Source organism: Lissotriton vulgaris, chromosome 7, assembly GCF_964263255.1.
Source record: "Lissotriton vulgaris chromosome 7, aLisVul1.2, whole genome shotgun sequence".
NCBI classification, from domain to species: domain Eukaryota; kingdom Metazoa; phylum Chordata; class Amphibia; order Caudata; family Salamandridae; genus Lissotriton; species Lissotriton vulgaris.
The window spans coordinates 1238163872-1238308050 of NC_141695.1; the positions used below are offsets into that span (position 1 = coordinate 1238163872).

Below are 144179 nucleotides of genomic sequence, written 5' to 3' on the forward strand. Positions count from 1 at the left end.
GGTTAGTGACTAAACTGTCTTAATTTGTGAATCATTATGTCTGTTGTTCTGTAAACTGCTGCATGTGTTAATCAGTAGCTATATGAGTAACTATATGGGTTATTGATTGGTTGCCCAAGTATTTGTATGGGAGACTGAGTTGGGAGGTGTATGACTCTGTGGATAGATTTGTGAGCAGTTGATTCACTAGATGTATGGGTTCAAACATGCATGTGGAAACAGCTGTATGGGCAGTTGATTGTGTGCGTGAGTGTATTGGTGAGTGAATGGATATCTCAGTGCTACATGTCAAAGTAAGTACATATGTAAAACACAGTACATGTGAGAGTTGACATATATAAATAACTGAGCAAAAGAGCCAGTGAATGTGAGAGTGGCTTTATGAATCACTGTGAACTTGTATCAGAGATTGTATAAGAGAGTAAATATGTGTTAGAATATGTTTGAATTAGTAAGGTGTGTATAACTGTATAGTTGAGGAAATGGGGGAGTGATTGGTTCTTTACATGACTGACTAGATGTGTGAGTAACCCCATGGATGAGTGACAATCTGTGAGTGTCTGTTTACACTGATTGTATCTAAGGTTATATTAGAGTCTGAAGAGGTTCATCGTATTATCACATGAATGATATTATCAGTGATGTCATCAGTGATGTCATTTGAGATGTCATCAGTGATGTCATCAGTGATGTCATTTGAGATGTCATCAGTGATGTCATCAGTGATGTCACTGACCATGTCATTAATGATATATTATGTGACATCCTCAGCAGTGGATTGCGGGTGCGCGATATATAGTTAGTGCAACTAACTATATATGCGAATTTCAATGGTTTTGTGCGAGTAAAATAAGGTTTTGTAAATGCTAATCCCTAACTATATATGGTCTATAACCTATGGTTTTTTCAGTGAATTTTCAAGGTTTTGTAAATGCTAATTTCTAACTATATACGGTATATAACCTATGGTTTTTTCAGTGAATTTCAATAGTTTTTTAATAGCAAATATCAAAAGCTGTAAAATGTCAAGTACGTGGTAGGTAAAAACATTTTCGTATTTATGCTTGCTGATGTGCTTTCAACGCTGCCCCCCCCCTCCTCTTTTCTTTTAGGAGTATTCTCTCTTTGCAGATAGTGAAGGGTAGGTAACACAGGCCTTTGCCCCCGTTGTAATCCGTCGTGCCTGCTTCCCTCTCCATTTGATTGATTGTTATCCTAGCATTTATTGTTTTGGAATTGGTTCTCTTTGGTTCATTCTCTATTTACAAACAAGCACAGAGTCACAATACTCTGTTTAGTCTTTGCAGATAGTGAAAAATCGTTAAAAAAACAAAAGGAATCAAGCAAAATCAGTAGGGCACTAATGGGATCTCTTTTTGACCTCGCTAAAATAGAAACATTATGAACAACCCCTCATGAGAAATACGAAACTAGTGAGAGGAACTGAGCTCGACACCATGATGGCTGCAAGACAGCTCGGCTCCGCCGCCCACCCCACCCAAAATAACGACAAACACTATGCAAATATTATAAATATATACAACACACCAGCAAAGTAACAGGCTAAAACGTTTTATTAAATAACTATTTACATGGCAGCCTGCTGCAACATCGATCCAAACAAGCCTTTGTATTTTGGGCTCAAAATAAACCATCAATAGTAAGATTTTTATAGGTGAGTGTAGGTTCATGGTTTTCCATCCACAGACTAAAAGCCTGGAGTGGGAGTGAAAGAAAAATAACTAGGTAAGAAGGAAGGCAGAGGTTGTGGGAAGGACTCTGGATATGGTATGTTGCTTGGTCCCTGAGATGCTTCAATGTCACTGCCTTGCACAAATGGCATAAGTCCTGGATGTTGGGTGCAATAGTTAAGGGTTCCGAGCAACGCTTATAACACTGTCTGAAGCTTATTTGCACCTGCTGCAGCTTCACTATTCTCAAAGTAAATGGGGGCTGTTTGTGGACCTGACTGCATTGGAAAACAATGTGATGCAGTGCCTCCCTGAACCACTTGACGGAGGCCCCCGAGATAATTGCGCCTGCTCCACACCTTGTCCCACAATCCGTTTGACCTGAAGACACGTCCTGCGGTGCCCTGGTCGGACCATCACATATACCTGCGCCAGGAGACGGCATGGGGTGCAGTAGAAGGGAGAGGCGGCGTGAACGAGCCTCCCCCACCTCCCCAGGTGGAGGTTTCTCAGCTACACCCCAGCGCTTCACTCGACCAGCTGACTTGTGCCCGCTCTTGCGACACAGTGCTTTGCTCGGCCAGCTGAATTGCGCCTGCTCTTGCTATTACAACGTGTCACCCGCCATCCAACAGAATTGCACCCAATCTTGCGGTACAGTGACAGGCGGCTGCTACGAAGCTCACGAAATGGCGGTCGGCTCCACAGACTTAGGCCTGACCTGCAAAGATGGCTCTAGGCAACCGTGGAACTCGGTCGGTTGACTGCTGGGGCATGGGCCCCATTCCCAAAAGAGTCCCCTCAGCCTTGAAGATTCTACAACAGTCACCGGGACCCCGACTCCCGTAGACTTCCGGTGAGGAGCGTCTGCCATGATTGCTCGCGGAATGGCCACGACGTAGCCACGAGATGGTGGTGCTCTCATGTTGACGCCAGCTTCAGTCTGAAACATCCAGAAACCCTGTAGACTACCAATTTGATCAGTTCCGGTGGAGCCCCAACGTGACCCGGTAGAGAAGAACTTGCCCTCCCCTCTTTGACTGATGGTTCTTGTTGCCTGTCCCTTCTCTTGTCATTTAACAGAACTTTTTGGACTGCTGAAAGGGGTTGTGTTCCGACCGCTGGTTGGTGGAGACATTTTGACTATATTCTGGACCTGCGTTGTCGCGTAATGCGTCATATGACGCGCCGCGTTAGCGCACCCGGAAGTGCTCCGGTGCGCGAGGTGCAGCTTCCCGGAAAACGATCCAGAGCGCGGCGCGCAGTGCGTAACGTAAGCATAACAGGTCATGTGACTTGTTAATAAAACTTTTCATTGGTTCATTTTACTTTTGTTATTCTAATGATGAAAGGCTTGGTCATATGACCTAAAAATAACGCTTTTCATTGCTTTCGAACATTTTTTTTTCCTAAATGATGAAAGCCCCACCTTTTTTTTTCTCGCTCTGACTTGTAAAGCAAAGGACCCAGATGCATTTACAGTTTATCAATAACAATGTTCCAGGCTAATGTATTTTCCCGGGAAATTTACAACTGTCCTGCAAGTAAAATATTCCTATTTCGAGAAAAAGGGCGTTTCTTCGTCCCATGAGGGAGCCGTTGAGCAAAAGAGGCTCGGCCTGCTGTCTTAGTCGCTGATAGGCATGAATATCGGATTCTTATCGATCACTTTATGTTGCAGGAGTGGAAAACACAACAGCCCTTGACCATTTATCTTTACTGCGTTCCTGCGTATTATACCTTTCAACCGTCATGTAATCGGGCTGCTTTATTTCACTTGCCTTTTACTCATTCGAAAACAGTGGCTATTATTCAAAACGATACCAAAAAAGGTACTACTACCATGTTTTGTTTTAAAAACCTTTATTGTGAAAATGTCAGTATACAAATACGGGCCTATAACCACGTGGGCCGGCCACGGAGCAAACTGGAATCGTATATGATGAGGGGACATTTACACTGTAGAAGAACGTAACGAGCGGGCCATTAGGTTGCAAGAACTAAGGTGTCTAACAGTTGCGGAATCGGGGAACGTACATTTTATAATTAAAGTACGACAGGGCCAGTTACAATAAAATTATCTAGATATACATTTGCGGGCAAGTACCATGAGTGACGTTAATTCGAACTTTCAATAGTACAGTAATCAATACCACATCAGAACTTAATATCAATAGGGATGTCCAAATGTTCAATCAATTCTCGTCCCCGCCCGCCATGTGCTTCAAAACTGCATACATATCTCATGATATCAAGGTTGGGCAACCAGTACACAACAAGGAGTTACGAGTCCCATTTATACCGGCGCCATTTTGTGCGAGGCCGGGCAGGTCCAGGATATAGTCAAAATGTCTCCACCAACCAGCGGTCGGACCGAACACCTTTCGGCAGTCCAAAAAGGTTCCGTTAAATGACAACAGAAGAAATAGGCAACAAGAACAATCAGTCAAAAGAGGGGACGCTTTCGTGAATGGGGCCCATGCCCTAGCAGGCAAGCGTCCGAGTTCCAAGGTGTCCCAGGGCCATTTTAGTGGACCAGGCCCAAATCCGAAGAGCCGGCCGCCATTTTGAGAGTCCTGTTGCAGCCAGCTATCGCTGCACCACAAGAGTAACCACAATTCAGCTAGATGGCGGGTGAGTCACTGTACCGCAAGAGCGGGCGGAACTCAGCTGGATGGGGGGTGAGGCACTGTGCCGCAAGAGCGGGCGCAATGCAGCTGGAAGGCGAGTGAAACGCTAAAGAGCGCCCCACTGCAGATGAGGTGCCTCCACCTGGGGAGGCGGGAGAGGGCCGTTTGTGCCGCCTCCCCCCCCCCCCGGGCACCACACGCCGTCTTTCGGCGCAGCATTGTAGGATAGCCATACCAGTGCGGCAACTTGCTGGACACCACCTCGGTGCCATCCGGATCTCGGCGCATTCGAGTCGCTGTACAGCAAGAGTGGGAGGAAAACAGCTGGAATGTGGGTGAGTCACTGTACCGCAAGTGCGGCCGCAACTCTGCTGAACGGCGAGTGAAACGGCAAAGGGCGCCGCAATGCACATGAGGTGCCTCCACCTGGGGAGGTGGGAGAGGGCCGTTTGCACCGCCTCCCCCCCGGGCACCCCACGCCGTATTTTGGCGCAGCATTGTAGGATAGCCACACCAGTGCGGCAACTTGCTGGACACCACCTCGGTGCCATCTGGATCTCGACGCGTTATGCTGCCTTCGGCCTATTAGCACATCGGTCCGCTACTGACGCCGTCTCACAGGCCAACGGATTTTGTAGGCTTTTTATAGCCCAAAGCCGCATAACAGGTCATGTGACTTGTTTATAAAACTTTTCATTGGTTCATTTTACTTTTGGTTTCCTAATGATGAAATGCTTGATCATATGACCTAAAAATAACACTTTTCATTGGATTGAAACATTTTTTTTTCCCAAACGATGAAAGCCCCACCATTTTTTTTCTCACTCGGCAATCCAAAAATGTTCTGTTAGATAACAACCGAGGGGACAGGCAACAAGAACCATCAGTCAAAAGAGGGGAGGGCAAGTTCTTCCCTACCGGGTCACGTTGAGGCTCCACCGGAAGTCATCGAATTGATAGTCTACAGTGTTTCTGGATGTTTCAGACTGAAGCTGGCGTCAGCATGAGAGCACCACCATCTCGTAGCTCCGTCGTGGCCATTCCGCAAGCAATCGTGGCAGCCGCTCCCCACCGGAAGCCTGCGGGAGTCGGAGGCCCCCAAGACTTTTGTAGAATCTTCAAGGCTGAGGGGACGCTTTCGAGAATGAGGCCCAAGCCCTAGCAGACAAGCGTCCGAGTTCCAAGGTGTCCCAGGGCCATTTTAGTGGACCAGGCCCAAATCTGAAGAGCCGGCCGCCATTTTAAGAGTCCTGTGGCAGCCGCCTATCGCTGCAATGCAAGAGTGGGCGCAATTCAACTAGATGGTGAGCGAGACGCTGTAGCCGCAAGAGCGGGCGGTAAACAGCTAAATGGCGGATGAGGCACAGTGCAACAAAAGCGGGCGGAAAACTGCTGATTGGTGACTGAAACGGTAAAAGGGCGCCCCACTACAGCAGACGAGCCTCCACCTGGGGAGGCCCGTTCACGTCGTCTCCCCCCCCTGGGGCGCCCCACGCCGTTTTTCGGTGCAGCATTGTAGGATGCCAAAACCAGTGCGGCAAGTAAAGGACATCACCTGGGTGCCGTCCAGATCTCGGCGCGTTGTGCTGCCTTCGGACTATTCGCACAACAGACCGCTACTGACCAGACACAGTGCAGCAAAAGCGGGCGGAAAACCGCTGACTGGCAAGGGGGTGCCGTCCAGATCTTGTCGCGTTGTGCTGCCTTCGGACTATTCGCACAACAGACCGCTACTGACCATTGTTGCTGTGTTTAATTTTTTTTTAACGTGTTTACTGTTTTTGGTGCTTTGTATATATTTATAAGTTATTAAAGTGTTATAATTCTACTACTTTGTTGGAGTGCTATATATTTTTAATGTGACACATAATTGTGAAGACTTTGATGTACAAAAAGGCATCCCTGGAATCTTCCGCTTCAGGCTCGGTCCCACACACCCTCACAGTGAGAATCCCCTCCCCAATCACAATACAGGATCGTTATCAGATAGTAGGAACGCGTGTGGTGTGACGGATCTCATGGGGTGGGGGCCTTGATCTACTGTAACTCCTTTGAAGAGGGGTGATTCTTTACAGTTGAGGCCATAAACTACATCCGCAGGGCTAGGTGATAGCCTGGGACCGGCCTGGACAATCAGACACAAAGGAAGAGGAGTGTCGCAGTGTCAAAATGGCGGTCAACACTTCCTGATTTCCTTCAAATCGAACGTTAACAGACGTCACGATCGGCGTCGTGCAGAGAGTGGGTCTGGTCAAGGAATTTAAATTGGCTGCCGTGCACAACAAAAGTGTGGCATTGGAAAAAAAGCAAGATGGCGCAGACAATGTTCATCAATACGGATTAATTTATAACAATTATTTTTAACAATATATCTACTCGCAGTGTCAAAATGGCGGTCAACACTTCCTGATTTCCTTCGAATCGTACTTTAACAGACATCACGCAGCAAAAAAAAAAAAAAAATGCTCACGCGCAGCCGCTGGAAGACAAGTATTAACATATATGAGCATCCTCAGCCACCCTCAGAAAACATAGGGGTCAGGATACGTCTCCCGTACCCCCTTATACCCATTTCTCACATTGTTTTTCCTCCATCTTGTAATTTAATTAAAACGAAACACAAAATGGCGAATTCCCGTTTCGCTTCCCGATTCGCTACCCGGTTCGCAAACCGGAAAGCGCTTCTACCGCAAAAAATCAAATTTTTTTTATTTGCCCCACGGGACCCTTTAATAACCCCAACATCATTCCTAGGGGGTCAAGAAGGGTCTACCTTGCCCCCTTTCATTAAATTCCCCCTTCGTTTTTCTCCTCTTCTTGTCTCTCGATCCTACCGAGAGACAAGATGGCGGCCGCTCCAGACTGTTTAGAATGTTGACAGACACCGGAGAGCCAATCAGCTTCGCTTCGCAAAGCTCCGTTACGCGAAAAGTTCGCGAACCGGAGCGCTACTCGGGACGCTGTCACAGATATATCTGTTTTTTTAAACGTTAATTTCTCAAAATCCACTAGAGCACATATATTGAGACCCAGCAAAGGCACATCGGGCTAACAGTCCCTAACAATTTTGCCAAGTTTCGTGCAAATCCATTCAGCTGTTCGAGCTAAAAGTGAGGCCAAACGCCCTATGGAAAACTCAATGTTAAAACGCGTTTTAGGACCCCCCTTTTTTCTCGGCCCCCCCTTGACGAAACCCCCCCAAATTTTTAGGGGCTGCTCATAAACAAAATGTGCCATTTTCCTGGAAATTTCAGCCGATTCCGTCCACAAACACCAAAGGTATTAGACATAGAATTTTCAAAAGTCCCATAGAGAAAAAATCCTAACTATATATAAATACTGGCGACCGCCAGTAGGTAATAAATACAAATATAAATGCATGCATACATATACATATTTGCATACATATGCATGTTATTTACATGAAAGTTTTAAAAACACTAATAAAAGCAAAGCTAAAAAGCCACCTCATTACAAACAGAATGACATTAACTTAAACGAGGGCGAGATCTATTGTATTTTCAATGCTTGTTTACTTTAGTTCCATCAAGAAGGCAGTCAGATGTGTCACACATTTGCCATAAATTCTGAATGTTAGCACTCTAGTTGCTCATTAGATCACTGTAGTAAAGGTACTGCTCACCAGGGAAGTCTGCTGCTGGTGTTCAAAGTGCATGTTTCAGTCTGCATGTCAGAATTTTTTTTAATGAAATAGAAGAGGATTTGAGAAGTCACTCAAAATGTGCCCTAATGTTTCTTTCTGAAGCACTAATCATACTTTCTATGGCAAAATGAGCCCCCTCATTTTGTTCCTTTAACTTAAATGTTTTAAGACTTACCACTTCATTCCGTCTCGTCTAACATTTGGAAGAAATATCTAGTTATATGACAACAGGATACCGACATAACTTGAAGGAAATAAGAACGCCCTGAAGAAGTTCTGTTGTACAGAACTAAATGCGTCGGCTGGCTGTGGTACATAAACTTAAGGAAAATAAAAGCATTTGAATATACACCAAGATTCAGAGCTTCAATAAGGACTCTAAGTGATATGATTTGATTGGACTTATTGTGCAAGTGGTGCTTTACCAAACTTTGGAATATTCTCCACTACTCTCTACTACTTACTCTCTACTACTCCACTACTCTCTAATACTCACTCTCTACTACTCATTCTCTACTACTCTACTACTCTCTACTACTCTCTCTCTACTACTCATGCCCTACTACTTACTATCTACTACTCTCTACTACTCACTCTTTACTACTAACTCTCTACTACTCACTCTCTACTTCTCACTCTTTACTACTCTCTACTACTCACTCTCTACTACTCTCTCTACTACTCTCTACTACTCACTTTCGACTACTCACTCTACTACTCACTCTCTACTACTCTCTACTACTCACTCTCTACTACTCTCTCTCTACTACTCTCTACTACTCACTCTACTACTCACTCTCTACTATTCTCTCTGTCTGCTACTCACTCTCTACTACTCTCTACTACTCACTCTCTACTACTCACTCTCTACTACTCTCTACTACTCACTGTCTACTTCTCACTCTCTACTACTCTCTACTACTCACTCTACTACTTACTCTCTACTACTCTCTACTACTCACTCTCTGCTACTCACTCTCTGCTACTCACTCTCTACTACTCACTCTCTACTACTCTGTACTACTCACTCCACTATTCACTCTACTACTCTCTACTACTCACTCTCTGCTACTCTCTCTACTGCTCTCTACTACTCTCTACTACTCACTCTCTACTCTCTATTACTCACTCTCTACTCTCTACCTCTATACCTCTCTCTAATTCTCTCTCTACTAGTCTCTACCTCTCTACCTCTACCTCTCTACCTCTACACCTCTACCTCTCTACCTCTCTCTACACACACATATACACATATATATATGCATATATATGCATATGCATTTATATATATGTATGTGTATATATATACATACATATATAAACATATATAATATGCATATCTATATAAATACAAATATAAATGCATGCATACATATACATATATGCATACATATGCATGGTATTTACAGAAGATTTAGATGGATTTAGAGAAGAGACTCAAAATGTGCCCTAATTTTTCTTTCTGAAGCACTAATCATACTTTCTATGGCAAAATATACCCCCTCATTTTGTTCCTTTTTAAATTAAATGTTTTAAGAGTTACCACTTTATTCCAATCAAGATGGCTTCTGGTGTGCCATACCTTTGTAATAAGTAGGACTGTTAGCGCTCTAGTTGTTCTTTAGAACACTCTGGGACATTCTGTCATTGGGCTATACTTTGGATACATCTGGGTGATATTTGGGCTACATTTGGGCTCTTTTGTCTCTGGTGGCCATCTTGGGAGACTGCATGTCAGAATTTTTTTATGAAATAGAAGAGGATTTGAGAAGTCACTCAAAATGTCCCTAATTTTTCTTTCTGCAGCACTAATCATACTTTCTATGGCAACATGAACGCCCTCATTTTGTTCCTTTTTAAATTAAATGTTTTCAGACTTACCACTTCATTACAATCAAGATGGCTTCTGGTGTGCCATACTTTTGTCATAAGTAAGACTGTTAGCGCTCTAGTTGTTCTTTAGAACACTCTGGGACATTCTGTCATTGGGCTATACTTGGGCTACATCTGGGTGATATTTGGGCTACATTTGGGCTCTTTTGTCTCTGGTGGCCATCTTGGGAGACTGCATGTCAGAATTGTTTTAATGAAATAGAAGAGGATTTGAGAAGTCACTCAAAATGTGCCCTAATTTCTCTTTCTGAAGCACTAATCATACCTTCTATGGCAAAATAAACCCCCTCATTTTGTTCCTTTTTAAATTAAATGTTTTCAGACTTCCCACTTCATTCCAATCAAGATGGCTTCAGGTGTGCCATACTTTTGTCATAAGTAAGACTGTTAGCGTTCTAGTTGTTCTTTAGAACACTCTGGGACATTCTGTCATTGGGCTATACTTGGGCTACATCTGGGTGATATTTGGGCTACATTTGGGCTCTTTTGTCTCTGGTGGCCATCTTGGAGACTGCATGTCAGAATTTTTTAATGAAATAGAAGAGGATTTGAGAAGTCACTCAAAATGTGCCCACATTTTTTTTTCTGCAGCACTAATCAGACTTTCTATGGCAAAATATACCCCCTCATTTTGTTCCTTTTCAAATTAAATGTTTTAAGAGTGACCACTTTATTCCAATCAAGATGGCTTCTGGTGTGCCATACTTTTGTCATAAGTAAGACTGTTAGCACTCTAGTTGTTCTTGAGAACACTCTGGGACATTCTGTCATTGGGTTATGCTTGGGCTACATCTGGGTGATATTTGGGCTACATTTCGGCTCTTTTGTCTCTGGTGGCCATCTTGGGAGACTGCATGTCAGAATTTTTTAATGAAATAGAAGAGGATTTGAGAAGTCACTCAAAATGTCCCTAATTTTTCTTTCTGCAGCACTAATCATACTTTCTATGGCAAAATAAACCCCCTCATTTTGTTCCTTTTTAAATTAAATGTTTTCAGACTTCCCACTTCATTCCAATCAAGATGGCTTCTGGTGTGCCATATTTTTGTCATAAGTAAGACTGTTAGCGCTCTAGTTGTTCTTTAGAACACTCTGGGACATTCTGTCATTGGGCTATACTTGGGCTACATCTGGGTGATATTTGGGCTACATTTGGGCTCTTTTGTCTCTGGTGGCCATCTTGGGAGACTGCATGTCAGAATTTTTTAATGAAATAGAAGAGGATTTGAGAAGTCACTCAAAATGTGCCCACATTTTTTTTCTGCAGCACTAATCAGACTTTCTATGGCAAAATATACCCCCTCATTTTGTTCCTTTTTAAATTAAATGTTTTAAGAGTGACCACTTTATTCCAATCAAGATGGCTTCTGGTGTGCCATACCTTTGTAATAAGTAGGACTGTTAGCGCTCTAGTTGTTCTTTAGAACACTCTAGGAGGCTGCAGTAGAACACAAAGGAATCAACTGACAGTCTCTGTCCTTGTTGTATGTACATGTTTTACTGAGAATGTTAGACTTCATTCTCACATGACTGAGAAAGAAAAATGTGAATTTACAGAAAATATGCTTTCAGTTTAGCTTATAGATCCCCTTCCAAACCACAGCATGAGATAATAGTTTTCTTTCAAACATGATTCATGATATCCCAGCAGAAGGCTTTTTCACATGGTAAAATCACCTTAGAACACACCACAATTCCTAAAATGAGTATGGTACCATCAACAAATGATTTATAATGTAACTAATAACTACAATGCTTTTAATGAGGTGCTATCATGTATATTGGTCCCAAGATGGCTGCCAACACTTCTTGGATGAAGTGCTGACAGCCAATCAGATCTCACGATGAGATGTGTGGTTAGGCTCTGCCCGGATATATATATGTGTTTTTGAAGTTAATTTTCATAAAAACCACTGGAGCAATTTTCACCAAATATAGAAAAGGCACTTCTGCGTTCCAGTCCTTATAATTTTGCAAAGTTTGGTGTAATTCCATTCAGCAGTTCGGGCTGTAGCCTTGTCTATTTGTCCCATGGAAATTAACATGGGGATAACACTTTTTGGGACCCCCCTTTTTTCTGGCCCCCACAAGACGAATTCCCACAAAACTTCCAGGGAAGAAGCGGAGCGGAGCGGGCCTAAATTTTGGAAAATTACACGCAAATTCCTCAACCGGCACGAAAGTTATTCCCAATAGAATGTTGCGGATTTCCTATGGTAGCTAGGTCCTAACTATATATACCTACTGGCTATTGCCAGTAGGTAATATATATATATATATATATATATATAAATATATATATATATATATATATATATATATATATATATATATATATATTCACTGAAAAAACCATAGGTTTCACACCAGTTATAGTTAGGAATTAGCATTTAAAAAACCTATTAAATTCACTGACAAAACCATAGGTTTCACACCAGTTATAGTTAGCTGGAAATTTTACTGACATAAAACCATTGAAATTCCCACGTTATAGTTAGTTGGACTCACTATAACTTGCGCGCCTGCAATGCACTGCTGATGACATCACATATTACATTACTCATGACATGGTCAGTGACATCACTCATGACATCACTGATGACACCATCCAGTGAATGTGTGTCTTTCTGAAAAATAAATTTGTTTTATATATGTATTTGTAAAGGTCGATGGAAGAATAAATGTTTAAATAAGTGTGTAAATGGATGATTTTTAAAATAAAAATTGGTTGGTTAACTGGCTTATTAAGTGTATCTTAGTGAATACATATATTAGCGAGTATTGTTTAAATATTTAAATGTTTGTATCAGTGTTTCTCTTTGTGTATAAGTGGCTGCAGGGGTTGGTGACTGGCTCACTGTTTGTATGTGTTTTGAAGACAGCATATGTGCAGGACTGTATGGGTGGATGAGTGTGTATATGTGTGTGTTAGTGAGTGAATGACTGTCTCACTAGTGTCTTCATTAGTAACGACATATGTTTTAATCTAGTATATGTGAGTATTGATGTATATAAGTGAGTATAGTATATATAGTGAGAGATTGTAGGAGTTCCTGTTTAAATAAGTATGTGTTTCTATAAGTGATTGTTTTAGAGAGTAAGTATGTGTAAGTTTCCTTAGAAGTAAGGTGGTAGTGTGTGTATAAATGTATATGCAAATAAATGGATGTTCAATAGTTTATTTGCATGTGTGAGTATGTGTGTGAGTAACTTTTGGATGACTGCTGATGTGTCACAGGATGTATAGGTGTATCACTACATATGATGAGTGAGTATATATATGAGTGACTATATAGAACTGTTGGTGAATGAGTGGATGTGTATATAGATGGTGGAATTACTGAATTGGTTGTTGTTACTGGTTTGGGTACCTCCATTTTTTTGAAAATGTTTGTTTCTATTTATGAATATGTGTTTCAAGCGTTACATTACACTGAAATTAGGTCTGTCACTCTGTCACAAGGATGGTGTCATCAGTGATGTCATGAGTGATGTCACTGACCATGTCATGAGTGATGTAATATGTGATGTCATCAGCAGTGCATTGCAGGCGCGCAAGTTATAGTGAGTCCAACTAACTATAACGTGGGAATTTCAATGGTTTTATGTCAGTAAAATTTCCAGCTAACTATAACTGGTGTGAAACCTATGGTTTTGTCAGTGAATTTAATAGGTTTTTTAAATGCTAATTCCTAACTATAACTGGTGTGAAACCTATGGTTTTTTCAGTGAATTTCAAAAGTTTTTTAAATGCTAATTCCTAACTATAACTGGTGTGTAACCTATGGTTTTTTCAGTGAATTTCAAAGGTTTTTTTAATGCTAATTCCTAACTACATAAGACCTGAAAGCCCACCAGGAATCTCCAGTATGCGCCAGGGGACTGCATTGCAGAGAGGTGTAATGAAGCCACAACCCTTTTTACACCTCTCTGCAACGCAGCCCCCGTGCATGTTTGAAGAGGGGGAACTAATTCCCCTTGCATACTGGGGGCCCCTGGGGGCCAATTAGCCCACCTGGAACCTCCAGTATGCGCCAGGGGCTGCATTGCAGAGGTGTAATGAGACTATGCCCCTTGTTACACCTCTCTGCAACGCAGCCCACTGCCGCGTTTGCAGAGGGGGAACTAATTCCCCTTGCATACTGGGGGTCCCTGGGGTCAACTAGTCCACCAGGAGCCTCCAGTATGCGCGAGGGAGCTGCATTGCAGAGAAGTGTAATGAGGCCACACCCTTGTTACACCTCTCTGCAATGCAGGCCACTGGCGCGTTTGCAGAGGGGGGACTAATTCCCCTTGCATACTGGGGGTCCCTGGATCATATCTGCCCAAACACCGATATTCCGAACAATTGTAAATGACTTTTCTTGAGAAACATTTGGATTTGGATTATCATGTCCTATTGTTGTAATTGGCCCGGCCGCATTAGCGATTAGCTGAACCTACACGTTGTCCTCCTTAACTTGGCTATATATGAAAACGCCATTTTGAATGTTGCAGCGGCCATCTTAGATCATGAGCGGCCTCGTGGCCGACGTGCCCTTTAGTCCGTTGTCCGTTCCGCTGACCACTCCTATCTGCCCAGTAACAGGCTATTTTTAGTACTGGTCAAGTCGCACATGCGCAGTTCCCACTGACCCGTAAACCTTCTGGAATGTGCACCAAACTGACCAGCGGAGTTGTGCCCCCTCCAATGAGCTGGCAGTATTCCAAAACATGACCATATATGTCCTTAAATGTGTCCTAACTTGTGCCGCCTATCTTTTATTGCCCCAAAATTGTATATAAACGGGGTCACACCGGTGTTCGGTGTGATACCTCTTGCATTACCGAAGGGTGCTGTTTGAGTGTACCACCACCCCATGGGGTCTTAATAAACTTGTTCTTTGCCTTTTACAGTTTCCGTGCCAACAGTTCTTGAGTGTAAGTGGGTTATCTCTGGAGCGTGTAGGCCTTGGGAACCCCGAATTACTTCAATTGGCGACCACGAAGGGACTCATCGGCGACTCGGATGCCCGAAGGAAAGGTCGTGACGAAGGCTTGGAAACCCGCCATGGGCGCGTGCTGCCACGAGTGACCCGAGTCTTGGCTGCCACGGTGTTTTTTCCTTTCCTTCCGATCTGACCTTCCAGGTGGCGCCGGTCTCTGACTGAGTTTCCGAAGTGTCTGCATCGCTGAGAAAGTGCCGTTTGGCTGATTTGGCTTACAAGACCTTGGCAGTTGGAATCTGGACATTTGGGAATTTGGTAAGCTTTGTGTTCGGTAAGGTAGTCTTCGGACGCTTACTGAAAATCTGTGCTTTGTGATCGGTAAGGTAGTCCTCGGACGCTTGCCGAAGCCCTATGATCTTTGATTTGAGTTAGCTAACATTGTGAATTTGTGATCTTTGAACTTATATGTGTAGTGCACTTCACATAGGCAGGCATGTAGAGATGTTTCTCTAACTTTGTTTTTTCCTTTGAGCAGCACAATTGTGTGAAGAACTGTAAGTGCCATTTTGTTCGGTGTCACGCTTTCGTGATACTTTTTGAACATGCCTGTTTTCAGCACACTCCGAGGAATGTGTTGTCTTGGAGAAGGTACCTCAATTAGGTTAGCGGAATCACAGCCGGCTCCCCCAGAGGGAACACCAAATAGGGACATGTACATAAAATTTGGCCTTCCTCCTATTATGTACAGTAAATTATGGCATAAATACACCAAGGCCGATTCTGAATTGCAATGGCCTCTACACGGGTCTTATGATTTGAGTAAAATACAATTTGTAGAGCAATGTATGTTTCAACGCAGGTCTAGACAAAATATGTTTGATTGTGTGCGAATGTGGGAGAAAGCGGCGCGTGAGCGAATGAAGCGTGAAGTTGCCTTGGCGGACAAAGAGCAGCGTAAGGCTGCTCGGGATAAGGCTTTACAGCTTGAGGAAAAGGAGGCTCAGGAGAAGAAAGAAAGGGAGGAACGGGAACGTAATTTGCAAATGACTGGTCAATTTCCTATTCGCCGACCGCTTTATCCTGTCCTTAATAATGAAATTGATGATTTTTCTTTGTTAGATCGGTCACCGCCTCCGTACGTTACGCCGACGGCTCCAGCTGTGGATTCTGATGATGACGGACAGGATAAGTCGGGCAAGAAGGGTATATCTGCACTCAGGTTTACTACGGAGAGGTCCGCTCATCTACGTAGTTGGGCTCGTAAAGTGAATAAACGTAGTGTTACTCAGGAGCAATTGGTATCAGAAAAGAAAGGGTGGACGGATCTTGAATTGATGTATTTTTTGTCTACTTTGGCCGATGAGGTTATAGGCGCATATCGTGATCTTTCTGATACGTTAGAACCCAAAGCGTTGTCAGTGTACCGTGAAAATTTGACTAAAGGTGATTTTGATCTTTCAGATGTCGATGACCTGTTTGCGCAATTGATCAAGCTGCGGGATGAGACAACCCGATTGCGGGAGGAGCGGAAAAAGAGGCAAAAGGAGTCCGAATTGGAGAATAATGGGCAGGCCAAAGAGTGTTCTCTACGTGGTTCAGATAAGAGTTCTGCGTTGCATGTTATGCCTATGCGTGAAGCCGCACCTTTGTATGTTCCGCCAAAAGGGGAAGGTACGGATGATGATAAATTGTCGAAGGATGCGAAAGGGTATTTTTTGTATAATTGGGTATATACGCCGTGGAATAGAGCGGATGTTATGGCATTGAAAAATTCTTTACCTGATCTTCGGAAGAATCCGGCAGCATTTTATGAGGGGGTGGAGGGGGCTATATCATCTTGTGTGATGACTCTTGTGGATATAGATTTGTTTTTTGGGCTAATATTACCACCTGATATGTGGAGGCAGATTCGTAAAAATAATGACGAAACGATATTGGGGGGAACATGGAAGGAAATAAATGCTGCAGATTTAGACAGAGAACCAGCCTGTAAGCCTTGCCAGTTAATTCTAGATCTGCCGGCAGCTATCTTGAATAAATTAAAAACGCTTGTTCCCTCCAAAAAGATTGATTGGACTATGCTAACGTCGTGCAAGCAGAAACCGATGAAAAGGTTTCAGATTTCTTTACGCGTTTCGAGGAAGCCTTTCATGATTATAGTGGTCAATCTTTAACAGACGATACGGGTCGGCATTTGTTTGTAGATAAGTATGTAGCTAATCTCCTACCAGAGATTACAAAGCGATTGAAGTCGAGTGAAAGTTCCTGGGCCACGGCGACCCCTGCGTCCTTGTTAACTATGGCTCAGTATTATGAGCAGCAGGAAGTGGAGGCTAAAGAAAGTGTAGAGAAAAAGACGAAGGAATTGAAAACGAAGGTGATGTTGGCGCAGGTTCGGGGAACACAGGGCAGAGGGAACGATAGAGGTAGACGAGGTGGAGGAAACGCGTCGTATGGTCGTACGGACATTGCGGAGGATCAGTGTGCTTATTGTAAGGAGTTTGGGCATTGGGCCGATGATTGTCCGGTACTTCGCGAACAGCGTAGTCAGCGTGGTCGAGGAAGTGGAAGGTCGAGAGGAGGTTATACGGGAGCGAGGGGTGGCGGAGGTGAACGTAGGCAGGTTGAGGAGAGGGGCCGTGGCCAGGACGAACAAAATACGTTTGATAGACGGAATCAATATCAGATTTTGGAAGGAGAGAATGTGGAACACCAGGATTATGTGCATGCATAGGATTGCGTAGGATGGGGTAAGGAATCAGTTGAAGTGCCGGTAGATCAGCAAGGTCCATATGTAACAGCGGGTATTTTGGGTTCTACTGATCAATTTCTAGTCGACACAGGAGCTACTCGTAGCGCTCTGTCGAAAAACTTGGTTCCGAGGGCTCCCCTGTCTGGCGAAATGATTACGTGTGTAGGGTTTGATGGCACACCCTCCCCCAGCCCATTGTCCAAGCCCCTTGCACTATGCATTGACAAATATTTCAGTTTTGGCCAATTTTTGTTATCACCCCATACCCCAGACAATATCCTGGGCATTGATTTACTTAAATATTTTCGAGCGACAATACGTTGCGCTCCAGAGGGAGTGCGGGTTATTCTGAATGACAATTACCCTGACCCCGACGATTGCCCTGACCCTGACAGATTTTATGCCATTTTAGACATCCCTGCTTTGGCCTCTCTGCCGCACACGTTGTGGGCGACCTCAGATACGGATGTGGGAGAGATGCGTATTCCACCAATCCACATTACTGTTAAGGAGGGGGCCCCTCTACCACGAGTACCACAGTATAAGATTTCGAGAGAAGGTGAAATTGCATTGACACATATTGTTCAGGATTTGATTTCTGCAGGGGTGGTGGAGGAGGTCCCTTATAATGTTTGTAACAGCCCTATTCTACCGATTCTTAAGAGAGACTCAGATGGCAAGATCTATCGATTTATTATCGATTTGCGAGAGATTAACAAAATTGTCATTCCCCAATACCCGGTGGTGTCTGATATTACGACCTTGCTTACCTTGGTTCCACCGACAGCCACCACCTTTAGTGTTATTGACTTAAAGAATGCGTTCTTTTCCATCCCTGTTCATCCTGATAGCAGATATCTGTTTGGTTTTACGCTCAATAATAAATCGTATAGATTTTGTCGTGTTCCCCAAAGATATACTGAAAGTCCTAGCATCTATAGCCAGGCTTTGAAAAGGCAGCTGGATTCGTTTAAATTGCAGTCTGGCGTTGCGCTCATCCAGTATGTGGATGACCTTCTGCTTGCCGCTGACTCCTATGCACAATGTGAACAGAGTACACTTGCGTTGCTTTCCTTTTTGGCACAAAACAATCACAAGGTTTCTAAGAAAAAGATCCAATACTGTAGACCCCAGGTGACCTACCTCGGTCATCTGTTGTCTAAGGAGGGGCGTGCATTAACATCTGATCGAATTCAAGCAATTTTAGACACACCAGTCCCCCGCACGCAGAGAGATGTGCGTGCCTTCATAGGGTTGACGTCCTTTTGTAGGCAATGGATCATGGGATTTTCACATATCATAAAACCTTTGTTAGCGTTACTGTCCAAAGCTACACCAATGCCCCTTGAGTGGACAGATGAATGTCAGAAGGCTTTTGAACAGTTGAGGCAGGCCCTTTGTTCCGCACCCGTGTTAGGTACACCAGACTATACAAAACTTTTCACATTGTACGTGCACGAGAATGATGGGTGCGCGTTGTCAGTGTTAGTGCAATTACACGGGGATAAGCAGAGGCCATGTGCATACTTCTCTGCCATTTTGGATCCTGTAGCACGAGGGTTGCCTGGGTGTTTTCGAGCGGTAGCAGCAACAGCAGTAGCCATACGACAGAGTGAGGGAATAGTGTTATCACACACATTGTTGGTGTTAGTTCCTCACGCAGGAGATGCCCTGTTAAACCAAACCAAGACCCAATATCTCACGAGTGCACGGCTAACAGGATACGAGCTGACACTCTTGGCGCCACATATTACATTGAAAAGATGCGCTACTTTGAACCCTGCCACTTTATTGCCCTATCCGGCCGAGGAGGGTCAGGAAGAAAAACATCACGACTGTGTTTTCCTGACCGAGGAACAGACAAAGGGTCGTGTTGACTTACAGGATGTGCCACTTCCTGATGTGGATGGGGAACTGTGGGTTGATGGATCGTGTCTAAGGCTGCCAGATGGAACGACTTCCGCAGCATACGCGATCACGACGCTTAAGACAGTGGTGGAAACAGCTAGGATACCACAAAAATCGGATCAGGCAGCAGAGCTGATAGCTTTAACAAGAGCCTGCGAATTGAGTGCCGGATTATGTGTGAACATATACACGGACAGCCGGTATGCCTTTGGAGTGGCCCACGACTTCGGGCTTCTTTGGAGAGAACGCGGGTTTCTGACATCACACGGAGAGCACATTATGCACGGAGAGCTAGTGCGTGATCTCTTAAATGCGTTGCTTGGCCCTAAGAAAGTAGCGATAGTAAAGTGCAGTGCCCATAAAAAGATTACGGATAAAGTGGGTCAAGGAAATGCCTTTGCAGACAGTATAGCAAGGCAAACGGCTATGTCCCGAACTAGCTCCCCCATGTACGTGGTACAATCACAGGCTGAGCGATGGAGTGATGCTAGAGCAGAGATACGGGATATCCAAAAATCAGCCACAGAATCTGAACTTGCGGCTTGGGCAGCAAATGGGGTACTAGATGACGAGGGTTGTTGGAGAAGCAAAGACATGGAGAAGTGGAAATTGCCTGCGGCTTACTTGCAGGCGATGGTCCAGATGACACATGGACTGGCTCATGTCGGAGCTCTTGCAATAACTCGGCTTTTAACACGAGTTTGGGAACATCCCGAGATTGCTAATACTGCAACGAGAGTAGTGCAGACCTGCCTGGTGTGTTTGCAACACAATCCTGGAAAGGGGACCCATACTCCGAAAGGAGGGTTCGTTCCACCTTCGGCACCATTTGAAGTGCTTCAAATGGACTACATCCAACTCGAGCGCTGCAACAACCTGAAGTATGTCCTAGTGGTGGTGTGTGCTTTTAGCAAATGGGTTGAGGCCTACCCCACGAAAGACAATACGGCTTTGACGACAGCTAAGGTGTTGCTTAAGGAATTCTTTCCTCGCTTTGGAGTTTGCAAATTTTTGTGGAGCGATAATGGGCCCCATTTTGTTGGAAAGATTGTGGAATATGTACTGAAGGGGTTAGGGATTCAGCAAAAGTTCCACGCTGTATTCCACCCTCAGTCAGCAGGTTTGGTCGAGCGGTACAATGCCACGTTGAAGCTTAAGCTGGCCAAAATTGTGGCGTCTACATCATTGAAGTGGCCAGATGCGTTGCCGCTAGCACTACTATCTCTTAGATCAGTACCCCACTCACGAACCGGCCTTACGCCCTATGAGGTGGTGTTTGGCCGCCCTATGAATATTTGGGGGGTGCCCAAGCCGCGATTAATACATGACGTGCCTTGTGTTATGATGAATGATTATTTGGCACAATTAACAAATGATTTGCTCTCTATTCATCAACAGGTTCGAGAAGCGCTCCCGGACAACTCTACTGGAGAGGGCCATGATCTTCGTCCTGGTGACCATGTAATGGTCCGTTCGTTTGAGAGAGCAAGCAGTCTGGAGCCTAGGTGGAAGGGCCCCGAGCAGGTCCTCCTGGCGACCCGCACCGCAGTACGAGTGACAAACAGGAAGCGGTGGGTGCATTCGACACATTGTCGCCGTGTCTCTCCGGATCTGGTGACTCCTGCTGTGTTGACCGATTACAAGGAGATTTTGGAGAAAGAAAAGAGCCCAGCTGTGACGTCGGCCGAAGTGGAGGGAGCCTTCCCGGACCAAACTGCTATCGGAAGAGAGCGCTACGACCTACGTCCACGATAAGAAGAATTTTGTGTCCTTTTTTTTAACGACTGGTTGGTTACCGCTCCAGGTTTGTGAAACGGAAACCGGGAATTCCAAGGGGGGGGGATCAGTTCTGCCAGAGTAGCGACACCCGTCTTGGCCCGGAGAAGAAAACAACGGCTACCTCGGAGTTCAGCACCGCATTTTTCTTTTTTATTAGGTATACACGTACGTGTATCTGAGACAATTTGTGGACAATTTGTGAACAATTGGTGTTATTTGAGATTTTATACGAATATTCTTGAAATATGGCATCAACGGCATCTCGTGATAAGAAAATATTGGGTGCCTTTCTCTTTGTCTTGACTATCGTGGTGATAGCTGTTATAGCCTGGGTAGTCGAACTTGTGGTGCCTGTACGTGAACATTTGCTGCCGACTACCCCGCACCGTCTGAACATTTTCATTTCACACTGCCCTTTCATGAAGAGCGCCATCGCCAAACGTATTTAAATAACAGCTTCATCCAGATTCTTCACCACACGCATAATATGACCAATACCTCGAATTGTTGGGTGTGTGGAATGTTGCCTGGGCACCAGAAGAGAGGGGGCACCCCACTTATTCCACTCCCGTTTTCACACAATGGGTCATGCAACGCTTGGTACACCCTCCTTTTTACTTTGAGATGGCCGACTAAAGGGGGGGTGCTTTTCCGTTTGAATAAAGTATGTTTCCATGACAAAGATGGGTTTCCCCAGGCTGAGGGTACACGTTTCGAATGGGAAGAGTATAGGCCTGACAATATATCTGCCCCACGTGTATACAGCAATCAGCGGAATGTTAATGTATCTAGTGCTCATGTTATAAATGTCATTGCCACAAAAGCCGATTTATGTATCAGAAACAAGGGCACGATTGCAGTGGGGAAAAGCGAATGTAACATTTCTCTTACGTTTGATAGCCCGAATGGCATCTCATTTGTTGCATCACGAAATACATACTTTATCTGTGGAACGAAGGGATACCATCAGCTTCCAGTGGGGTGGTTGGGCACGTGCTACGTATCGTTTGTGTTACCCCCTGTATTCATTGCCCCTCCAATGTACCACAACGATTATACACTGTACCATGATTTCGTTTTGAATAGGGTTAAACGAACTGTTGCCCTGGAGGACATTGACCAAACGGACACTGCATTACAACAGTATGTGGATTTTAATCTGGGACTATTCTCCTTTGTGGGGGCTGCACTGAACAGCCGGAAAATCAGACGACTGACACGTGTTGTTGAGGCTGTTGCAAATGACACTGCCATTGCCCTGGGGAATATTACCGAGGAACTACAGATTTCCAGAATTGTCACCCTCCAAAATCGAATGGTATTGGACGTTGTTTTGGCTGATCGTGGGGGGGCATGTAGGATTATCGGAAGCAGATGTTGCGTATATGTCCCGGACAATTCCCCATCTGTGTATGATGCTATTTCCAAGCTTCATAAAATAGCAGCTGAAATACACCCGGACAATGGAACTTGGACACTTTCGGGATGGTTTTGGTCTATGATTACAACTTGGGGCTGGAAACTGTTGACAATTCTCTGTATATTTGTAGGAGCCATGTTTTTTATATGCCTATGTATTCAATGTGGCCCAGCTTTATGTTCAGTGTGTTTATCAGCTTGTATACCATCAAGACGAGCTCTTGCCCATGACAAAATGATGCTTCACAAGGAGGTAACACAAATAATGTTAATAGACATCGAGGACGAACATCCTGACTATGTTCACTATGAGGTAGATTCAGCTAACCGCTAAAAGGGTCGTCTGTTGTAATTGGCCCGGCCGCATTAGCGATTAGCTGAACCTACACGTTGTCCTCCTTAACTTGGCTATATATGAAAACGCCATTTTGAATGTTGCAGCGGCCATCTTAGATCATGAGCGGCCTCGTGGCCGACGTGCCCTTTAGTCCGTTGTCCGTTCCGCTGACCACTCCTATCTGCCCAGTAACAGGCTATTTTTAGTACTGGTCAAGTCGCACATGCGCAGTTCCCACTGACCCGTAAACCTTCTGGAATGTGCACCAAACTGACCAGCGGAGTTGTGCCCCCTCCAATGAGCTGGCAGTATTCCAAAACATGACCATATATGTCCTTAAATGTGTCCTAACTTGTGCCGCCTATCTTTTATTGCCCCAAAATTGTATATAAACGGGGTCACACCGGTGTTCGGTGTGATACCTCTTGCATTACCGAAGGGTGCTGTTTGAGTGTACCACCACCCCATGGGGTCTTAATAAACTTGTTCTTTGCCTTTTACAGTTTCCGTGCCAACAGTTCTTGAGTGTAAGTGGGTTATCTCTGGAGCGTGTAGGCCTTGGGAACCCCGAATTACTTCACTATACTTTGGAATTTTTGAAAGACTGACTTTGAGGATGCTATAAATTACTCAAGTCTGCCCAAATTGTGTGGGTAAAATTGATACCTAGTCACTTTGAATAAGAATATACTTATGTCTCGTCTAACATTTGGAAGAAATATCTAGTTATATGACAACTGGATACCGACATAACTTGAAGGAAATAAGAACGCCCTGAAGAAGTTCTGTTGTACAGAACGAAACCTTTCGGCTGGCAGTGGTACATAAACTTAAGGAAAATAAAAGCATTTGAATATACACCAAGATTCAGCGCTTCAATAAGGACTCTAAGTGATATGATTTGATTGGACTCATTGTGAAAGTGGTGCTGTGCCAAACTTTGGAATATTCTCCACTACTCTCTACTACTTACTCTCTCCTACTCCACTACTCTCAAATACTCACTGTCTACTACTCATTCTCTACTACTCTACTACTCTCTACTACTCTCTCTCTACTACTCACTCCCTACTACTCGCTACTCACTACTCCCTACTACTCACTATCTACTACTCTCTACTACTCACTCTCTACTACTCTCTCCCTACTACTCACTCTTTACTACTCACCACTACTCTCTACTACTCACTCTCTACTTCTCACTCTCTACTACTCTCTACTACTCACTCTCTACTACTCTCTCTCTACTAGTCTCTACTACTCACTCTACTACTCACTCTCTACTACTCACTACTATTCTCTCTGCTACTCACTCTCTACTACTCACTCTCTACTACTCACTCTTTACTACTCTCTACTACTCACTTTCTACTGCTCTCTACTACTCACTCTACTACTTACTCTCTACTACTCTCTACTACTCACTCTCTACTACTCACTCTCTACTACTCTCTACTACACACTCTACTATTCACTCTACTACTCTCTACTACTCACTCTCTGCTACTCTCTCTACTGCTCTCTACTACTCTCTACTACTCACTCTCTACTCTCTATTACTCACTCTCTACTCTCTACCTCTCTACCTCTCTCTTCTTCTCTCTCTACTAATCTCTACCTCTCTACCGCTACCTCTCTACCTCTCTACCTCTACACCTCTACCTCTCTACCTCTCTCTACACGCACACATATACACATATATGCATATATATATGCATATGCATTTATATATGTATGTGTATGTATAAAAAAACAACAAAACATTTTTTTTTTAAACAGCTACTTATAAAACTGTCATTCTTTTTCCCCATGGTACACTCCCCGGTACGCGCACCGGTGCGCGTACCGGTGCGCGTACCGGGCGCTCCCCCCCGCGAAAATCAAAAAATTATTATTTTTTTTTGCCCCCCGGGGCCCTTTTATGGCCCCCACATCAAACCTAGGGGGTCAAGGGGGGTTCTACTCTGCCCCCTTATGGTCATTTCCCTCTTTGTTTTGGCCACCTCTCGTGTCTCGATCCTACCGAGACACAAGATGGCGGCCGCTCCGGACTGTTTAGAATGTTTACAGACACCCCAGAGCCAATCGGCTTTCTGCGCGCAAGTCGCGTGGCGCGCCCGGTGCGCGTACCGGTGCGCGTACCGGAGCGCGGCTATAGATATATATATTTTTTTGAACCTTAATTACTCAAAATCCACTGGAGCACATATCTTGAGACATAGCAAAGGCACATCGGGCTACCAGTCCCTACAATTTTGCCAAGTTTGGTGGAAATCCATTCAGCCGTTCGGGCTAAAAGTGAAATCGACCGCCCTATGGAAATTAACATGGGGAAAACGCGTTTTGGGACCCCCCTTTTATCTCGGCCCCCGCTTGACGAATCCCCCCCAAACTTTCAGGGAAGGACCGGAACGCCGCGAGGCCATTTTGAGGAAAGTTTGAGGCAGATTCGTCAACTGGCGTCAAAGTTATTCCAAATAGAATTTTGAGATTTAACATTGAAAAAAATCCTAACTATAACTACCTACTGGCGACCGCCAGTAGGTAATATATATATATATATATATATATATATATATATATATATACCTATATATACCTACTGGCGGTAGCCAGTAGGTATATATAGTTAGGATTTTTTCTCTATTGGATTTTTGAAAATTCTATGTCTAATAACTTTGGCGTTTGTGGACGGAATTGGCTGAAATTTTCAGGAACATTTTGTTTCTGAGCAGCCCCTGACAATTTGGGGGGGTTTCATCAAGGGGGGGCCGAGAAAAAAGGGGGGTCCCAAAACGCGTTTTTCCCATGTTAATTTCCATAGGGCGGTTGGCCTTACTTTTAGCTCGAACGGCTGAATGGATTTGCACGAAACTTGGCAAAATTATAGGGACTGTTAGCCCGATGTGCCTTTGCTAGGTCTCAATATATGTGCTCCAGTGGATTTTGAGTAATTTAGGTTAAAAAAAAGATACATATCTGGGCGGAGCCTAACCACACATCTGATCTGATTGGCTGTCAGCACTTCATCCAAGAAGTGTTGGCAGCCATCTTGGGACCAATATACATGATAGCACCTCATTAAAAAGCATTGTAGTTAATAGAGGGTTTTAGGACTTTAGTTACATTATAAATCATTTGTTGATGGTACCATACTCGTTTTAGGAATTGTGGTGGGTTCTAAGGTGATTTTACCATGTGAAAAAACCTTCTGCTGTGATATCATGAATATTGTTTGAAAGAAAACTAATATCTCATGATTTTCCCACAGTGGTTTGGAAGGGGATCTATAAGCTAAACTGAAAGCATATTTTCTGTAAATTCACATTATCTTTCTCAGTCATGTGAAAATGAAGTCTGACATTCTCAGTAAAACATGTACATCCAACAAGGACAGAGACTGTTAGTTGATTCCTTTGTGTTCTACTGCAGCCTCCTAGAGTGTTCTAAAGAACAACTAGAGCGCTAACAGTCCTACTTATTACAAAGGTATGGCACACCTGAAGCCATCTTGATTGGAATAAAGTGGTAACTCTTAAAACATTTAATTTAAAAAGAAACAACATGGGGGGGTATATTTTGCCATAGAAAGTATGATTAGTGCTGCAGAATGAAAAATTAGGGCACATTTTGAGTGACTTCTCAAATCCTTTTCTATTTCATTAAAACATTCTGACATGCAGTCTCCCAAAATGGCCACCAGAGACAAAAGAGCCCAAATGTAGCCCAAATATCACCCAGATGTAGCCCAAGTATAGCCCAATGACAGAATGTCCCAGAGTGTTCTAAAGAACAACTAGAGCGCTAACAGTCCTACTTATTACAAAGGTATGGCACACCTGAAGCCATCTTGATTGGAATAAAGTGGTAACTCTTAAAACATTTAATTTAAAAAGAAACAACATGAGGGGGTATATTTTGCCATAGAAAGTATGATTAGTGCTGTAGAATGAAAAATTAGGGCACATTTTGAGTGACTTCTCAAATCCTTTTCTATTTCATTAAAACATTCTGACATGCAGTCTCCCAAAATGGCCACCAGAGACAAAAGAGCCCAAATGTAGCCCAAATATCACCCAGATGTAGCCCAAGTATAGCCGAATGACAGAATGTCCCAGAGTGTTCTAAAGAACAACTAGAGCGCTAACAGTCCTACTTATTACAAAGGTATAGCACACCTGGAGCCATCGTGATGGGAATAAAGTGGTAACTCTTAAAACATTTAATTTAAAAAGGAACAAAATGAGGGGGTATATTATGCAATAGAAGGTATTATTAGTGCTGCAGAAAGCAAAATTAGGGCACATTTTGAGTGACTTTTCAAATGCTCTTCTATTTCATTAAAAAATTCTGACATGCAGTCTCCCAAAATGGCCACCAGAAACAAAAGAGCCCAAATGTAGCCCAAATATCACCCAGATGTAGCCCAAGTTTAGCCCAATGACAGAATGTCCCAGAGTGTTCTAAAGAACAACTAGAGCTCTAACAGTCCTACTTATTACAAAAGTATGGCACACCTGAAGCCATCTTGATTGGAATAAAGTGGTAACTCTTAAAACATTTAATTTAAAAAGGAACAAAATGAGGGGGTATATTTTGCCATATGAATTATGATTAGTGCTGCAGAAAGAAAAATTAGGGCACATTTTGAGTGACTTCTCAAACCCTCTTCAATTTCATTAAATAATTCTGACATACAGTCTCCCAAGATGGCCACCAGAGACAAAAGAGCCTAAATGTAGCCCAAATATCACCCAGATGTACCCCAAGTATAGCCCAATGACAGAATGTCCCAGAGTGTTCTAAAAAACAACTAGAGCGCTAACAGTCTTACTTATGACAAAAGTATGGCACACCAGAAGCCATCTTGATTGGAATGAAGTGGTAAGTCTGAAAACACTCAATTTAAAAAGGAACAACATGAGGGGGTTAATTTTGCCATAGAAAGTATGATTAGTGCTTCAGAAAGAAAAATTAGGGAGGATTTTGAGTGACTTCTCAAATCCTCTTCTATTTCATTAAAAAAATTCTGACATGCAGACTGAAACATGCACTTTGAATACCAGCAGCAGACGTCCCTGGTGAGCAGTAGCTTTACTACAGTGATCTAATGTGCAACTAGAGTGCTAACATTCAGAATTTTTGGCAAATGTGTGACACATCTGAATGCCTTCTTGATGGAACCAAAGTAAACAAGCATTGAAAATGCAATAGATCTCGCCCTCGTTTAAGTTAAAGCCATTCTGTTTGTAATGAGGTGGCTTTTTAGCTTTGCTTTTATTAGTGTTTTTTTTCAACTTTCATGTAAATAACATGCATCTGTATGCATATAAGTATATGTATGCATGCATTTATGTTTGTATTTATATAGATATACAGATGATATGTGTTTATATATGTATGTATAGATATATATTCACTGAAAAAACCATAGGCTATAGACCATATATAGTTAGGAATTAGCATTTACAAAACCTTGAAAATTCACTGAAAACAACATAGGTTATAGACCATATATAGTTAGGAATTAGCATTTACAAAACCATGAAAATTCACTGAAAAAACCATAGGTTATAGACCATATATAGTTAGGAATTCGCATTTACAAAACCTTATTTTACTCACACAAAACCATTGAAATTCCATATATAGTTAGTTGCACTAACTATATATCGCGCACTCGCAATCCACTGCTGATGATGTCACATATTACATCATTCATGACATGGTCAGTGACATCACTGATGACATCACTGATGACATCTCAAATGACATCACTGATGACAACATCCAGTGACTGTATGTTTCTGTAAAGTTAAAATATGTCTTACATATTGAAGGATGAGTGGATGTATAAGTGTCTGGATGAAGGATTTAGTAGGTGCATGACTGACTGTATGAGTGAGTGATTAAATGTGTCTCACTGAGTGCATGGGTTAGTGACTAAACTGTCTTAATTTGTGCATCATTATGTCTGTTGTTCTGTAAACTGTTGCATGTGTTGATAAGTAGCTATATGAGTAACTATATGGGTTATTGATTGGTTGCCCAAGTATTTGTATGGGAGACTGAGTGTGTGTGTGGGTGGCTGGGAGGTGTATGACTCTGTGCATAGATGTGTGAGCAGTTGATTCACTAGATGTATGGTTTCAAAAGTGCATGTGGAAACAGCTGTATGGGCGGTTGACTGTGTGCATGAGTGTATTGGTGAGTGAATGGATATCTCAGTGCTACATGTCAAAGTAAGTACATATGTAAAACACAGTACATGTGAGAGTTGACATATATAAATAACTGTGCATAAGAGCCAGTGAATGTGTGAGTGGCTGTATGGATCATTGTGAACTTGTATCAGGGATTGTATAAGAGAGTAAATATGTGTTAGTATATGTTTGAATAAGTAAAGTTTGTATAACTGTATAGTTAAGGAAATGGAGGTGTGATTGATTCTTTGCATGACTGACTAGGTGTGTGAGTAACTCCATGGATGAGTAACAGTCTGTGAGTGTCTGTTTACACTGATTGTATCTAAGGTTATATTAGAGTCTGAAGAGGTTCATCGTATTATCACATGAATGATATCATCAGTGATGTGATCAGTGTTGTCAAATGAGATGTCATCAGAGATGTCATCAGTGATGTCATTTGAGATGTCATCAGTGATGTCATCAGTGATGTCACTGACCATGTCATGAATCATGTAATATGTGACATCATCAGCAGTGGATTGCGGGTGCGCGATATATAGTTAGTGCAACTAACTATATATGGAATTTCAATGGTTTTGTGCGAGTAAAATAAGGTTTTGTAAATGCGAATTCCTAACTATATATGGTCTATAACCTATGTTTTTTTCAGTGAATATATATATATATATCCAGTCAAGCATCTCCTCTACTTGGGAAAGATAACAGGACACAGCGGGCTTCATTTCACAGATTTTTTTATTCAGACCAGCATCGCATGACCGGTTTCGGCACAACTGCCTTTCTCAAATGCTCGTAGTCCCAGCATTACGTTTCCCGTTCTTTAATTCTGTTTGGCTCCTCCTTGCCCAGTGGTGGTTGGCTCCCCTGCACCTTGTGCTGACACTTGCGAATAGGAGGGGACTACCAGTCCCATAATGCCGCAAGATGCCACATTAGTGCAGTGTAGTCCGGGAACGTAACTTTAAATAAAATGTCTTTAACCCCTTCTCTCATCCACCAACCTCAGCGCTCAAAGCAGTTCTCAAAAGTCACAACCAGTGACTTGTCGGAGGGAGCGGTGGAGGGCCAGGAAAGTACTCCGTTACCACGGTTAACATCACAAATTGGCCCATGATTCTCTGGCCACAAATATGAGAGGGTCCTGCATGCGCGTCGTGGGTAACGCGATATATATATATATTTTTTTTTTCTTTCAATGCTCCTGGTTCCCAGAGGAAAAAATGGCTACTGCCATTGTGTAGGAATCTTGGCCCTAGACGTCTCCGGAAGGCACTTAGGATTTTAAAGACAGAGTCCTCTAGGTTGGTGGTATTTACTGTTTGAAAATACCTTCATGGCTGCCTGGATCTGGAGTTCAAAGTCTACCCAAGCAAGCAACTCGGAATTGTTATGGTAGTTACGCAACAGGGATCAGATGAGTTCTTCTCCATTTAACTTTTAATTTCATCTGTACTGCAAGTAGATAGTTCATCATGAAATGTAACCACTTGCATTTATCCATGTATATGTTATAGATTTTTTATTCATAAATATTTTAGCAGTGTTTCAGCTCAGATGGCCACTTTGACAAAACCCTCACAAATGTATATGGCCCACTGCTACTTTGTTATGTATAAAAATGTTATATTGCTTTGAACCCATATGTGGGTGTTACACATACTAGCACTTCATTCTAACATTTGCACTAAAAAAAATGAAAATTGCATATTAAGGGGCAGATTTATGAAAGCGTTGCGTCACGTTTGCATCACCTTTAGTGCATGACGCAGGTCTATCATAAAGATTTATGAAGCCATGCAAAGTCACCCTGCATGGTTTTGAGTGGCTTCATAAATCATGAGTAAGGCAATGCAACTCAAATCGCTGTGTCACCATACAGTGCACCCAGAGGGTTTTCCAGCACATCACCCATGGAATTTGACACTACCCCAAATTTACAAATTGATGTAAACCGGTCAAAGCTTTAAATCTGGATTCCTCCCAAGATCAGGTGTAACCAGGAGAAATATGTTAATTTCTCCTGATTTTGTAGTCTTTCACCATGTTCCAAGGGTGCCTACATTGGCACTAGGCTGCCGAAATGGCACCAGTGCAGGCAGAAAAGACAGTAATGCACTGTATTGCTTAAATACCGTCCATACCTGCACTTTCACTTTGGCGTAGAGCAGTGCAGCAAGCTGCTTTGTTGTGCTGCCCTTTGTCAAAATTTCAGAAATGAGGCCCTAAGGCTTTAGAATTTACTGCTATTTTGCACATCCATTTGGGTGGAAAAGATCGAATGCTGTGGGTCCATGTGAGGACACTAATTAAATCTTCACTTTATTATTCAAACATCTGCCAGATTAGTTTATAAGCTACCCCATGAACAGCAGGATGTGTCCTGTGTTTAGTGGAACTAGAGAATCAGCTGATGGGTTATGTGAAAAATTGGGACTTTAGCGTATAATGTTTTGCACTTCGGCGATTTGTGGATGTATATGGCATCTATAGTACCAATTGGTTCGTTTTAATATGTTTTGTTTGTATTTGCACTTTTATGATCTTGGATTATCGAACTAAAGTTTTATGATGATGATGATTAAACAGCTCAACCCATTCCGCAGGACTGCATTTTTACACCAAGGTTCAATTTTCCAACAAGCGTTATAGATCAAATTCATAAGTACCCAAAGTAGTGTGTGGCACTTCCATCCATTCCTGGCCTTGTAGCTCGGAACATTGTGCATCATGGCGATTGAAGTTTATTGGCGCTATAGGTTTGGACTTAAAAATACTAGCAAGTAAATTATCAGAAGAGCAGAGGTGTTGCCTAATGGCCATGCTCATTTAGTGTGATACAAGATATGGTGCATCACAAGGGTACTCTGTTCTCAATAGATGTCTGGTGTTTGCAGATATTGCTCTCTAACCCTATAAACCATCACCAAGACATGGAGGACCCAATCAACACCAGGGACACAGAAAAAGTGGGATGCATTAGTTATTTTATTAAAACATCGTTTAGATGAGACGGCAGGACCACAGTGGAATGTTGGTCAATCACATGCATATCTGAATCTGGAAGATGAGTCCTTGAATTAAAAACCAGGAAAGAGAAGAATCAAGCAATTAACTTTCAATTCTGTTCAGAATCTTCCAGGTGATGCAGATAGCAGGCCAGGCATTACTAAAAGGAAATTACAGAAAATACAAAATAACTGATTTGTGTGAAATGATCGAAGTGTATACATACCTAAAGAAACTACTCACTGAAGCACCAACAATCTCAGTATCAGTCAGCTCTCACTACCTCCTTCGCAAACCAGCATTTTAATGTTTGCATGTGTGTGTGTCTGTGTGTGTGTATATTTTAACACTCCCATACCAACCATCTTGATCCTCTTTAGAGAGCACCTAGGACCAACAACATTGATGAATATTTAGCTGCTTTTTGTTGCTTTTGTTGCACAAAACGCAGTAGTTTAAAAATATTTTTTATTATAGGGGTGATGTCAAACACATACTTTGTTCCTATTGTTTCAGGTAAACGACAACTCCTTGAAGTATGGATTGTATCCTACTGCAGACCTTGTCAATGATTTTCTTCCCCTCAACTGTTAGCATAGCACTGCTTTTAGAAAATTACTGTCTAAACCAAAATTATAAACTTTACTACAGTACTTTTTTAAATCTGAGGCTTCTTCATAAAAGGTAAACAAACCCTGAATTTTCTAATTGCTCCTGGGGCCCATTGTTAGCTGTTCCTCCTTGAATGCATTTCCAAAAACGTCTTGCTTCTACAATTCACAAAGCACATCTTACAATGGCAAAACTACAGCATTCACTCAAACGCCGCCTTCTGAATATCATATTTAAACATTTACTTTACTTTTTACTCAAGACAAACCAAAACCTGAAATACTGTACTGAAATACCTGCCCTCAAAATATGGTTTTCAATTTAAAAAAAAAAACATATTTGCTATATAAGCTTCTTTAAAATAACCAAAACATTTACAGAATACATAACAAATAACATTTGGGCTATGTCTGCTGCCCAGATCCTCTCTGAAAGGCCTGAAAACCTTATGGGTATGTGGTACTCAAAGTTTCTTAAAAATTAAGAGATATCCGACCTGAATACAAGTAAAGAGGAACACATTTAATGCATGCTTTTATTCATTAATTTAGCTCCACTTTATTAAAACAGGTTAAGTTTTCCCACATCCAATATTAACGGATGCGGAAGAGCTTGACCCGATTTTTGCAGCATGTAAAACTGACCTGAAAAATATCATGAGAATTTTTTTGTAGTAGCCAAGTCACATTCCCCTTTTTTCTATGAGGGGAAACATACAATGATGTCCTTTGTTAGAAAAAAAATCCCACCCAATCTACCCACCACCTTCACCCACTTCCCACCCCATGTATGTGCCCATGCATACATTTACCACCTGGTTGGAGAAATAACCCATGCAGTTGCGACTTCCATATGATGTTGTAACTAAACAAATCGATCTCAAATCGTTATCACCGATGCCATGGATCTAAACTGATTTTACTACTTTGTAATGGTGCTATGACGTGAATTTATCATGTGCCAAATCCATTCCAGTACCACACTACTCCTACTTAGTTCCACAGACTGATGTTTCATCGGCACCTGCTGTTGTCTACACAAATGTTTCACATTGGCCCATATATTTTCTGGCTCCTCCTTAGAACATCTGTGCACTGAGCCACAAGGCTGAAATGGGCTGTAATCTTTTTTTTCAGTGGCAAAGAGTTCTTAGAATATCTATACAAATTCAACGGTACATACGAAGTGTGGCACAATGATTAGAGCGGCAGACCCTGATGCAGAGGTCTAGCCCGGGACCAGGGTTCAATTCCCCACCTCGGTGGGTCTTGGGCTCAAAAATTCCACGGACCTTTTAATTCTCGCCTCGGTGCCTATTCCAATCATGGAGTCCCACTCTGCAACTCTGGCAATAGCTTGCTTAATCTCCACAACGGCCCCCACAACGCTAAGGATGCCTGGCCTCCACCTTGAGGGTGTCTAGGAGTGGACGCCTCACAGGGAAAGCCAGGATGGGTTCCACAGCGGTATACGTACAAGCGCCTTGAGACCCTTGCGGGTGAGTAGTGCGCTATACAAGTATCAATTTATTTACACATTGGGTGCAACCAGTTCAATATAATACACAATAGTTGACTTTGTAAAAGTGGAAACAGGGTTTATATTCAAGGTGAACAACACCACGTTTAACTGCACAGCTCATTATAGACGTAGAACAATACCCTATCACCACTATGCACATATCACCTCAATATCAGCAAGTGCTTGAGAAATGCCACTAAAGTAAATTTGGAGTAATCTTCAAGGAGACCACAAAGTTTACACTTCTTGCTCTGAATTGTTACCGTCCAGGACTGTGTCACGTCACATCCATGGATCCCGTGACATTAATTCACACAGGCTGTATTGAAATGTGTTTCTCTTCAATCAAGTGGTACTGTGAACAGAGCTCAGCAAAGCGAAAACAATATCCGTTCCAGCTCTGGATTTCAACCGGTGAATTAGGATGCTACCTTAAACAGTGCATTGTAATACATAGTAAAATAAAGGTTTTTACCAGCACTCAGTTGAACTGCAGAAGGAAAAGTAAAGGAAAACGTTAGAATCAATGTCACTTCACAGACATAGATAAGTTTTGATATATAATTAAAAGAAAAGTTTATTTTACCATAAAGCCTCCTCTATGACCTCCCTGTAAAAGGAAATAAAAAGAGATAAGGGGTAATTGACAGAAATCCTTACTTGTAAAATCTAGTATAAAAGACACAATATTTGTTTTCCTTACACTGCATTTGAAGAATTATCTTCACATTAAGTGTGGCTTTCAAAATATATTCCCGTCAGAGAAACAGTTCCCAAAGTAGGACACACAGACCTATTCCATGCACAACAAAATATCATTACACTGTTGCTGCTTTTTCATTAAAGATGCAACTCGTTGGTCCTCTTCCTTTCTGTATGTGCTTTGTGAGAGGTTTAACGAAGCAACATTAGCACCCTTTCCTGTATCCACCAACTCAACAGGCCTTAACAAACCTTGAATTATGACAGTTTTCTCTGTTATACTTTAAATCACACTGATTTAGAGATCAAGAATCGGAAAGTATTCAGTATCAAACATAGAGGAGCAATTGATGTAATGTATTAGACCCCACTTTATTATTCTTACAAGGCCTGTGTAGACATTCATTCTGTATCTTCCTGATATCGTTTTTCCATGGGGAGTGCATTTTGTGCTGGTGCCTTGCACACATCAGTTTTTGTACTGGAAAACAAGTAGTCTTTAAATACTAGCCCATTTTCCTACATGGAAATCAAAGGAACTATTTTGTGAAAATAACAGCAACAGTGTAGAACAGGAAATAGTAGCAATAATGCCAAGACCTAGAGGTGTATAGATTTCTAAAAGAAGAAATATTAATCATAAAGTGCTACTCAATTTAAACTTGATGCCATATAATCGACTATGCTGGCACTTGTACAGGTCCACTGAAAAAGTAGGGGGCATATTTATGAGAGGCATGCGTCATGTTTCAAAATGCATAGATATACATCTGTGATGCAAGCCTCTAAGTCAGATTTATGAAGCCACGCAAAGCTACTTTGCATTGTTGTGAATGGTTAAAAAATATGGAGTACAGCAACGCCGCACAATTCGTTGCATTACCTTACTCTGTTCAAGGGAAGCGTTCCATGAGCTTTGCGGTGGATGTTACCAAACATCTCTCATGTTTTTTTACGCATTCCCAGATTTACAAGGAATTGTACACCTGGGAATGCAGCAAAGTTTCATGCCTCTCCAGCTGAGGTGTAATGAGGAGAAATAAATGTATATCTCCTTGTTTGTTCCTCTTTCTAGGTGTGCTGCAGAATGCATAAGGACCATGTTTCTATAGGAAAAGCATTTTTGGACTTGGCTATATATCTTTGGCATCACTTGAAGAATCTTCACAACATTTTCCCAAAAATGTCTGTTGTAATTCTGGTTGCACACGGAACGTTTTGGGGTGTTTCATCAAGCAGAGGCAAAGAAAAAGGGATGGTCCGAAAAGTATGTTTCCAATGTTAATTCCCATAGAGTGTTATAACACGCCTGCAGCTCGAACCACTGGATGGAAAAATGGGTGCATGAGTGTCTGAGTGGATCTGAACTGGGTGTATAAGTGTCTCAGAGGATCTGAAAGTGGATTCATGAGTGCCTGAGCGCATCTGTGAGTGGGAGCGTCAGTCTTAGAGTGGGTCTGTAACTAGGGGCGTGAGTGTTTGAGTAGGTCTGTCAGAGGGTCAATCAGTCACTCAGTGGCTCTTTAAATGGGTGTATGAGTTTTGAGTGGGTCTGCGATTGGATCCTTGACTGTTGGCTCAAGCATTCGCATTTAATCATGAAATTGTTGTGAACTTGTCGCAATCACTGACAAGCAAGGTTGAATTTCCTTAAATTTCTCAACAACTAATTAACAGACTTACACCGGATAACTGAAAGCATGATCTGTGAACCAAAATCTACCTTCCTTTCAAACTTGGTGTATTTCTGTTGAGGAAGAAACCTCTCAGGATTGTTTGTGTGCAGGAAGGTGCACAAAACACTTCTGCATGCAAAGAAGGCACCCTAGCACCATGGTGGAAATGTGCCATTGTTGGTGCTTGGCAGAGAAAACAGTACCAGTACAAGTGTTAAGGATAGAAATGTTTTGTATTGGATACATACAGTGCGTTTCTACCCTTTACATCTAGTGCTGCGTAGCAAAGTGATTAGCTGCACAGCGCTGCATCACAAACTCTAAAAATTGGTACTTAGGCTGGATAGTCAGTCCAAAATTAGAGTGTGGATCTTTTGAGCTCTTGTCTAATGAGTGTGTATTCATGTGCTACGAGTAACCTCACTCATTTGACAAGGCCACTGGATGATGCAGTACTTGACATTAATCTTATTTAGATGAACAACATATTATTTTAATTACATTATTTTTATTCTGTTCATAAGAGAAATGATGAACAGAGTCACATTCACAAAGGGACGTAATTTGCGGACAGAGGTAAATCCATTGGTATGGCAGAATACATTGCACCCGCCATACAGAGGGTCCTCTGCCCACCAAGTTTAGGGATGTCCGCCAGCCCAGCAGGCATTTCTTAACATTGGCAAGAACTGTTTCTGGCTTTTATTCTCCCATGTAGGTTGTTTGTTGTGCATATGAATGTACTCATTTCTCTTCTGTGAACGGCATCAGTGTGAGTGCTATGCTTGTAAACCTTTCTCCAAAAGGAAGTTTCAGCTGTGCATGCCCCTCTGTTTTTTTCTCCCAAGTAAGTTGTTACTGTGTGTGCCCATGAATTCCTTACTCTCTCAAAAAATGAGGCAATGCATCACATTCACTGCATTAACGCACAACAGCGATTGGCAGTGGATCTAGGGACCCAGCATAGCCTCTCTTGCAGACCCGTACTGTGAGGGAGCACACTGCCTGGGGATGGAAAAACTACATTTTTGGGAATAGTCTCCTATTGACAAAGGTGCCTCATCTCGTGCTTACCCCAGATAGCCTACAGGCTGAAGCTTCTGCCTCCAGATACAAAGATAAGGATCTTGTGCTGTAAGGTAGGACATTTATCATTCTTCTTTTCTGTGCTCCACCTTTGTTAGCACATAGAACAAGCATTTGCAATGCAATAGGTCTCGCATTAGGAAAGTTTGAGCTATTGGTATTGTAAATGGGCTGTCAAACTGAACCATTGACTATCAAATACAGCATGATGTTGACCATAATGTTACCAGTACAAAAACAATGTACAGGAAAAATACACTCTTTGTGTACATATTTCAACAAGTGCATCACACTTTTTCCTATAATTAGTATGAATATTTAGGAACCACCATTATAGAGAACATGGTCATTCTACAGGAAGGCGTTCTTAAGAAATCAGTATCAAAATACGTATTTTATAAAGCACATTGCCCATCCAGGATTTAACATTGATATGTTTAGAGGTTTTGATACTTTATAATAATTAAAACCTATCTACTATAAAGTATGTTGAAAAAAGATACTATTTTTGTTTAATTTGGAATAATGTTCTCAGAGGGCAAAGCAACAGGTGTTTTTTTAGGTTTGGTGGCTTCCTGCATGGATACAGCACAATTATGGATTGCATATAAGAACGGCTCAATATGGGATGCTAACAACACTATGTTATATTTAAGACTGTACACATTCATGGTGGAGCAATTAAGTTTTAATGTTGCCAATTGAGGGTATTCAGTTTCTCTCTGAAGGAATGAAGGATGAATCAGGGATCAAACCTGTTACTTGCCAGCCACGCACTCCGACCAATAACCCACTAAACTGAGCTCAGCTTTTTGATACCTGTGCATTACTGCAATCTCAAACAAGCATATGTTGAAAAGTTCTAATGCACAAACTAAAAACGGGCCTTGCATCAACAATCCGGCAGGAGCGCCTTTCAACGTAAAAACTAAATGAGCACATTACCCTGCCATAGTAGGAATTTCACAGAATTGACGAGAAGAGCTGTCATCTTGAAATAACTGTAAAAACTGGTGCAATGTGCTCTGTACTGAAATCTGATTAACCCCTTCCATGCAGCCGCGATTCCCCTGTTGTGCTGTAAACAGCACGAACAGGGGCGGGCCGTGACGAACCCCAGCCGTCATCAGCACACGAGCACCGTAGTGCATGACGGCTGGGGTTCATCATGAGCATGGAAGGGGTTAAACTGCATTCTGGTTCTGCCATCTCAAACCACTCAATTTAAATATCTCAGTAGTGAACTTATAAACATTGAAAACTGCACCAAAAACATGTTAGTTCTAATAGTATTGGGCTTATCCAATAGGTTTAAAATGCACAACTGATCACTATGTTTTGATGTATTGGTTTCAGAGGATAACTCTGCCCACTAATTGTTTGAAGTAATAATTAGCCCCGTCTCCACTGTATGATTATTCCTTCCCCCCTCCCCCTCTGAAGTTCCGGTTTATTTATACCCCTGTGCAGCGACTTAAATGTATACTTTATCTACTTCCCCTAGGGCTTACCTCTGCAGGGCCTTGCGGGGTTGGCTCGGATTTGTGCTGCGGTCGGGCAGGGGGTGGTAGTGGCTCCTTATTTCCGTGTCCCCCGCCGTCATCTTCTTGGATGGCGATCGCCCGCCCAGGCAGTGCCGGGAGTAGCAACAAGAGGAAGAGCAGGACCGATGCAGTCCTGCCAAGTGTCATGCATCAGGCGTGACACTAGGGATTTCAGTGTAGTACTCCGCATTACCACACTGAAATGTATTTTCACGCATACGCAGGTAAACTGCTAAGTGTGGCAACATGCTGTCCGTGGCGTACTCGCTGTTCCTGCAGCCAGTGTGGGGCTCCAGCAGAGTTAAGACAGAGTGCTGTCCGTGGTGTACTCGCTGTTTCTGCAGCCAGCATGGGGCTCCCAGCAGAGTTAAGGTAGGCTGCTGGCTGGCGCTCACTCTCTCCAACTGCTACAATGTAGCACACTCCATTATTGCAATTCCACGGGGCACGGCTCTGTCAGCCTGACGTCATCGAGGTAGTGTGTCCAATTACTCTCTGTCACCGGAAACCCTCCCCCGCCCTCCCCCTGGGACTCACTGGAGTCAAGGGAGCCCCCGCCTGTGGACAACTATCAGCAGGTGGGCCGGGCGGCAAATCCCTTAATTTCTGCGGCCCGTGGTGGCTCACGGCCTGCAGCAACCAACGCTGCAGAGCAGAGACTGATTAAATTAACTCTCTGCTCTGGTGCCCGATTTGTGAATTCAGATCCCCCATAGATTAGGTACCGTCCACGTGACGTTTCACAGTGTTCTGTTGTCAAATAAATTAATGCGATCCAGAAGACAGTGCGTGCTCGCAGCCCCTGGTTCTGTGCCCTGTCTGTTGTTTTCGGGAAAGGCCTTGGTGTCCTTGTAGGCCAGAGACAGAAAGAGACTGGAAACTAGCAGGCAACTTTGATTTTTCTTGCCAATACAGGGGCCGCCTGCCAGAGTTGCACGTTTTAGTCCACAGCACCCCCGACCCACATGTGCAGCCCGGTATTCAGGAGATCATGGGGCCAGTCACATTCAAGGCAGTGTGGCAGGACAAGGGAGTCTGACTGCTGTAAAGAACAAATCGAAGGGTTTACAGGTACGTTAAATGGTTGGTGCACAGGTGCTGGGCAAATGCAAGCTACCAGTGCTATATGTAGCAGTGTCTGTCCTATGTGTGTTAGCACCACCGGAGCATTATACGAGGGAGATAACGGACAGTGAGGGGTATGGGTGGGCTCCAGTTCTGGAACAGCAGGTGGCGCTAATGTGTGGACCCAGGTGCAGTGCTGAGACATCTAGTTAATGTAATTACTGCAGCTGTGTTTGTAACATCATTGACACAGAATTGAACCCTAGTTGATGCATTGGAGATTAGTGACATGCTACAAAGTCCCGACCTCCTGCAGCACTATAAATATGCATGTCATTATTTTTAACTTGTATAACACAAGGTGAAAGAAAGGCTGTAATAACAATGTGCAGTAATATCCAGGGACTATTAAGGGTTTGACAGGGGCATAACTACACCCCCTCTACCCTCGGAGTGCACTTGGGCTCCTGGCTCCCAGTATTGAAAGTGGCGCCTTAGCAGATATATGCATCGTGTCTACTGTGTCAAATGATCAGCATTTTCTCTAGTCAGTGAGTCTTCAAACAGAAATGAAAAACAAAGTTAGTTTCTCTTTCAGTTGGACTGGTCTCAGAGAATCCCGATTTAGGGTATAATCTCTTAGTTGCACATGCTATGCTATGAGCTTTGTTTTTTAGGCTATTGCCCACTCATGAATGATCAAATCAATGACATCTTCAGAGCAGCATCAGTGCCTGCCTGCCTTTTGCTACTGAAACTGCAGGCACACAGTCTATTAGTGCCCTTCCATTTCTGGTGCTTTGTAATAGTTTTAAGATCTTTTTAGAGGTTCTCGTTACTCAAATGAGTGTAATTACTGATATTTATATGTAGTTTCCCTAATGTTCACTGCGTGATGTTGCTTGCGAGAAAGTATCACTCATAGTTGTTGAAATGTCACTCATAATTGCAATGAAATTATGAAAATGTCACACACAGTAATCTAAAACCTTGGCAGCTATGTGTGGGAAGACTGTGCATTTTTGAGACTGCTCCACGGGAGTTCTCAATTGTTAGCTGGGGAAAATATGATTTGGCTGGTCTTCGATGGCTATTGCTCAGTACCCATGCTCTCTTCCTGAAAATGTGCGCGGCGGCAGCAGGCCAGAGCACCGAGCAGCCACCTCGACCGGTGTCAACACACAAGCAAGCAACTTCCCATCGGTGCGCAGCGCAACATCCAGCCTTGTGAGCCGCTCCCGTTACACAGCCCGGAAGTACCTATTGGCCTGCACCAGATCAGCTAGCCTATAAAATTACCGAGAAGAGCTGACTGTTCGATGACGTCAACAACCTGTTTCAAGCTTGGTGTCAGCGCGGCAGCGTCTTAGGAAGCCTACGGTGGCCTGTTCAGCATTGATAAGACAAGGGTGTCCCATAGTAATACAACAGGGCAACTGTAGTTATAATTTTGAGCTGTTTGGATGTGATAAAGACAAGCACGGAACTGCACCACAGAGGAGCCGGCGCGCGCACCAGAGGAGCGGGGGCAAGGGAGCGAGAAGACACGCTGAGATGAGGTAGGAGATGTGTGTGTGTAAGCGTCGGGGGTTCTGTGTGTGCGTTTGTGTATGCTCGGTGGGCGGGTTCTGTATGTGTGTGTATGCGCGTTGGGCTGTATGTGTGTTGTGCATGTGTTGTGAAGAGCCTGCCGGAATCGAAGCGCGTGTTCATGCGCGCGACCTGATCCGATTCCGGCAGGCTGCGTGCGCGTAACAGCCTCTTGTCCGCTCTGCCTAGTCCTTGAAAGCAAAAAAAACTGAAACGATTACAATAGATTCGCTCTGCAACACAGGGGCTTTCGCCCCTACAATCGCAGGCGCGAGACCTAAAAAGGAATGTACAAGTTAAACTGCATAAAGATAAAGAAGGGAACTCCTTCAAGAACAGTGCAGCCCACTGGAGCCTCTCAGAGGCAGGTAAGTGGGGTGGTAAAATTGTTTCCCAAAGGGTACACAAGAACCTTCCCAGAAAGACCAGTTTTTGTTATTTATTTCTTGGAGTCCTTAGTAAAAAATTGGTGATGTTCCCACAGACCTGAATACTATATTCATTCCCAGGAAACATTTCTTACTTCCAAATTTATTCGGACTGTCTAAGAATGCAAAGCCTGCTCGTCTCCGATAAGACAGCAACAGCTGAGGCTCGGGTGTGCAGTGTCCAGTGTCTAACTTCACCCCTCCCCCACCAAACTGCGCAACACTGTCAAGAGGGTTCGTGGGACTCATAATAATGGTGCTTTTGCGATAGTGAAGCTCATTTGCATTCAGCGCACATTACTGACTGAATGGCCTTTGGCGCCTTAGCAAAAAGTTTAGTATGTCAAAACAGGGCACGTTCTATCACTTTCGAAGGGCAGAGATTATAGAATACTGTAGATAATAAATGGTGGGTTGCCGCAGCGCTTCCAGATGTTCTATGGCCTTGAGGCACTGAACACAGAAGGTGTTATTGTCAACAATTTCAAAGCTAGTCGGTTCATTGGCATCCGAACAAATAAATGCTTACTTGGCTCTTTGGGATTTGTCCTGAAACTGTAGATTGGACATGGGTTTGGGCACCCAATGCACAACCTAATTACATACCTTCTGAGCTAAGAAGGCTTCAGAAAAGTAGCCACTGCAAATGGCACAGGTGTGTGTGCAAATACAATGTATTCATCTGGTTCTGTATATTTTCGGCTTCAAGCGATTTTTAGCAAAAGGGCCTTTTTGTTGATCTCTAGTTTCCCCAGTGAAAGTTCAGAATATACACATAGTGGGTGCTTAGGTGCAGCTGGAGTAAGAGGGTCTCTGGGGAATTCATGACTGCAAATGGAATTGTTAGCAACAGGTGGGACATGCACTGCAATGGGAGAGTTCCATCCAGTGGCTATATTGTAAGAAACCAAAGAAGTACAGATGTACTTTCACACAGGATGCTATACAAACACACACCGACATGCTGACGAAGCAAATTCCCATTCATTTTCCTGCCTTTAAAACAGCCCATATCTGCAAAAACAAGAGGACTGTGGCAGCTACCTTTCCTCATAAGGAAAGGGAAATTTCACTGCATTTACATTTCAAATGTCTTCGAGGCTGCACTCCAGAACCAGCCTTTGTGTAGTGATGACCCTCACAGCAGGGCAGTCTCCAGACTGGTGCACTCCCAATAGAGGCACAAAGCGGTATGACAGCTCTGCACTGAAATATAATTAAGGTAGACGAATGCTTGGGGGCATGGCCAGCCGAGCAGCAAGATGGCCGCTCTTTGAGAGTCTCTGCCGGCTTCAAAATAATTAGTCACAATCCTAAATAACTGGGAGCCTAAAACTGCTCTGGATGTGAGGCATACATCTGCAACAAAGGCCGGAACCGGCTGCGGTGCGTAAAATTGATGAGCGACTGCACAATGAGCTGTAATCACAGTTGAACCCACGACTGGCGCTAGTAATCGAAAGAAATAGACCGATGCATTGACACTGTGACGCCAAGGCGGGGCAAAAATATATGTCGTAAAGGTGACTGGGTGGGCGCAGGCAAGTGCCCACCTGTGACAGCTGCAACTATTGTAGAAATAAGGCCGCTAAACAACTAACCTGCCCTGCCGGAACCCAGGGGAGGACGTGAGGCCTACCAGAGGACGAGCAGTGACTGCTGCGGAGAGACCCAGAGGTAGCGGCCTAATATCGCCAAATGCCAATGAGGACTAGGTGCCTACCTGAGTGTGCTGAAAATGCCGCAGACTGCATTGGAGGTTCATTAAGGATAAACTGAGAGTGCAATAGAGGTCCTTGGACCATTTTCCACCGGACGATGCGCGCTCGCGGCGGCCGCCACTTTTGACTGCTGCTGCTCTCCGAGAGTTCTGGTGCCCGGGCAGAAGGCTGCTCCCGATGTCGGTGATCTTTGCTATGGCCCCCCCGCCCCCGGGCGGGATCGTTGAATCTGCAGAATGAGCCTGTGAAGGAGAGAGCAGAGACTGCTGCTGAAATAAGGACGCTAAACAACTTACCGGCCCTACCGGAGCCCTGCGGAGGTGCGCGGCCTGCCCGGGGATACAAGGTGACTGCTGTGGCGTGCCCCGTAGGTAGCGGCCTAATATTGTGAAATGCTGATGCAGACTTGGCGCCTACCTGTGTGCGCTGAATAAGCCAAAGGTTGCATTTGAGGTCCAGTAAGGAGCTACTGAGAGTGCCAGTGTGTTCCAGGGACCGAATTCCACCGACAATGCACGCTTGTGGTAGCCACCACATTTGACTGTTGCTGCTCTGCATGTGTCTTGGGCCCTGCCGGGAGGCTGCTCCTACTGTCGGTGTTTGCTGCTGTGGTCCCCCCCCCCCAGACGGGATCTTTGTGACTGCTGGGTGTGCCACCTAGGGGAAGTGCAGAGACTGCTTCTCTGTTGCCCCCCAGCCGGGCGTGTGGAGATACAGGAGTGAATATTGGGGCTGGAACCAGGACGAATCATACAGGCCCTAAGTGAGGTGTAAAATATCAAAGCTGTCAACCCAGAAACAAGTAGAGACTTGTTACAGAAGGCCTTAAATCAAGATCTGCCTGCAGTGCGCCCGTAAAGGAATTATCCAATCATATTGGGCTGTAGATGAGGCCGAGTTGAGCGAGATGTAGCACTAAGCCCAAGGCGGACAGCTGGGAAGTCCGGTAAGACCTACCACAACGCAATACCAGGGTGTTTAAGCATAGCTAATATCCAAACTACACACAAAACTCTGCGAGTAGGGCACTTGGTAGTACACCGGAGACCCTGCTCTAGAGTGACCACAGGGCGTAGGATAACAGTAAAAACTGGACGACCCTGGGTCTGATTCTCTCACTAGCCTGAGATATGCCCCCTTCCTCCTTTGACTTTCTGATTTGGGAATTACATTTTAAAATCCTGGGGCCATGGGAAAACATGATACTAAGCAAACGAAGCTAGCCTTTTAAAATAAAAGACTCACTTGCCAGTTGGATGTGGGTACAGATGCGGAAACTTACCAGGGTGCTAAGGATGGGGCGGTGGGCGTAAACTGGGACCTTAAATCCCTACTGCTAGACATGAAATCTAGCCTTAAAACAATAGACAATAAACTAGGTCTACTTACCTCACAAATGGATCAGGTCAAGAAACAAGTAGACTCCTGTGAGACCTGACTAGACCTATTAGACAATGGCGCAATGGAAGCGTGCGAATTCCAACTCAAAACCAAGGAACAGCTGCTTCACATGGACAAACTACTTTATCAGAGCCAAGAATATGACCTTGAAGCGAGATCTCACCAAAACAATCTATGGATAATAGGCATTCCGGAAACTACGGTGATCTGCAAGATGGAAACATTTCCTACGAGACCTTTTTGGCACAGAGCTCTCTGGAATGTTTATAGTAGAGAGAGCCCACAGGGCACTTGGACCTAGGCCACCGGTTGGTGCCACACCTTGCCCAATTTTGCCGCAGTTATTAAACTACAGGTATTGAGACACCGTCTTGCGCCTAGCCAGAGAATAAGGCACCATCCTTTACAAGGGTAACATTTCCATGTTCCCGGACTTCAGCCCGGCGGTACAGGCAGCCAGGAGGGAATTTGTAGCAGTTTCCTGAAACAAGCAGAGATACCCTAGGCTCTTCTGTACCTGGCCAAACTAAAAATAACACACAAGGGTTCAGTGCACCATTTTAAAGACACAAAATCATCCATGAAGTATGCAAAACATGTTGGGGGCCAGAAGAAAGCAAACAGGGCAGTTGCAGCTGTGTCACCTGATGCCAGAATTAGTGATAATTACTAAATCGTGTAGCCTGCTTCGCCAGGTATTGCTAAATTGTTGCTAACTTGCTATAACTCTATTTTATGCTATTGCTCAGTCGCAAATATCTCTAAAATGTCAGAATAATGTATAGTCGGCCAGTGCCGGTACTGCCAATTAAATGTTTGCATTGTTATATTGCAGGTAGGCTGTCAAACACCTGTGCACCCACCCCACTGTAATGCAGGGTTGTGTGCTAGTGCATATATGCCCCCAGGGAGATCTCCCATTGAAGTTCCCAGGGCCCTTGACTGGGGATGTTCCTTTAGTTTGACAGATGGGGGGAACGTATACTCAACCTGTTTGGGGGGTTGGTGTGGGTGGAGGGAGGGATGGTAATGTCAATAAAGTAATACAGGACAGTAACAAAATGATAATTAAATCTATAGTAGGATTCCACTACTGGATAAATACAAGCTTGACTTTTACACTTGGTCCCTGTTTCATATACCACTATGTCACTTCAACAATAATTTTTATTGTAACTACCCAGAGACAATAGGCACACTAGATTTGTCACCTAATGCTAAAGCACCTCATCCATAATGGCCCTTAATCTACTTACTTGGAACATCAGAGGACTAAATAACCACTGTAAGATTAGACTGGTACATGCTTACTTGACAAGACACACCATAGATATATGCAAGAAACGCACTTAAGAAACAATACGCAAACTAAGATAAATAACAAGTGCTGGAGCTCAATCGACTCTTCTATCTATTCTAATTTTACCAGTGGGGTGTCCATATTGATCAGACATTGCATAGATTGGACAGAAACAATGACACATACAGACCCAGAGGACAGATATGTGGTCCTGGGTGGGAGGCTGTAGTGTTGCGGGCAGTGAGAGCATACCACTGCCGCACACGCCCCCTCCCACTGTTTCCACAGGCCTCACCCCTTGAGCGTAAAGAGTCAGTGGTTTAGCCCTAGCGCGTACGTGAGTACGTGAGTTATGTAATAAAAGGCCCGGGGCGCCGGGCGTGGTCAGGTAGTTTGCCGCCACCAACCAAACTGCATGTGTCCTGTGTCTTGTCTATCTAGGTTATTTCCAGGACACTACACTGGCGACGAGGTGGTCTACGTCCCACCTCCCCTCGCTTCACTGGTGCCCCACGTGAAGCCCACGGCCTCGAACCCCGCCTTCCAGTCGGCGGGACCTCATCTATCATGGCCACTGTGCCACACCTCGAGCCGTTTGAGGTCTCAGGCCCTCCCCCGTCGCAGGCCACCCGGTGGAAGAAATGGGTGGAGCGGCTAGAGAACTACTTCATCGCGGCAGACATCGCCGTAGGCCGCCGACGCGCCATGCTGCTGCATCTCGGTGGTGAAGCCATCCACGACATCTCCAAAGACATCACGGAAGGCGACACCCCACACACCTACGCTACCCTCCGCGACGCCATCAGCAGGTACTTTGAGCCGTTTGCCAGCGCTGACTATGAACGTTTCCTGCTGCCCCAGGCGCGCCAACTTCCGGAAGAGTCCATCGACGTCTTCTACGCGCGCCTCAAAAAACTGGCTAGCATGTGCACCCTTCCCGATGCGGAGGATGAGATCCGCGCCCAGTTCATCCAAGGGTGCGCTTCGCTGAAACTACGGGAGAGAGTTCTCGAAACTGATGCCATGTCCATGCGCGACATTTTGGCCCTGGGGCGTACCAAAGAACTTTCGAAAGCACGTGCCGCCCATATGGAGCCGAAGTCGCCCGTCACTATCAAGACGGAGCCTGTCTGGGCCGTTAGGCCCCACCCGGCGGACAAAAAGGCGGGAACGCCCAAGAAAAGGCGCGCAAGGCAAGGGCAGCCCACCCAAGACCGATCCTGCATCTGGTGCGGAGGCCCCACCCCCCACAAAGGCGCCTGCCCGTCTCAAGGCAAAATCTGCAGCGCATGTGGGAAAGCCAACCACTTTGCTAGCGTCTGTCTAACATCTCAAAGGAAAAGGCAGAGCGGCACGCCCAGGAGAGTGCGGCAGGTGGTGCCGCAGCAAGACACGTCGGCCAGCAGCGACATGGATGACGACGGTGATGACGCAGCATCCGTCCACGTGGTACACATTCTCAACACCCTGGCAGCTGCCTCGGCGAACGAACCCATGTGCTCCGTCCTGGTCCATGGCCAAACGATCCAGGCCCTCATCGACACGGGTGCCACCATCAACCTCATGGCCGCCAGCGTATACCAGAGTCTCGAAGAAGCCCCCGCTCTCCACCCAACCAGGGTACAAGTATTTGCCTACGGGACTCGGCGGCCCCTGCGCCTATGTGGAGTTTTCCGACCACCGTTGCCCATGATTCGACCTGTCTAGAAACGAAAGGCTACGTGTCCCAGGAAGGATCAGGATTCCTCCTCGGCTGCAAGACTGCCAAAGAGCTAGGGCTCATACATTTTGCCCTCACAGTGCAGGCCCAAGGACTCGACCATCTAGTGGCAGAACACTCCTCTTTGTTCGACGGCATCGGGTGCCTCCACGGACCCCCAGTCCGGCTCCACATCGACCAATCTGTCACCCCAGTGGCCCTCCGACACAGACGAATTGCCTTCCATCTGCGGCCCAAGGTCGAAGCTGAACTGCAAATGCTAGAACGAGCAGGCATCATCGAGCGGGTCACGGGGCCTACACCATGGGTGTCGCCCATTGTGGTGGCCAAGAAGCAAAGTAGCCCGACGCAGTGAGAATCTGCGTAGATATGCGCCTCCCGAACCTAGCCATCAAAAGAGAACGACATTTAACACCAACGATCGATGACATCATCGGGGAGCTCGCGGGCTCCAAGTGGTTCTCCAAGATGGACTTACGGTCTGGGTACCACCAGATTCCCCTCCACCCCGACTCCCGTGCCATCACAACTTTCTCCACTCACGCGGGTTTGTGGAGGTACACCAGACTAAATTTCGGCATCTCAAGCGCCGCGGAAGTCTTCCAAAACATCGTGCACAACGTCCTCCAAGGCCTGGACGGCGTGCTCAACGTGAGCGACGACATCCTTGTCCACGCCCCAACCCTGGAAGAGCATATTCAACGAGTGCAAGCGGTGTTCCACCGACTACAAGAGAAGGGGCTAACACTACACAAGGACAAATGCGAGTTCCTGAGAAGGGACATCAGTTTCTTTGGGTACAAATTCTCCGACCAAGGAATAGGCCCCGACCCGGCGAAAGTCCAGGATATACACAATGCCCCTGCACCGTCATCAGTAACAGCCGTTCGCAGCTTCCTAGGCATGGTAACCTACTGCGGGCGTTTCATCAAGAACCTCTCAGACCTCATGGGACCTCTCCGCGACCTCACCAAGGCTAATGCCACCTGGAACTGGGGCCCCGAGCAGCAAGAGTCATTCCTCAACACCAAGGCAGCCCTGTCAGCAGACACGACATTAGCCTACTTCGATCCACGGAACGAGTCTCAGCTGATAGTGGACGCCAGCCCCACCGGCCTGGGAGCAGTCTTGTCGCAGCGACAACCATGCGGGGAGTGGGCCCCAATAGCGTACGCCAGCCGCACGCTGACTCCCACCGAACAGCGCTACTCGCAGATCGAGCGCGAAGCAATCGCCATATTATGGGGGTGCCGCCACTTCCACATCTATCTGTATGGACACCCTTTTGCTGTGATCACCGATCACAAGCCACTGGTGCCCCTCTTCCAGGGGACATCCTCTCGACCACCGCTGAGGATAGAAAAATGGGTTCTCCAGCTGCAAGAATTCCGGTTCACAGTGGAGTACCAGCCAGGAACCCGAAACCGAGCAGACTATCTCTCGAGACACGCTCGTCCAGTCACAGACGCAGAAGCGGCGGAGGCCACCGCCACTGAAGAATATGTCCGGCTCGTTGTCGAGAGGTCTAAGCCATGCCCAATGTCCCTGGAAGAGGTTGCGCGAGCCACCAAGGATGACGACTGCCTCCATATCGCAGCCCAAGCCCTGAAGTCCGGAGACTGGAAAGCTCTGCAAAGCCCCGCATCCTTCCGGACCCCCGCCGCTCAAGCAATCCTGAAGGCCCTGTTTCAGGTCAAAGATGAACTGTCAGTGTCTACCGAAGGGTGTCTCCTGAGAGGCCCACGCCTCGTGCTCCCCAGCAGCCTCACCCAGCAAGCCGCCCAGCTAGCACACGGATCACATCAAGGAATTGTCAAATCAAAGAACAGACTCCGCAGCAAGCTATGGTTCCCCGGGCTTGACAAGGCTGTAGAAGAGGTCGTCCACAGCTGTCCTGTGTGCCTGGCCACAAGCTTACCCAATCCTCCAGCCCCGATTGTCACCGAAGACGGGCCTACCACCCCATGGGCCAGAGTAAGCGCAGACTTCGGGAGTCTCCCAGGGGGCAAACACATGTTTGTCGTAGTGGACGACTTCTCCCGCTACCCCGAAGTGGAAATTGTGACCTCCACTGCGGCGGCCGAAGTGATCCCGAAACTCGAGAAGATCATCGCAACGCACGGAATCATGCAAGAAGTCCGCACTGATAATGGGCCCCCGTTTAATGGCAGCGAGTTCTCGGAGTACCTGCGAAGCCACAACATCAAGCACAGACGGGTAACACCGAGATGGCCGCAGGCAAACGGAGAAGTAGAGAGGCTGATGAGGACTTTGAACAAAGTCATCCAAATCGCAGTGGCTGATGGCCAATGCATAGAACTAGCCATATACCAGTTCCTAGGAGAGTATCATCAGACTCCCCACTGCACCACCGGAGTCGCCCCAAACCGCCTGTCTTTCAACCGAGTAGTAGTGGACACCCTCCCGCACCATCCTAAATGGGCGACTGCTCTGACCCCCCCGAACCGGTCCATGGAGCAGCGTCTGAAGAACAACCTGGAAGCGTCACGAAGACGGAGATCCAAAGAGAGCCCCATTCGAGCAGGTGACGCAGTGCTGGTGAAGGATCGCCATCCCGGCGGGAAGTTCCGACTACCGTTTGAGCTGGACCCCTGGAGAGTCACCAAAGTGCACGGAACAATGATCACCGCCGCCAGAAATGGGGAAGTGGTCACGAGGAACGTCTCTTTCTTCAAACGAGTGCGTGAGCAGGAAGAAGATCCCGACACCGACGACTGGCACACAGGTAGCCCAACACCAGAAACTGAACCTGAAAGCCCCCTGCACCGACCTGCGGATCATCTCGAGGTGAGCCACCCAGCGCAGCGCCCCGAGGATGCTGCCCCAAAACAAGAGGATCCACTGGACTTCACAGAGTTTCCCAGCAGTTTGGACCCCAGCAAGACCAGCGACGCCCCCCAAGCCACAGGGGAACGCCACGGTCAATCCAGGTACAACCTACGCCCCTGCCCCAGACCCTCTCAGAGGTACAGAGACTTTGTCGCACGCTGCTGGCGTTGAACCAATCCACGCGACTGACCCTGCCGAGACCCAAGTAAGACTGTTTAAGTTTAATTGTCAATGTAGCGATTATGTGGGTCTATGATTCTTTGAACTTACATTTGAGACTGTCGAGCTGTCGGTGATGAACCCAGCAGAAGCTCCTGCTCCCTCATCCAGAGACACTTGTGAGGTGTTTAGTTCTGCTGTTTTTGTTTATTTCATCCCTAGGTAAAGGAGGAATGTAGTGTTGCGGGCAGTGAGAGCATACCACTGCCGCACACGCTCCCTCCCACTGTTTCCACAGTCCTCACCCCTTGAGCGTAAAGAGTCAGTGGTTTAGCCCTAGCGCGTACGTGAGTACGTGAGTTATGTAATAAAAGGCCCGGGGCGCCGGGCGTGGTCAGGTAGTTTGCCGCCACCAACCAAACTGCATGTGTCCTGTGTCTTGTGTATCTAGGTTATTTCCAGGACACTACAGAGGCTAGGTGCGACAAAAGTCTTACTCGCTGCTATATATGGCTCAAATGTTGACTTGCCAGATTTCTTTCAAACTGTGTGGGCTAAAATCACCATGGTAGGACACGGCACAGTAACATATGGGGCAGAGACTTCAACGCTCCACTAGATGACCGTATGGACAGGAATGGAGTGGCTTGCAGACAACACCCAAGATCTAACGAGATACTTATCGCCATAATAACAGAGGGACATTTATTAGATATTTGGAGACACAGGCACCCGGATACATCTGAGGGGATATATATATATTGCATCATAGTGCCTGGTCATGCTTAGACTACTGGTTGGTGTCACCAGACATGGAGGCTTGTATGACGGAGGTCAGACACCTATCAAGAACCTTGTCGGATCATGCTCCTGTCTTGTTGCGAATGACCAATCCTGAGGGTCCCCCAAGGTTAATATTTGGAGATTCCCTTCTCATGTGCTAACTGATACAGTCTTCAGGGAACAAATCAGAGGGGATATAGAAGATTACTTTTCCACAAACGCAGGCACAGTGCAATCCCAAGCTACTTTATGGGAGGCCTTCAAGACGGTTATACAGGGGCAGTGTATTTCCAGACAGGCTGGGATATTGAAATCAATTACGCTGACCCTCCAGAAACTGGAATCTAACACAAGAACCCTGGAACTACAGTATTACAGAATTGGAGAACTAAAACTCCTGGGAGACATTCAGGAGCTAATTTCTGAATACCAAGAGGAGGCACTCATTGAGGTGACATTTTGGGGGAAATATGCACAGGCTAGACGATATGGCGAGGGAGACAGACCCAGGAAAACTCTAGCTAATATGCTGTGCCCACCTGGTAATGCCACGTTCATATCCGAGATACTGGATGATAACCAAGTTGAGGTCAGAGGCCCGCAAGAAATTTTAGACTAATTTACTAAATTCCACACAACATTATATTTCTCCTCCACATGTACAATACCCGCAGAGGTGCAGACCTATTTAGATTTAATTGAGCTGCTGTGGTTGAGCGAGGGGCACCAGGCCTACCTGGATGAGCATCACACTGTAGAAGACATAAAACAAGTAATAAACAGCCTGCCCTCGAATAAAGCCCTGGGGTCGGATGGCCTCTCAGCTGCATTCTATAAAAGCTATGTGGACCTGTTAGCCCCACTGCTCCATACGCTGTATGTTGAAGCCCAGAAAACTGGGATTCTACCCCCCACAATGAGAGAAGCAAACATATTATTACTGCTTAAGCCATGGAAACCGCCAAATGAAAGAGACGCATATCGCCCTCTATCTTTAATTAATACCGATACCAAATGTATGCAAAATTTTTGGCAAACAGAATGCAGACCCTACTTCCCTTGATCGCCAGTCCTGATCGATCGTGATTCATCCCAGATAGATCTACAGAACACAAGATACGCACCTTTTTTGCGGTACTTCATTATTTAAATCCCAAAACACAAGCCTTGGTGGCATTTGTAGATACCACCAAGCAAGGCCTTTGACTCGCTAGGGTGGCACTATCTTTTTACTCTGTTAGCAAGATTAGGATTTAGCCCAACATACATTAACCAGATCAAATTACTGTATACAAGCCCCTCTGCTCGACTTAGATTAAATGGATTGGTATCTTCGATGATACCAATCACCGAGGTACAAGACAGGGCAGCCCCTTGTCCTCCCTCCTGTATATAATCGCTATGGAGCCATTAGCTGCGAGATTGAGGCAGCACCACGAGGACATGGGACTGGGTTTCTCCACCAGGGGAATAATCATATCACTGTATGCAGATGATATCACATTATATTATATTAATCCGGCAGACAACTTAAAATTTGGGGGACTATCAGGTATACAAATAAATTGGACAAAGTCGGTTCTATGTCCACTCACGACAAACACCAAGCCCTGTCAAACAGAATACCCTCTGAAATGGGCTGAAAGACCTATTTGATATTTGGGAATATGGCTGAGCAGTGATATTCAAGAACTGTTGGACATGAACTATGGCAGGGCGGTGACATGGCTAGAGGGCAAGGGCGGGACTTGGAATAGACTACCTTTGTCTTTAGCAGGTCGTGTAGCTTTAGCTAAATTGGTTATTTTGCCTACCTTTTTATATCTAAATTGGACAAAGTCGGTTCTATGTCCATTCACGACAAACACCAAGCCCTGTCAAACAGAATACCCTCTGAAATAGGATGAAAGACCTATTTGATATTTGGGAATATGGCTGAGCAGTGAAATTCAAGAACTGTGGGACATGAACTATGGCAGGGCGGTAACATGGCTAGAGGGCAAGATAAGGACTTGGAATAGACTACCTTTGTCTTTGGCAGGTCGTATAGCTTTAGCTCAATTGGTTATTTTGCCTACCTTTTTATATCTATTTATAAATATCCCACTTACACTAACATAGGCTTTCATCAAGACACTTTAGTCCCTATTAACTTCATTGATCTGGCTGGAAAACAAGCTTGGGTCTCACGGGAGCTACTGACGCTTCCCCTGACACAGGGAGGGCTGGGGGCACCAGACATTCTGTTATATGCATATGGCCTCCAAGCTTAGTTCCTCTATTATTGGGTCCACCCTTTACTGATTCAGCCCCATTTCACAGTTGAACAAGATAAATCTGCACCCACGCCGCTACCACTTGCTATATACCAACCATAGAAAAGACTACATAACTGTTGGAGATGCAGGTCTGAGCCAGCGACTTTTCTGCATGTGGCCTGGAGTTGCCTTCCTGTAGCAAAATACTGGGTTGATATCTACGGCATGATTGGGGAATCACTAGGAACTCTGGTAGACCTTACACCTTTGACAGGCGTACTGGAATACATGAAAGATACTCCAATGAGCACACAGAAACTACATGCAATGCTTCTACTCCTGGCAATGAGACAAGTGACTTTGCACGGGAGGGAAACCAAGGCACTCCACTAATATCCACCTCTCAGTTTATATAACTGCCAAGGGCCCACCATTAAAAAAGTATTTTGAGTCCAGGGACCCTTTGGACAGTTTTTTAATACACACACTATTCACCTTCACTGCACACTCACGGCAAAATACCCGCTCCGCTGTAATCAGGCATTGAAGCACACCCGAGGTACACTCAGAGCCTTGTATGGGACCCGATGATGAAGCATGCCACCAACTAGGTTGGTGGGTTTAGGATCTTCATATAAAACAAATGATTTTTCAAAATGCTTTTCCATCTGCAAACACACATTAGGAGCTTCTACCCTGTAGCTAGTTCCCATTGATTTTCATACATCACTAGGGGAAGTGAACTAGCTCTAGCCTTTCCTCTCTCTACTGCTTGATATTGATTATTATTTCTGATGTGTCATCTGAGTGGCTGTGTGACTGTCTGTACCAGTGTGTGAATGGATGCCTGAGTGTCTGTATAGGCATGTGAGTAGATGTGTGCCTGGATGTATGGTTCTCTCAGTGGATGTGTCAGTGGTGTCCATTGTTGTTTAAACATATGTTCCAACAGTGATGCTAAATTTCGTAGGGTGTCCTTATGAGAGAAACAGTTGGAACACAGTGGCCTCAGCCCTCGCGTGTTGCGACATTGCAAGCACTACCACGCTTGCCTTAACCACACATATGCCTTAACAGCGCATATGCCTTAACCACGCATATGCGTGGTTACCTTGCTGGCTGGCTGGCGGAAGTGCAGAAAGCAGGAAGAAAAAGGATTGCAAGGTAAGTGGGGTTTTGGGGTGGGGTAGTTTGCAGGGGATTGGGGTAGTTTTGGGGGCTGGGATAGTTTTGGGGGCTGGGGTGGTCATGTAATTTTCAGGGCTGGGGGATCATGAGTCTTAGGGCTCAGGGTAGGGGACAGAAAAGGGAATGTTATGGGCTGAGGTGGCAGTTGGGTTGGTGCAGGGGGTAATTGGGGGTAGGTTTTAGGTGGTGGGGCTGGTTTTAGGGCTCAGGGAAGGGGGCTGGTTTTGGAGTAATTTTTTAGGTGGCTTGGTTTTAGGGCTTAGGGCAGGGGACAGGAAAGGTACAGTTTACAATTTGAGGGGCTATTGGGCTGGGGCAGGTGGGGGTGTGGGTAGGTTTTAGGGGGTGGGGATGTTTTTAGACCTCGAGGTGGGGGCTGGGGTCGAAGTAGTATTTTCAGGAATGGAGGTTGGATTTTAAGGATCAGGATAGGGGTCAGGGTAGTTTATAGGGCTGGGGTGGGTAGATTAGACTGTAGGGGGTAATTGTAAGGGATTAGGGCAGAGGGGCAGGAGTGTGATCTTTACCACACATGTCCCTTTACCAGTCATGTATTTATCACAAAATTGCTTGGTAAAGGCATGCATAGTAAAGGAGCGTGTGGTAAAGACTCGGTCATGGTTAAGACCGCATGGTAAGGCATGAATTGTTTAGGAATGTATTGTTCGATCACACAACTTCCTTATGAACACTTGACTTTTTCCTAAAGACTGGTACACCAACAAAATTGCCCTTTCCGGGAATCTGGTTTTAGAAATCTGTTTGCATCAGTTACTAGCAGGTGTGATCTTGACCTACCAGTATGAAAAATTGACCTCTTATCCCATGCTCTTCTGCCTTTAATATTGTATTACTCTTTTCAACTGATTAGCTCACTAAGAGAATTGAGAACGATACAGGGATGGAATGACACAGTGTGCATATATATGTACAGCGTAGTCACACCTTTAGATATGAACTTGAGCAGTAGCTTATTGATCTGCCATTAAGTGGTCTCCATACTCCTGAGCTTGAAACAGGGAAACTTTGGCTTTTACTAAAACGACAGGAATCACCACTAATGTAGTTTTATCTGTTTCATTTAGTAAACAAACACTGTTGTATTTAAACCACCATCCTTGTCAATCAAACAGAGCTGATTTTTTTGTAAAAGGGATGGTGACATCTTCTACAACTAGTGGATAAAATGTCATGTAACAACCAAAGGTGGTCTAGCCCTATCTCAAAGGACATATGCTATCGACAGCCCCTACTCATAATTTGTGTACAATGAAAAGACGTGAGCCATAAAATTTATAATTTATATGATATAGATATATATATTATTTTCCTTACTGTAGCTCCGCCTCCTATGTTCGCAACACCTTTCTAGACGACAAATAGAGGACAGTATTAATAGAGAGGAAGGTGTAAAACTGTAAAATATGATTCATTTATTGATCAAAAGCAATACATATGTGAGACCAACAGTTCCCAGCAGGAGTTCCCCTCCACTCTTCAACAATATAAATCAGAGCTAAAGCTTACCACAAGTCCGGTTAGTGCATTTCCAACACCGCCCTGGGGGACAAATACACATCAGGTTAGCAGGGAATGAGCCACATTGTTAATTCTTCTGCAGGCAACATATGTTGGAGGGACTTTAGCAGTGGCATACCTATCAAAGGTGCAGAAGGCAGGGGCATAGCTTGGTAAGTAAGGTTAGGGGGGTGCCTTCAGATTTCCCAACAAGCACACTGTATTTCTTAAATACATTATGAGAGCAGGACAGGGGGGCCTAAGAGGCAGTGGAGAGAGAGCAGTGTTGGGCGTACTTAAAACAGAATAGTTTTCAAACTAATCAAGTTTTAAGGCAGAGACTAGAAACAGAGAGAGAATGTCTGTATGTGTTTGTCAGTGCGGAAATGTAAAAATCCAGGGTGAACTTCGACAGAGACTTCATCATACCAGACTGAAAGCATCTATACCCTACAATATACTACAAACACACCCCCTCATTCCCCCCAAAGCTCCGCCCCTGGCCACAGGTCCAAAGGAAACTGAAAATGGAGAACAGTAGCAGCAGGGTAGATTGTGACATACATCTAAAATATGATGTGTATATCGGTGAGGTGAAACCGGCCTATTCTGCAGGGAAACTAGAGAACAGCAATACTGGGAGGAGGGGATGGAATATTGTAAAACATGATTGCATTATCAGTCAGAATCAATCAAATAGGGATATCTGTTTCTTGCAGGCTCCCTCCCCTGCAGTCATGCAAGGTAATGCTTACCGCAACTCCACTTAACAAATTAGCAGCGCCGCCCTGCAAGACAAAACAGAGAATAACTGAGCAGAGGGCTGATGCACTGTAATGACTGCTATGGTGAATCGGTTTGGGAGGGACTTTGGCAGAGGCATAGACGTCAATGGGACAGCAGTTGCAGTAGCTTAAGGGACCCAATGCATCTCAGACAGGGCTGTTTTCACTAAACAATTGAGATTTTGGGGTTTGGTTTCAATCCTTGCATGTGGGCCCATGGCACCCTTTCTGCACCACTGGACTTTGGCATCTTATGGGCCCACACCAGCGTGTTGTTTTGCAGTTGATCAACTTTTCAGTTATTGTATTCATGCTGAAGAACAGTAGTTGCAGGGTAGACTGTGACATACTTCAAAACATGCCACAGATATGGTCAAATACAACAAAAACATGAAAATATAATTCATACAAATAACCCTCAATGCACCAATAGAATATGAGTTAAATTTGTACCACGATTCCGGTCGCCAAATGATCCACACCACCCTGAAGGAGGGAAAATAGTCTGAATTAAAAGGGAGAACAAAACCTGTGTTGCGAAATTTCATGAAGTGCTGTAGAGTGGTCTGTCCTGTGACAATCATATGTAGCAATGAGCATTTGTTTCACTGTGATTAACACTGCTCTATTAATTACCACACAAAAATGACCGGAAAACAATTTTAGCAGAGAAGATTGTTGTTCACTCCAAAACATGAAGGATGACCACCTCACTAGGCCCAGATGGGATTTTTGTTGCACTGGCGTAATTAGCACAATTTCATGTCATTTTGTATACCCAAATGTGAACTATTATGCCACATTGCGTAATTACATGTTAGGAAAATTTGCCATTTGTGGTCAATTTGGTTACCGTGAATGTGGAGGAAGAAAGCGAATGGCAGAATGAGAGCAGGCTTTGTTTGCTGTTATTTGCACCATTTTATTGCCACAAAATGGATCAGGACACATTTAATAATTACATGTAATTTCTTGTAATTGTCCATAATTCCGCAAAAGTGAATTGTGAAAATTTGTCAATCCCCCCCCACCCCCAATTTATACCTACAAATAACTGCTTTTAGGTTTATTATTTTAATTTGTTTTATGATAGCAAAACATGACAACAGCACTGATAATGCAATACGCCATCACCGAAGTGTACAGACGTGTAAACTGTACCCATAATGCCCTGGAGTGTGGTGGCCACTCTACTGTGCCACTTTAAATCCATGTTTGGTGCTATCTGCTTAGAGAAGAACGCTAAGCAGGTCCACTGACCTACAAACATATTTTACATCAAAGTTGCACCCACCTGCTAAAGATCAGATGCCACCCTTGGCAAGTAACATATCAGCATAGACAAAGTGGGTGTGACAATTTGCAAAACCTATCAGGAGATAGATACCATGTAAATGACTTGAGTGGGGTTTCTATATATATGCAGCAGTGATATTTACCCCTCTCTTTGATCTTGGCCCCACTGTGGAGTCCTGTATTGCAGCTACAGGTAACTTCGAAGCCATCTCACAGGGATTTCTGTGAATGTGACACTTGAGTATGGGCAAACAGTAATTTCTGAGTAAACATTTTCACTTGTACTCATGCATGGCGTTGCACAAACTCCTCCAGTGTGGCAGAATGGCCTGTAGGACTACCTCTGCTCATTGAGAAATGTTATGGTTAATCAAGGGCAAGGGATTTCTACTAAATGAATGTCCTTGAAACGTTGTGAGAACTTACAAACGTGTGGCAGGCACGCTCCCATTAGGAGATTTCTGGGGGGAAACCACTGGTCCACATGAAAAGTTGCAACTATTCTTTATATGTGAAAGTTTATGCAGGTGATTAATCGTGGGACTTTTCAGTCGCACGTTCATTAAGCTGGGCTAAAATTCTATGACCCGAATACATGTGAGCAGATTTGCTACATTGACATAATATTATCTGCAAACAATGTCTTTTCTGAACGTAAATTCACGTTTTGCAAAAAAAACACGGGGGGTTCGATGACGAGGAATGTTTTCACACCAATGCTCAACGTTGGAGTGCAAGTACATATTTGAATGGAGCCTGTTTAAATGTCAGGATATGAAGGCAACTCGTAACCATAAACATACAAATGTACATTCGAGACCTTGATGGATTCAGCAATTCTGACCATCAGACAGTTGTACATGAATGTGTAATGTACTAAGAAAAGTTAGTGGTTGTGTTTTCTAAATTTAAGTTTTAATAAAAGTGCTGGGACTGGACCAAAATGACCACATTATTGTCTGTTTAATTCTTCCCTCACAAGCAGAATGGCAAAACTGTAGTAATATGTAATGCAAAAGGACGAGACTAATACAATTTTTGCAAAAGCATGCAGCTTAATACACTTTAGATTACGGACTTTAAATAATAATGAAATCCTTATGCAAGCACCAAAAAGGAGTGATGTGACTGTTAGACTTTTTGTTCCCAGTATTGATGTGCGCATAACAGAGTCATTTGGACCTAATTTAGAATTTGGCAAATGTGATACTCCGTCACAAATGTGACCAATATCTTGCCTACCATATTACAAATGCCATTGAACATGCTGCACGATAGCCGACTGGTAAGGGGCTCCCTTCGGGATCTCCTGGTGTCTGGATCATCGTTCTGGCATGGATCCCAATGGAGCCCGTCCGTCTAGCCACCGCGTGTTCAGGAGTCGAGTGAGACTATTGCTCGATCTCCCATGGCAGACAATGGAGCCCAGGATCATGGAATGGGGCATTAGAGCAAGAACAATACAGAAACAAAGGAGAGGGGAAATGTGGGAGACCACCATCTTGGCGGTGAAGCCCACTCCAGTGGGAGTGTGGTGTGCTTTGTGGCCTGGCCTGGACTCGTCTGATGTGTGCTACCGGGTCCGCTGATGTGCTCCGCCATGCCTAGTAAATGGTGCATAGAAGGCTGGTGAGCACCATCTGGTGTTTAGTGAGGCTGCTGCTGATCTTTGGCCTTTTGACCCCGGGTCCAATGCCGATGCCCTGCTGTGCCCAGCCAACTGGTACCAGGGACACTATTTTGACTGACATGGAGACACCAACTCGGTGCCAAAGGTGAGCTGGTGTGTCGGTGGCCTCCTCTAACTTGGACATCCCTGCAACTGAAACCACTCTGACGCTACCCCTCCCCCATCTCAACCCCCAGTCCATGTGCTGGGTTCAGCAAAACTGAAGCAAACTTCTGTACCCGCATCGACGCCCTGCAGGCCCCCGGGCATTTCTGCTGCTGCCTTGGAGAGGTTGAGGCAAACAGGTCAACAGGTGTGAAAGACATCTGAACTTCAGCAGCTCTAGGATCCCTCCAGGAATGCAGCCCATGAGTGCAACAGCACCTAAAGGCCTGCCTGAATGTACACTTCAATAACTCCAGCAATGGCAAGATCATGCTTTGTAAAAATGTAATATATATTTGTCCAACCCTAATCTCTTCAACTCTTCTTAAAATGTAATCATGGGTGAATTTGAATCTTGTATTTATGTAACTGTAGTTGACATTTGTACTTACTACCATTCTTACGTGAGTTTAGAGTTTATTTGTTTCGTATATTTTATGTTATTTGAGTACTCTGAAGTCCTTATGTACAGTAACTAATTCTATTGTAAAGCGCTCTGATACCTTCGGGTAAAGTTTGAGCTATATAAAAAAGCATAAATAAATAAATCTAATGCACTTGTAATACAGTGGACAGAATATCTGTCACCTTTCTGATGTCATATCCCAACCACCAAAATCTAAATATGGCCCTTAGCAATTTAGACTAAGAGCCTGATTTAGAGTTCACTAGATATGTTAGTTACTCAGTCACAGATGTGATAGATATGTGGCAGATATCCCATCCTATTATTAAATGTGCCATTGGATATAAAGTACTTGTAATAGGGTGGACAAGACATTAGTCACATTTGTGAACCAGTAGCCTGGCCGCTGAACTCTAACTGAGGCCTTAACCACTTGAGTGGAGTTTAAAACTCATTGTACAGAATGGGCAATATTGGAAAGACTTCGCAGCAGGTGGTCGATCTTCCTCACTTTCTTAATAATATTTGGAGAGGCACTTTTCTTACCACGTAACATTCATTTAAACTAATTATTCAACTGCACATAGTGTGTGTGTGTGTGTGTGTGTGTGTGCATGCATGTGTGCAGAGGAGTTCATGGAAGTCTAGCAGTCGGAAGGGTTTAAACGCAGATACATGAGAGAGTTTGTGACAAATAATTTTTTAATTAGAGACTGATCTTACCACAAGGCCTCCTAGTCCCTGCAGAAGGCCTCCCTTCAGGAAAGAAACAAGAAACAATTAAAGAGGGAAATCTTCCACCTCACCACACAGAAATATGAAACTGCATATGAATAGCTTTTTCAGCATGAGAACCAGGCAAGTTTAGAACAATAATGGACAAATAATGAACAAAGACAATATAATTAGAAGGTTTAACGGAAATGTTTACAAAATGATGCAAATGTAAATGTCTACAGCGAACTGTTGGGATGTATGCTTGTATTTCTAATGATGCTCATATCTTCCTTCTCCGTTGAGCTAAACTGGTGGAGATATATATATATATATATATATATATATATATATATATATATATATATATATATATATATATATATATATATATATATATATATATTTATTTTTTTATTTTTTTACAGGTACTGGATCCACCGTATAGAAGGACACAGAGACGGCACACCAGGAGATCTTGCACAAATCCTTTATTGTGCACTCTTTAACCAAGGACGACGCGTTTCGGCGTAAGCCTTTTTCAAGTAACCACCATATTGTATTTTGCCAAACTTAAAGTCCCACATTTGTGTCAATGCTCATGGACATAGAAAAAACACTCTACTAAGTACATTATGCTTGATAATCGCATTCAACATTCAAAGCAAATACATAAAAACATTTGGTGTACTTGAGTTCATAAAAGATGAGTGTAAGTCCGTCAGTTAGTGGGAGCATATAACGTAATGAGTTTGGTGATAATCACATTGCCTATCGGAAGTTGTAGTCCCGAAAGCGGTCAGATGATTGTGACTGTGAACTACCCCAGGCGATATGCCTACGGGGTAATGTAGTTCGGTATGTGCCTCGCATCAATTAATATAGTCACCAACCCTTAATCTATTACGTACATATGTTGTCCCTCAATGGTCTGGTTTTCTATAGAGGGACGCCCGTCGAGTTTCGGACTGTAGTCCTCTGTATCGTGGTAACGATGGTCCCGGATCAATGTATTGCCGGGAACTGACAGACGGGCGCTATGTCTACCGGGAAGTGTAGTTTTGTTGGTGACATTGCGGAATTCGAGACCGTAGTCTCGAAGTTAAATTGTACTGTGGGAGCTCCCCGTTTAGGATGCAAAGAGTAGGCACTGGAACCCAGTCTGATCTTATGATAAATGGATCATTGCTAGGTATGTCAATCGAGGAGAGCTCCCCTCGCAATCTGACCGTCATGTGTGGATTAGGAGATGGTGACTGGCGGTGGTAGGGTCAGGGCATGAGTGCTTTCACATGGGGGATGAGTGTAAGGTGAGATGTATATATATATAAGTGAATGTGTCAAATACTGTAAGAATACGTGATACAATTTAAAATAACATCAATACCCAACATACAATCTACCTTCGTGAGTATAGTGCCTTTCCCCTATATAATAATGCTATAATTTGACAGTAGAAACCACAGGATACAACCTACTACATAAGTACTGGTTATGCTTTTCCTACTCCTTATTCAGCGCTGAGGGTGGAAACTGGATATATATATATATCTATCTATCTATCTATATATCTATATATATATATATATATATATATATATATATATATATATATATATATATATATATATATATATATATATATATATATATATATATATTACCTACTGGCGGTCGCAAGTAGGTATATATAGTTAGGATTTTTTCTCTATGGGACTTTTGAAAATTCTATGTCTAATAACTTTGGCGTTTGTGGACGGAATCGGCTGCAATTTTCAGGAAAATGGCACATTTTGTTTCTGAGCAGCCCCTAAAAAATTTGGGGGGGTTTCGTCAAGGGGAGGCCGAGAAAAAAGGGGGGTCCCAAAACACGTTTTTCCCATTCATTTTTCCATATGGCGTTTGGCCTCACTTTTAGCTCGAACGGCTGAATGGATTTGCACAAAACTTGGCAAAATTGTAGGGACTGTTAGCCCGATGTGCCTTTGCTGGATCTCAATATATGTGCTCCAGTGGATTTTGAGAAATTAACGTTTTAAAAAACAGATATATCTGTGACAGCGTCCCAGGTAGCGCTCCGGTTCGCGAACTTTTCGCGTAACGGAGCTTTGCAAAGTGAAGCTGATTGGCTCTTTGGTGTCTGTCAACATTCTAAAAAGTCCGGTTCGGCCGCCATCTTGTCTCTCGGTAGGATCGAGGAGAAAAACGAAGGGCGAATTTAATGAAAGGGGGCAAGGTAGACCCTTCTTGACCCCCTAGGAATGATGTTGGGGTTATTAAAGGGTCCCGTGGGGCAAATAAAAAAAATTTGATTTTTTGCGGAAGAAGCGCTTCACGGTTCGCGAACCGGGTCGCAAAATGGGAATTCGCCATTTTGTGTTTCGTTTTAATTACATTACAAGATGGAGGAAAAACAATGTGAGAAATGGGTATAAGGGGGTACGGGAGACGTATTCTGACCCCCTATGTTTTCTGAGGGTGGCTGAGGATGCTCATATATGTTGATACTTGTCTTCCAGCGGCTGCGCGTGAGTGTTTTTTGTTTTTTTTTGCTGCGTGACGTCTGTTAACGTTCGATTCGAAGGAAATCAGGAAGTGTTGACCGCCATTTTGACACTGCGAGTAAATATATTGTTAAAAATAATTGTTATAAATTAATCCGTATTGATAAACATTGTCTGCGCCATCTTGCTTTTTTTCCAATGCCACACTTTTGTCGTGCACGGTAGCCATTTTAGATGCCTTGACCAGACCCACTCTCTGCACGACGCCGATCGTGACGTCTATTAACGTTCGATTCGAAGGAAATCAGGAAGTGTTGACCGCCATTTTGACACTGCGAGTAAATATATTGTTAAAAATAATTGTTATAAATTAATTCGTATTGATAAACATTGTCTGCGCCATCTTGCTTTTTTTCCAATGCCACACTTTTGTCGTGCACGGCAGCCATATTAGATGCCTTGACCAGACCCACTCTCTGAACGCCGCTGATCCTCAGCATGGCTCCCCACCCTCTCAAGCATCTCCCTAACGCACTGGTCACCCCCGCTCTCTGTCTTATGCATGGGCCATAAACCTCCCCCCATCTGCACTGCTCTTCCCTGAGAATCACACCCTGTGCCCGCCCGACACCACCCTTTCACCCTATTCACTACCGCACCCTCTGACACTCCTCTTCCTCTGTGTCCGATTGTCCAGGCCGGTCCCAGGCTATCACCTAGCCCTGCGGATGTAGTTTATGGCCCCAACTGTAAAGAATCACCCCTCTTCAAAGAAGTTACAGTAGATCAAGGCCCCCACCCCATGAGATCCGTCACACCACACGCGTTCCTACTATCTGATAACGATCCTGTATTGTGATTGGGGAGGGGATTCTCACTGTAAGGGTGTGTGGGACCGAGCCTGAAGCGGAAGATTCCAGGGATGCCATTTTGTACATCAAAGTCTTCACAATTATGTGTCACATTAAAAATATATAGCACTCCAACAAAGTAGTAGGATTATAACACTTTAATAACTTATAAATATATACATCGCAACAAAAACAGTAAACATCTTAATTTTTTTTTATTAAATCAGAAGCAACAATGGTCAGTAGCGGTCTGTTGTGCGAATATTTCCAAGGCAGCACAACGTGCTGAGTTCTGGACGGCACCCAGGTGAAGAACCATCCCTTCTTTAAACCACATGGTGACCAACTATAGTTTATAGATTTCCTTGTGTTTCTTAATAGCATTGGTGTCTGCACACTTCTTTGTCAATTCTGTGAACATGACAGCTGCTTCATAGACAGACGATATCTTTGTTAAGTCATTAGTGTTAAGTGTGTCTGAAACTACAGTGCCCTTCTGTTTTACTTTCCTCAGACACTACAGAGTTTTGTGTGTTGTTCTTCTGAGCGACAATTATTCCAGAGGTTTCAGGTTCACTTGTTTTGTCCTGCAGTGAGTTAACAGCTTCAGAGACTTCATGTTTATTTGCTATGTCCTGCTGTGCGTCAACTGCTTCAGAGACGTCAGCCTCATTTGTTATGTTTGACTATATCCTGGACCTGCCCGGCCGCGCCCAAAATGGCGCCGGTATAAATGGGACTCGTAAATCCTTGTTGTGTACTGGTTTCCCAACCTTGATATCACGAGATACGTATGCACCGTATGCGCCCCTGGGTGCCGCACTGGTTTTAGTATCCTACAATGCTGCTCCGGAAAACGGCGTGGGGCGCCCCGGGGGGGGGGGGGTTGAGGCGGCGTGAACGGGCCTCCCCAGGTGGAGGCTCGTCTGCTGTAGTGGGGCGCCCCTTTACCGTTTCAGTTGCCATTACGCCCGCTTTTGCTACACTGTGCCTCTTCCGCCATTCAGCTGTTTACCGCCCGCTCTTGCGGCTACAGCGTCTCGCTCACCATGTAGTTGAGTTGCTCCCACTCTTGTGGTGCAGCGATAGGCAGCTGCCACAGGACTCTTAAAATGGCGGCCGGCTCTTCGGATTTGGGCCTGGTCCACTAAAATGGCCCTGGGACACCTTGGAACTCGGACGCTTGTCTGCTAGGGCTTGGGCTCCATTCTCGAAAGCGTCCCCTCAGCCTTGAAGATTCTACAAAAGTCTTGGGGGCCCCCGACTCCCGCAAGCTTCCGGTGGGGAGCCGCTGCCATGATTGCTTGCGGAATGGCCACGACAGAGCTACAAGATGGTGGTGCTCTCATGCTGACGCCAGCTTTAGTCTGAAACATCCAGAAACACTGTAGACTATCAATTCGATGAGTGCCGGTGGAGCCCCAACGTGACCCGGTAGGGAAGAACTTGCCCTCCCCTTTTTTGAGTGATGGTTCTTGTTGCCTGTCCCCTCTGTTGTCATCTAATGGATCCTTTTTTGATTGCCGAGTGAGAAAAAAAAAGGTGGGTCTTTCATCGTTTGGGAAACAAAAATGTTTTAATCCAATGAAAAGTGTTATTTTTAGGTCATATGATCAAGCCTTCCATCATTAGGAAACCAAAAGTAAAATGAACCAATGAAAAGTTTTATAAACAAGTCACATGACCTGTTATGCGGCTTTGGGTTATAAAAAGCATACAAAACCCGTTGGCCCATGAGGCGGCGTCAGTAGCGGACCGATGTGCGAATAGGCCAAAGGCAGGACAACGCGCCAAGATCCGGATGGCACCGAGGTGGTGTCCAGCAAGTTGCCGCACTGGTGTGGCCATCCTACAATGCTGCGCCGAAAGACGGCGTGTCCAGCTGAGTTGCGGTCACTCTTGCTGCTACAGTACGCCGAAGGCAGCACAACGCGACGAGATCCGGATGGCACCGAGGTGGTGTCCAGCAAGTTGCCGCACTGGTGTGGCCATCCTACAATGCTGCGCCGAAAGACGGCGTGTCCAGCTGAGTTTCTCCCACTCTTGCGGTACAGTGACTCGAACGCGCTGAGATCCGGATGGCACCATACACAGCACCTGGGGTGTCAAGAGTGAACAGGTCCTAGCTGCTTAACCAATGACTGACAAATGCTATATTAAACACTTACTGTGTATAATACTTGCGTTCACAATAGTTTTACTTTACAAAACAGAACAAAAGATGTCCCCTGTAAGTAAACCCATATTAGCTGTTTCAGTTATTGAACATCCTAAGGTTTTATGACATGGGGAACAGTAGTGATATCCTGGGCGGGTGATGGAACTGGGATTGTTAATGGAAAAACATCTACAGAGAAAACTATTGGTGAATTATACTTCTCCGGAAATTTAAAACTCACAAATGTTTCAACTTCCTCATCCTTAATTTGTCTTTCTTTGTTCCTTAAGATGTCATCTGTGTCAACCTCTTCCGAGAATGCTGATGCGTTAGGGATTTCCTTGTGTTTCTTAATAGCATTGGTGTCTGCACACTTCTTTGTCAATTCTGTGAACATGACAGCTGCTTCATAGACAGACGATATCTTTGTTAAGTCATTAGTGTTAAGTGTGTCTGAAACTACAGTGCCCTTCTCTGTTTTATTTTCCTCAGACACTACGGAATTTTGTGTGTTGTTCTTCTGAGCGACAATTATTCCAGAGGTTTCAGTTTCACTTGTTTTGTCCTGCAGTGAGTTAACAGCTTCAGAGACTTCATGTTTATTTGCTATGTCCTGCTGTGCGTCAACTGCTTCAGAGACGTCAGCCTCATTTGTTATGTTTGACTATATCCTGGACCTGCCCGGCCGCGCCCAAAATGGCGCCGGTATAAATGGGACTCGTAACTCCTTGTTGTGTACTGGTTGCCCAACCTTGATATCACGAGATACGTATTCAGTTTTGAAGCACATGGCGAGCAGGGACGAGAATTGATTGTACATTTTGACATCCCTATTGATATTAAGTTCTGATGTGTTATTGATTACTGTACTATTGAAAGTTCGAATTAACATCACCCATGGTACTTGCCCGCAAATGTATATCTAGATAATTTTATTGTAACTGGCCCTGTCGTACTTTAATTATAAAATGTACGTCCACCGATTCCGTAAATGGTAGACACCTTAGTTCTTGCAATCTAATGGGTCGCCCGTTACGTTCTTCTACAGTGTAAATGTGCCCTCATCATATATGATTCCAGTTTGCTCCGTGGCCGGCTCACGTGGTTATAGGCCCGTATTTGTATACTGACATTTTCACAATAAAGGTTTTTTTAAAAAAACATGGTAGTAGTACCTACATTGGTAAAGTTTTGAATAATAGCCACTGTTTTCGAATCAGTAAAAGGCAAGTGAAATAAAGTAGTCCAATTACATGACTGTTAAAAGGTATAATACGCAGGAACGCAGTAAAGAAAAATGGTCAAGGGCTGTTGTGTTTTCTACTCCTGCAACATAAAGTGATCGATAAGAATCTGATATTCATACCTATCAGCGACTAAGACAGCAGGCCGAGCCTCTTTTGCTCAACGGCTCCCTCATGGGACGAAGAAACGCCCTTTTTCTCGAAAAAGGAATATTTTACTTGCAGGGCAGTTGTAAATTTCCCGGGAAAATACATTAGCCTGGAACATTGTAAGTGATAAACTGTAAATGCATCTGGGTCCTTTGCTTTACAAGTCAGAGTGAGAAAAAAAGGTGGGGCTTTCATCATTTGGGAAAAAAAAATGTTCGAAAGCAATGAAAAGCGTTATTTTTAGGTCATATAACCAAGCCTTTCATCATTATAATAACAAAAGTAAAATGAACCAATGAAAAGTTTTATTAACAAGTCACATGACCTGTTATGCTTACGTTACGCGCTGCGCGCCGCGCTCTGGATCGTTTCCGGGAAGCTGCGCCTTGCCAATGGGAGCACTTCCGGGTGCGCTAACGCGGCGTGTCATATGACGCATTACGCGACAACTCAGGTCCAGAATATAGTCAAAATGTCTCCACCAACCAGCGGTCGGAATGCAACCCCTTTCAGCAGTCCAAAAAGTTCTGTTAAATGACAAGAGAAGGGACAGGCAACAAAAACAATCAGTCAAAGAGGGGAGGGCAAGTTCTTCTCTACCGGGTCACGTTGGGGCTCCACCGGAACTGATTGAATTGGTAGTCTACAGTGTTTCTGGATGTTTCAGATTGAAGCTGGCGTCAGCATGAGAGCACCCAATTCTAAAACAGTAAATGCTTGGATAACAATCAATCAAATGTAGAGGGAAGCAGGCATGATGGGTTACAATGGGGGCAAAGGCTTACGTTACCTACCCTTCACTATCTGCAAAGAGAGAATACTCCTTCTTAAAAGAAAAGAGGGGGGGGGGGCAGCGTTCAAAGCACACCAGCGTGCATAAATACGAAAATGTTTTTACCTACCACGTACTTGACATTTTACAGCTTTTGATATTTGCTATTAAAAACCATTGAAATTCACTGAAAAAACCATAGGTTATAGACCATATATAGTTAGGAATTAGCATTTACAAAACCTTAATTTACTCGCACAAAACCATAGAAATTCGCATATATAGTTAGTTGTAATAACTATATATCGCGCACCCGCAATCCACTGCTGATGATGTCACATATTACATCATTCATGACATGGTCAGTGACATCACTGATGACATCACTGATGACATCATCCAGTGTTTGTATGTTTCTGTAAAGTTAAAATATGTCTTACCTATTGAAGAATGAGTGGATGTATACGTGTCTGGATGAAGGATTTAGTAGGTGCATGACTGACTGTATGAGAGAGTGATTAAATGTGTTTCACTGAGTGCATGGGTTAGTGACTAAACTGTCTTAATTTGTGCATCATTATGTCTGTTGTTCTGTAAACTGCTGCATGTGTTAATCAGTAGCTATATGAGTAACTATATGGGTTATTGATTGGTTGCCCAAGTATTTGTATGGGAGACTGAGTATGTGTGTGGGTGGCTGGGAGGTGTATGACTCTGTGCATAGATGTGTGAGCAGTTGATTCACTAGATGTATGGGTTCAAACGTGCATGTGGAAACAGCTGTATGGGCAGTTGACTGTGTTTATGAGTGTATTGGTGAGTGAATGGATATCTCAGTGCTACATGTCAAAGTAAGTACATATGTTAAACACAGTACATGTGAGAGTTGACATATATAAATAACTGAGCATAAGAGCCAGTGAATGTGAGAGTGGCTTTATGAATCATTTTGAACTTGTATCAGAGATTGTATAAGAGAGTACATATGTGTTAGAATATGTTTGAATTAGTAAGGTGTGTATAACTGTATAGTTGAGGAAATGGAGGAGTGATTGATTCTTTACATGACTGACTAGATGTGTGAGTAATTCCATGGATGAGTGACAATCTGTGAGTGTCTGTTTACACTGATTGTATCTAAGGTTATATTAGAGTCTGAAGAGGTTCATCGTATTATCACATGAATGATATTATCAGTGATGCGATCAGTAATGTCAAATGAGATGTCATCAGTGATGTCATCAGTGATGTCATCAGTGATGTCGTCAGTGATGTCACTGACCATGTCATGAATGATGTAATATGTGACATCATCAGCAGTGGATTGCGGGTGCGCGATATATAGTTATTGCAACTAACTATATATGCGAATTTCTATGGTTTTGTGCGAGTAAATTAAGGTTTTGTAAAGGCTAATTCCTAACTTTATATGGTCTATAACCTATGGTTTTTTCAGTGAATATATATATATATATATATATATATATATATATATACATATATGCATATATACATGTATTAACCAGGAAATGGCCATACATCTTGAGAAGGAATAGCTTGAGATCTATTGTGCTACATTTCCTCTGTATCTCTGTTTTACATCTGACAGTCTGAGTTTTAACATTCTTTTTTTCATGATTTTCATGTTGTTCTTTTTCCATTTACATGTGCATCAGAAACTGTATCACTCGACATATTTTTGTAATTTTAACCTTTTTTGTGTTTGATCTTTTGTAGGAGGGACACTCACAGGTGTATATCCTAAAATATGCAACATCTAGTGATGGGTACATTACACAAGTTTTCTAGATAGCACTAGAGAAGACACATTTAAGTAAACATGCGCAGATTAGGGTGTAGGATCTGGGGAGTGTACTTTGGAACTCATTACTTCCTCAGTTAATGGTAAAAGAATGAATCCAATCTTTCAGCAAATTCATGTGCATTTTTCCCCAATAGGAGAACATAATTATTAAGGGAAGCCTGATTCACAAACATCAACGTTAACAAATATGATGTGGGTTCTCAGATCTTTTTGTTGTTACATGTTAGGCATCCGGCCCAGATTTAGTCACACAAAAGTGATACAAACCCAGCACAAAGTATTGTACTGTACGGTACTTTCCAACTCAAATATTGATTTGCATTGGAATGTTGCCTAAAATTACACTTTGTGCTTTTTTGCATCAAGAGGATTTTCCATGGATGGTACATTGGAATTCCCATGCAACCGCCTATGAGTTTTGACAACATTTGTAGACAAGTATTTGTGCCAAAACATTATGCCTCTCCAAGGCCAGCGTGAGAGTCACAGTAACAGACATTTTTACAACTATGCATGTCTTCTGCACCATCCAGCACACATAGGAAGTTGTAACAGTATTACAGCATGGTTTTTGTGCTGGAAGGTGGTTTTTGTGCTGGAAGGGTCCCCTTCCAGCACAAAAACTATGCTTGATGGAACACCCTTGCACTATGATGCAAGGGTATGTGCTTTGACTGAGAGCAGTCCAAAGTGAGCCAGAATAAATGGTGCTCTTTTGATCTCCTCTTTCGTTCAATACAGCCACACTGTTCTGCATGAAAGGTTAAAAATCTGATCTGTGATGCTGTGCCTATCACTTAATGAAACACAAATGTGCCTAGGAGAGGAAGTGCATTTTATTCAGAAAGAATTACTGAGAAGATGTAAACATTTATAAAGTGATTCCATCTGTGCAGGCAAACTTCAACATAAATTGGTTCAAACAATGAAGCAAAATTTACCACAAGCTCTCCAGCTATTCCTGCAATTCCTCCCTGAAAGGAAGAGAAAACAATAATTAGAAGTACAAGATTTCAAAGAGGTAAGCCCTTACACAGTCTTCGCCGGTTATGGAATAAGCACAGAGACTCTTTCGGAAATTAAAAATGGTGTAAGTCTTTTTTCAGGTGAACACGATTTTAAAAAATACACAAAGCAAGGCTCTGTAAACCAAATGAAAAAACAATGGCCTTGAGGCAAAGAGGAATTTATGTCACATGCCTCAGAGACCAATAGGCTTTTTTTCCTGAATGATGCAAGAAAATTATATGTCTAATTATGGAGGCTTTAAGACTACTGATGACCCAGTAGCTCTTTGGCAATGGATTGCCAGGTCAAAAGTTTCAAAAAGTATTGTCACTAAAGGCCTCACTCCCTGAAACCTAACAGCACCCCATCTCTAGATGAAGCAGAGGGATTGCATGTGTGCAGGGATGGTCACCCTGCTGATAAATGGCAAGGCTACTGCTGTCCCAAATCCTGAACAACCCCCTTAGTCTCTCACTTTATGTTTATTCCTCTCCAGTATATATCCCACTCTCTCTACCTTTTCTGCACCATCCAACTCTAAATGAAGTCTTAAAGCAAGATCCCAGTGGCCCATCCTGTACCTGGGTCATGCACCTTAACATAATCTTGTACTTGTTGAAGGGACATGAAATGTATTTCCCAATTAGGCCCAGGTGTACAAGCACTTGGCATCAGGTTTGCGTTACTTTTGTAGCTCAAACTCCAAGCAAAGCAGTCAGTTGGTATTAGCAATCCAACGCAAAGACCGATTTGCGTTGAATTGTAACCCGAAGTAACACAGAGCTGAGCAATGCACTGTCTTGAGTTTCTTTGTCTCGAGGGCGTGTTTCATGGGTGGCGCATGAGCATTCTCACGCAACCACCTGTAGGTTTTGCCTCAAATCCCTATCTACAAAAAATTGTAGAAAGGGATTTTTACCCAAATCCTGCACCTCCTCAAGGCAGGTATAACGAGAAGAATTTTTTTCATTTCTCCCTGTTTCTCCCACTTTGCATGTGTTCTGCAGAGTACAGCACTCATTCGAAGTGGGAAATGCCTTAAAGCATACCGATCCGGAAGAGACCGCTTATGGTATAACACCTATGCTTTCTACAATGCAGAAACCATGGCACTATGTCACAAGTGTGTCTGCATAGGGTAATGGCAGCCTTAAGTGCACCAACTTAGAGAGAGAGTAGAAACATCATCATGTCTTAGAAAAATGGCACTGTTCTGCTCTCTGCCATCCATGCAGAGCAACTTTTCTGCTGCCTTGTGCGACTTAAGTGATATATATATCTGGGCCTAGTTGTATATCACAGAGCAAAATGGAAAGTCACAAAATATTATTGTAGGAAGGTAGGATCTGACTGCATGGTTACCCCCACATTTTTGCCTGGTGTTTTGCTGGTTTTTGACTAGTCTGACTGGAATCCTGCTAATCAGGATCCCCTTCTATCTGCTTTCTCCCTAGAATTGTTATGCATGTACTTTGGTACACTCCAGATAGGATACTGGGGTACCTTTATAAGTCCCTAGTATATCGTACCCAGGTACCCAGGGCATAGGTACCCCAGAGTCCTCCCATGGGCTGAAGAATGTATAATGCCACCCATGAGAGACAATGCAAAATAGAACTACAGGTCTGCTACTGCAAACTGTGTAAGCTGGTGCTTGCACCACTTACCTTAGACATAGGTTCACTATATCTATTTGTCACTACACTTAAAACGTATAAGTCACTCCTATAGCAAACCTTAACAATCCTGAAGCTAGGGTGCTGTGTTTTATGTAAGAGAATGCCCCTGCATGAGCAGAGCCTCTCTGCAGCCTTCAGAAACCATTCTCTTGCGGTAATTGCTATCTCGAAAGCAGCTGCATGGAAACATATCGTGTTTGATATCAAACACCTTGGAATCATACCTCCACACCAGTAACTGGTGTGGGAGGTATGATTCTACCCTTCTGAAGCGAGCTTTGTGGTGTCACTGGTCTAACTGGCCAGCCTTCTCGACACGGACAGCACAGAATAGATTCTGCCGACCAGAGACACATTTTTGTCCTCCTGCTGCTGAGCCAAGCTCGAGCAGAGGAAGGCAGCACAATAGGCATCCTATCACAGGGAGGTGTGACCACCTCCCAAACGGGATTTAGTGTATTGGGGCTGAGTGGATGCACCGTGAGAGTGCCTAAAAGTCTGCACTTTGGCCACATTTGGTGTCCCTCTGCATAGTCCAGCTCAAATCGAACGGTAAGGAGTTGGTGGCAGCTACTCTAACTCCGCTTGGCGCTAACCTCGCACAGCCACGCTGGGTTAACTTACAAAATTATCAAGGGAGCTCGAGATCGTTTTCAGATCATTTTTTAAAATTTCTTTGCACTTTGTAATAACTTGTCACAAACCCTGAATACAAACCATGAATACTGATTTTAAAAGTATATTGCTCCTGGTCAGATAATTAGAGGCACGCTGTGTTTTGAATTCACTTACTTGCATACAACTAGGGATTTGTTTGTCTGCCTCCTGACCCCTGAACCGGCACTGCAGCACTGCAGCCTATCGCGGTGTGTGGAGGGCGGGGCAGAGACGGGCCACACGGAGAGTCGAGTGGTTAGCGCTCTAGACCTCTGCTTTTGAAAGGCTATTTAGGCAGCGAGGAGGCAGGCGCATTTGCGGTAAGGAGTTGGCGGCAGCTACTTTAACTCCGCTTGGCGCTGTCCTCGCACAGCCCCTCTGGGTTAACTTACAAAATTATCAAGGGAGCTCGAGATCGTTTTAAGATCGTTTTTTAAAATTTCAAGACGATGTGAACTACATAGTATTGTCCATGCCAAGAACACAAATCCCCCTTTAGGGAGCAAAAATCTGCTTTGCAATGTACGCTCACTTGTGAAGCACGCCATACAGGTATGGGATATGATTTTCACAGAGAAACCTGACTTATGCTTCCTAACAGAGACTTGGCTCAAGCCGCACTCAGCTCCTGCCATCACATTAGGGATCCCTATGGGATATAAGATAATCAGAATGGACCGCCCTACTAAATTAGGAGGGGGAGTTGCCATTGTATATAAGGAGGAGTTAAACATCACAATTTTGGAGGAAATTAGTACCCCGCGGATGGAACTATTCATTTTTAAACTCACCTCCGCATCTAGGGAAAATAGAAGGGGTGCAGTATTGTATCGACCCCCAGGTTCGAGTGGAAACTTTTCCATTCTCCTTAAGGAGGCTCTTGCACCATTCATAGAAGAAAAGCAGAACTTCCTATTAGTAGGGGACTTTAATATGCATAGCGATCTAGAGAAATGTATGGAAGCTAAAACCCTCTTAATGGATATGGAACATTTAGGTCTTAAAAAGATTAATCAGGGACCTACACATGAGGCTGGCCACATTTTAGATCTGGTGTTTTCTAACTCTCCCCTACGTGTATGACCCCTACACAGGTTGAATGGACTGACCATTTTATTTTAAAATTTTACACTGATGCTATGGATAAGCCACGCATACAGTTGCCCTTGCCCACTAAAAGAAGACCCTGGCACAAATTAACGGCGGAAAATTTTCGTGAAGCCTATCAAGCCCCCCTAATCAATGACCATAGAGGAACTATGTCAAATGAACTTGAACGGTTTAAAAAGGCAGTTAGTGAAGCAATTAACCACACCATTCCGCTGAAAATATACAAACCCCGTCAGGCAGTCAAGCAAGAAATCTGGTATTCCGAGGATCTGAGACTGATGAAACAAAAAACCAGAAAGTTAGAAAAAGTATGGAGACAGTCTCGGAGACCGGAGGATAAACAACACCACATAACCGCTCTCAGGTCTTATCAAAAGGCCATAAGGGCAGCTCACAAAAACTATATCGCGATGCAACTCACCAAGGCAGGGAAAGATTCAAAAGTTTTATTTAAGATCTTACAAACTTTTACTAAGCCTGTGGCATGTCAAACTGTAGAGGTTGCATCTCAAGACCTATGCAACGGGATCTCTCAATTCTTCATGAGGAAGATAGATGCTATCTACGGAAAGATAATGACCTCAAAGAATACTGAGGTGGCCGATCCCAATAGTCTCTTCCATAATAACACACAACACAAGCCACATGATAAGTATCTAAAGAACTTTCCCCCTATTTCCTTGGAGGAAGTTACTGCTCTAATGACTGAGATTAAGAGTGGCAGCCCAGAGGACCTCATCCCTGCCCGCATCATGCCCATGCTGGCAGAAGTTCTGGGCCCAGAAATCCAGCAGTTAATCAACTTGTCACTAAGTACGGGAGAGGTCCCGAGGGACTGGAAAAGGGCACTCGTGAGACCGCTGAGGAAAAACACCACCATTCCTTGGAGACGGAACTCACCAACCTGAGACCCATTTCTCTCCTTCCCTTTATGGGTAAAGTGATAGAGAAATTTGTTAATAGGCATTTGTCCAATTATGTTGAGGAGACAGATGGACTGGACCCATCCCAGTCGGGTTTCAGGCCGCGGCATAGCACCGAGACCACCTTGTTGTCAGTCGCAGACGACTTACACATGTTCCAGGATAAAGGTCATTCTGTTATCCTGGTTCTGTTGGATCTGTCTGCGGCGTTTGACACCGTGTCACATGACATCTTGACCACCAGGCTTATTAACATCGGCCTGGAAGGTGAGGCCCTAGCGTGGTTGAGGAGCTTCCTGACAGACGGCACCCAAACAGTCACCTTGGACGCCGATCGGTCAGAGGAGTTGGAGATCTCGAAGGGGCTGCCACAGTGCTCCTGCTTGAGCCCTACCTTGTTCAATATCTACGTGCCCCCCCTAGCGAACATCATGAGGTCCCATGGGTTTATCCCTGTCTCGTCGACGACACCCAACTCCTCTTCCCTTTTACACACTTTACCGGTGAGGTCAGGAGCTCCTTCTCCCAGGGGATGAAGGCAGTGGCCCACTGGATGGCATCTAATTTCCTGCAATGTAATGTTGCTAAAACGGAAGTGATGCTGTTCGGTGAGGCCAAAATCCTGTGGTCCCCCGATTGGTGGCCGCAGGATTTGGGACCAGTCCCAGAGCCTAAACAGGTGGTAGAAAATCTCGGTGTGCGTCTGGACCAGGAGCTATCCCTGAAGCAACACAGCAACCAAGTGGTGGGCTCCTGTTTCCATGTCATCGGTATGTTAAGGAAAGTGTTTCCCTTGCTCCCTGACTCTACCAGGAGGACGCTAGTGCAGGCCTTGGTGTTGAGTCGTTTAGACTACTGTAATGGGCAGCTTCTATCAGCCAATGAGGGAGTAATTGCCAGATTGCAGGTGGTCCAAAATACTGCGGCCCGCCTTGTTCTAAAACAGCCTCCCCGCACACCCTCCAACCCCTTCTTGAACACCCTGCATTGGCTTCCTGTCAAGCAAAGGGTGAAGTACAAGACTTGTTGTATTATACACAAGTGTCTCCAGAAGAAAGGCCCTGGGTATTTGTTTAATACATTTCTCCCCTACAAACCTTTGCGATCCTTAAGATCCAGTGAACAAGCTCTGCTGCAGGTCCCAAGAGCAAAAAAGACTAGACAGGGTGGTAGAGCCCTCTCAATTGCGGGTCCAATGCTGTGGAACAGCCTCCCAGTTTCCTTAAGACTCTGTAAGGAATATCTTCCATTTAGGAAACAATTAAAAACCTTTTTATTTCAAAATTATTAGATAGGTCATGTACTCACTGTCTATGTGCAGGAAGGATGCCAAAGGCGCGGAGATACTCCTTTGGGAGGTGATCCTAGCGCGTTATAAACCCGCACATAAATAAATAAATAAATAAATAAAATCAGTTCTAGGAGCCATTGGTTCCTGCTCTGGCACGAAACTGAACAAAAGACATGGGTGTAACCACCCCTCTGTCCTGCACCTCCCCTAGGAGGGTCCCCTGAATCTGTCCAACACCCTCCCTTGGGTATAAAATGGCTTACCTGGCTGTAAGATATTAGACTTTATGTGGACAAGATTCTACAAGAAGACACCACTGACCTTCCACCGTCTGGACACCTTGGACTTTGCTGGAACTCGACTGGGCTCGACTTTGTCGCCCTTTCTGTCCGAAGCTTAGTTTGTGCCTTTGCTACATACAGGCTCCGTGCAGGACCTGTGGTGCACTTAAGACAACTGAAGAATCTCTCTTGGAGTAAAGGAGTCACTTCCCTGCATTCTTAGGCACCAAAACTCAACTGACTGGTCTGCTGCTCCTGAGCTCCTGCGGACTCTCAAGATGTCAGCAACACAGGAGGTAGGTTTCCGAAGGTCCCTGAGGTCGATGTGTCCTCTCACCAAGATTGAGATCAGCATCCCTCGTAGGGACTGCATAACCCAAACACCTGTGCACTTCATCCATTTGCAGTTGCATATGCTTGTTTTGCAATCCCGAGCTTGTGCATTGGTCTCTGTGTAGTCATCACCCTTAGCAGTATTTGCACCAAAGACCTCTGGCCTCCTTGCACTGAGTGCTCTGTGGGCTGGTACTTCACAATCTTGCTTGAGGTCCCCTCGTGACTCCTGGTTATTTGGCCTATGGGTCCTTCTTAAGGTCACATTGATTTCTCATGGGCTTTACTGGTTGCTCCAGACGTGCCCTGACTCTCCATTGCTTCGTGAGTTCCCTGGACTTTGCTGGTCCACACAGTAACCTGTTTGACCTTCCTGCCAAGGCTTGAAGTCAAGGTCACCGTCAACACACCTGAAGCACCCGACATCAGAGGGCATTCGTCTACGAGCCCCTAATCACTCCAGAGTTACCCAGACTCTGTCCCCTCTGCCTTCAGGTTCTTCCCATCTAGAATCCACGTTTGGATTCCACCGCAATTTTTTCGTACTTTGTACACTTTTCGTATATCCTGCAGCAGCATTTCTTTGTCGACATCCATAGAGAACGAAGAGGGTTTCCGATGCCACTTCGTTCCTATGCACCCGGCTCCTCTGGGATAGGTAACTCTGGTACAAAAGTATCCACGGGTGGGGTCGCTCTTCAAACTCTTAAGTTCCATGGCTTGTCTTCGTGATCTGCTGGGAATGGTCCTTAATCTCTGATTTTCCAACTGCGACTTTCCCATTGAATTGTACGGAGCACGCGGTCGTGTTCTTACTCTGCAACCGTCCTCCATGGAGCCCCTATTCACTCACCATGGGTGTGAACTCCATGGGGTCCCAGCAATTCTACACCTCCTAGACTAAGTCTAGTCCCGAGTTGTGGTTTTTATGCCACTTATTTAGTATATGGTTTGGTCTCCCCCTGGAGTCCACTGTGTATTGTGCTACTTACGTTTGAGTCTTTGCAACAGTATTATTTTATTTGTGTTCTAGCCACGTGTAGTGGATACTAGAGAGTGTTATAGATAATACATACCTATTTTTATAACTACTGTGTGGTTCCCCTTTCATTTAGCTAATACTATAAGGTTGCACACTAGTAAAACAAGGTGCTTAACATTCCTTCAAAACTAAGCCTGAAGGCTGCTCTCCATAGCTACCACTAGGATAACTTTCACTAAATGTTATCTTTGACCTAATCAACATAAGGGTTGTTTGGACTGGTTCAAGGCCCACTTTAATTAGTGTACAGCATATACCAGGCCAACTTCTCACACTACTAGTTTAGAATCTTCCATCCTGCAGTGTTCTTTTTACGTAAAACGCCCTAGCTCATCCTCACTTAGGGGCTCATCCTTTCAACAAGTAAGTGTCTTTAGTTGAAAATAGGAGGCAGTGTTTTCTCATTAATATGAACATCTTTTACTGTCAGAGGATGTCTCTTTGGACTGAGGCTGGCAGACTATCTTAGCTGACGTCCGCCACTAGAAAAGCTGATTTTATGTCAAAGGATCCTAATCAAAGGCTTTCATAGGTTTAAATAGGTTTTGTATAAATAACATAGGGACAAAAATTTAATGTCCTAGCTAGATACAATCTCCCTAACAGAAGGTTTCTAGTGTACCAGTCCTTATGAGTGGCATTGGACATTTTTCAGTACTTAACGAGCTTGATATATTGCAAAATCTCATGTTTGAATTTTGAATTATGTAGCATCATTTTTGCTTTGTACCTACCAAAACCTTATCTGGTACCATCTGACATAAAGATTTTTCCCAAAATATGGTTAACACAAATATCACCCCATTGAACTTAATAAAAGAAAAGCTACATCTAATCAGACATTATTTTTGCAAACTTATTTAGGACAACATATTTATGCGGATGATATGCTGTCATACTACAGCCTGGTTATTTGGTCTTGTGCCAATCCATTCAATGATAATAATATTGTTAACCAGAGTGAATCCCTTCTGGTCTATAGATACATGCTCTGAAAATACATAAAAAAAATTAAATTGTCGGAAAATAGATTTGCAGCAAACAAATAAGTTACTTTATAGTTATGGTAGGATAAAATGCTGCATTGCTGGTTGAAGCTCATTTACTAATTTAATAATCTAGGTTGGGCTGTTGCAGTGGACATGGGTAAATCTTATGCATATTTGTTTGGAATTTGAAAAAATATGTTATGAACAGGCGAATGACTGATAGTGAAGCTGTCGTGTGATTGGGTTTGACCATTCTACATTTTGTAGTCTGATGATTATCTCAGATAATGAGAAGTGGAGGCACATAGGAGTCAAATGAAAATCACCTCTTGGCACTTAGTTCTCATTTCTGCCAGAATCCACTAGACAATGTTTGCCTTTCTATCATTCGATGTTTAAAGTAGTAGGCATTGAACAGACAGGAATGTATGTATTAAAGAAAGAGCTTTTACCAATAGTCCAGCCGCACATAGGCCAATTTCGGCAGCAGTAAATCCAAGGGCATGAAAGACTCCACCCTGTAAGAGGACAGAAGAAAGTAAGCCACAGACACCTTCTAGTAGAAACAGACCAGGCCACACAAACAACATCTATTTGAACATTCACATTTGTAAATTTGCTCCATATCCCACAATTGCCTGTTAAATCGATGGGGCAGATTTCTTCACAAAAGTTGCATAAAATGTGCTTTATGCTGGAAAGTTGGCTGAAACTAATATCCAATGATTTGCAGCAAGAGGGATGTTCGATGGATAGTACAAGGTTGTTTCCATGCACAGTTATTCATGCAAAACCTAATCTCCTTACAATAGTAGCCAAGGTTTTTCACCCAAAAATAATGCTTCTTTGAGGCAGGTGTAAAAAGAAGAAACGCTTCTATTTCTCTAAACTTTTCCTACTTTGCAAATGTGCTGCCGACACATCCAAAGTTAGGAAACGTTTTAAAGTTTGTCTAAGAACAGTATTTTGCAATAGAAGGGTACTCTTTCAATACAAAACCTGTGGTAGACATGATGCAGACAACTTTGTAATAAGGTGCAATGGTGTGTATTTGTGGCGCTAGGGAGCTCAAATGTGCACCGGTGCTAGGAGAGAGCAGGATATCTTAGAAGAAATGGTGGTTTCCTGCTCTCCTCCTCTCTCACAACAAAGCACAGCAACTTTGGTTGATGCACTGAATTTCGTGACATCTTTGTAAATCTGAGCAAATGTACCTTCTAAGAATGAGGACTTGCACTGTCAGCAACACATTTAAACGCATGAAATGCAGTCCTTGTTGTCAATTCTCACATATGCAGGCCACTCTGCCACAATGAAAAGATCTGTCATTTTTGTTTTTAGTCACTTTCTTAGACACACTGATAGTTCACTAGAGTCATTTAGCAGTCATTTCTTGGTTTGGTATCAATGACTATGGCCCTCTTAAAACCCTTGTGAGAATCTAAGTGCTCATATCTGTATGCTAATCCTCATTTCTAGTCTCACATTTCCAGAGCCTCAGTATTCACTAGAGATACCACTGTCTGAGGAAATATGAATACCACAGAGCTCAGGTTATCCCATTTGCAGTAGTAATGTTTAATATGAGGCATTTTCTTGCATCTTGCTTTGTATAATTTAGAGTGTTTTTTTCTCCATTCAGCATTTGCCAGATTTTGTCTGACGAAATTTGTTTTGGAATTTTGCACAACGTGGAATACAATACGGGAGCAAACTCCCATGTGCACTCAAATTCAGATAACCAAGGCACTTCCAGCAGTGTCCCCTGTCGTTTTCTCCAACAACACAATAAATATATGTCTCTGTCAGACGTTGACTGCAAAGTGGATCTGTATTACATTTATTTTAGGTATTCTCTATATACCATGTTTAAAAGACATGTATTTCAATATTGACATAGACTTCATGGCAACATTAAACTCTGTTGTACATCTAGACCTATATAACTCTAATGATGTTTGTAAAGTGTTCCGAAACCTTTCAGATTGGTGAAACCAGATGAACAAGACATCATGGACCCGATAAAAGTACTTGGTATACTTCTCTTTGTCCAACTACAAGTTGTATGACCAAATTCCATTTGAAAACGGGATCCATCTTCCAACAAGAGGGCTCTGCTTTAAAGAGCTCTGATGAAGATGGCTTTCAAAGGTCACCCCCCTACAGTCTGTAGTGAATCAACAAATGTATGCCAATGTTTCATGGTTTGTCTAAGTAGCACTGCATTATTTACAAGCGGTTTGCCCTGGATTCTGCCTTCTATTGGCAAGTAGGTTCCGTAGGTTACTCCTCCATTTAAATGTGTGTTGGATTTTCTAACACCCACTCATAGTTGTACTGCTGACTATTGAAGCTCAGAATATTGAGATACAAGAATACTGTGGACAAAACATCATAGACCAAAATATCAAAAGGTAAGTACATACAGCAGATGCATAGATTTACTATGCCCAACTTCACAGCTACCCCCCAGGAAGATGTATAAATCACAAAGGATCATATGAATGGAGTTAGGTACAGAAAATATATACTCACCTTAGGATAATTTGGATTTAATATTTTATCCTCGAGATTTATATACTTATGACTATTCTGGCCAAGCTATGTGAAGTAGCTTGCTGAGTGTTGGGTGGCAAGCAACCTAAGTTTTATGGTGAGGAATATACACTCAATGTTGGCAGGTGTGCGGCTGACAGGTGGTAGAGAAACTCTACGATCTACATCATGTTGTAAAGTTCAGATATCACACTAAAAGGTTATCATGCATGACGTGTATTGAAGAGTTTGGAAATGTAAAGCAAAAACAAGTTTTATATTTAGACTTAATCAGGAAATTTTCAAGCGCCATGTTTTTTGTAAGAAAGTGAACTTACCAGTCCTGCTCCCAGAGCAGCAAACAAACCATCGCAAGTACGTTCCACTTTTTCAATGTTTCGATAATCTCCAGACTAAGAACATTTTAGAGAAAGAGACATTATTGATTGTTAATTTATTACATTATTTTAACATCAGTTGAATATATAGCCTCAAACACTTTTTAAAAACATCACAACACATTTCAATGAACCTATGCTGCTTTGATGAAACATGGCTCAACATCTGTTTTCTTATTACATCCCCGCTTGAGAGGATGCAAGACCTAGGTGGGGCTTTCAAAATTAGGAACAAACTGATTACACAGAGATAGAACATTACAAGTTGTACATCACCAAGCTCATGTTCCAAATATTTCTCTTTAGAAGAGAAATAGCAGTCATAACACATTAAAAGTTATTCAAGTAGGCAAATTAAAAAAATATACAAATGAAAAGTCAGATGTATGTATTAAAAAAAGTCGAAAGTGGTGCCACCTAGTTTTGTTAGAACTGAATCACTGATCAGAGAGAATAGAAAATAAGCAATGGCAAATCCTACAGGTCTGGCCTATTGTTAGGGGAAATGGTTGGTAACGATTGGCTGTCTTTGTGTCACCCCCCGCTGTAATAGAAAGAATATGTCATATGGAGAGAAGAGCCATTTTCCTGATTACACTAAGTTACTAGAATTAAGCTTTACTCTCAAACAAGTGTGTTGTGAAAAGGAGCCAGAAGATGAAATTGACAATTTACCTGATGAAGTTAAAAAGTATAAATAATGAAATATTGCATAGTAAAGAATGTTAAAAAGAGACCAGCATTGTCATTGCATCTTTAAGAAAGCCTATGTGTGTGCATGTCTTTACTTTATAAAGAAAAAAGGTTGCATATCAACATGTTGATATGGCCGCAAACTGGAGTTATGAGCGCCAAAGAGCAATTAATGAATGACACTCAGTCCTTAGGGAAGGTGTTAAACAAGAAGCAACTCCATAATGAATAATCAATAAAATCACCATTGAAATGCTGCCATTTCAGAAAAGTAAATACATTGAAAAGAACACACTTGCCTTTGTCTAATAACAGGACAACACATCAGTCATTTAGAAATACTGAAAATGATAAAACACATATTGCTCACTAATTACCACTTTGATAGGACAGGAAATATCAACCGAAATGCATCACCTTTCTGTCTTGAGGTTGTATTTGTTTGTGATATGCTTAAACCTCAGTACCAAATCTGATATATGTTTCAAGCGTTCTGATGTTTGATTTTTTGAGATACCGTTAACACATGTTATGGAGAATATATCACCTGGATATCCCCAGCAGTTTTATTTACATTATGTTGAAATGAACGCTCAAATTATTCAATCTTCTCTCACTTTACTGTGAGTGCTTGATTCAGGCATTTTTGGAAATGCTGTCATCAGATCTAAACATTCCCAAAAATGTCAGTTTGATACAGAGGATTTTACTTACAATAGCCTTTGATTGAGGCACTGAACCACATGCGGTCTCCCAATACATGGATGATGTCCTTCTTTACATACATGACATCCGACAGGGACTTGGGAGCATCAACTCAGTGCTTGAACAATTTAGTGAACTTGGACACGACTTGTCTTGTTCCATTGAGACCGTAATGCCCTCCACAGCCCCCATGGCAGGACCCCACCAGGTGCACTGGGAACCATCCAAGTTCCGCTACCTGAGGGTTCATATCTACCATGAAACCCGTGAACCACATGATGGCAATCTTACGAGGGCAATTACCACCTTGAGGCCACAGATATCCTTCTGGAGAACGCTACCCCTCACAGTGCAGGTGAGCTTCCCTCTCTAAGATGGTGATGCTCCCCATCTCCTGTATTACTTCCAGAACCTGCCGGTCACTGAACCACTCTCCACATTCCACACACTGCATGGGATGTTGGGCTGCCTTATCTGAAACAAAGGGTGGAGACGGGTTGAAAAGAGGTAGCTCCAGCTTCCTTTTGCGGTGGGATGACTGGGGGCTCCTAACTTCGGGCTTTATTATCTTGTGGCACCGTGGCCATCAAGATGGCGGGCGGATGACATCTGGCTGAGCTGGCTCATCTATACTGGGCCAAGCTGCTCAAATAATACATGAACTTCTGTTGCTGAATGGTAAACTCCCCCTGCATTCCAATACCCTATTGAGCTTCACTCTGACACATGTACCATACATGCTGGAGATCAGAGTTAAATCTATAGGACCTTTTCAGGGATCTGCTATGAAGTGAGAGGGTGGAACTTTGAGAGGCAGGAGGGGCATTCACTCTGGGCACCCTGTTTCACTAGGGAGCTCTTGCACCCTTTGAGCACCTACACGAACATCATGAGAACCCCCCAGGTCATTACCTAGTGCACTGCACAATACTGGCTGAATTGCAGCGGCTTTGGCATATTACAAGAACCTGAGACACAACCATTGGTTCATGCAGTCTATGTGAGGGATCACAATGTTCACACACACAATGGCCTCTAGTTCTTGGGACTTGATGCAGCCTGCAAAATTACACTGGGAACGAGACATTGGCCATGAGAGCACTCCTAAAGAATGAGATAGGGCTCTCATCTACCCCCGTAAAATTTCCAGCAATGCAAAGTTCCAATACATCCAGCTCAACATCTTACACTGGGCCTATCTTACCTCCGAGAGACTGCACCGCAAATAAGAAAGCAAGTCTGTGTGCTCCAGATGTGATTCTGGAATTCCAGATATGGCACATATGTTCTGGAACTGTCCAGGGGCACAGTTATTATAAGGGGCGGTCTTAGATGCCTTGGCAGAGGTTGCGGGTAGAGTGGATCTCAGCACCATGGAGGTGGAATTACTGGGGATTTTCTGACATAGGAGACAGAGGGGTCCAACAGTCTGATTCATAGACTTAGTCCTAATAAAAACTTAACACGCAATTGCCATGAACTGGAAAGGTGCCTGCCTTCCAAACATGTCCTACTGGAATGTGTCAATGTTAAAATGGAGAAAAGCTGAGTCCACTGCGCTGTGCAGGGAGGAGCTGAGGGGCTTATGAAGGGTTCCAATAGTGCAGGATTGGGATATTTTTGTGTGTGAGCTACAGGTCCACTTTGAGGGGACCAGGGAAAGGGTGTCCGACAGTGTGTGGTGACTCTGTTCCCACACTCTTTCTTTGCTCCCAAAGCCATGCCTGGAGTGCCCCACTATCTTGGTTCATTCCCACTTCTTGGTGTGGCTGAAGCGGTGCTGCTGTGGGTGAGAACAGAACTAAATATAAATTGCCAGACATAGACCCCTCTACATAGGAGACACAGTTCTTGTCTTTGGAAATTTTAGTGCTGGGCCTGTTCAAACTGTTAACAATATCATTTGTCAAGGTTAGGTTAAAGAATAGACCAATGTCCTCTTCAGGTGTTTCCTCTACTATATTTGATATAGTGACCTAATGGGACATTACACATTGATTATCTGAATCATTAAATGATACTGTACAATGTACAATATGCATTGTGCTCATGCTAAAGCCTAATAAAAGGGTTCTTGAGAAACCAAATACAAGAGACTTTGATTATTTTTTTAAGGAGAATATTCGTGTGTGCACATGCAGGGGCATTACTAATGCCAAGCAAAGATAACTCAACTCTTACTTTGATAGCTATCATCCCTACACTGAGATGGATTTCAATAAATGCCACAACCGTGCAACGATTCCTACATTAGTAATAGTAACATACAAAATAGCAAACTTACCTGAGCAATCTTCACGAGTTCCATGTAGATGTTGTAGTCATTCTGTAACAAAATAAAACATATATTGAACTTCAGGTTCAGACAATGGTGATTAGTTGGCACTTGCCTAATAATTGGACCAGTGAATGGTTTTACAGATTTGAGAAAGTGTAATAGGCGATATGAAGGAACATAAAGCATGCATAACACAATAATCACATGATTACATGAACTACATTTTCTAATTTGATCACTAGAATAAACCAATCGAACAGAAGGATGGATGGCAAAGGCATGTTATGTCATTGGATACATTGCAATATTGAGAATCTACACATTTACGTATATCCAGATTCACCTATTCACATCCAGCAGGAAGGGGGTTAGATGTAAGGTTCATTTTTGGTGGACTACAAAAGAGAAGAGGAGGTCAGGTATACGAGGCTGAATGCAAGGACAATGAGATAAGAATAATCCAAGAGCCCTCAAACAGATGTTGGTGGAACTAGGGCACCCTTTTAAAATTGATTAACAGTTACTACATTATCCCTTTCTTTCCTGCCTCTTTCAGAGTGCAGGGGGAGCCAAATTACCTAATTTTTGCAATCACCATCAGCTCGTCAATCAGAAGCTCTTTTTTGGTTGACTTCAAAAGGGCAATTCAATTTAGTGTGTGTCCTCCCAGTGCTGTTCCTACTAGTATCGTTTTTGCTGGGTCTGCCCTTTACTCCCTTGAAGTCTCATGCAGAAAAGTTCAGAACTGTCCCATGCACACTGAAAGAAAATTAGAAGTGAGTGAGGAACATAAGTTATATTGTGTCTGAAGAAGAGAAGTCTATCTCTGTAGATCTGTCTTCTGAAAACAATATAAATGATGGCATGTCGAAAATGGCAGTGAACAACACAGACAATCTTAAATTTGGTGCGTCTGCCACACTTGCTTCTGGCGCACCTGCAATATGGCCATGACCATATTTAGGTAGTCTATGATTTAGATATGAGTCACCGGAAGTGGGTAGTCTCTCAGGAATGATATGCAAGTAGACAGGATGTCAGACCTTCACTGAAAACTACCCAAGGAGATGAAACTAAATTACTCATCATGTAGAAATTGAGAAAGGCTCGCCCAACTCAGGGAGCCATACATATGGTGGTGATCTGAGTAGAACCAGGGATGTGGTGCATCATGACCTTCATGGGGAAGGTCAGTGCAGGATTGGCTGACGGTTGGCGCTGTACTAGAGGCATTTGAGTGCTTCCTGGGCTGTTGGAGCAAGTTTGTCAGCTTAGCCCATAAAAGGTGCTGGGAGGTGGCAAATGGGTCTCTTTTTCCCACTGGCCACCATGGACAAGACGCCACCTCTATACCCTATGTGCTTGGAACCCAGAGTTTTGCCTGCATGTTTCTTTGTTTTTCTGTTTCTTTGTTTTAGGCTCCAGTGGGCCAATGCTGATTACTGCCAGCACTATGGTAATGGTCTTGAATATCTTTTTTCAGAATCTTCTTGGCAGCCAAGGTCCATCAAATGCCTAATAGAGCCACAGGGGCTTGAGAGCCATTTCCCACCATACCCAAGTGCAATTTATGAATTCCTGTACTCAGTGGTGGCTCCGGTGGGCACTTCTAGGCTGTGGAGGCGAGGGGGCACTGGGTGGTTTTGGGGTTCCTTTGTTTGCGTTGTTGCACCAGTATCATTCATTACTTGGCGTTGTCTGCCTAGGGCTAACTGGAATTCAGGTAAAGCACTCCAATGCACTAGGCTGATTTTGCACTAATGTAGTTAGTCCGTCAGGGGAAATTGAAGTATATTTTCTGGATGCGTGGTTTGCATCCAGAAAACAAGCAAGGTCTCATGCACGTAGGAATCCAATTAGAGGGCACACCTTAAATATGGGAATTGTCCCAAATATACCCTTTTTAACTATTTACATTTGATCCAGTTTCTGTGAAAGGTGAAAATTCAATTAGGACCTTTCATTGGCGGCGTCAACGGGAAGAAACCGCAAGTGGGAGCACTGCTAAGTCAACCTTTGCCAGAAAGACCCACAAGCCTATGCTTTCCTAGACACATTCCACACACCTGCTGCTACCTGCACAGAAAAAAAGGCACTTCTCCAACCGAAAGGGACGACTTGCTTTGTGTTGGTATCTGCAAGCCTGGTTGGCATGAGGAACAGTCTCCTGAGACAGTGCGAGTGGGGCCAGCCATCATTCCCAGTCCAAACCATGTGCACAATAGAATGGGTAAGTTGGTTAAGCCAGCCAGGGGGGTTATCTATATCCCAGCCTGCATCAAGGCTGGGCGGTTGGTTCTCGAAGGATGGGGTACACTGTACTGAGGAAGGTAAGAAAATATTCTTGAGAACTTGGTGGCATGGCTAGGACATGTCCAATGCAATTTGGTTGGAGGGCGGCCAGATAGCAGGTGAACTATGCTGGCCTGTGGCTTGTGAGGTCCTGATTGGTTGGACATTTATGCTCTATATAAGGTATCCTTTTCCTTCTACACTAAAATAACAACAGCATCACAGGACCCTCCAAGGACTGCTGGCAGTGAGTTCAAAGGAGTTTACAGGGGCACAGGTGGTAGGGGGTACCCTTTGACCTGCTCTCTTTACCTGCCATCCACCCCTGCAGGCACACTGGGCGCAACCTAGCACAGTCCCTTGGAGAGGCAAATGATGGGTGCAGGAGGTGTCCAAGAGAGGTATCCCAGTTGGCAGATGGGCCCCCTGCACAGGATTATCCCGGTAAGGGAGATCCTTGTGTGGGCTCTTCCCATAAGGAGGAATACACCAAGGTGCAGCTTTGATTGGACACAGGATGTTAAGAGGAAAGGACACTAGGGCCAGTGATGATCTCACCCAAAAATGAATTTTGAGGATGCAATGGAACAGAAATGTAGTTATGGATAGGAAATAAATGTATTAGTGTCTTTGTTAGGCTAGGCTTTGATTCTTGTAAACCAACTGTACAAATGTTTGTTACTGTCCATAAAGTAAAATGTGTTTTTTGTCTCGTTTGTATGTGTAAATAAATACGGTAAGGGATTTATGACCCCAAACCAAATTTGTCAGGGGTTGCTGGAGTTGAGGAGGAGGGGTCAGTTAACCAGGAGGCATCGGCAATACAGGGCCATAGTAAATGCGGCCTAAAACTACAGAAGATAGAAAGTTTAGAAACACAATCTATTTTGGAAAGTCTGTCTTCAGAACAAGAACTTTGTGCAACCAAGGAAAAAGGTGAAAACATAGAGGCAAAATGCCCATTCCAAGATGCAGAGGAAAACTACATTTATGGATGATGAGTACTGATGAGGACAACTAGAAATTCAAAGAGAAGGAAGGATGGAGATTATACTTTGGAGACCAATAAAGAGAGCACGAAGAACAACGTCGAAAGAAATTAAGGACATGTGCAACGTTAACAAAGTGTAAAAGTAGGAAAACATATTTTACACTTGAATGCCAATTAGGTAATATGCTCAGTGACAAGGTGAAGAATCGGAATTACATCAGGGAAATATGCTCAAAAGTAGAGTAAGTAAATGCTTAATGTTCAGTTAATAAAAACCATTACAAATAGCCATAGACAATAAAAGAGAGCAGATTGTAAAAGAAGATAGTTAAAAACAGTTAAAAAAAGGAATTAAAAAAAATATATATATTTGGTGAAGTATCACTTCACCTCAAGATACTCGTAAGTTTCTACGAGGCGATTTTTGGTAATCTGTCATAGGTCTTGTTCTCGAAGGACGGTATGTTGTGTCAGCTCCAATCCTCTTTTTTCCTTTTGGAGGACAGGCTGGGACTCCCCCTAAATGTTTGTACCTCTTGGAGGAGGTGCTTCAGTGTTCCGGGTCAGTTTAAGACTCTAGGCCGACCTGATATTTAGGAGCTGGCGTCTTTAGGGGTGTAGTAACAGTGTACATTCAGACTTTCATCATTTCTTTTGAGCCTGGATTCTGCTGCTCCAAGATATTTAACCAGTCGGCAGGCGGTTTGCACATCCACGCCTCTGAAGCAGGCCAAAGTTGCTTCTCTACAGGTTCTGTTTCCGTTTTTTATAAATAGAGGTCTCAATAAGTTCTTGCGCACTTACTGCAGCTCCTTGCAGATGGTAATGAGGTGTATGATGTTTTCCTCGTGCATACCGCATAAGCGGCATTTTGCTGCATTTGAGGGGCGCAGCCATGGGGCCATGTGGTCCGCTGACGGTAGTACTCCCAATCTTTTGTTGTTTTGGTAAAACTGGTCGACATATACGACTGTGGAGTGAGTTTGTTATAAGTTTGAACCGTCAGCCAGCCATGTGCTCGCTTAGCTAATGAAGCTTTGTCTTGAATGAGGGATTCTTTCTTAACAATTTTATTTACGTTTTTTTTTAAAGCCTGCCAGGTTCCCTTGCAGTTCCCATAGCTGCCTTACCCCCAGTTGGTTAATGGCATCCTCCAGAAAGAGTCTTGCTGGACTGTCGTTTTTGTTTAGTAGATCTTTCCAGAGGAGTGCGTTAAGAGTGTGTGCTTCACCTCTGCTTATTTTATACCAGGTCTTAAGATATGATCCCTTGCGTGCAATCTCTTCCTTGAACAACCCAAATTCAAGTCGGATCTGCGCCGGAGAGGTGTATTTCGGGAGACCGAACATTATCCGCATTGCTCTTGTGACTACTCCATTCAGAGTTCCTAGGTCCCTGCCTCTCATAGCTTCACTTCCATATGTGATGGACGGAGACAGTTTTGCTTGAATCACTTGGAGGAGTGGAGTGAAGTTTGGACCAGTGATCTTCTTTTTAAGGTTCCTTAAAGAAAGTGCAATCAATAGGCCTCTCTTCTTTATCTCCTCCACTTGTGTCGTCAATGATCACTCCCAAGTAGCAATATTTGTTTGTGTTTTCTAGTTTATTTGAGTCCAAGTACCAACTGAATGATGGTTTATTTTTGCGATGGTTAAGGCGCATGACTTTTGTTTTGCTGTAGTTGATACTGAGTTTGTTTGCATTGGAATATTCTGCGGTGATGTCGAGAAGCCGCTGTAGGCCAATCTGAGTCCGGCTAATTAACACCAGGTCATCGGCGTAAAATAGGTTGGACAACTGTGTCCCCATATTTTTCATGAAGCCCATTTGGTTAAACGGGATTGCTGAGGTTTCTTCTGCCCACAATGTCAATTCCTGAAGTAGGAGGCCCGCGAAAAACTTAGCCTCGTTGTCTAGTAGGGCTATTAACCGATAGCGTCTTGGGTCTTTTCTATCGCCTATTTTGTATATTGGTGATATTATTGCCCCCCTCCATGACTGTGGGATTGTCAGAGTTTGCCGATTTTTTTCGACCATTGGTTTAAGAATAAACGCCCAATATTTTGGTTCCTGTTTGAAAAAAATTGGAGGTATTCCATTTGGACCTGGGGCTCCATCTCTTCTCCCTTTCTTGATCCTGTTAACTATTTGTGCGGTTGTGATTACTACTGCTTCATTAGATGTCAAAGTTTCTTGATTTGGGGACGGATATTCCTGCTCAAAAGTAGAATACCAAGAGTGGATGAGAAAACTTGTGAGGTGAAGACAGAAACTGGACTCTCCGCCAAAAAGTGCTAAAAAGAGTGAAGGAATATGTCACAGAGGGAATAGTGATGGTAAATAAATGCAAAGGGTTTAAAAAGTAAGGACAGAGAGAAAACATTTTTATTTTGTATTCTTGATGTAGCAATTTCAAGTTTAAGGGATCGTTGCATGTGAGTGTGAACTATGCATGGTCGAATTAGGCGCACAAGAAGTGAGGGATGATCCTTTTCACGAGATGCTGTCCCCCACGAAAGGCCTCCTCTCCATCAGAAGATTATCGGTCAACTCCTTTGTGATTTGTCATAGGCATCATTTTTTGTGGTGATGTATGAATTTTCCTCATCTTCCTATTGTGAGATTTTTTGTAATATATGGGTGTTATTACAATATGGATAGAATCCCTGAGAGGCAAAAGCAATAAATTATTAAAATTAATGTTCACCATCCTCTCCTTGAGGGACAGACAAAGATTTATCTGACATGTCCAGGATAGATCTAGGAGGCCTGATCTACGCGAGATTTTAAGAATATACATGTCAGATAAATTCACATAGAATGAATCAAACCTAAATATCTCTGTGGATCCTGCCCTTGGATGACCATGGTCAGAGATGATTTAGGGCATCAGCAAAGTGGGCATTGCCGGACCCCCATCTTCCAAGGGACTCCTGGGAAAGTGTACTTTCTCTCTATTCCACCTACCTCTCTGTATTAACCTCTCACCCTCTTCTCTGTATACACCTACCCCTAGCCCTGCTTCCATCTCTGTCTCTGTCAAACCAGTGTCTTTTAAGGTTGGTTGAGCCGTGGACAGGATATGTTTAACAACTTTGTTGTGACCGATTTGTTGAAAATTCAACTTATGATTAAGTATTGTTTGGCATCATGTGCGACTGAATTGTTAGAATTAGGTAATGAAATTCAAAGTTGTTCTGAATAGGGGCCTTTCCCCATATCATTTATTTACACTTCAATAATGGGTGTAACTAAATTGCCTGTGTTGATTGGTAATCATAACCATGCAAACAAAATGCACATGTAACGATGCGATGGATACAAATCTCTGATTTATGCCTGCACACATATGTGCAGATCCAAACATACCATATTCAATTTGACTCAGACCCTTTCTAATTCTGGCTTTATTTCATTAATGGTCTTAATTGTATAATTTATTGACCTCTTGAAAATGCCATGGGAACTTGAATAACGTTTGATAAAATTGGCATCAAGCAATCCTGTGCAAAAATTGATTATGTGGGCAAATGTTGAGTTCAAAAGACTTGAAGATATCAGTTAGGGGACTGATTAGTGAAAAATCCCCTATAGAAAAAATATGCAAAAGTATTCTCCAGTAAAATTTGACAAAATGTCACATATTTTACTGATTTAAAACAGTTTGCGCAGGTCTAGTCGTACCTGCAGGATCTCAATTCTGCATCCCATAGGCTTCAAGAATATTTAGTAACTGAGGCCAGAATCAATTGACCTATCACAGTGGTTTACAATAGGGTAACACTAGAGCAAGAAAACTCTTACCTGATTAAGGAACAGCTGTTGGGTAGACACTCCACAGCTGGCTGCAGTAGTTTCCTGAGGGTAAAAAGAACTTGGTCTGTAGTAAATATATATTCTTGAAGACATCATCCACACTGCTAACCCAGCTGCCAGTGATGCATTACTTTGTCAGGAACACATGTGCAGTAAAAGGTGCACTCAGCTACATGCGTGACTTGGTAATACCCTTCCTGTAAGACATTCTTTTCTGACTTGGCTCACGCAAGCAGGTTTACATCCCTGTAAATCTCATCTGTGTTTTATATTATGTGGAAGAAGCAGCAACAATGCTTGGAGTTAAGGAGTCAATGGGTGCAAGCTCCTTGTCCCTAACCCGAGACCAGCCCTGGGCGTGCCTGTCAACATGCATCACTTGCATCATTCAAAAACCTCTTACACGGTATCTGGCACCACCCTGTGTGTCCTCTCCTCAACAAACGCCAGTGGCTGCTACTTCTACTCAGATACACCGACATACACCAGTTGAGTCTAACTGAGTCAAATAACACACACAAAATAGCATGACATTAAAACAGTTATCCTTACCACAAATCTGATGGTGTTTATTGTAATAAATTCATAGGATTCCGCTTTCTTGTTCACCGGCCCATTCTGAAAGAAACAAAGATCAAGAAGTTGCTTCAGTTTTTGCCTGTAAAGTGTTCAGGCGGGTAAGTTTTCGGTGATGTACTGTGTGCCAAGTGGTTCTGTGTGAGGAAGAAAGTTGCAGGGACCTTCATGCGATGGATGTAGGAGGGGCACCAGTCTGCACATTTGTAAATATGAGCTAGCCTGGTGTAAAACCACGGCACAGGTGCATCAACGCATCACCTTCCCATCCCCCACTCACTGCAACAAAGCACCTTTAGCCACCCCGGCCCCGTGTATTTTCTTGGACTTGGTGGTAAAGTATGAGGCAGAGACTCTTACCCGGACTGAATTGTAGAGGCAGACAATGCCTTGGAATATAAAGCCAAACATCTGTGCTTGATCCTTCTGCAAGACAGTTTAGGAATACGTCAGTACATTCCTAGATCACAAAGCCATTTTATAAATATCCATCTGAAAGCCAATTTGAATTATTATACTCAGTCCTTTCAACTTTCAAACACCGGGACATATGTTAAATAAAAATTACTCCTGGCAGTAAAATGCGGTTATGCTGAAATTAGTACTGGGCAAAGGTGTAAGTACATTTTGGGGAAAATTACTGACAGGCAGTAACTACTACAATCAACTGCATAGGTTTTGCCATTCTTTAAACAGTTAACAAATAAACTTGAAATGAAATTAAGCAAAATACAAAAAATGATATCTGACGAAACAAGAAGTCTAAATTTCAGGACCACTTCAGAGCAAAACACACCTCCATCTTTACTTCATGCTGCAATACCTACTAATTTCAGGTTAACCTCAGAGGTGTTCCTAGGGTCCTTCTCAAATTGAGGCCATGAAGTTAAGATCTGGATTCAACTCCAATATACTATTGAAAGGGCTTTGAGTGGGATAAACTCTACCATTCAAAGGTACTTTATAAAGATATCCCTCCTGAAATATTACTAGAAAATATTAAGACCTCAAACTCCTCACCCACCAGTGATACCTAACAATTAAGCAGAGAAATTCTCACTGCACCAAACTCCCACAAAGACCTACAGATGGAGTAAGGAGAACCACAGCCAACTCTTCAATCATAAACACTGCGACCTAATTTGAAGCAACACACACTATTGCACAGGTACACCTGTGACATGTAGTTTGACCAATGAGAGTCACTTATGGTATCTATTTTGTTTGTTTTTGCCAGCAGTGTTCACTATTTGTTCCTACAGCGTAAAAGCTGCACCCCATATCCCTTTATTTTCCATGCAACCCATGTACCTTAAGACCATACATGCTTGCCCTGTTACTTACGGAATACATTTTCTGTTCTTCAACAGTTCCCTTAAATCCATCTGGAATGAAATGAAACATTTAGCATACCATAGCAGTTTAAATAAAGTATGTGATCTGGTCTCTTGTGTGTGGTTGGGTGACAGGAGATGCAAGGAGAAGCATCCCTGGTGGTGGACTTTACTTGTGACTGGCAACAGTAGTATTATGTTGCGACACTCCTGTTGGGTTAATCGACTTTCACAAAAGCAATGCAAAAATTGGACTGTTAGGTTTTTAATATATTTCTGCTGCCATGTATTTTTGTGTTAAGGGCTATAGTCTGCTCCATGACAGGTAAACAGTAAGGAGTAACATTGGAAGATATAACTTTAAAATGTCATATGGTAAATTCTCAGGAATAAAATAATGAATGATTGTTTGTGCATTTTATTCTGTACCCATCATAATAAGTACATATCCATATCCACTAAGAGGTTAAGGTTATAGAACCAGGGCCGGACTGGGAACTATAACTAGCCCTAGCAAACTGCTCGGCCGGCCCCCAGGGGGAGCAGCCGAGCTGTTTACTAGGGACGGTTTCTGTCAATTGTTTTTACAGCGGGACGATATTGCCGGCTCCCGGTAACAAAAATGGCTCGCAGGAGCCCAAAACAGGCCCCCACCCTCGTGGCCCACCAGGGAAATGATGGTGCCCGCTATGGCCAGTCCAACCCTGTAAAGAACCCTTTATGTGTCCAGAATATTCAAAAGTCAAAGACCATCCAAAGCTGCATTTTAAGGCACCATCAGTTGTGGTCAATTTAGCGTTAGGATAAAGTGAAGAATTGCCATTTAATATGGAAGCCCCCAATTGTCGATTTTTTTTTATGAAATAGCTCTGGTGAAGCCTCTAGGCCTTTGTATTAAAAGGATGAGCTTTTGGCTTTGCCACATCTTTTCTATACCGAAATATGAACGTATGCGTCAAGGTGCATGCACAAGCATGTTTGGCAATTTAGAAATTGATTTCCTATTTAGGGACACTCGTTCTTATATGACTACCATGAGTTATCATGCATGCACGCACATAGGGCATAATAGGGTCACCATGTCCTTTGTTTTTGTTTATTTACTGTTCCAAGATGGCAGATCATTCCTTTGGAGTAGTTCTTTAAAAAAATGAGTCTCATTTTGAGAACATTGTGCAGCAGTAGCAAAATACAGCAGCCGGGCCCACAACTCAATAAATAAATAAACTACACAAAAATATAATAAATGGAACAGGGAAGGGAGGGTGTGGAATGGTAGGAATGGAGAGTTGGCAGGAAGTAAACACTGATGAGTGGTCGGAGCAAAGGGGAAGACACAAATGAAGATCTATATTTACAAAAAAATAAGTAAGAAATAAAAGCTGGAGTATGGGGAAGCAACATGCACATTGGTGGGGCAATGCGAGGAGAAAAAGCAGCACACAGGTAAGAGAGCGAGTAAAATTATATGCTTTATGAAGTCCTCAAAATAAAAGAACACTGTAGTTTCCATAATGCAATCACAAGGAGATGATGGTTGGAGTGCTGAAACCTCAACATCAGCAGAGGACAGATACAAGTGAACCTCAAAACAATGTGAGACCGAAATGCTCTTGCGTGGGACAAACACAAACACAATAATAAGAAGGAAAACCATCGAATCAAGAGAGGGAAGTGAGATAGACTACACATCCCTTTATTCATGTGTAATGAAGTAACCCATATGCCACTCTAAGTGTTTGGGAAACAACAGGTCTGGCCAACAGAAGCTAAAAAATTATGTAGGCAAGACCAAAAAAGGACTTTTAGGCTTTTACATGGCTGAACTGAGGCCCAAATTACAAGAAGTGTGGAGCGGATTTCCAGTGTGGCATTCTGCTTGGCATTATTATCAGGAAAACCGTGTTCCCATACCGGAATCTCCAGGTGCGGTTGCACTGGAAAATGTTACCAGCCGAAAATCTACATTGCACCCCTGTACACAGTTCCTGCACCCCCACCTGATCCTTAGCGAAGGCATGGTGGATGCTTGTAATGCTCCTCCATTAGATGACATTCTGACCTTCTCTATCCATCCCTTTACACAGAGGTGCTGCAGATATTCACCAGTGCCTGGAGCAGGTGGTAAATACCTGTCTTAAACCCCTTGGAATCAGGAATAGTGTGTGGAATTCTGAAAGGCAATCTAGTTCTGCAGACTTTTCCCCATTCAGAAAGGTTCAACTCATAACTGAAGGAATCCTGTGTCACAAAAATAGCTAGTACCAGTAATTCTGCTGCTCGGAATGTACTCACAGAATTTCTCCAAACACATATTGGGGCTGTCGGAAGGGCCGTAGCAGCACCAAATATTGGAGATCTCCTGTTTTGATCATGGACCTCCCAGAGATAGGCCTAGGGCATAGGGCCGCTGGTTAGGAGAGGAGAAGGGTCCTGGGAGGGTAAGTTAAACTTAGTTTAGTCTTTTTTCTTTCCTTTCTCTTTCGTATCCTTTGATGTGTGCCAGTCAGGAGGTTGTGGGCAGTGTATGTTGTACTTCTGTTGCATCATAAAACCGAAAAAAACAACATTGTTTCTAAATCATAGGGAGCATGTAATTGCTCTGTTGGGGCACATGGCACTTTAACTCATGATAAATTTATTTACTGTTTCAGAGTTTGATATAAATATGTAACATGGTTTTTGAACCGCTCTTCAAGTTTTCAGAAAATGTGGAGGACAGTTATTTTTTTTTACATCACAATCCATCTGCTCCTCATTCATGTTGTAGGTTTCATCTGTATTGTCTGAGTGTTATATTGTGTATATTATATTGGATACAGTAGTTACATCTCCAATATTAAGTGAAATTGGGTTTATACGTATTCTTAAACAACATGTTATAAAACTAGGGTTTTGTGTTTTTGTTTATCAAGTTTGTATTGCAAGTTTTTGCAAGAACTATGTCATAAGGTTTAACAAATAAAATTGAAAAGTCAGTCTCCCTAGAGTATGGATGTCTACCCTTGGTCCATGTGGGCCACATGTTTGGAAGATTTTTAGAACTCCTCATCAAACTGAGTCGCTCCAAGTTCATAACAGCACTTAGGACAAGGACTGTCCTCTGAACCTGATGCCCAAGACCCACAGTGGCTAAATACCCTAACAATGCATTTTAATGGGAATCCTTTACCCCGTCACTTGCTGTCCTGAGCGTCTAACATGAATCCAGTCCATGCAAGTCAATGCTGGCCACCTCTACAATGAGATCACTCTTGAATAAATCATGTTACACAGTTGAGTGAAAAAGATGCTCCAAATGATTCACTAGGATGAATGGATAGTGGAATTGACACATTTTATCACACGAAGAAGGCGTATTAATATCTGTCAATCATAATATCGCGGAGAAATCGGAAGGGGCTAGTAAACTGTGTAGATGGAAATAATAGCTTATTAATTATATAATTATAAAAAGTAAATGCACTGCAGAATTTTTGGGTATCCACAACATGACCTGCAAGACAAGCTACTATATATTTTGTTATTCCTTTGATGAATATTGATAAAGTGCCTCAAAATCCCCATCCCTTGTTGGAAGGCCCCCCTACAGAGAGATATGTGAAAGACAAAATAGTCTGGATTGCTCAATTTTGGAATCTCAGGCATAAGAATGATAAACAATATTAGGCAGAACAACCAAGTTACATTCTACATATTGAGAATGCAGGCATGCTATGTCATTTAAATTGTCATGGCTTGTTTTGTGGTGATAACCCCTAGGAGAGAGCAGCATTTATACCACGTGACCCGAATAATTATTTATTTTACTTCAAATGTGTTACAACAACTTTGGAGGCAAATATTCTGATATTGGTTTACGAAATAACCATTGATGGCCAAAAAAGTTTTGAGAACTAATTAACTTTAAAAAAAACACCAGAAAGAGATTTATGACTTGGCCTGAACCTACATATATGCTTGTGTTCAATTCATAAACATTGCCAACAGTACAACTGAAAAGCAGCGCCACAAGGGAAGTTTCCACGCTACTACTGAAACAGTCAATTTACCTCTCCCAGGAGCTCCTGTTCCCCGTCTGCAAAAATGTAGAAAGCGTAAAGTTCTGCACAGGAGGAATGGAGCCAGCTGTGCAAATGCATTTCTTTTTCTCTGTCTGCAGGGCCAGCTTTAGCGCTGTTGGCACCCTTCTGACAATCATGTATGCACCCCCATGACCTCCTCCTCGGATTTCCTCATTACCACCAAGCAAAAGTGCCCCTCATCTCTCCATAGACACTCTCTCTCATACATTTATTTTTTAAAGCACTGACTTTACTAATAAGAATGTAGAGCTGCCCAAACAAACCCTTTTCACCACCATTAGGACTAGATAAGACTGGGGAAAAAACAAAGTGCAGCTCTTTTATTACTGTTGGAAACAGTCACTGTTCTATATTGGGGTTGTATCATATGAACTGCAGTGACAAAAGGATCACTGTGACAAAAGCAGTAATCCACTCAGCTATCCACATAAAATGCAGATCTGTGATCTGCACGGTAGGAGTTCTTTGTGGCAGGCATATTAACCCTTTGCACTACTTTATAGCAAGTGAAAACTGTAACTAGACAAGACTCTTATCTCTCTCTGGCAGGAACATTAATGACGGGAGTTTTCTTGACATTTTTATTGCTGTCTTGTTGTAAATAAAACAGTGATAGTATTAAGCATTCGCTGAAGACATGCTATCATGTCTTCGTTCTAGTTTTCCCGCCCGTAATTGAAATACGGCCAGACTCCATTTTGTTTTCTGGTGTCCATCTTGTGTGCCGTACATTACCATGTGCTCGCCACGAGGCGAGCCCTACCTAACTGATTGTCACCCCTGAAGTTTGGCCAGCAACAGGCTATAAATAGTTCCTTGTGCGTCCAGCGCATGTCCAGTAGGAGTCACATCTGTTTCTGATTAGCGTGGATTGGAATGTGTGTTCGGCAGGTCTCAAGAACTGTTAACTCCACCCATGTATCGATTATGTTCAAGAAATGTCCATATATGGTTGTAAATCATGCTTTGAGCAGTAACCGCCCACTTATGAGCCCCTTCTTTGTGGATAAAAGGGGACCGCATGTCTGAGTTCTTTGTGCTACCTTGTACAATACTGTAGAGTGTTGTGTAAGCTGTAGTACCACCTTTAAAGGTTTATTAAACTATGTTTTTGTATTTCCAGTTTCCGTGCCAATTTCTTCTGTAGTTTGCACAGAGGAGCGAACCCTTTGCTCTTACAGGCCTTGCTGAGGCCTGTATACATCAGTCTGAAAACTGGGTTCACATGGAACTCTGCCACAGGCGCTTTTAAATCATAAGTTACTGCGAAATACAGCGGCTCCCCTGAGGTCAGCGTCCCCCTCTCCAGGTCAGCGTCCTGTGCGGCCGCACCAGTCACACTGTCCCAAAGCCAACTCTCTCTCTGAGGAAAACATATTTTCCCAAAGGAGAAAGCTCAAAACAACAAAACGTAGGGGTGATGCTTCCCTCTTCGGATCCTGGAATTATAGTTATTCCAGCTCTTGAAATGAGTAACTTTTGAGCCATTTCCACAGAGTAAAAGGTTTTGGATTTCAGTTTGTAAATACCCACAGAGCTACATGTTTGTGGGAATTTACAAACTTCCAGACAAACCTTGCCTTGCAAGGTCCAAGCCCCACACCTTAAATGGGATTTACTAATACAGATTTCTCTATATGTAATCATGACTGAATGCACAAGTTCTGGGTTTTAATCTAACAACCAAATGCATTCAGGGAGTTGCAGTTCTGGTTGTCATTAGATGATTCCAATTAGCAAAAACACCAGAATAATGATTTGTAAAAGAAAAGCCCAGGACTGGATCACTGCGTCCTTAGTTGCAGGTAGTTTTTTAAACCCTAGCTAAAATATTATCCTCTGTGGCCCAACCTGGTGCAGGCTTGGTGGGAAATAAATACACAATGCGTTCAATGGAATGATGATGGATAATGGCCACAAAGAAGTATATGCATACGAGCCAAGTTTTCTTCATACAAATTGATAGATTTCCAACTTCAGGATATTTACGAAAATGTTCTAGAGTACTAATCCTTGTATGGTTTGTTGTTTGGGCATTCGCAGAAATAAATCTGACTATACTTTTATTTTTATTATGGCAGAACCGTATTTCTCTGTTAGAGAAATGCCTTCACGTAGACCCTTATTAAATAACAGGGTGTTTGAGGTATCTTAAAAACCCTTGTACAAATGTTCTACGACCATTTTGTAGAGTTTATTTGCCTGTGTGAGTAGTGTGGGGAAATTGGGCAATGTATTCTGTGGCTGTTCACTGTATTCCAATGGCACATCCCGATACCTCACTTGAGAACACCCATGTCTACACCTTTTGACTCAGACTTACTTCTGTGGAAAATTGGCTGCACTGAAATATTTTCAATAACAGAAAGTTTCATCTAAATGTTCAGAAATACTGGTTACATGATATGTATTTGGCTGGTATATTGTGAGTAAGTTGCATGCCAGGACATACATCACATTCAAAAGTCACACAAGGCATTCAGTGGAAGATTAATTTGAGAAGACCATGCCTCACAACTGTGGCATACTTCTGTTTCACTGTTCCTGCAAGATACTTCGGACTTGATCCTGTCCTCCCAGGGGAAAAATAAACATTGGCAAAGCAAAGCCAATAGGTTTCGTATTTTTTAACCATGTTGTACCACAGTATAGCTGTTGTGCAGCATGGCTTAACGTACAAAAAGTGCCATGACGCGATCAATGCTGGCCTCTTTATACAGTTTTTTTTACCTTCAACCATGCTGCACAGCAACTACCCAGCCGTACAATATGGAAAATAAAACATTTACAAAGCATACGTGTAGCTGCTGTGCAGCATGGTTGAACATTTTTAAAAGCGCTAGAAGGCAACCAGTGTGGACCATGCCAAAGCACTTTTTCTGTCATTTTAGTTGGGCTGTACAACATGTCTAAATACAAATTTGGCAAGATCTACTAGCTTTGCTATGTTTATTTTAAAAAGTTTTTACCAGTTTTTATTCAGGGCTCAATCAAAGCAAAGGCATAAGCAACAGTTACATTCCACAGGGTCACGTTCATTTTTAGGCCCAGTGAGATACGTGATGTGCCCAGAATCACAGTATGTTGACCAAACGCTGGGATTTGAACCCAGTTATAGAGGTGGCTGCCCTTTCTCAAACCTCGACCATTCAAATAACAACTTAGGGGGGCCAGAAAAGAATGGTAGGTGCAAGGAAAGGAGAAGGGTTTAGTTATTTTAGCTAAGACGGGAAATTAGAATGTGCGTATGTGTGTGGATCAGCATGACAAACAAATGTATTTGGATAGATCGGCATTCTCTTACTGACATTGGTGATATGTTGATGACAGTCAAGGGTGCTAATTTTTTCTCTACGCTTGATCAGTCATCAGCATATCACCTGATCACACTACATCTGGAGTCAAGGCAACTCACATTTTTTTACACCAATGAAGGAGTATACTGGTTCAAGCATATGCCTTTTGGTCTGGCATCCGCAGCAGTAATGTATCAAAGGGACACGCACCACTAGTTTAAGAAAGAAGATAAGGTGACTAACTTACAAGATGACATCCATGTTTTTTGGAATGATATTGAAAAGCATGATCAGTTGAGGAGATGGCTGAGGATTGGTGCTGAGTTGTCATGTTCCACGATTGAAAGAGAATGTTTGGCGTGTTGGAGGGGTGTGTGTCACTTTGAAAGGTTTTGTGCGGAATGGACTACGTGATTTGCACCATTCATTGACCCTTGGTGGATGTGTTTACTAGGAAAGGTACTAGACAGATTTAATCTAGGATTATCAAGTGGGTTTTGAGATTGATGGAATACACTTTCAGAATGAAGAATGTGCCTGGAAGCAAAAACATGTTTGTGGACAGTTTGTCAAGACTACCAGTGGAAAGTGAGGATGAAGGGGTTGAAGATGAGGAGCATTGCCATGTGGCAAGTGTGGATGTGCTCACTATGAATCGGATATGCCAGCTGGAGTGGGTAAAGGCAATCCGTTAGGAGTCACATTGCATGAGGTGAAGGAGTATATGATTAAGGGATGGCCGGCCAAGAGTAAAGCATCTGAGAAAGCAGAGTCATTGAGGAATATTGACTAAGAATTTTATGTCATTGGTGAGGTGGTTTTTAGGGGCGAATTGTTGGTTGCAGAGGTATTGAGGAATCGCATAGTGAGTTTAGCACACGAGGGTCATCCTGGCATGAGTGAAACCAAGTGAAGAGTGACATCAGAATACTGGTGGCCTGGATTAGGCCAACGTGAATGGGTGATAAGATTTTTTACTGTGCACATGGAGTGACAAATTGCAAAAGACAGTAGAATATCCAGCTGTGGAAGTGGACAAAATGGATGCACCCTGGAAGAAGTTGGGTTTGGACATCCCTGGTCCATACCCTGTGGTGGGTTTGTGTCCCAGATTTGCTCTGGTGGCCATTGATTATTATTTGTGGTGGCCAGACATGAAACTTACAGATCATGTAACATCTCAGGATGTGATGACATTTCTGGAAGAGTTATGGCATACAAAAGGGGTACCTGAACAGATGGTAACATCTCAGAGGAGATGAAGGATTTTCTTAGAATGTATGGTGTTGAGCACATCAGGTCTTTGGTCTATTTTCTTCAGAGTAATGGACTCATGGAGAGGTGCAATAGAACCTTGAAAGAGGGTCTGCAACTGCCATCGAATTAGGGGTATCAATGGAAGATTGTGGTGGAGAAATTGGTGTGGACTTATCGCACCACGCCCAACTGTGTCACTGGCAAGGTTCCGTTCGAGGTTCTGCAAGGAAGAAAAGTGAGAAGGTTGCTGAAGAAAGGGGTCAAAAGAAGAAATTGGGCTGAGAAAGTTGTTGGGCCAGGGAAACCTTTTGGAATTACAGAGTGGGCACGTGTGAGTAAAGACGCAAGGAGGAGAAAGGGTTGGCTCAATTTTCTGATCTTAACAAGTGAAGAAGGTGTATCTGTATACTGTATTATTGAGTGACGGGGAACCTTCTGCCACATGAACCGTTGTGCTCAGGACCTTTTGCTGACTTTTTGAGGCCAAACAGGATTGCCAAAACCCGTGTCTTCGCCCACCCGCCTCCCGCCGCCTGACTCCTGTTCCATCTCGGGGTCTGGCCGCCGAGCGGAGCGTGGTGTGGGGCAAGAGGACTACAATACCCAGCATCCTCAGCGGCACAAACCGCGACTTTTGCGCACCAGGAGGTGCTTAAATTCAGCGTCACCCCGGTCGAGGGGGGGAACCTTCTGCCACATGAACCGTTGTGCTCAGGACCTTTTGCTGACTTTTTGAGGCCAAACAGGATTGCCAAAACCCGTGTCTTCGCCCACCCGCCTCCCGCCGCCTGACTCCTGTTCCATCTCGGGGTCTGGCCGCCGAGCGGAGCGTGGTGTGGGGCAAGAGGACTACAATACCCAGCATCCTCAGCGGCACAAACCGCGACTTTTGCGCGCCAGGAGGCGCTTAAATTCAGCGTCACCCCGGTCGAGCGGGGGAACCTTCTGCCACATGAACCGTTGTGCTCAGGACCTTTTGCTGACTTTTTGAGGCCAAACAGGATTGCCAAAACCCCTGTCTTCGCCCACCCGCCTCCCGCCGCCTGACTCCTGTTCCATCTCGGGGTCTGGCCGCCGAGCGGAGCGTGGTGTGGGGCAAGAGGACTACAATACCCAGTATCCTCAGCGGCACAAACCGCGACTTTTGAGCGCCAGGTGGCGCTTAAATTCAGCGTCACCCCGGTCGAGGGGGGGAACCTTCTGCCACATGAACCATTGTGCTCAGGACCTTTTGCTGACTTTTTGAGGCCAAACAGGATTGCCAAAACCCGTGTCTTCGCCCACCCGCCTCCCGCCCCCTGACTCCTGTTCCATCTCGGGGTCTGGCTGCCGAGCGGAGCGTGGTGTGGGGCAAGAGGACTACAATACCCAGCATCCTCAGCGGCACAAACCGCGACTTTTGCGCGCCAGGAGGCGCTTAAATTCAGCGTCACCCAGGTCGAGGGGGGGAACCTTCTGCCACATGAACCGTTGTGCTCAGGACCTTTTGCTGACTTTTTGAGGCCAAACAGGATTGCCAAAACCCGTGTCTTCGCCCACCCGCCTCCCGCCGCCTGACTCCTGTTCCATCTCGGGGTCTGGCTGCCGAGCGGAGCGTGGTGTGGGGCAAGAGGACTGCAATACCCAGCATCCTCAGTGGCACAAACCGCGACTTTTGCACGCCAGGAGGCACTTAAATTCAACGTCACCCCCGTCTCGCGGGACGCCGCGCGAAGCCCAGGCCAAGGGCGGGCCCGTTTAAGCCCGTTCAAGACCGGGTAAGGCTGGACTGGGCCACCTTATTGACAGTTTCACCTATTTCCCTTCTACACGATATTTCATTTGTTTATGCCCTGCTATGTCCTGGTGTTCCTTATTAGCTTTCTGTTTTTTGTTACCTTTACTGAAAGTATGTCACCAAGAACTACCAGAAGTAGCAAACCATCTCATGCTGCTCAGACAATAGGCCCAATTGATCAATTCATCGCAAGGGCAAATGACGCCATAAATCAAGGCGTCCTTTTGTTAGAAAGGAGGGTTTCCCAAGACCTAGCTACAGCCAAGCGTTCCTCTTTGGGTCTACTGGCAGCAGCTAAAACCCCACTGCGCAATTTAGACCCTGGCGCATTGTCAGAGCCCCACATGGTCCCGCGCACCGTGGACCTGTCGGTATCGATTGATCTCTCAGCTACACAATTATCACACTCTCCTCCACCTCAATCATCCCTATCAATCGAGAGAACCTCGACTCTCTTTACAAACCCAATAGACGAGTATTCTCACTCCCCGAATACTAGAGGCCAGAGGGAGGGAGCCATACCGAAAAAAAGAAGGGGGAGAAAAGGGAAAAAGCACTCACCCCAGAAAACTAACCCACAGACCCGGCAAGGATCTCCGTTACAACTCACTGCCCAATCCTCTATGCCCAAACAAGGTATAAGTCATCCATCGTTACCTCAGCAACAGACTAGTTTTATAACATCAGATATCATTAATCTTTCATCTGATATTCCCAACCCTACTCTTAGTGGTAATGTGGGAAGTGGGCAGGACCCCCGCACTTACGATACTCATATACTGGTTTCTTTAAAGGCACTAATTAAATTATACATGAAACCTATTGAGTTATCATTGTCCAAAATTGAAAAAACCTTAGCATTACTAACATCTGATCTAAAGACTAAGAAGACTTCAATTCCTACCCCCTCCGTGGTTCAAACACTTAATTCAAAATCTACCAAAACAGGGACACCTACCACTCATCAAGCACCTCAAGCACTCAAATCTGTGACTACCACAGCGGTAGTCCATCAAAAACCAATAACTACAACTGTGCAGCAAACGTTACCATCTATCGCTGCAAAAAAGGGCCCTGCCACACCATCACTCCCAGCTCCTCCTTTGGTACCAGTTCCTACCCGTACTCTACCCCACACAACGAATACAACAAAAACACCGGCAACTGAAAACGCCGCTTATAACACTAGACGCAATGGAGCTCGCTCAGCCCATCTCCCCCCGGAAGCAACTCCATTTGTCGTTATCATGACCGGGGTTCCTGAGTTGAATCCAAACTCAGAGGAACCAGGATGGTCCTTAAAAAATAAAGTGCTACATTGGCTATCAACCAACAGGCCACTTCCTCCCTACATCAACAACAGAGTCACTTCAGTCCGTAGGGTTCCTTGGGTGGGGAAAGAGTTAAAAACAATTCCTGGAGATTGTGTAATAATTAATTTTGAAGACCCCCAATCGGTCGAACATATCTCCTCCTGGGGGTCCCAATTATCCTCAGAAGGAATAGGTACAAAAAGACTGTCCTTCTTCTATCCCCCAGCTAACCGCTATGCCCCAGGTCCTGAGTGGAACTGGACTCAGGTAGGAAGCTGGAATAGAAGATCAGACTGGGCAGACTGGTCGGGACAAGGAGGCAGAGACACCGCACTACCCTATGATTGGAGGGGTGTTCACACGTATAATAGATTTGATTGCCTGGAGATGGTAGATTGACCACCATCGACCAACAACCAGGATAGCAGGAATCCCCCTTCTTTAGGCCCATCACCATCTATTTCACCCAGACCTCTACTACCCTCGATTCCACCCCCCAGTCTTGTGTTACCACCATGTGTTGAAATCTCGCCCTACTCTGGTAACGATGACAATCGCATCTCCCTCCATACTTCGCCACAACTAGGAAGTCCAGCACACGACACCATCATTTCATCGAGCTTGCTAGTATCCCTATTATTCTGGAATGTAGCAGGCCATCGATCAAAGATCTTACTTAAATCCTGGCTAGAATTCGTATCTATCCACCAGATAATTTGCCTGCAGGAAACCTGGGCAATCGACCCAATACATCTACAAGGCTATAAAACATTTCACTCCCCAGCGTGTACTACCACTCATGGTAGACCCATGGGAGGCCTAGTAGTATATATCTCAAATAACCTGGCAGTAAGGAATATTTCCATCCCCCATATTACCCCGAATTATCAGATCTTATCGATTATTTTTAATGATGGTACGTCATACTGTCTTATTAATTTTTATAACTACCTATCCCCAGAGGACTGTGCTGAAACTGTTTCTGCAATTTCCCATCTTATAAATGAACAACGCTTTAAACATTTACCATCTGCCTGTAATGTAATATGGGGAGGGGACTTCAATGTACCATGTACCATTGTGTGTTAGTTATAAAAAAGGCACTTGTGGCCTTCTAGATGAACAAGACTGTCCATTGACACACTTCACTCATTCCTATCTAGGTGACTCTCTCAATGACAGCCTTACTTTGCTAGAACTGATGTATACAAATGAACTTGTAGACCCCCCTGTAGATTTTAGACCCACTTTCCACGGTAGGGGTTGTTCAAGCACCATAGATTTTATTTTATGTTCCTACTTTTTAAAGGGTAAACTTTTCCAGTTTACCACCGGTTCAGAAATTTCAGGTGATCATTTTCCTAATAGCATTACTCTTAAGTTAACCTCAAATGACTCCAACCCTATCAGGAAGAGCCTACTGACCCAGAAATCTCTGACCATGGATAGAACCAATGGTTTTTCCGTGAAATGGTCAAAGATCGATCCTATAACAATTACCAAGAAGGTTATATCCAAGGCATTCCCATGGATAAACACCTGTCTGGCGGAAGACACCTTCCCCGAGCAAATTATATCTAGCTTCCGGGAGATCTTAAAAGTCATTCAGGCTGAATTACTCCATCATCACAAAACAGGTAACCAGCCAGCCCCAAGATGGTTTAACTCAGCTTGTTGTAAAGCATTAACTGCCCTAAAGAAGGCTTTACATAACCCAGTCAGAGATAAAATCGAAGTAGCTAAACTTAGATCAGAATATAAACAGGCCCAAATTAATTGTAAAAAAGACCATAAGAAAAACTTTGGGCCCAATTACATGCGAGCGGCCGTAGCAAGGACTGCTCCCAATTCTGGCAGGTAGTCAAATCCCCCTTCCTGGCTGATGCAAACTCGCATCAGCATCTGGACGTGGCGGTGACTGCAGACGAGTGGGTGACTCACTTTTCAAAGATCTTTAGTGACTCCCCCACGATCGGCGCTGCACAGGTTGAATCGACAGCTGATTCCACCAAAACAGAGGTATATCCAATAGATCTTCACTTCACTCTTAGCGAGATCATACACGCTTTAACCTCCTTTAAAACTGGAAAGGCCCCTGGCCCCGACGGAGTCCCCCTCGATATTTTTGTTACCAATATTGATCTATGGTCCCCAATCGTCACCCAGGTGATGGTTGCAGTATCAAAAATTGGCCTTTTGGACTCTTGGTCCTCCTCCATACTTCTTCCAATTTTCAAAAATGGCGATAAAAACAACCCGGCCTGCTACAGGCCCATCTCCCTCCTGGATTCAATGGGGAAGGTCGCAGGACGCCTAATCCTGGAATGACTCCAGGATTGGGCGACAGAGAAGAACATCATCACAGACCTCCAGTATGGTTTCCAGGAGGGACGTGGTACTGTTGAACAGGCCTTAAATGTAACCCTTTTAATAGGCAAGAATGTGGGAGTAAAACGGGGCAATCTGTACATGGTCTACGTCAACCTCAGTGCGGCGTTTGACTGCGTGATACACGCCAGGTTGTGGTCTATATTGGAGGAATTGGGCGTTGATCCTCCACTTATCAAGTTTCTGCGTGAGCTTTACTCTGATGCATCAGCCTGCGTAAGATACGGGATAGGTGGAGAATTTTCATCCTCATTCCGTATAACACAAGGAGTCAGACAGGGCTGTGTCCTGGCTCCCTTTTTGTTTAACCTATATACTAACGGGCTGGAAATAGCCATGTTAGTAGGGAACCAGGACCTACCCACCATCAACCAACGCCCTATCCCAGCATTACTCTATGCTGATGACTCCGTCATACTAGCCAGTACTCTAGTACAGCTGCAAAAACAACTGGATAAATACTGTACTTACATGCTTTCTTTGGGACTAAAAGTGAATAAAAGTAAGACCTTTGTCATGTATACGGGTCCGAAGGTTAAAAACCCTAAACATCTTTACATCGAACAAACTAAATTGGAACGAACTAGGGAATACCCCTATCTAGGTATTTTAATCGATGACCAATTAACCTGGAAAAGGCCAATGGCAAGCAGGAAACTGCTCTATCAGAGAGCGACCTCGGCGCTTGTCTCCTTCTCCAGAAAATTGGGCAAACCTGCTCCATCCGAGTTGCTCAAAATTTATCAAGCCAAATGTCATAGCGTTGCAACATATGGCGCAGGTGTATGGGGCTACGTAAACACAGAAGATCTACAAGAAATCCAAAACGGTTTTATAAAATACCTACTGGCACTCCCACAGAGTGCTCCAATATATGGTTGCCATATTGAGCTTGGTATTGACTATCTTTCAGATAACACCAAATGTCAACCAATCCTCTTATGGCACCGTATTTGGAACAAACCTCAATGTCACCTAACACGTGCCTTGATCTCCGATTGTTTAAAGTTGATGTCCTGGAAGAAAATTCCATGGTTAATGTATGTTTTTAACTTTTTGAAGGACCTGAACCTTACACATTACTTCACGGAGCCTTCTTCCATAGTTGAAATAAGCAGAAATGCATTAAAAAACCAATGCCTTAGCCACTTAAGAGAACTGCGCCTCTCTTGTGAAGTAGATAAACAAACTAATGTGCAAGTATTGACGGTCCAAGTTTCTCCAGGTATCCAGCCCTATCTCACTTTCTATTTATCGAATTATGAAAAATACCTATTAACTAGGTTTTGTTTTAATTTGTTTTTTCGCCTTGTCACATTTCCCACTGTGTCAAACTGGTCACATGATTTAGTCAAATGTCCGTGTGATCAAGTCTCTCCCCAAACGACTATTCATGCTGTTTTGTTTTGTCGTTACTATAACCAAGCACGTAAACGTTGGATTATTCCACTGTTGCGCCAAATGGGGTTGAGGACTTGTCGCACGGCACTTTTAGCACTTCAGCACCTAGACTCACAATACGTGGCAAAGAATGTAGCGCTTTTCCTAAAATCATGCTTAACGACCCATAATACTATGGAGATAATGTCTAATTGATTTTTTGAATATCTGAATTAATCAATTTCTGTACATAGATTTATAGTATAATCTTTTTTATATTTTTACTTTGTAATGTAATAATGTGTTTTTATGGAAATGTATTTACCTTGTATGATGTACTTTTTATGATTATCAATTAGTTAATCGAATAAAAGAATTGAATTGAATTGAGTGACGGAAATGTATGTAATTGAAAAAAAGTGGTGAAAATTGAAGATTGCTTGTGAAAGGTGAAACTGGGGGCAACATTGATGTAGATGGAGATGTTGAACATGGTGTGCAGAATAGAAAGAGACAAATGGGACAAAGGAGTGAAGAACATTGTGATGGTGATTCCACACATCCTTCCACAAGAGTTAGGCAGAAGCTGGCTTGGCATGAAGATTATGTCATGGGGTGACTCCAAACATGTGGGTATGTAGAATGCGAATCCGGTGTAATTGTAGGGTCTTTCTTGTAAGTGATACTTGTGATAGTGTCACGCACTTTTTTACATTGATGTTAGTTTAGTGCATATATATGTTTGTTTACATGTGAACGTCTTTGTGTATTTGGTAGTTGTGTGTGTATATATATATATATATATATATATATCCACACAGGTTTCAAAAAACAATGCAGCAGGCTCAATCCCACCGCGGCACTGCCAAGATACAGGAGACCCAAGTTTCCGTGAGTAATTATTTATTTTCTGCAACGGACAGCATAGCGTTTCGGCCTCCCAGAGGCCTTGGTCACATGGCGCCACAGAGGGCGGCGGCAGAAATTTAAAGTGCTAGTGCAACTGAATTAACCAATTACAGTGGGTGTACATTCGAAGCACAAGGAAAATAGTAGAAATACTACAATATTAACCCTTAATTTGCTATGCGCTTTAAAGACAGAAGTAACAGTATTGGGATCAATCCCTCTAAGCATGATATTGCACATGAATCAACATGATGAATTGGGTCGCATAATGCTGGTAATCTGATGTGTCCTGGCATCATGGTTATACAAAGTTATGGGATAAATCCCTAACCATAACATTCTCTGTTTCCATATAAATCAATAACAATTTTAGGAACCTGTCTCAGGACCACAATGGATAGCATTGATAATTTAAACGTGCATTGTTATACACGACACCATAAAAATGATAGGTATTTTGCTATAAATAGTTATATACATATATACAAAAATCCCATAAAAATGCTGAGCATATATTAACAGATAACCTAAAATCCAATTCTCTATGTACATGAAAAGTGAATAAGCATCAATACTACAACCTTAATTGATTCGCCAATGCATACATACACACACACACATTGCTTTTGTTAAATTGTATTCCTTTCCTTTTGGTTATTTTAATTTCACTTGTTTAGTAAATGGTTTCTGAGCTTACCCAGATTAGTGGGTTAATATGGGAAGGGAGATGTGTTGCACTTACACTCTTTAAAGTCTGCATTTCGAGACATGCAGTGTTGTGAAAGACAAGAGAGATCTTGACCGTTGCAGAACTGGCTGACAGCTCCCTCCTGTTGTCTTTTTAATTTAAAATAAAACCTTCCTTTACCTTCCGTGTACCTGCGCATCTTTTCAAAGGGCTCAGGTGCAAACGCAAATTTAGAAAGTAAACAGTAAACTCAGATTTAGGAGCAGTAAGCACGATGAAGCACCCATTTCCCTGACTGAACGATGCTCAAGGGACATTGCTTTTTTTTATCCAGTGAGCAGAGCCAAATTGAAAAAAAAAGTATGGTTAATCATTTGTAGCCACAGAACATAGCAGGCATGCCTGACACTATCTATGTCACTGAGTCAGGGACAAGGATGCAGGAGCCAGAACACCTTACAGCCACAGCCCATGCTGGTAAGAGCAGTGGGGCAGTGGGACTGGGTAGGGGGAATTTCGACAGACGACGAAGAGGGAAAATAGGGCTAGAAGTAGGTATTTTGGATTTACCGATTCATAAATACCGAATTTTACCGATTCGGTATTTATGAATCGGTAAATCCAATGTAGGTAATTATTCGGTAAAAAATAAAGAATCAGTAGGATTCGGTATTTACCGAATCGGTATTTACCGATTCAATATTTACCATTGATTCCTATGGGCCTGTAGGCCCATAGGAATAAATATCAATTACCGAATCGGTAAATACCAATTCGGTAAATACAGAAAAATTCAAGGGTGGCAGGATGACACTTTTACACCCTGTTGCACCCCTGATTAGGGCTTGTGTGCCATGTGGCACACAAACATGCCCTAAGGGCATGTATGTGTGCCACATGGCACATGTGTACATGCACAGATTTGCATGTACACAGGTATTCGTTATTTACCACCAATTAATAGTTGGTGGTAAATAACGAATCCTTAAAGCCCTGTGGCACTGTTTACAGTGCCACCTACATCTCAAAATACAGATTCAGTATTTTACCGATTCGGTAAATTTTACCAAATCAGTAATTTTACACATTCATTAAAATTACCGATTTGGTAAAATTACCGATTCAGTAAAATTACCGAATCTGTATTTTGAGATGCCCTACATCTCAGTATCCAAATACCGGTCGGTAAAGGCCGAAAATTAGTATTTTCGGCCGTTACCGACCGGTATTTGGATACCTACATCTGGCCCTAAGTTATTTATTGCCGTCTATTTAAATTCAACCCACCCGTCCCCACAGTTCTTACCGGCAGCTGACTCCTCATCCACCTGCAATGATAAAATATGAAATCACTGATTGGGCGGATGCGGTTCATTTGCCTGTGAAGAGTGGTATGTATTATTATTTGTACTGGGTTACTGTTGCCAGTGGTTTGCGTCTATCTCTCACACTTTTTTTGTTCAATGTAGTAGGACAAGTTTTTATTGTCTTCTTCAATGCGTTTTGTGAATGTTACTGCTGCTGGCTTGCTTTCCATTTAGAGGTTGACAGAGTGACGTATCTACACTCTGGTCGCATTTTAATATAAGTTTTCCATCATATTTCATCCTCCATCTGCTTCTTGGAAAGGATGAAGAGAGGGGGCGGAGCTAGGGTTAGTTCAATAAAAGGTTTTTTGCATGACTTCACAATTAATTAATGATGAAACATGTCTAGGAGAAAAGCCATCATAGGATTATTTGATATTTCAATGAAACAAAAGAGAAAACACATGAGCTTTTTTTTCAGAGCTGAATACCGGTACATGCAATTTTACTAAACCAGCTTATTTTGTTGTAAGAAGGCTGCACTACTGGGGAGCCTGCCCTTGATCTAATTATTCTCCTTGTTCCTTTACACTGCTGCTTTCTTATTGACTTTGCAGCTGCCTCTGGCTAGTGGGGAAGGGAACAGCCAGAGCTTTAAAAGGTCTGATGTTCTGAACAAGCAATGCACAGAGAGCCGCATGACCAGAAGCAATGCAGCTCTGTGTGCTTGCAGGTGACAGTACCTTAAGGACCTCCTTTATGAGGAAATGTCTAGGGCAGCACTGCAAGTGTTCTTGCTGAGCTGGTCTATGCCAATGCGAAAGGGCAGGAATGCAGCACTTTATTGAAATACAATGCATTCTGGTCCGTTTACTCTGCACTGGTGTACAATTTGCTGCCTAGTGCCAATGCAGGCACTGTTGCACCATATTTCTACTCCCTATGCCTCCTCTGGGGAGGCGTAAGGTTTTGGCGCTGCACCAGCTTTACCTGATTAAGTAGATCTCCCTGCAGGGCCGGACTGTGAACCGAAACCGGCCCTGGCAAAGTGCTCGTCTGTACCCGCCCCCCTCCCCTGGGGGGTTGGGGGTGCCGCCGAGCTGTTTGCCAGGGCCGGTATTTGGCCGATTTTGTTACAGGGCCGATTTTGCAGCTATGCTGCAAAAATGGCCATGTAACAAAAACGGCCCCCAGGGGCCCAAAACCGCCCCCCATCCGTGCGGCGCACCGGGAGATTTCCCGGTGCCCGCTACGGCCAGTCCGGCCCTGTCTCCCTGGCACAATGTAAGGCAACCCAGCAACTTGCTCTGCTTTCTCTTACTCTATATCTATGAGGTCATGCAAAGCCCTGCAAAATGGCTTTGCGTGGCCTCATAGATTTGCCTTTGCGTGGCCTCATAGATTTGCCTTTGCGTGGCCTCATAGATTTGCCTTTGCGTGGCCTCATAGATTTGCCTTTGCGTGGCCTCATAGATTTGCCTTTGCGTGGCCTCATAGATTTGCCTTTGCGTGGCCTCATAGATTTGCTTGCCGAAGTGTCAGAAAAAGTGACGCGGCGCAAGCCTCTCATAAATAAGCCTCTAAGTCTTATGAATGAAGGGTTGGGAGTTGGACAGAGGGAGCCCTAGACAGGACAGTGGGAGGGAAAAAATAAATGGTACCTCAATCAGAGTGTGAGCAGCGGACGGACACTGATCAAGTTAAATACATCTGTGCTTGGTCTGTGCTCCACAGAAAGCAATAGAACTGATACTTGACCTGCGCCGCCCAATCAAGAGGCAGCTAAGAAAAGTGCCACTAAAGCCAACAAATAGTGAACAATGTAAGGACTTAAAGCCCTTTACTGCAAACAATAGTGTCTTGTAAGTGAGAGCATGCTCCAGCGCACATGCTCACGCAGGTTCGTCCCTAAAAATGGGTAAAAATGTCACCACTTTTATTAAAATGTCAAAGTACCCAAATAGTTTGATATTAGCCAATTAAGTTGGACCAAGTCGGAGGCAGGGAGGAAAATCTTGTAGTTTAGAACTTGTCCTTATACTGTGTGTTTTTTTCTTTATTTTGGATAATGAAAATGTAACATTTATAGGAAGAAGTCTGCCCTATATGTGTCCAGGACAGCCAGCATCTTTACCTGAAGACTCACCTTTATAGTAGGTGTAACTCACAGTCTGCACTTGTCTCGGTCGCCTTCCAGTACTGTCTCCGGTACCTGCAGAAGAAGTTCGAAATGATGAGTCTGAAGCACGGCTCTGCTGCACCTTCAGATCAAGAGCTAAGCAGATTTTCGTTTAAGCACTTCCTAGGTGTCTTTTTGCAATGGGCTTTGAGGAATTGCCCTGTTCTTTTGCGAAATCTGTCAATGTTGCAGAAAAATCCTCCTCACTGACAAGTATTTCAGACATGAACCCACACATGTTTAAAAGTCTCCCCGAATTTGCTTCTGCAGTCAGACCTTATATTTTACTTTTGATGCATAAGAGGAAGCCTTAGCACTCCTAAAGGATGTTGACACCACCGAAGACCCTGCTGCCGTAGGACACATTTGGGGAGGGGTATTCGGTATGTAAGGTGCAGGTGACACAGTCTGGACCTTACAGCGCTGATAAACTGAGTTACAAATAGACAACAGCCTGCTTGGTGAGTGTGTTTGGGAGTCAACGTGGGAGAAGGATGGAACAGACTCAACTGAATGGAAAGGATGTTCGTATGTAAATCATACAAATGTTTACATTTTAGCTTTTTTATTCACCATAGTTGCTCTTCCCCGCCTTCTAAAAGTGGTACCCACAAAAATGTTTTATGACAGGTAGACTGTTTGCTTGAGCTCGGTACATGACGAAATGGTTCATGTCAAAATGCTTCTCCTACTTAATAGTAACTATATAAATAAATAGATTCAGAAACAGATAGATTAAAAAATATGTATTCAGGCACAGTGGCTCTTAGATTCCAGATTCACTCTCAGTGTTCTGTTCATGTTGTTTGCAAGTCAGGAATTACTGGAAGGACAGAGCTGCTGTGTTTTTTTTTTTTTGCCAAGGTCGAGGCATTACCAGTGTATAGCAGGGGTGTCCAGCGTAGGTCCAGTAGCACCTGATCCATGCCAGAATTTTAGAATGAGCACAAATAATGTAAATCTGTTCTGCTCAAAATTATTCCATGTAGACTTATCTTTCCTGCGTGGTTCTGGCCCTCCTTGACCACCGTTGGACACCACTGATTGGACCTGGCATCATTTGGTTTCCACCCTCAGATTAATGGATGGTGCTTTGAACAGGATTCCATCCCTGGCATGCAGACAGTAAAGTTCTCTCTGGTTGGACAGGCCACAATAATTTCTGAACTAACTAGAATCTAGAATGAACTTTATCAGGGAATCTCTAGTACGAGAATAAGCTACTTACCAAGGGAGCAGCAGAGAGCCACTAGGAGGAAGGCAATGACCATCTTCATGTTGGCGAGAGGAGAGTTTGTCGATCTCAAGCTTCAACCTTTTGAATCTTGATGACAAGCTCTGAGCAGAGACCCTGTACTTGTACCAGTCTCGGATGCTACAGCTCAACCCCCAGAGTGACGTGGCAAGGCAGGTGCTATGGTCAGCAAACAACACACATCCTAGATTAGTGAATTAATGTGCTCCATTGCAGTCATATGTCAAAACCAAACACGTAGCACTTGTCACTAAACCTATAGGCAGAAAGTAAACATTCCCAGGGGTCGAGATCTTGAGCTGACGTTTGCTTTACCTACCACCTCGTTTTTTACAGTAATGATGACTCTTGCCATATCCAAAAGATGTTTCAGTGGAGAAAAAGTTGCATTTGTGAAATCACAGTTCCGTATAATTCTGGATTTCCTTCAGTTGAGGGGACAATACCCATATTCTGCCGATTGGACAGTGAAGTTACATTCTAGAACAAAAGAATGAAAAGCAATGACACAATTGGCTGCACTATATCGTCCACTGCCTTCTGAAAGACAATGGAGGGACATTTTCAAGTTGTTTTTCAGTGGGCGGGAGCCCTCTGATTATTATGTGGCAATGCCTCATTGCAAGGGGATCAGTGGGCACGTTTCATTCCATTGTATAGACAAAACGATAGGTAGTGCTATGGCCATGGCCTACTGTATTCAGGATTCTTTGAGTGGAAGTAGCTGAGTTAGACTGAGCTCCAGAGGTGGTCATCACTCTGAATAGGAGTGCACCTCCAAGACCCAAGCTGAACCCCACAATTGAGGTAAATAGTGTAATTCCTTGGGTCTGAGTGAACCACCACTTTGTGCGCAAGGACTCCGCCATCTTGAATTTAATGCTCAGGCAAAGGAACAAATTTAGTGAAATATTGCATTTCGTGATTTCTAAATGTGATTTGGAACCTAAATTGAAGCCCAGAGCCAGATTAAATAAATACTCAAGCAACACAGTGTAGTAGCCAAAAAATTCTGAGCTCCAGTGCATGAGAAGGAGAGAGCAGGGGAACGCAGTGGCATAACGAAACTTGAGGGAGCTCCCCTGCAAGGTATGTGGAGCGGCCTCTCTGGACTCAATCAGGAGTTCTCCAGCAAAGGTGCTGTGTTGAGAGGGCCCCCTGGAGCTTGCCCCTCTCCCCCACACTGCAGGGGCTGCATGGGCCTATGTTACACGCCTGGGAGAGTGCCATATCTACAGACATGTCTTTTTCTTCCACCCTCGCCAGCACAGAATTTCGCTGTTGAGTGCCATGTACACTCCTTTGTGCTGTAATATAAGGTTGTTTGCTTGAGTCTATCATAGGTTTTGTACTGGAAGAGTTCCCTTCCAGTGTACAATCCTATTCCTATACAGCTTTTAAAACGTTTCCAATTTTGTCTGTGTGCTGTATATTGCAGCACACATGCAAAGTCGGAAAAGAAAGGAGAAATGAAACCAATACTCCTTTTAATGCCTCCTTTCAAGTGGGATCAATTTAGTGATGTAAAGCCCTGTCTCAAATTTTTGATAGATATGTTTTTGTGTCAAACATCATGGTTGGTTCCATGGGAACGCCCATGTATCACCCATGTAACGCTGGCTTGATGATAAGTAATTCATACGTTACTGTTAGGCAATTTCCAGAAAGTAAATAACAAAAATAACTTTTGTGCTGGTTTACGTCACTTTTGTGATGCAGGCACAGTGCAAAATGCTTTTAAGTCTGACCCTAAGAATGCAAATAAAATACCACCACTATATTAAAAGCCCTGAAACTGGGTATTCAGCCACAGGATGCACAATTCATCTTTGTAAGGTGGTTTAATTGTTGCTACTTTGACAGTATGACGTCCTCACCAATGGGATGAAGGCAAGGCCTGACAATGATTCCTCATCCTTGCATGACCTTGCCACAGTTCTTTAAGGAGGTGATAATGATCCAAGGGTACTGCTGGAGTCCAAAAAAGGTGTAAGGATCCTTTTTGGAAGAGGCTGAAAAATGTTTGCCAAATTTACAAGCTTCACTGTTGTAATCTTCCTTCTTCTTGAACCACTCCTTCTCCCCCTCCCTCCTTCACCTTGTTGGTACAATCTTAGAACGTTCACTGAAGGCAGCTTTAGAATGTTGGTTCTGTGAGACAGAACATTACCCAGTGCCAGCAGCTGGGGGTGCGCTTTACTTGTAATGATAATAATAAACAAAACTTGAACCTTACCTGAAGGTGTTTGGTCTAATTACCACACTTTCTTTGGCAACGAGTACGGGATTGCTGCGACAGGGACAGCGGCCCACCTTTCCCTGTGAAACTTTGTCTGCTGGCAGCTCGAGGTAGAGGAGGGTCGTTTCAGTGCTCACGATCGGGTGAGGCACAGGATCCTGTGGTTTATAGCGGATATATCTCTCCACCCGGCGAGAAGCAAATGTTCGGATGAGCAGTGGTTTCACAGATTAGTGCTGCCTGTGTTTATTAACCGTCTGGTGAAACTTCCTGGTGACGGTGAGTTGCCTGTTATTGAGGTTAGCCGGTGGAGTGCGTCATAAAATTAGACTTTGGCATGGACGTGTGAGCTCTGACTGATTGTTACCGAAGTTAACAATTTGCCCCAGAAGATAAATGCACCTCCGGATCGCGGTGTTGGATGGTGATGTCAGCTGTTCCTGCGCCCAGTAAAGTTCATGTGGAAAGACTGTGACGGATGCTCTTGAGGAGATTGGCGGTCTCGAGGAGCAGTGTTTTAAGAGAGCGGAGGATCACGGAGAATGTTTTCCCTCACACGGGCTGATAAGTGAAGTGGCATTCGGAGCATTCCTGTTTGTGCCGTGAGCCTGAGGTGTGGAGGAAACGTATTTGGTGAGGCGTCTGTAGCGGCATATATTTGCTTATGGGCCGTTGTTGTGGAAGAGCGCACCTTGAGCAGAGGTGCACAGTGGAGTTTTGAAGGTGCTGTTCCAACACCTGTGCTTTGCCCAGAGATTCGAGGCTATCCATCGATTGGAACAGGAGACACGCCGAATTGTAACTTCCGTGTTGTTCCTACCAAATTGAAGTTCCCGTCTCTATTCTCCTGAGAGGCGGTTTTTGAGGACATTACTGGAAGATTGGTAGAGGATGAGCCTTTAGAAGAAGAACAGGTGGGGGATGTGTATGAATACACGCTGAAGAAACTTGAGGCACACTTCAAGGTAAAGGTCAATGTGGTCTTAGAAAGACATACATTTTTCAAAAGAGTTCAAAAGAGGGAAGAGAAAGTATCTTCGTACATTGCTGTCCTGAGGGGTATGTCAGCTACCTGTGAATTTGGGCCATTAACAGATTCTTTGATCCGAGACCAATTATTCAGATGTACAAATGATCAAAAGGTCCAGGAGGAGTTACTTACACGTAATCCAGATCTGGAGGAAGCTATTAGCATAGCAAAGGGTCTTGAACACACCGCTCATTGTATGAGAGAAATGAGAGGGACAGAAACTTTTAGAGAGAAAAATGATCCTAAAACCATTAGTGGTGAAGAGGCTGTGTGCAAAATAGGAAATAAAGGCAGAGAGGAAGTTAAAAGAAAAATTGAGGGTTTGCAAAGCTATAGGTGTGGCAGTGCCAACCATTTGGCAAATAATTGGAAGTGTCCAGCTAGAAATATGACATGCAGAAAATGTAGCAGAAAAGGACACTTTGCTAAGTTTTGTAATGTTTTTGGACCCAAAGTGCATTTGGTTGAAAATTCAGAGGAAGAAAGGGAGGAAGAAAAAATCTTTAATTCCAAATTAAAGATGAGGAATCAGAGGAAGATATACAATATCCTAGTTGTGAGATTGGTTTGGATGGTCAGAATTTCAGGGTATATGCTGATTCCTGTTCTCCGTTTACGTTGATAGACAAAAAGGATCTTGATGAGAAATTCGGGGAAGGAATGGTAGAATTGGAGAAAGCTGACATCTGTCCTAGAGGTTACAACAAAGGACCTATACCTTTAGAAGGTATGGCTAGAATGAGGATATCCTTTAGGGACAGGCACATGGTAGGCAAGGTGTACATAACCAAACAGGGTTCAAGTTTGTTAGGGTGGAGGCATCAAAAGGAATTGGGGATTAAACTTGATCCGAACAATCACAAACAGGTTTTGTTGATAGAGCCTCCAGCTATTGGAACATATTTGGTGGAGGAATTATCTGATGTCTTCAATGATAAGTTGGGTTTATTAAAACTACATGCACAAAATTGTCCTGAAGGATGGTTCTATCCCAGTGGTTCACAAAACCCGCTCCATTCCTTTGATGATGAGAGAGCCACTAAAAGTTGAGATTGAAAAACTGCTAAGTCAGGGTGTCATACAAGAAGTGGAGAGCTCTTCCTTGTTGGCGCCCATTGTTATCACAACCAAGGATGGGGGGCGTAGCATAAGACTATGTGTGGATTTAAGATCCCTAAATGCTAATATTCAAGTTGACAGACACCCATTACCGAAAATAAATGAAATGTTGAGTACAATTCAGGGGGCCAAGTTCTTCAGTGTCCTGGACTTATCCTCAGCATATTATCAAATCAGGCTACATCCTGATTCACAGCTCTTGACTGCCTTTACCACCCCTTTTGGCAACTTCAAGTTCTTGAGAATGCCGTTTGGGTTGCCTTCTGCAGCCTCTGCTTTTCAAAGAGTTATGCAGCATGTGTTGAAGGATTGCCCCAAAACTCTGTGTTTTCAGGACGATGTTCTAATCTATGGATCGATTGAGAAAGAACATGAAAACAATGCACGCACAGTGCTAGTTGAGCTAAGAAAAGTGGGGTTCACGACTAAGAAAAGCAAATGCAAAATTGGAGTGTCATCAGTGGACTATCTAGGGCATACAATATCGGAAGAGGGCATTAAACCTAAGATTGATCTGGTGGATGCTGGATGGAGAGCCCCAATTCCAGTAAATAAAGATGAAATTCTGGCATTTTGGGGTTTGGCAGAGTACATATCGAAATACATAAGGAACTTTGCGATGATCTCCCAACCTCTCAGAGACCTGGTAAAGAAGGATGTAGAATTTATATGGGGTACTGAACAGAGCAAAGCATTAGAGGAAATTAAGAAAGCAATCATATCTGGACCATACATAGGGAAGTTCAATGTGGAGAAAGACACTGTAATCTTCACTGACACGAGTGCTAAAGGAATTGGAGCCACATTAGCTCAAAGACATGACTCAAAGATCAATGTGGTGGCTTTTGCATACAGAACTCTCACGGTGTCAGAGCAAAATACTCAACAGTGGAAAAAGAGGCACTGGCAGTGTATTGGGCAGTGAAACACTTCAGCTTTTATGTGTGGGGAATTTCTTTTGAAATACATACAGACCACAAACCTCTATTGTCTTTGTTCAGCAAACAAGAAAATGAAAGCATGACACCAAGGATTGCTAAATGGTGTATTGGACTACAAGGATATAATTTCAGGATGGTACATGTTCCTGGTCCTCAAAATAAGGTAGCAGATTATTTGTCCAGGGCTCCTGTAAAAGGGAATTTAGAGGAGAACATGGAAAAGGACTTGGTTTTAGAAATAAGACAAGCAGCCATCACTAAAGATCTGTGGAATGTGAACATGGAAAAGGATGAGGTTATACAAAATGTTAAAAAAACGTGTAGTTGAAGGGTGGCCTAGTAGTCGTAAAGATTTGCCATTTGACATGCAACCGTTTTGGAATGTGAAAGATGGCTTATCCATTGCTGGGGATAACTTGTACAAGTCAGGAAAGATGTTTCCCCCTGTGGGTTTGTTGAACCATATTGTAAATCTCACACATGAGGGACACCTGGGCAGAAGCTTATGTAAGGCTAAATTGAGATCTGAGTATTGGTTACCTAAAATGGATCAAATAATGGAAGAAAAAGTCAAAGAGTGTTATGCATGTGGGCTCAGCGATAAGACTAGAACAATAAGGCGGGCACCCCTCATTCCGGTACAAGTTCCTGAAGCACCTTGGGACAAGCTGGGACTGGATATCACAGGGCCCCTACAAGTCAAGGGTTCACATGATTGGTATCTACTGGTACTCATTGACTACTATTCGAGTTGGATCACACATAAATTGGTACATAACATTGACACAAAGGCAATTATTCTGTTTTTAAGTGACACATTTGCTAAAGAAGGCATCCCCTCCACTTTGATCACAGACAACGGAGTGCAGTTGGTGTCGGAGGGGATGAAAGGATTTTTAAAAGATTTGTCTGTGAACCATGTACGCACTCCCCTTTACTGTCCTAAAGCTAATAGTAAAGTAGAAAGAGCCAATAGAATGCTGAAAGATTGCATACAACTAGCAGGAAGGTCGGGCATTTCAGTTGAGCAGGCCATAAAAGATATGTTATGGTCGTATCACACAACACCTAGTCTCAGTACAGGTTACTCTCCTTTCAAATTATTGAAGGGAAGGAAAGCGGGCTCTAAGTTGTCACCCAACTGGTTGTTTCCCAAAAAACTGGTTAATGTGAATAAGGAGGACTTTATAAGGAATGTAGAGTCATGCCAAAGCAAGTACAAAAGGTGGTACTACAAGAAATGGGGTACGAGAGAAAAGGTTCTAAGGCAAGGTCAGTTGGTGCACATAAGGAAACCGGAAGGAAAGGGGACAAGTACTTCGCACCAGAAAGAATAAAAGAGGTGCACAAAAACACGGTCTCTTTGGAAAATGGGAAAAAATTGAGTATGGACAGAGTAGCCCCTGGAAAAACGGGGGTGGAGCCCAGAGTGTGCAACAGTGCCGAGGTGAGAGAAGACATGGGAGGAGAGCCTCTTGTCAGAAGGGGTACTAGACCTCGTAAAGCACTGGGGTGGCATCAGGATTTCCAGCGGGATTAAGTATTTGTTGCTGACTCATTGGGTCGTTTGACCCCAGGTCTACTGCATTAGACCTATTTTGTTCTGTTCACCGTTTCCTTATGGTTCTCTTCTTTTGCTATACCTCCACCTTGTTCTCCTGCTTGTCCTGTCCCACCTGCTACCTTCTTTCCTCCAATTCTAATTAGCTACTGCTCTTCTGCTTTTCTCCTTTCGGGAAGGAAGAGGTGTTGTAATCTTCCTTCTTCTTGAACCACTCCTTCTCCCCCTCCCTCCTTCACCTTGTTGGTACAATCTTAGAACCTTCCCTGAAGGCAGCTTTAAAATGTTGGTTCTGTGAGACAGAACATTACCCAGTGCCAGCAGCTGGGGGTGCGCTTTACTTGTAATGATAATATTAAACAAAACTTGAACCTTACCTGAAGGTGTTTTGTCTAATTACCACATGCACACTTTGAGAAGGTTGCAAATATATGTAAAGTTTATAGAACATCACGTGGGTGAAAATTCTTGCAAAAAAATATTTTTCTGCCCCAAATTTTTGTGCAAGAAAATTCAAGCTTTAGTAAAATGTTTTGTTGGGTTTTTCATCAGAGCTGCAGAAATTAAGTGAGCAATAACAGCCATGTTCACAGTGATATCGAATTTGCCCTTTTATATGAAAGTCCTCTAAATGGACAGTTAGGGGTTTAAAAACATTTATCCAGTAAAGATATTAATTCCCTCACACCTGCCCATCATTTGTATCAGTGTACGCATTAGGAACTATCATGAGCATTATATTCTGGCCTACTATGGCACTTTTCATATATCATGTGACTCAAAGAAGGAGAAAGAAAGTATTTTTGGGCTCCTCCAAATGATCTTTTCTCACAAAAAATCCAAAAGTGGGGGAGACGCTGCGCTTCTTGAACTGGGAAGCAAGGAGAGATTGTTGGGGCACAAAGAAGGACTACGAGACCCAGGAGGCCGCAGGGGCCAGATGCGCATCACCTGCCCCTTCCCCTCTGCAAGCAGGGAACTCGAATACTTCGTGTGACTCACGTGCCGTGGGAGACGCTGCGCTTCTTGAACCGGGAAGCAAGGAGAGATTGTTGGGGCACAAAGAAGGACTACGAGACCCAGGAGGCCAGAGGGGCCTGACGCGCATCACCCGCCCCTCCCACCTGCAAGCGGGAGTATTTCCCTGAGCACCTCTTCCCACCCCGCGAGACATGAGCGGGCGCGTGCCGGGGTCGAAGCCCGGCCCAAGGGTGGGCCTGTCTGAGCCCGTCCGAGTACGACCGAGGACAGGACGGGGCCCCCCTCTTGAACTCTTTCTGCAAACAATACATTAAGGTTAGTTTATTTTAAATCAACATCTACTACTGTTTCACAGCCGCCAACTTCTCTTTTTGTCACAAGATACTGGAGACCTTGTTGTAATATCGACTTGGAAAATGGCTGCAGCCTGTGTGGGGAAGGGGGGAAGGTTGCTCACTGGTGGAACTATTGTGGGGACATTAGATCAATTCCTAATAAGGGCTTCATCAGTGCTACAACGCGAAATCGAGATAACTGAAAAAAGGCTATCAATGGAGCCAATTTTCAAGAAACGGTCATCGCTGGGTAGACTGGCTAATGTACCATCGCCAGTGCCTCAAATCACGACCCAGGAGTTATCACCAGCGGCTCAAACAATGGCCAAAACTATGCCCGCTGGATCTTCAGGAGAAGGTAAAAAGCCAGCAGACACAGTAGGCAGGTCACTTAGGGCCAGATGTAGGTAGGCGTTTACCGGGTGGTAACGGCCGAATTCGGCCGTTACCGATCCGGTAAGAGCAATTTGACATGTAGGTCCCTGTATTTTACAGACTCGGTAAATTTACCGATAAGTAAATTTACCGAGTATGTAAAATACCGAGTCGGTATCATTACAGATTCCGGTAAATTGGTATGTAGGTGGGACTCTTCTGAGTCCCACAAGCAGTACAAAATCGGTATTTTACCATCAAATACTACTTGATGGTAAAATACCGTTTCTGGTGTGCATGCACATGTGTGCATGCACACCTATGCCATATGACAGGCAGACCTGCCCTTAGGGCAGGTATGCCTGCCACATGGCACCCGAGCCTCTTTTGGGGGTGCCAGAGGGTGTCAAAGTGACACCCCCTGCACCCTTGTGACAGTCGGTATTTTCCGATGTGGTAAATACCGACCGGTAAATGCCCAATCAATCCTATGGGCTTCAAAGCCCATAGAAATGAATGGGCATTAACTGGTCGGTATTTCCCGCATCGGAAAATACCGACTGTTTCCGAATCGGTAATTGCACATCTGCATTTACCTACATCTCGGTACTTTTATTTTCCGACCTCTGAAATACCGAGTCGGTATGACTCGGTATTTAAGAGGTCGGAAAATAAAATTTACCTACATCTGGCCCTAGGTCCTACAGCGACCGTGATAACGGTAATAACTGATCCATGCATTGTCCCACGAAGCCCAGGTACAACCAGATCGGGATTGTCAATACAGTCGGCATCTGGTAACAAACATGGAACTATTAAACAGGTGCCTGATGTAGTAGTTAAAAGAAAGCGCAGAGGAACTGCACTATTGAACAGAAAAGCAAAAATACAGAAATGTGGTAATGCAGAGAGTAACTCAATTGTAGCTGATCTGGATATAGTGCAGCTAACTGTAAACGCGCCTCTGACTACCCATGCAATTGATGATATGATCCCTCTTGAGAATAGAGGTGACTTTTGGGTCAAACTGGAACAAATATTCACAGAAACTTGCCTTCCCATCTACGAAAGACTGAATTCTATTGAACACAGACTCTCTCATCTTGAATCACTGGGTACCTCAGCACAGGGTGGGGAGGGTATGTGGGCTGTGGATTGTACCAGCAGTGGCCAGGGGATCCCCAGGCCAACACACTTATGTTGTCAGCAAGCAACAAATGCCATAATAAACTTGCCTGTCCCACCTGTTCAACTGGGCGATGAACATACAATGCTTTCTGCTTCTGTTGTTTCTAATGCATTGGCAATAGATATGAATAGGGAGGGAGGAGAGGATATGGGGGCCCGAAGCCCTGATCAACCAGTAAATATGGTAAATAGGGCAAGGTCCTCTGATGTTCGTAAGACCGAGCTACCTCGTTTGGACCTCCCGCCCGAGTCTATACCTTATGTGGTGGTTTTGGTCGGGGTCCCTACCTTGCATCGGGGAAAAACAGAGCACCTAGGAATAGTGGGGTTAGCTGCGAGACGGGGGTGGGACACATATACATAAGGCCGACACACTACCGGGGCCAACAAGCTGTGGTATAAACAAGAGGACTACGGCTGGAGAGGCAAATGGCAACATTAGCATTCTTTCATGGAATGTGGCAGGGATAAAAAACAAGCTAATATGCCCAGACTGGGGGCTGTTCATAGACAAATATGACATTTGCCTCATGCAGGAGACGTGGGCTTTGGAAAACAATCAGCGGAGTGGCTTTGCTACTTTTAACATACTGGCCACAACGAAGGGTAGGGGTAGACCATCAGGTGGATTAAGTATATGGGGGGGCACACACCTGGGAGTTAAAGCGGAACAGCTGCCAACAAACTCACTCGATATACAATGTGTTCTACTAACCCTTCCAACCAAAAAAAACATAGCCCTAATTAACATCTACTCCAGGCCAACCCAGAGTGGCAAGAGTCTACTGTTATAAATCAACTGAGAGAATACATATTGTCTCTTGACCCAGAGTGTATTGTGTTATTAGAGGGCGATTTTAACTGTCAGTTCAAACCTCTTAGTAATATTGGTCTAGATGATCTTGATGCTGCAAACCAGCACTGGAACATCCCGGATCCCATGATCCCACCAGTTAAAGCATGGACGCCGCTGGTTTTACAAATTATTTAGTCTACTCTCTCCCTATCCCTGAGGCCCTGTAATGGGAGATCAAAATCGGAAAGACCTGGCCTATCGACATTTAATAGAGAAGGACAAACATCAATAATAGACTATATTACGATTGAATCTAGATCAAGGGATAGGATTTTGGACTTTCGGATCCTAAGGCTGTATGACAGCGACCACAATGCTCTGGTAATTACATTAAAGCCAGTGAGCTGGGGCCTATCAAATTACCAAGCAGAGCCCAACCACGTGCAACAACCTCTCCTGTCACATTACAATAGATGGAGAGTAAAGTGGCCCTATTTACTGGGTTCTCTGAATAAGTTGGCATACACATATCAGCAGGTTGTGCCGCATCTCAGTGAAATGGATAGGGTTGGGACACTCGGCTCCCAAGCGGGGTGGGATATGAGGCCTGTTGAAATTCACTATCAGCTGACCTCTAAATTGCTCGAGGTGTTCTACCCGGAAGGGAGCATCACAGAAAAAACGGGCCGACCCACTCATGGTACATTGCCAACTATCGTAAAAAGAAAAGAGACCTAATTGAAGCCGGATGCATTATAAGCAGGTGATAGAAAGGGAAAGAAAATCCTGGGAGATGGATAAGTGGGAGAACCTGAGACTAGCTCTACAGCATAAGGACTTGAAATAATTTTGAGCAATAGTTAGCAACAGTGGGAGGGAAGATAGAACAGCAGTTATCCCCAGCATAGCTCCAGCAGTATGGGAAGCCTATTTCGGAATCCTGTACGCATGCTCAGGCGATGACGATTCGGCTCCGATAACCCGGTGCTCCCTCCACAAGTATCGACTGGGGGGGGTGCAGGAGATTTCTATTACCGAAGTCGAATCTGCCATCACCAAGCTTCTACCTAATAAAGCGCCCGGGCTCGACAAATTGCCAGGGGACTTATTCCGCTCAGAACCGAAAATATGGGCCCCCTATCTCTGTGTCCTGTTTAATTCCATCTTAATGGGGATGGACCCGCCAGATACCTGGCATGGAGCAGAGATAGTCCCCATCCACAAAAAAGGCTGCCCCTTGTTACCATCAAACTACAGGCCTATAAGCCTGATAGATATTGCCCAGAAATTGATGGGACAAATAATCTTGGAAAGAATCCAGACCTGGGAAGGGGAAAATTAGATCTTGAGTACCCTCCAGGCCGGATTCAGAACGGGCACGTCAACCATCGATCAGATATTTCGTCTTCAGGTCCTATATTGGAAATCAGCGAGTGCAGAGGGTGGCAGCCTCTACCTCATTTTTGTGGACCTGAGGTCCGCATTTGATCTGGTCCCTAGGGACAAATTGTGGAGAGTCCTTTTGGACCTCGAAATCCCCATTACCTTCTTGACGTGCTGAGAAGGCTCCATGTAGAAACCTTTGCCAGGGTGAGATGTGGGAACCATGGAGAATTGTCGGCCTGTTTCCCGGTACAAAAGGGGGTGCGCCAGAGGTGTGTGATGGCTCCCACCCTCTTTAGTTTATACATCAAAAGGCTCATAGATTATTTACTAGGTGTAAAGGGCATCGATGCCCCTAGATTAGCCTCAGGTAGGGTACCCGCATTGATGTTCGTAGACGACACCTTACTGTTGTCCAGGACATCAACGGGTATCCAATGCACCCTGGATGGTTTTGCAGATTTGTGTGCGTCAAGAGGCCTCGAGATGAATCTATCTAAAACGAAATTTATAATCTTTAACCCTCCAAGGAAGATGCGCCCAAACCAAGTATTGAATGGAATACCCTTAGAGAGAGTAAAGACCTTTGAATATCTTGGTATCACTCTCAAGGAACATCTGGGATGGGACACCCAAGTGGCCGAGTCTGCTTTAAAGCTGACTCAAATGGCGGGTGGGCTATCAAAACTGCACAGAGTATCTGTTTACAAGCCGGCCGCTCCAGTAATAGAAATTTACAAAATACAAGCGAGAGCGGCTTCTATGTATGGGGCGGAACTATGGGGGCACTATAGGCCTACAAGTCTAGCTAGGGTACACTCATTTATGAGGAACTTGCTAGGACTGCCAGATAGCACCCTGTTAGTGTCTCTCAGGCTGGATCTGGGGTTACTCCCTTTGAAGGAGGAGGTGGCATTAAGGCCACTCACCTATTGGAGAAGACTCTGGTCTGTCCCGGAATTGGGCTCCTACCGAAATGAGTTCAGGGATGTGTGGGCAATAATTAGACACAAGAAAACTCTTTGGCTAATCCATATTAAGGATCTTTGTGGCAGGATTGGCCTACCAGAGCTTTGGGATTCACCTGATGTATCATGCTTGCCCTTTCTAGAGCGGACTTGGTACATCAGTACAGGCACCATAATCTAGCAGCTCTTCATGCTAGCTCATCAGTGGGTAGACTGACTACTCAGTTCCTTCAAATAAAAGAGGAGTACAAAAAGGAGGACTTCCTTGACCTGATATATCCAACATCGGCAAGGAAGTTGTACTTGCAATTCAGAATGGGTTGTCTGCTGCTTAGAGCATTTACTAGTAAATGGGACTCGAACAACAATACAGAGTGCCCAGCATGCAGACACCACTCGGAAAGTGAAATCCATGTTTTCTTTTTCTGTCCTGAATACCAGTTGGTGCGTAATCACTGGGTGAAACTAATTTGCAGGAACTTGGGATATAGAGAATGTGAAAATGATTTTAGAGTACTAAAATATGATACTCACCCTCCTATCGTTTTCGCCGTCTCCCGCTTCCTAAACGGAATGTGGCCAAAATGCAGAATCTTTTTAAAGATATAAACTGTGATCCATATATTCTATGAATTCAAATGTATTCTTCTGATAACTATTGTGAATGATTTAATCTGAATTTTAGTAGTGCTGCTTTTATATGTGTAAATAGGTGTGTATATATGATTATAGTAGTGAGTGATATACTCTATGTTATTTATTACTGGAATGTACTGTTTTATGTATTTTATCTTGTACTTTTATGGTCCTTTGCGACCGAAATAAAGTTATCAAAGAAAGAAAGGAAAGTGTATTATGTATACACAGTCAAAATAAAATGTTCTTGAATTTTGTAAGGTACTTTATTGTCCTGTTGTGAACATCCACATTAACTAGACAGCCCATCTAGGGCTCCACAAAGACGTGCAGGGTTTGGAAGAAAAGATATGCAGATGAGACTTACTGATTCCAGCCTGTATTTACCCTCCTTACTCTAGCATTACAAATGTTAGTCCCCAGAATGAAAAAATAACCATGCAGACCTGGTAATACCTAGAAATAATTTTCCTATGCTTATTCTGAAGTCTGGGCACCAATCATATGATATTTACCAGCTGCTCTGATCTTAAGGTATAAAGCAGCAATGAATCACAATCAGTGTATGGGTTAGATGGTTTGGAATGTGAGGAGAGCAGGACAGGATAGGGTGTGACACGGCTGTGGAGAGCGTTCCATGCTCTACATGTGGTGTAGGATGTTCACTGATCCTGTCTACTTTAACCTGTTGTGGACACGCAGTTGGTGTCCCATCACCTGGTAATTTCAAATTCTTACTACCGCTCCTCCAGACTCATAATGGGGGCCAAAAGTCAACACATTTAATAACTGAGCTTTTTTTTTACTGCATTATTAAATATACAGTCTTGGTGATTGCTAATATGGGCATCTTGTGCCAAAGCATTTTTAAGCATCAAAAGTATTCTCCAATAGTCCTACTTTATGTACTCACAAATTCTACTCATTAACAGGTGGGTGGTGAGCCCCATCTATGCCTGCCCTGTCCCTTATGCACGAAGATCTCAGCCACAAGTGCTGCCAACTCTGCAAATGGGGATGTACGTTTTTTTGATGAAAATGTTCAAGGATAAAGGAGGAGTGGTTAGAAAATGAGAAATATCTACTACCAAATCGGGGTAGCGGAGAGGAGAGCAAAGACAGGCCCAGCTAGGCACATGCACCACTCCTACAAAAAAACAAGACAAATGTTTTTCATCTAAGGTTCCATCCACATCTACTCCTGAAAGTACTGCAGACTGAGCATGCTCAAATTTACTCCAACCAACTCTTGATGTAACACAAACTCAAAAGATGGCCAAACACTGGTCCTGCAAGTCGTTCTCATGGAAATCAGTGGAGGCAGGTGAGTAGTACTAACAGCACCTAAGCAAAATAGGAAAAAAGTGCTAACATTTTTATTTTTATTTAGATTTAAAAAAAATGTTTTATGAAATCTCAGGCGATAACACTTATTGAGTTTTGAGTCTGTAAGTAATATACATTGAACAAACTTTCATTCAAATCCAAGACTCCTGCTAATGCAACAGAGTTTGGAAATCCCCAGTCATGATGACACTGAACCCATTACCAACTAAATATCACTAAAAGATCAATCAGTCACACACTGCCTGCCCATGTAATAAATCAAAAGACAGAACAAACATATTTTCCTCATGTTGGTGAATAATTTATTGAGGGGGAGACGAGGATAGACAGAAGAGGCAGGAAGAGAATCATTAGGACTGGAAGACCCAGGGATAATATGATTACTGCTCGACACATGATTTGATCCTTGACATCACATCAAAAAGGTGATGGGAGAATGCTTGCAATAATTCTTATCACTGGCAATCGCTTGGGGCAGCATTCCAACCAATTGTTCTTTTGCCCACCATGCCACCTAGGATTAGGCCCATATCATATTCAATTCAGTCCTACCCTTGCTTAAATCAGAACAGTCTAACCTTAAATGCCAAGCCAGTCCTCTCTGAACCAGGACTAAGGCTATCCAAGACCATTTTTGTCCTGATTGGGGCTCTTCATCGGGTGAAGCTTGGTTCCACAGGCACAGTGAGCAAAGACAAGAGGAAGTCCCAACTCATCAAGAAAAAAGCCTTATCGTGTTTTATCCTATTGTATCTCTACGTGCCAAGAGTCTGTTATCGTTATATTTATCCAATGTCAAAAACACAATATCATACATGAATCAAACTTTAAACAAATCATAAAACAGTGTGTGAATTGCTAAAAACATCCATTTTATTACAAATCAATAAAAACAATGTTACAAAACATGATGATGGTGCCAAGGAGAAACAAATACAATTGCAATGTGAACTTAAAATCATTCAAATGTACAGTTAAAAAATAAATAAGAGATTCACAGTTGTTCAGGAAGTCGACACGTTTCGGTGTGTACAGATACCACCTTCTTCAGGACAAACAGTTTCTATATGGGAGAACATTACAATTAGATGTACATCTTTATTCACAAGGTCTAGTTTTCTCAAAACACATATTTATTATTTATACATGATTGGGGCACATTTGTTTTATCACACACTAAGGATCGTTAATTTCCTTATTCGGAGAAACATTAGTGTTATTCAAAAAGGCACTTGAGATACAAAAAGGTCTACATGAGGATCTTTTCTTTGGTGACATTTATGACACCAGATAGGATGCTTAAAGGGACATTATCAAAAAGCATACCTGTGAAATAAGTTATTACTTGGCTTCTTGTGTAGAATTAAGAAGGACGGAAAGACCGGTATTACTCTGGTTTGTAGGCAGCTGGTGTGAAAAATTCCAGTGCAGGTTCCCTGTTCTGTAAGAAATATAGGGATCCCAATGTATATCAATCTGGATTTGTCAAAAGAGAATTATCTGATTTAATCCATTGTGAACAAGAGGCCCACCCTTCTTTACCTTATATCCAGGGTACCCTTATTTGTAGAGAGGTTGCTGGAGGGGTGCCACCGTATTGGTCAATCTTAGAAACCTGTAAATGAATTAAGTTGTGGATTAAATTACCTGGATAGAACTATGTTTTTTGTGTATTTCCTCTAATTAACTGAGTGGATTGGCTCCTTCTCTAATGAATTAAATGCTAGGGGCTGTCTGTATCACACAGTGTCTCTTAGAGGTTGTTTGTTGTAATGCTCATCTGAATTAATGTCTAATAACTCACCCGTGGCATGGGAATATATGTCCCAACTTCGCAGTGCTACTTGATGCCTTTAATTCAGCAAGCAGTCTCTGACCATTATATCATAAAGTCTTTTCTTCAGTTTTGACCTGTAAAGGGTTACATTCCAAATATTTGTTCTTATCTTAAAGCAAATATACTGCATTGTTTTATAATACTTTACCTATTAATTGCACTGGTCATGCCTATATTATTTCAGGCAGCCGTTAGGCATTTGTTCCTTATTCGTTTACATGACTGAGCTACGTTGTTATATGACTCATGGACTGTAAATTGCTCTAATTAGGTATATACTATCAATGGCAGGCATTAGCATTCTATCGATTTAATAAACTTGCTGTGATTCCTGCCGATGGATTGAATCAGTGTCCCCATAGTTAGTGTTTTAGCCAGGCATAACGGTTTGAAGTTACAAAAGAAGTATTTAAATATATGGCTAATAATCCCTCTAGTAAGCACATTAGATTGCACATTTGGTTATAGTCGGCAGGATGCAGGTTGTCTAGTAACTAATTTGGACATTTTGTATTTTAAGAAAGGGTGCAGTATGTCAGGCTGCCTTTCCCTGTTGGTTAACACGTTCGTGCGTTTGTGAGCACATCCTTTAAATTAAACGATACAGTTACGGTTTACCCAATGATAAGCGTTCTATTTGTCTTTCACGCTATTTTAAAAGGAGTGTCTGAGACTCTCATATGGACTTAGAAAGATCAAGGGAATGCTAGGTTAAAGGGTGCAGAGTGTTTCTCTTACCTTATTCATAAAAACTGGCCTCCCTGCTCCCCTCGCAGCTCCTCCGTATCTCTTCTTTCGTTATCGTCCAGTCACGAATGTATGGCTTGACGATTCATGGTCCGATATTTAAACCCGAAAACGCGGGAGATTTGCAATTTAGTCCTCGCGAAGGGTATTGGTAGCGGGATCATTAGTGGGCGCGTTTATACCAATTGTCTATGACGCCTATTTGCGTTTTGAACTACAATTGTAGTTTTATTGTTTTAAATGGTGTCGTTTCTTTTAGAGCGAGCCCGTTGTTCGTGGTGACATTGGTAGACGTCATCTTCCCTACAGGGCAAGTATGTATTAAGAACTACTATTGTGAATTAGGTAGTTCTGGGCGAGAGTGTTAAAATGTGGAAACGTTGGAATTTTTCAATTTGGTTCACGCGAGGATTAATTAATTAAAGCCTCGACCGTGGCCGTGTTTGTTTCCTTCTATACGATGTCAATATGCATTAAGAACTACATTTGTAGTTTTTTCGTTATAGCTGCGTCACGCTTGATTTTCGCATAAATCAAGGCTTTTTTCTTGATGAGTTGGGACTTCCTCTTGTCTTCCCACTTTTGATCTCCTTGTCCCAGATTAAACCAAAAGGAGGCCTCCTTTCCCTTTTTTCTCATACAGTGAGCAAAGAACCCACGTCTGGGAATACTGTAGACCATCAAAGGGGGCAGTACATCAAACACATAAAAGGTACTAAGAGGATGCTTGCAGAACATCAAACCACTGGCAATTGCTCAGGTTAGCATTGCAACCCATCGTTCTTTTGTCCACCATGACACTTCTGATTAGATCCAGCCTTATGCAAATCAACCCTTCTGTGTGTTTGAAATACTGCCCTAAGTAGCAAGGATATGCCCGAACTGTGCTGCTTGAACCCACTTCACCAGACCAAAGAGCACTAATCAGTGTGAAACCGCTCTTGGGTTGCTTGTCATCCAGTGAGGGAGGACCTGACCTGGCAGTTTGGGCTGAACTGTTCTCATTAGAGCGGAGTCAACAGTGACTTGCATATGGCGGGGTCCAAACTGAGGTGGGACGTTGGGCAAAAGAACAATGAGTTGGAAGACAACCGTGAGTGATAACCAGTGGTTAGACACTTTGAAAGCAAGGCTTTCTCCACCTTTTGTGTGTTTGCTATACCCCCCTAAGTGGCAATGGTCCCATGCTCACTCCGCCACTGGAACCAAGCTACATTCAACTGAAGTGCCCCTGTCAGGGCGAAACCGGTCTTGGGTTGTTTGTGGTCTGGTTCAGGGAAGACCTGACCTGATAGTTTCGGCAGGACTCTTCCTACTGGAGCAGGATCAAGACTGATTTGCACATGGCTTGGTTTAAAATGAGGTGCAATGTTGGGCAAAAGAACGGTGGGTTGGAATCCTACCCTGAGTAATTGCCAGCGGTTAGACAAATTGCAAGCATACCTCCCATAACTTTTTTTTGTGTTTCATTCTTGACATCACATTAATAAATCTGCATGGTTGCAGGCCGGGAGAAGGTGCTCAATTCACCTACAGCCCGCTCCGAGGTCACCCCTCCCCATGTCAAAATACTGACTCACTCCATTTGTTGGCCACTGAATCTTTCCAGAAGGTCACTAGGTAGTATGCAGGGGTCTTTTAGACAAGCCAATGACAGTGCTTGCAACAGCTTTCGAGATGTAGCAGTTAATCACTGTTTGACATGGCCCAACTCCGAGCAATGACCCCAAAACGTTTAGCTTTTTTCTCCTAGTCGTTGCAGACCCTCTCCACAAAACTATACGAATATGGGCAGCTTTCCACTGTACTGCAGAGGGAAGATGTGCATTACAGCATAACCCCTACTGGGTGCATACAGGATAGGTTCAGGTGCTGTACCTTTGTGTGCCCTGTAAACAGGCCTAACAAATACCTGGGGTGGGTATGGTAATGTCTAGAGGTGGAACATAGCACTGAGTGTGCCACAAACAGGATAGGCCTGTTGGATGCCATTACACGCCTGCCAAGGTTGGTTATTGCTTATGTCTCAGCCAACCCTGAGTGGGTCATCGTATGCCATGAGGGCACCCCCCAAGGGGGGCCTAGACGGGTGCACGGGGGTGGTAGGCTGATGGCCGGGTGGGTAGATGTGGACGTTCGCTGCCCAGGTAGTGTGGAAATTCCCACATGGGGCTTCCCCTGCCTTGGAGTGCAGCTATTCCAAAGGGATACTCCTGAGATTCTCTTGTGTGGCATGTGGACTCTGGGCACTTTCCCACTGTAAATATAGTTTGAAAGTGTGCATGCCCTTCGTACTCCTTTTGGGAAGTGGGGCTGACTGGACGTTCTGAAACAGGGGCTGGTCTGCGATCACAGATCATTGTGTGCTTACTGGCATCTAGCATGATAAAACTCATGAGCAGCTTGCAATTGCAGGCTTTTGGGTGTTAGCACCCGCACCTATGGTGCCAGTGATTGTGTGTGCAGCCTGCCATCACAGGCCTGTGCATACACATTGACATAAATTTTGGAAAAAACACCTATTATTTAAACCCGTATCCAGTCTGTCGTTGCAGACTTGGGCGGGCGCACTTATACCCCTGTTGATGGGGACTATGTGCCCAACATGCCATTGCAGGTCTGTGTGCATACTAACACACGTGTGCTCAGGGAATGAGGAATACCTGTGTGTGTTTTCACTACCTATGGGGCTTGCTCATCCCATAGGTTAACATAAAGAAGTGAACTACATTACTTGGGGGTGCAATAATGGATTGAAGTGGAGCAGCCTCAAAATGTTGCCTATCAATAGATTCACCATGCCAAAAACTTCCCAATGGTAAAGGTTTTTTTTGGCATAACAAACTTAGAAATGTTACGTAAAGAAAATGGACATTTCTATGCTCTAAGCGTCTTGTGTGCTGTGGTGCCTGCCTCCAGACTCCAGTGGACACCAGGTGTCTGCGGCGAACATCTGTGCATTCCCCAGCGACAGTCATATTTCATGGGTCTATCATCAGAATGACAGACCTATGCCATTTGAGGGTAGGATTGGATAGATTGGAGAGAGAGCTTTTGACACTTAGCCTCCAGGGTCTAGATCATGGCCCCACTAAAGATTAAGATCTACATTCCACAGCCCCATAGTAGTCAGGTCTACAATTTGGGGCGACATCTGTGGTTCAAAGGGGAACACCCCTTAACCACCCCTAAGTTCAAAGACACATAACAGTGTAACTACTGGTCCCATCCTTAAGCAAAGGGTGAGATATGCTTGCAGGGAAGTGAGACCATAAACCCAGATTGCATGGTTTACATTGCCAGAGAATTCTGTTGTGCACATGGAGGATTATTGCCTGTGAAGGGGACCATGTGCACTTTCAGAACAGTGGCTGGCCTGAGACCTCCTGAAGTGCGACACCCTGAAGTGTGCTCTCCAAGGGCCCAACGGTGAGCCTCTTGTTCTCCCAGAGATCTCAGGGACATCAAAGGTCTCCCGCAAAGGACCTACACCATATACTGTGACTTCTGGAGAGCGGTGCCCTCTGCAAGTTCCCACCTAGGTTACTCAATCCCATTGGGTAGTGGTTGTAAACATTGAACTAAAACTTGTGTTTGGAGATTGGATTGTCTAGTGCAGAGCCCCAGAAATCTTTTGCACATCTAAGGCATGTGGTACTTGTATCACAGGAACCATGACACTCATAAGCATGTAGTTGGTGGTGAGTGGATTCACTCTGTGTGGCCTGTTTCATCAATCGTACTGCATCTCTCTTGTGCATCATGCTGACTGCTCCCTTTTGACCATCATTGCAGTGGACCAACTGCCCTCTCAACAACTAGCACCTCCCAAAGACATTTTGGTGCCAGGTAGTAGAAAAAGAGATTGACTGGGTTGAAGGAATGCTTTTGAGACAGTCAGAAGTGGGTCAAGAGCCTGCGTGACACCATTGTGTTTTGAGATCTGTGGGTGAACGTTCCGAGTGGCTGTAAAATCTCCTTTCTTATGTTTACTTCCTAATTAAAACTTGCTGAATATCCTCACCTGCTTCCCGAGTACCTAGTCTAAGTGTGGCTTTGACCGCGTTTGGCCTAGTATTCAGGAGGAAGGGCTGGTTATCTTCCATCCAGAGGTACAGGAAAATCAACTGAATCAAGGTGAACTGAAGGGTTGAGGGAGGCTATGGCATAGAGTCAGCAGAATGTTATCCATTGACCTGCTCGGTACCAGAAGCACTGCATTGGGGTGCTGGGTGAATGTGTGTGCAAGAGCGTTCTGTACAGACTGGGCTGAAACCTGTCGCACCACGTAGGGGTGCAGAGTGAGTGTATATGAGTGGGAGAGGTAGTCTGTCAACCAGCTATGATTCATTAGACTGGCCAGCGGTGCTGCTTTATACAATGATTTCATGCCAAAAGCACAATATACTTGATATTGGGTTTACCCGTGTGCCACTGTTGTGACCCTGGGTGATCCTATATCTGTTTCGGATTGTATTATCAGAATTGCCAGCGTGGGTCTAGGATGGACAGCGTGTCGCACCGCATAAGGTTGCTCTCTCTCTCTATCTTTGGAGGGCAGGGGAATAGGAATTGTCCACAGTGTGCATTCTATTGTTATCATAATCATACAAGTGGGTCTAGTGCTGCTAGTAATATGTATACATGTGTTTTATGCCCAAAATGATTGAATATGTGTGTTGAATATAAGTGTTATTTACATACATCGTGTTTGAAATCTCTTTTCGGACTCACTGTATTTATCGCTTATGACTACTATGCCTTTGCTTAACACATTGTCTCTGAGGAAAGCCTGACTGCTCAGCGCCAAGCTACTCAAGGGAAAGCACATGTTATGCAGCCAGTGTAATCACCCCTCCTTGACAGGAGTGGTAGATTCTGCCTAGCTGGGGGCATCCCTTCAGCCAACCAGAAAGTGCTGGTTCCAACAATCACCATGCCACAGTCACTTTCAGAAAGGCAATGTCTGGCATTGGAATACTATTCTTCGACCCAGTTTCCTCCGTAGCTAGATGAAATTGATTGCCCCATGTGGCACTTCAGCCACCCTGCCAGATGGAACAGTATTTCTGAAACAGACACCACTGGCACTCCATCAGTGTGCAAACTGTCTGTAATGGCAGGTGCTTCTTCAAACAACAGCTCCATTTTGCAACATTGCATTCTTGTACAAGGGTTGGTTGATCGGTATGTTGGCAATATGTGGCTACTAGGGAAATGTAATCAACTCAAATTTGCTCTGCATGTGTACCTTGGATATGGATTCACAAAGGTATTATTTCACAACTTCGCCAATTCACAATAGATAGCTATGAGGTAAACATGAATATGACACTTTACTCCGCACGCATTTACAACGTGTGCCATTACCCCGCATTTTTTACTCCGCAAAATCTTTTACAACGTAGGGCTTTACAATGCAATACATTACAATGCATTGTCCCTTACAACACATTTCATTATTCTAACTCCACTGGGGCGTTGTAATGGGGAATGCGTTGTAATGGTTTGCAGCGTACAGCCCTGCATTGTAAAGGGTTTCACAGAGTAAAAAATGTGGGGTAATGGACTGACAACGCAGTTCTTGTAAAGGTAGTTTACCGGTAAACATTGAATGCATACATTTATACAATTATCAAGGTAACTACATATAAAATATTACGTCTTTCCTGTATGTGATGCCATATATTCTCTCTCTCTTTCCATTTCCTCAACCCCTTGCAATGTCCAATCTCACAGCCTTGACAAAGGTACAACAAGGCACATACACAAATGCGAGCAATTATTGAATGCACTTTTGGCATCCTTAAGCCACACTTCATGTATCCTTATCATACATAAGGGTGGGCAATGTGTCCCTAAAAGTGCACAAGTTAATTTTAGTGTGTTTTTTTTTTTTTTTTTATATATTTTTTTTTATTAGACAAGCCGTAGGATAAACATTGGTACATTGATTACTTCATAATTAGAAAAAATTTCCAGGCAATATACAAGAGACAAAACTACACAAACTGCAATGACGTATGACTAAACGTTTTTCCCTTCATAAAATGCTAAAACAAAAACGTAGTCAGATTGAAAATATAAAAACTATTGGTATGGAACAAACATCAAGATTACAATACGGATTAATAAAGTGCTAGTGCAATGTAGTATGGAAGCCGCTAATTTAAAACAACAAGAATATTATTGTACATTTTTTTTTTTTTTTTTTTTAAAGTGCTAGTGCAGTAACATGTAAAGTTGGCATATGTAAAGAGACTAGAGCGTTAAAGTGGGTGGACCGACAATATATATCAGGAGGAGTATTATCCTATTTCTTTAAAGTACAAATGCAAAATCGCACAACGTTAACAAATAAATATATCTATGATGGAATACACAAACGACTGGTATAATATAGCAGATTAAATATGTAGTTGAAATTCTTAAAAATGTAGAAGCAATACATTCTAAAAATTTGACTTAAATAAGACTATTAACTTCCTTTTATCGATTCAAGCATCTCAAAATATTTCCAGTTCCTTTCAAACCTAGCAATCGCTCCCACTCTACCTGCATAGGCTCTCTCAAAGTTACATGTTCTTCTCATTTTATTAATCCATTTTAGTTGGCATGGGGCTATCATAGATTTCCAATTTTGTAAGATTAAAGATCGTGCTACCGCCGTAGAGATAAAAATAAACACTTCTTCTGATTTGTTAAACCTGTTCCTATCTTTACAGATACCGAAAAGGGCTATCTCTACCTCTGGTAGTAGAATTTTCCCAATTGCCATCTCTAAGTCTATAAAAATCCCCTTCCAAAAGGATTCTAACTTAGGACAGGAGAAGAAGATATGCTGCCAGCCACCCTGACCCCTAGTTTTACATCTGAAACATTTGTTCTCGTATGCAGGGAATATTCTCTGCAAAGCCTCAGGGGTATAATATAACAACCAACGAGAAAAAAAAGACATACGTTTAAAATTAGCTGCACGGAGTGCTTTGTTTCCTAAATGACATATAACTTCCCAGTCTTTATCTGTAAAAACACACTGAGTCATAAGGCTTATTTTTTCTAAGTGACAAGCAGTTATAGGAGATGGTCCAGAGGGGAAGAGCTTTTTATACCAGAATCCAATACCTGTATGTTTCTCCCCATATAGAGCTGTTAACAAAACATTAGGTGTTGTATCTAGCCCTCCTATTTCTTTTTTTATAAAATTGACCAGTTGTATATATTCGAAGAACCTAATACGTCTAGGATGTGCTCTATCTATTACCGTTTGCCAGCCAATTACAGAATTTTGGATGAGTAGGTGCCTTATTTCCCCAAATCCAGCGGATTCCCATTCTAGCAGGTGATTCAATGATATCTGAAGACCCATTTTAGCACATTCTATCAGTTTCAAATAGATAGATCCATCTGAACCATATTTTTTAAATAAGAGCCGTAATCTTGATGCATATCCCATCAGTGTCTTATATCTGGTTTTCTTAGGAAGCTTTGCAGTTTTTAAAAAGAAAAAAATTTGAGAGCTTGATTCCTCAAGCATTTTATCCAAAAAAAAATTGTCTCTTGTCTGTCTATTCCTTAATAATCCCGCCACTATGTCAAAAAAAGCTGCTTCATAATATGTTTTAAAATGGGGCAGAGCGAGTCCACCTAGGTTTACTGAAAGTTGTACCACCGAAAGCTTGGCTCTTGAGGCCTTTTTATTCCAAATAAATCTTCTCAACATGGATTCAAGTTCATTAAAAAAGGCCATGTTAACTTTAATTGGGATATTGCTAAACAAGAATAAAAGCAAGGGTAGTACGTTCATCTTTACCAAAGCCACTCTGCCAATCAAAGACAAAGGCAACAGGTCCCATTGTTCAAGTAAGCTCTTGATTTTGTTCTTCGTTTTTAAATAATTTAAACGAAAAAGTTCTTGATACTCCCTGGTTACATAGATCCCTAGGTATCTTATTGGATCCCGTTTTTCTGCTTGGGGCTGAAGTTCTAGCGGAAGAAAATCTGAATTTGAGCATAAAACAAGAACTTCTGTTTTTTTCTCATTGATCTTATAA

The 144179-nt window shown here is 43.6% G+C and overlaps 1 protein-coding gene across 2 annotated transcripts; it reads right to left on the bottom strand.

Moving 5' to 3' along the window:
* Nucleotides 1-32177: 32177 nt before the first annotated feature.
* Nucleotides 32178-118801, bottom strand: LOC147703301 (uncharacterized). 2 transcript variants are annotated; one of them, XM_086931737.1, is made up of 18 exons: nucleotides 118616-118801; nucleotides 117355-117420; nucleotides 96819-96859; nucleotides 95835-95900; nucleotides 95451-95516; nucleotides 94887-94940; nucleotides 87806-87847; nucleotides 84064-84138; nucleotides 81643-81708; nucleotides 72819-72851; nucleotides 62383-62415; nucleotides 58577-58609; nucleotides 58094-58126; nucleotides 57348-57380; nucleotides 57156-57188; nucleotides 34936-34959; nucleotides 34825-34839; nucleotides 32178-32376 (listed from the first exon to the last, which is right to left on the bottom strand). In XM_086931737.1, exons 1-17 carry the CDS (start codon nucleotides 118662-118664, stop codon nucleotides 34831-34833), a joined length of 756 nt encoding a protein of 251 aa, XP_086787863.1. In that variant the 5' UTR covers nucleotides 118665-118801; the 3' UTR covers nucleotides 32178-32376; nucleotides 34825-34830. The 2 variants fall into 2 exon arrangements, with proteins under 2 accessions (XP_086787863.1, XP_086787862.1); XM_086931736.1 differs by having other exon boundaries at nucleotides 117343-117420; nucleotides 118616-118707.
* Nucleotides 118802-144179: the final 25378 nt, after the last annotated feature.

Bases quoted from the DNA above. Each gene is read 5' to 3' on its own strand.
- LOC147703301 (XM_086931736.1), bottom strand. From the start codon at position 118,664: ATGAAGATGGTCATTGCCTTCCTCCTAGTGGCTCTCTGCTGCTCCCTT. The intron at 84,139-87,805 runs GTAAGTTTGCTA...AAATGTTCTTAG, and splicing joins AACTCGTGAAGATTGCTCAG to TCTGGAGATTATCGAAACAT. The intron at 72,852-81,642 runs GTAAAAGCTCTT...TCTTCCTTTCAG, and splicing joins TATGTGCGGCTGGACTATTG to GGAGGAATTGCAGGAATAGC.